Source organism: Pogona vitticeps, chromosome 4, assembly GCF_051106095.1.
Source record: "Pogona vitticeps strain Pit_001003342236 chromosome 4, PviZW2.1, whole genome shotgun sequence".
Lineage (NCBI taxonomy): Eukaryota > Metazoa > Chordata > Lepidosauria > Squamata > Agamidae > Pogona > Pogona vitticeps.
In genome coordinates, this window is record NC_135786.1 from 213,384,834 (window position 1) to 213,529,012 (window position 144,179).

At 40.8% G+C, this 144,179-nt stretch overlaps 3 protein-coding genes and 1 long non-coding RNA gene across 10 annotated transcripts; 1 reads left to right on the plus strand and 3 right to left on the minus strand.

Annotated features, from left to right (window-relative positions):
* Positions 1-11,702: 11,702 nt before the first annotated feature.
* Positions 11,703-20,013, minus strand: UQCRB (ubiquinol-cytochrome c reductase binding protein). Of its 3 annotated transcripts, none has more exons than XM_078393603.1 (4): positions 19,858-20,013; positions 16,765-16,861; positions 13,704-13,870; positions 11,703-12,366 (listed from the first exon to the last, which is right to left on the minus strand). In XM_078393603.1, exons 1-4 carry the CDS (start codon positions 19,924-19,926, stop codon positions 12,289-12,291), a joined length of 411 nt encoding a protein of 136 aa, XP_078249729.1. In that variant the 5' UTR covers positions 19,927-20,013; the 3' UTR covers positions 11,703-12,288. The 3 variants fall into 3 exon arrangements, with proteins under 3 accessions (XP_078249729.1, XP_020640987.1, XP_078249730.1); XM_020785328.3 differs by having other exon boundaries at positions 16,790-16,861; positions 19,858-20,009; XM_078393604.1 differs by lacking the exon at positions 19,858-20,013 and adding an exon at positions 19,631-19,826.
* Positions 20,014-22,752: 2,739 nt separating this feature from the next.
* MTERF3 (mitochondrial transcription termination factor 3) lies at positions 22,753-43,860 on the minus strand. 3 transcript variants are annotated; one of them, XM_072999152.2, is made up of 9 exons: positions 43,272-43,372; positions 41,867-41,919; positions 40,176-40,509; positions 35,380-35,532; positions 33,405-33,594; positions 28,896-29,043; positions 26,520-26,591; positions 24,981-25,142; positions 22,753-22,996 (listed from the first exon to the last, which is right to left on the minus strand). In XM_072999152.2, exons 3-9 carry the CDS (start codon positions 40,492-40,494, stop codon positions 22,802-22,804), a joined length of 1,239 nt encoding a protein of 412 aa, XP_072855253.2. In that variant the 5' UTR covers positions 40,495-40,509; positions 41,867-41,919; positions 43,272-43,372; the 3' UTR covers positions 22,753-22,801. The 3 variants fall into 3 exon arrangements, with proteins under 3 accessions (XP_072855253.2, XP_020640984.3, XP_020640986.3); XM_020785325.3 differs by lacking the exons at positions 41,867-41,919; positions 43,272-43,372 and adding an exon at positions 43,471-43,860; XM_020785327.3 differs by lacking the exon at positions 41,867-41,919 and having other exon boundaries at positions 43,272-43,464.
* On the plus strand, positions 43,813-83,632 carry PTDSS1 (phosphatidylserine synthase 1). Of its 3 annotated transcripts, none has more exons than XM_072999151.2 (13): positions 43,813-43,942; positions 49,533-49,624; positions 54,397-54,441; positions 59,305-59,429; positions 59,833-59,991; positions 64,793-64,944; positions 67,263-67,404; positions 69,144-69,256; positions 70,929-70,994; positions 74,529-74,628; positions 76,156-76,224; positions 77,179-77,248; positions 80,219-83,632. In XM_072999151.2, exons 3-13 carry the CDS (start codon positions 54,432-54,434, stop codon positions 80,326-80,328), a joined length of 1,116 nt encoding a protein of 371 aa, XP_072855252.1. In that variant the 5' UTR covers positions 43,813-43,942; positions 49,533-49,624; positions 54,397-54,431; the 3' UTR covers positions 80,329-83,632. The 3 variants fall into 3 exon arrangements, with proteins under 3 accessions (XP_072855252.1, XP_020640983.1, XP_078249728.1); XM_020785324.3 differs by having other exon boundaries at positions 43,859-44,037; XM_078393602.1 differs by lacking the exon at positions 43,813-43,942 and adding an exon at positions 44,084-44,102.
* Positions 49,518-55,031, minus strand: LOC144589291 (uncharacterized). Its single transcript, XR_013545336.1, has 2 exons — positions 54,947-55,031; positions 49,518-49,685 (listed from the first exon to the last, which is right to left on the minus strand). It is a non-coding gene; the product is annotated as an uncharacterized LOC144589291 (long non-coding RNA).
* Positions 83,633-144,179: the final 60,547 nt, after the last annotated feature.

Genomic DNA, 144,179 nt, shown 5'->3' on the forward strand with positions numbered 1-144,179 from the left:
TGCTACTCTTTCTCATCTGTGTGGGAAGTCTGTTATTGAAATCCAGCTTACATCTGGCTGCCCCTTAACAAACCCATTTATCTCTATTAAAAAACAACAGCAACCTCTTAAAAGTACCACATCAACTGCCCTGCCAGGCCTCACCACCTTAAACCTACACTACCCAGGCAACGCCTTAATGTAGTTTCCAGAGCTATTGACAAAACAGGAAGCAATCCTGTCCATTGATACAGAGTACATTTCTACAAACTATGAACCTGAATGTCTGAGAAAGTCCACGGTTAAGCTCTGCTCCCAATGGCTGTTGAGGCAGGAAAGCAGCAAGTGGGCAAAGACCAACTGTCAAGAACTTAGAGCATTGTTGCTCCAGCAATCATGTGACTTCAGAGGTCATGTGACATCTCTCATTATGTCCTCAGCAGTATGTCAATAGTTATTTAAATGTCTCTCACACTTAAGCCCAACCAGGCTGCTTGCAAGAGTGAAATAAAAGTCTTGTCCTGTGGATCATAAGTACTTGTGCATGGGCTGCTGTCTGGCTGTTGTTTTTTTTTAAATAAGGTCATAAATGATAAGTAGTATCTCTAAATGAGCATTCATTAACTATCTTAGTTAATGATGTGGAGCTATTTACCTACTCCTTTTTAGGTCAAGAGTCCAGAATGGAATATTAGAAGATGTTGGAGAACTAATTGCCATTCAAAGCACTATTTATGTCACAGAACCCTGGTCCAAATTCAGAAAGTGTTAGCACTAAAATAAATCTTTCTTTCTTTTTCTCATCCTGATTTAGGGCACAATCCTAACTAGCCTGGCTGGCCTTAGGCTGGCTTAATTAGCCTCTCAGAATTAAGAAGGAAATGCCTGTTAAAGGTACAGTGTGCTATCTCCCTCAAATGCAAGTCCTTTCTGCAGCTGCCATGAAAGCCATTTCAACACCAGTTTGCGCCGTAGAAGGCTAAGCCTCTCCTAGTGCATCTGGTGCAGTCAGAGTGCCCCCAGAGAGATCTGCCTTTCTCTCATTTAAACTTCCACCCATCCCACTTCTTCCCCACATTGCCGGAGCGCTTTGGAGTATCTCGCCAGGTGACCTGTGAAGAGCGGTGGGGTGGGGAGAGAGAGAGAGACCTAAAACCAGAAGCCCCAGTGGGGCCAACCCCTGAACCCGTGAGCTCCGCCGCTTCGGAGGGAGAAGACTACCGGGCAGGGAGAGGGCTCCCCTTCTGGATGTGTGAGTGCTTCGGGGGGGGCAGGCGGGACCCAGTCCCTACAAGGTGGGGAGGGTCAGCGGCAAAGTTGCTCCTGTGCCTTCCAGGACCAGGGAGACAACTCTGTAGCTGGGCGCTTCTGGGAGCCCCTGATGAGGAAGCCCCACGCTCACCAAGTAGGTGGCGCTGCCACTGCTCCTGCTCCCGGTTGGGCTGAAATTAGAAGCCAGGCAGATTTTGAGAGTGGGTGGGCATGTTGCACTTTGCAGGTGGGCGTGTTGCACTTGTGCACATGGGCGCAAGCATTACACGCCCCTCCGCGAGCATGCCACGTCACTCCGTGAGCGTGACATGCCCACCCACGAACACCGGGGTGTTCCCGCCTCCCAACCGGTCCGCGCACAGAGCCCACACCCCCCAAATGGTCCATGGTCCCAAAAAAGTTGGGGACTGCTGATCTAGATCCATTTCGATCTGGCTTCAGGTCTAGTTATGGGATGCAGAATACTTTGCCTTGGTGGATGACTTACATCAGGAATTGCATAGAAGAACTGTTGGACCTCTCAGCGGCTTTCAGTACCATTGACCATGGCATCCTTCTGGTCTGTCTCTCCAAAACAGGACTTGGAAGCACTGTTCTACGGTGGTTCCAGTCCTTTCTGGAGGAGAGACCCCAGAAGGTGCTGCTGGGGGAGTCCTCTTTTAGTCCATTATTTCTGGCCTTCCCAGTCTCTCAAGGTTCTGTTTTGTCTCCTATGTTATTTAATATCTATGTAAGACCACTGGGTTGACAGGAGTTTTGGGGTTTGATGTCAACAATATGCAGATGACCCCAACTCTATCTCTCCTTGCCATCTAAATCCAAGGAAGCTGTTTCAGCTCTAGATCATTGTCTGGTATGACTAATGGACTGGATGAGGGAGAATAAACAGAAACCTAATCCAAACAAGAGGTGTTCCTGGTCAACAAAAAGGCAGATCAAGGAAAAGGGATGGAATCTGTGCTGGATGAGATTACATTTTTTCTGAAAACACAGGTGTGCAACTTGGGTGTGTTCCTGGATGCATCTCTGAGCCTGGATGCCTAGGTTCCAGCGCTGGCCAGGAGTGCATCTGCACAGCTAAATTAGTGTGCTAGCTGCATCTGTTCCTGGAGAGGTATGATCTGACCATGGTGATAAATGTCTTAGTTAACATCCTGGCTGGATGATGTAATGCTCTCTACCTGCGGCTGCCTCTGGAAAGTGTCCAGAAACTTTAGCAGGTCCAAAATGCATCAGCCAGATTGCTAACTGGGACTAGTCACAGGGATCACATAATTCACAATTACAGCAGCTGCCAATTCATTTCTGGGCTTAATTCAAAGTGCTGATTTCAACTTATAAAACCCTTTCTCTTCAGGAAAGCTTTCCCTCAGTTACTAGCTGCCTGCCTGGGCTTCTTAAATGGATTGTTGTGCCTTACTGCATTGACTGTTTTTGGTGTTGTTTTTGCTGGCCATGTTGTAGTTTGCTATTTGACCCTTTCTAGTATTTGTATACTTACTGATTCTGGCTTTGAGTATTGTCTGTTAATGATGTCAGCTGCCTTGGTCCTTTTTAAGGAGAAAGGCAGGGTAAAAATAGTTTAAATAAAATAAATAATAAATACATTTCAGGATGAAATGAAATTTAATTTCTAATTATTGCAATCTTTAACCACTATGCACCGCTAGGAAGAAACAGGATATCGATATAAAGAAAACCAACCAATGGAAAAATAAATAAGATGTGAAGCAAGAACAGAGCAAGGAAGCGAATATGACATCCACAAGGGCTCGCTTCCCTGTAATATGTGAAATATAACTACAGCCAACAATTACTAGAATGAGTGCCAGGGATAGCAACAACAATTGCTTTGGCTGAATTGCACTCATGTCTATGAAGCTCTGTTTCTTTTCAGGGTGGGCAAATCATTTCCTCAGCAATGATAGAGGTCAACATTCCGCCCTCTTTAACTGAACAGAGATGAACTGCATCCAGAATCCCTTTAATATGATTGAAGAAGTAGTTCCACACAAATGAAGATCAGCTTAAGTTCTATTTCATCTTTGCAGGTCTTGGCTTTGTGGAAAGTGTTCTGAGATATTGTATCTTTCCGGCAGGTCCACTGGCAATATTCACAGATAAACCACGAAACCTTGAAGTGATTGCTGCCTACGTGGATTTTAACTGATGAGAAAGCTAAGTATTGTTTGGCTGGAATACAGTCCCAAACCCATCATCTACTTGACTACAGCAAATGTTTGAAGAAGGGCCATCTTAGAAACATAAATCATCCTTTTACACATACTGATATTAAACAGGTAAAAAAAATGAATAATAATATGAAGGAAACTACATCTATGAAAGTAATACAATCTAAGTCTTTTATGAGGATCAGGTTGGTCCAACACTGTGCTGTGACTAAAGCTATGAAACTTCCTAGCGCAGTTCTACTGTTTGGATTGATGCAGCACCGACAATCTAACTCTCAGCACCTTTCCCAGCCCAGGTGGGATACAAGACACCATTTTTAAAAAAAGGCTGAAAATAGATGTAGATGTAAGAAACTAGACACAGTTATGCTTCACCCTCTGCCCTATTAGACCCAGTAGGCATGAGCCACCACAAGCAACTGCCTTATGACTAGTGCATCAAAGCATTGGTCATGCCAGTGCTTCAACAAGGTGGATGTCCAGATTCTCAGGCACATCTTCTCATCATGCATTGCCAAGTCATTTTACCAGAGAGAGATGGGATTGAACTTGAGACCTTCTGCGTCCAAGTCCTGTGCTCTACTACTCAGCTATGATTAGGTTTGCAAAGTTGCACTAGCCTCTATAGTGCAGCAATGGCAAACCAATGGTACGCGTACCACAGCTGGCACATAGAGTCCTCTCTGTGAGCCCGTGAGCCATAAGTCACCATTGACAAATACTTACCCGTCCTCTGATCCCGAATTTTGGCACTCCCCTCTGCTGGTGCAGTGGCCCAGCGAAGGGTTGCAATGGCGACCATTACCAATCTAGCCCAATGGGGGATTGGAGGACCAGTAAGTATTTCTTTGTTAATGCCACCCATAGAAAAAAGCAAACCATGAGCATTTAACCCTTGCAGTGCAGGAACAGTTGTTTTTTTTCTAAACTAAAACCTCAGTATTTGGGTTTTAATTGCAATGTTGGCACTTTGAAATACAGTGGTGCCTCGCTAGACAATGATAATCCGTTCCACTGAAATCGCTGTTTAGCGAAATCATCGTCTAGCGAAAAGCATTTCCCCATTGGAATGCATTGAAACCTCTTTAATGGTTCCAATGGGGAAAAATTGTCGCGTAGTGAAGATCGGCCATAGGAAAGCCGCTTTGCGAACCACCGATCAGCTGTTTAAATAGATGTCTTGCAAAGCTGAGGTCCCGAAAACACCCGTTTTGCGAGCACGGAGGGAGCTGTCAGAATCGTTGTCTAGTGAAAATCGGTTTGCGAAGCAGGGACCAAACATTGTCCAGCGAAATTCCCCATAGGAATCACTGTTTTGCGAATCGCTATAGCGATTGCAAAAAGTCAATGTCTAGTGAAAAAACTGTCATGCGGGGTAACTGTCTAGTGAGGCACCACTGTAAATATGTTTATTCTGTCTTGCAGTTCGGGCACTCAGGCTGAAAAAGGTTCGCCATCCCTGCTCTAGTGTCATATTTATTTCCTAGGGTGCCCCTGAATGCCATGGGAGCCCCAAAAGCATTCTTAGAAAATAAAAAATGGTGGGTGGCTGCATGGATAGAGGAAGGCAGACTGCTGAGTACCCTGGACCTGAGGTGTTCAGGGCTTTGTTTGTCAGTAAAACCCTTGGTAGTTAATAGGAAACCAGAGCAGTACTTTCAAGATAGGTGTAATACATGTAGCCTGGTGTGTTTTATGAGTGGTTTTTGATATACAGTATATAGTTTGTTTTGTCTGGACTTTTACACTTGGGTCTTCCAGTTCTTCCGTGTTTCTCTTTGTGACACTATTTTGCCTTCTGTGAAACCAACATTTTTGTTTCACAAAATGTTGTTAGCCGCCTAGAGTGGTCCTCACCGACCAGATAGGCGGGGTATAAATTAAATTAAATAAAATAAATAAATAAAATAAATAAATAATGGGGGGAAATATTGGAATTTTGGGCTCAGATCTTCATGTCTACATAGTACCTTATTTCTTAGCTGTCTTTGGAAAATTAAAAATGTGACTTTATGTAATAAGCACTAATAAGGTTTGTTCTTGATCTTTTTTTTTAGAGGCATACAACCAGACTATTTTGTAATAAGTAGATGAAACTACCTACAGTATTTCAAAGTTTGGCCATTGGCCCAGCTAGTCCACTGCTATCAACTATGAAAAGGCTTCTCCACAGCCTTAGGGAGGATAATTCACAGGCCTGCCCTATAGAACGTGGAATTTATATCTACCATTGTGTGTAAATACTGCTGAAGAGTAACAATTAAATCTGTCACCAGTCTTGAAACAAAACAAAAAACCACACAAAAAAGCGATATCTCTTCACCTGCCTATATCTCCTATACTTAAATCTTTCCATTAAAAAGGGCATTTGAAAAGAAATCATTAAATAACCAGCAAGACAACCTTGTTAGTCTCCTGGATGAAATGCAACAGAGTCTTGTGGCACCTCAAAGACTAATACGTTTTATTTGACTGATAAGTTTTGATGCATAAATTTTCACAGACTCAAGCCGACCTGCATCCAGAAAACTGGGCTGTAGTCCAAAAAAGCTTATGCCAAATAAACATTTGTTGGTCTTTAAGGTGTCACAAGTGTCTTTGTTAGTTAAAATACATTGCAGTCCATCTTACATACAAAATCCTACCTGAATGAAGTGTTCCCGCTTGCTGACAGAAGTATAACAGACAGGGAGGAGACCTAGCTTCCCTTGGTAAGTTCTTTCAGCATCTCAGGGTGGCCACTGAGAAGACCTGCTCGTGGGTCCTTGTCAAAGAGGCCTCTGACTCCAATGGAACAGACATGGGAGACGTTGCCTTTTTAGACTAGGCCACGGACTTTCCTGGGCATGCTGACTGTACAGTTCTAATCCCCCCTTCCCAAAATAACTTTTCTCACTCTGCAGCAGAGATCACCCATCTACTGAGGTCTATTAAAGCTAATTTTGCTTTAAAAATTATAATATTATAGCAAACATGTTAAAACATTTAACATTTATGTTTTAACATCTCCAGATTTTATTAGGTGTTCTTTATACAGTCATCTGCTCTGTTTAAAGACTGAGCAATAATAGAAAAGGAAATACAGCTACACGTGATTGAAGTAATAAAATCCCAAAACTAAATAGCATCTCATAATTCATTTTACACAGCATATATTAGATTTCATTACATCAGTACATGACTTAGTAGTAAATTCTCCTGTGGGCCATAAACCTTTAAGGTGCTGTCATCTTGAAAAATGTGCTTTTTTAAAAAAAAAACAGCCAATTGTCGAACAAGTGTTTTGCAGATCTATTCGCCCCATCTAGTGCCAAGGCAAAGAATAAGAAACTGCTATGCTTATTTACATGGAAAGACCTGACATTTCCTAATTTAAAGAATCCTTAGAATAAGTTAGCCATGAGGTTTGGAAGCTACCAGAATCTCACTGTTTTGACTCTATGTTTACATGTTTTCGAGTGCTCTGAAAAATCCACAGATCTAACTTTCTAGTGTCACAATCTAGCCGAGCAGCTTTCTAAGCTATTTTAAATCGGTGTGTTGCTTATGCCTTCTTGTGAGTGGGTTCAACTTTGGGAAAACCCCATTCCCCTTTTTGTTCCCCAAAAAGTGGAGACAGGCCTTCTTCATAAATGTTTCTTTTATTTTCGAACACTGGAGAACCAAGAACAACAACTTCAGTTCGACCAACGGGTCCCTCAGTTTCCTGCATTCAACATAACAGTCCTTTAACTCAGGCGTCACAGGAGAGTTCACCATCGGGGGGGTTCACTTCAAAACATTCGCGATCTTTGGGTTTTCTTGTGGGCTTCCTCAGAGTGCAACATATGGTACTGCAACAGGGGTGCCAAGCCCACTCTCCCTCCTTGGGCGTCTCTGGATGCGACATCACCACCACTTTCCATTGATCTTCTTTCTTGGGATAAACATACACAGTACCACCCATTCCACTGGTTCTGCTTCTCCCAACTGCACTGCCAATCCTTCCTTTACCTTTTCAACTCTTCTCCCTCTTTTCCTATCCTACTCCCCTCAGGTCTCACGTTGCGATGTTGCTGTCTCCTTTCTATTTCCTCTAGGGGTAGTTTCATTTTAACATGCTCTCCTGTCCAGGGGTCTTCCATTTCTAACCAACCCCATCCTAGAGGAATGCCTTCTTCCATCACCTCCTTTCCTTTCTTTTTCTCCTCCTGCATTTCTACCTCAGTCTCCCAATCTAGCTCTCTTTTCCCTCTTCCTTCTCCTCAGGCCCTGTCACCAGATATCCCTCTACCATTGGCTCCTCCCCTTTCTCACCCTCCTTTCGCTCTCCTTTCCCGCTCTTTATCTCCTCTACTCTTAGTTGGTGCATTGCTGATATCAGCGTATATGCTGTCTCGTATCACTCTGTTGTGGGCGCTGGAGGGGACGGCTCACAATCCTCTATTCTGTTGGGAAGTGGTTCCTCCTCACACTTCTTCATATCCTTTAAAGCAGGGGTCACCAACCCCTAGTCTGCATACTGGTGCCAGTCTGCGGGCTTCACAGGACCAAGCCACGGAGACCAATCTCCCCCCCCCTGCACACACACACATGGTGAGTGTGGCATGCTCACATGCATGCACAGGTGAGCTGGCACATTCGTGGATGTGGTGTGCTCACAGTTGTGCATGGTGCACTCATGCATATGCACACATGCGCCCCCCACTCACCTGAGTGCACCATGCCTATCCACGCATGTGTGTGAGTGCATGCCTACCCGTGAGCATGCCACGCCCACCCGCAAGCATGGGGGTGTCCCCACCCCCCTCACACAGACCCTAACCCCCTAACCAGTCCGCGGTTCCAAAAAAGGTTGGGGACCACTGCTTTAAAGAAAGCAAAGCTACCTTTTTGCACTACAACTCTGAAAATCCTTTTGCTGTCATGGCCAGTGCTGGTTGGAGGATTCCAGAAATTGCAGAGGTTATTTTTTTCCAACTCTAGAAAGAAACACATGAAAGTGCCTCCCACAGAGATGATCTGGCTCAATACTATGTACATTGGTGGTGGGCAAAATGCAGCTCTCCAGACTTACACCTTTCACCAACCCTAACCAACAGTGAGGAATGTTAGGAACCAAGTCCAGTATTGCGAGGACTGTCTTTTCTCCATCCATCTACTATACATGGATGGATAGCGATTCCCCAGAGTTTCAGACAGGGACCTTTCTCTGCCCTGACTAGGGATGTGGCGGCTAAGCCTGAGACCTTCAGTATACATAGCAGTTCTTGAGATGAATTTACAATACTTTGTAAATACAGCTTTTATGATTTCCTGCAGGATAATGCTGATGTAGTTGATGCAGATAATGGGTTTAAATACACTGTTCTGTCATCATAGTTTGCCATTGTAGTCACAGCCAAGAATCAATTTATCCCAATTCTAGGAAATCATTATGAGCAGTAAAAACAGCTACCCTGAAAGAGACAACAAACTAGAAAATGCTGTTTAATATCTATATAAGGCCGCTGGAAGAGGTCATCAAGAGATCTGGAGCTTTGTGTCATCAGTATGCTGATGATATGCAGCTCTTATCTGTCTGTTAAATCATCTTCAGTAGAGGAGTGCCTGGATGCAATACTGGACTGGACTAGGAGAAACAGGCTGAAACTGAATCGACAAGATCATGTTGCACTCCCTTCCTCTCTGTCTCTCTCTCTCTGTCTGTGTGTGTGTGTCCATCCTTCTTTGGATTTATCCTTCCATTTAAGAATCAGGTGTTCACTTTGGTATGATTTATAGACTGTGACACGTGCTGCATTTTTCCAACTGTAGCATATCGCCAAGCTGAACCCCTATCTGCACACTAGGTTCCTAACAACATTGGCTGGCAGGCTGAAAAATTTGACTAGTGTAATGTACTTCATGTGAGGCCTCCATCAAGGCTGACATAAAAGCTTCAAGAGGTCCCAAACGAGCAGCAAGATTGCTTGCCGGGTAAAGAAATATGACTACATCACCCCAATCCTGGCTAGCCTGCACTGGTTACTGTGGGTCTGCTTCCATGCCAGGTTTAAGGTATTGATTCTAATATGAACAGTTTGGGACCTCGCTACCTGTCTGAACATCTTCTGCCAAATTTGACTGCACATCTGACCAGGCCCTCTCAGATCATGTGCCTATGAATATTAACACCTCTAGAGGCCTGAAAAACAGCCAGAAGCCAGGTCTTTTCTGCTGTGGCCCCTTCCTTGAGGAATGCGCTGCCACAGGAATTACACCAGGTGCCCTTTCTCTGACTTTTTAAAAACAAACAAACAGCTAAAACAGAGCTTTTCAAGGAAGCCTTTGGAGAGGTTCTCAATTGAATCTGTGAAGGAAGAAGGGTTCTTCTTTTCTGTCTAATGCTTTCTTGCTGCCTGTCTTTTTTGATCTTTGTATTTTAAAACGTTATGATTTTTGCTTTACTTTGTGGATGCCACCCAGAGTAGTAATTGGCTAGATGGGTGGTATAAAAATTGAATGCACAAGTGCATGCATGCATGCATGCAGAAATGAACAAAAAGAGCCAGTGGCCATGCATGCTGAGGGTTTCTGGGAGCTCATGTTCCCAGAGTAACTTTTTGAAGTTCTGGTGTTTTTCTGAAATAGCTGGGGAGTAACAACCAGGAGAGACAGAAATGTTGCATACTCTCCTTCACTATGAAGTTGCTGCACCCCAGCCTTTCACATTTAATACTTCCACTTTCCACACGATGTGAATCTTGTGTCTTCCTTTCTCCCAGTGTCTTCCTTTCTCTCTTTTCATTGTCTAAACACAATACAGTACAATGATTCTGTTCTACTGACTTTCAGAAAATATACTTTAAGGACATAACAGTGAAGTCTCTTCTTGCACAAAGTAAATGAACACAAGACTGATATCAGGAATTGAAATACTAAAGAAAGTATTCATTCTTGAATGAAAAACATGCAGCTTTTTCAGAGTACAGCTATCAATCAGGCCACTATTAAAGGATGTCTGTGTTCTTAGTTTGACAACTGTTTTGTGACTTTCCAGCTAACAACTGCCACCTGTGCTTTCTGCATTTTATTTCTGACTTCCCTGTTTAGTTCTTTTCCTCCCAATTCATGTCTGCATATATAACTCTTCATGCATCGGATGAAGTGGCTGCAGACCTTGAAAGTCTAAGCCACACTGAATCAGCTAGCCTTTAAAATATCACATAATTCTTGTGGGTGGGGGGAGTTGTTGCAACAAAGATGGGTATCCTTCTGAAAGCAAAAACAGAACTACTCTTGTAACACTAGTTAACGCTTGAAATTATATTACCTTGCAAGCATGCATGTGAGTTACTCTGCATTTCATACTAGGTGACAAAAGGCAATCAGATTAGGTATGCCTCTGCTCACCAATAAAACTGATTCTCTAAAGACTGGAAAACGTGAAATTGCTAAGCTTAAGAAACTAAGATTACTTTTAATGTACTCCATGGATGAGGGTCGGTAGCTAAAGAGGTTCTCTTTACAGAACTGCAAGGTAACAATATGGGTTTGTCACTTAGCATGCTTTTTCTCACAGGACTTGCTAATAGATCAGATTCATAATCAAATGGCTTCCTTCTTTGCCTCTTTTTGCTATAACTTCTGAAGCAAGAACCCATTTCACTCTGAGACTGCTCTGCAATGTTTCAGGGCCCCCTGGAATCCATTGATCCAAACAAACATTTCAGAAGTTGTGATGCTCCTGCTTTCACTTCCTCTTCATGGTGAACCTCCAAGAACAAATCATGATTTGTATTCTCAAAGGCTTTCACATTTCAGCTAACGACACCCATCAAGCACAGTGACAGATCATCTCTCCCCCTTATCACAACAATACACCCACAACAAAAAACACGCTGATCACCATAATCACCCAATCTCCTGAAAAGGACAAAAAACTGATCTCACAGCTATATTCAACTATCCCACAAACTGCACCAGATCACAGAGTTCTGACTCCTGTCCTCTGAAGATGCCGGCCACAGAGACTGGTGAAATGTTAGGAAGAAAAACCTTAAGAACACGGCCAAACAGCCCGAAAATACCTACAAAATAATGATGTATTTTGCAGATGAAAACACTGCTGAATACTATTGCCACTCACAATAAACACACTTTAGAGAAACGTTGATACCGACAAATTAATTCTAAATCCTTGAAGTCCAAAAGAGACCGTCTTGATCCTAATGGGATTTCACTCCAAAGTATCCTAGGTATGCCTCAGTAATTCAGTAAATACATCCAAGTGACTAATTCAGGTTAAATGAGGTAATTGCCTTTATTTAAATATTGGCAGGAATCACAAATTCCAAAGACATATATTAATGTAGCATTCCATTTGTTCGGGTAGACACGATAGGGATTACGTAATCCCAATATAGTTTTGCTGCTGCTGAATATTTGAGCGCCTACATCCCCACTCTAGGGACAAGAGGTGATGATGGATATACACAGTCATTCTGCAGATGGGCACCCCTTTAAAAATGAATCAGAAGGGAAGCAACAAACAGCAAAGGATGTTGCTTATCTACCCTCCCAGCTGCAGGAAACAGCTGTATTATTATGACAAAAAGAATTACTCAAACTGTTGGAATGAAGATCACAGATCACCATGTTAGCATGTAACGTAGATGTGGAGACTTGAACCAATTCTTTGCAATTTAGGAGAGAGAATTCCAAGAAGATTTAGTAATGTTTATTTGAATTGGATGAACAAGTATTATTGAGCAGAGTTGCATGGATTTCTTCACAGCAGCTAGAACATTTAACAGACTTTGCATCTGAACCGCACAATTTACATTTTAAGGGAAACATTTGTTCAAACAAATTATGGAAACGGTTATTTCTTCTTCCATGCTTCTCTTTCTTGTCTTTCACGAATGACCTCTTTCAGATATGGTTGAAGATAATGTCCGTCCTAAAAATAAAAACAATATATAAAAAAATAAAAATAAAAATGGACAGTAAAAATACTATAAACTAAAATATGCATTTTGCTGTTAAGAGCAGCTTTGGCGGTGATGCAAACATATGCTACTTCACAATAACAGACTGCTCAGGAAAAGAAAATGTAGCCATGTAAATTTAAAATCTAACCCTAAAAATTCAACAACCAAGCTCTTATACTACCACTACTAAATTTGCCCTGTTCAAGATCACAATAGTTACTGACTAAATTCTGACTTAATTTAAGCCATGTATTTAACACACTTATAAAGATTTCAAATACCAATTAAGGTAACTTTTCAAACTCAAAATAGAGTGAACTTGCAACTTTAACAAACATGCCAAAGAATTAACTTTCCTAGACTGGAAACCTAGGTTATGAACCGCACACAACAGTAGACATGTTAAGATGTCACAAAATTGGCCAGTTTACTGTAAATGGCCAAGATGGTTTTGCCTTCCGGGGAATTAATTCAACATCAGTTAGTAGCTGGCAGTGGTCTCGGCTTCATTTCCCACAGTTACAGCACTTCCTTACTGATGGGGATTTGCGTGGAAATGCACTGCAGCTCCTATAGGAAGTTAGTTGATAAGACACTCTCAGAAGTTCTGAATAAACTGCAACCTGGTCCCCCATCTGCTTTCTCCTATAGGAATGATTGCAGGTGGGATGGGGAGGGGAATTCCTGGCAGAAGGTAAAACTGCCTGAGGAAAGCTTCCTTTTCATTTTGATAAAAGCCTATTTTGTCCTCTTTTAAAACTGCAACCCAGACTGCAGTTAGTAAACTTTTCTCTCATTTGTCCCATAAAGTCTAGGAAACACAAACAGCTGTACCTGCACAACCCTGGCTTGGGAGTCTGTAGCTTCATCACATTCAGATATGACAGAAGGCTGAAAACCATTTTCTAACATATGTAACAGGAGATTTATAACCTTTTTTTCTTAAGGCTCAAGTTTAGCAGCACCATCTAGTCATGTCTAAGTGATGGTAATTATTGCGTAGACTGAGGCTGATGCATGATTTCCTTTGTGAAATATTTCACAACCTCCCAAGGAAGAAATCACATTTACCCAACATCTCTTTGTAAATGAAATGCAAATCTAACATACTGTATATATATGCCAAACATGCTGTCAGGCTGACTTAGAGCACAGAAAACCTATTTGGTCCAAGACTTTATGGACAACCCACAAAAAGAATGTTGTGTATCAATGTAATGGAAAATGCTATGGGAAGTTGTTTCCTCCAAAAGATACTTGCACAATCTATATATAGCATATATATAAAGCATATAACAATTCATACCTCTTCATATTTTACCCACTCCTCTTTAGGAAGAATACGATGCTTCATTGTCAAGTCCATTGCTCTCTTAATGCGAAAGCATCTTTCAAAATACAAATCTTCTGGAAGTCTCCTGATTGCTTCTTTTACATCTTCAGTTTCATAAAGTAAATCATCTCGCAAAAGTCCTGAAACAGAAGGAGGTTTTTTTTGCTACTCAAAATGCCAGTCAGTTTCTAATTGAGCAGGGAAAGCCCAAGTTCAACAACCTTTCAAATGTACGTGCGTCAGTTTATAGGCCTAAATCCAACATTATATGGACACTGAACCATCAGAATACTTGTATTTTTTCCATCTTCCAGATGCCCTAAAAGGTTTCTCAGCCCTCTAAAGGTGGTTTGGTGAGCAAATGGAGGACAGTAGAAAGGGAGATTGCTTCCTTCTGCTGGAACAGAAGAAATTGAAGTATCTCAATTCAAGTACCTGAATACTTTGGCAAAGCAGCTACCACGTTCTCTAGACTCACAAAGAGTTTGGCTTAGATCTGTAGAGCCTGTGTCCTGAGTACACTCCTGTACTGCAGTGAGTCCTGGACCCTTTGTGCACGGCAGGAGAGGAAGCTGAACGCATTCCATATGCGTTCTCTCAGACACATTTTTGGTATCACCTGTCAGGACAAAGTTCCAAATAGAGTAGTCCTAGGATGAGCTGGAATTTTTAGCATGTATACATTACTGAAACAGTGATGTCTATGTTGGCTGGGGCATGTCGTGAGAATGACTGACGGTCAGATTCCAAAAGATCTCCTGTATGGAGAATTAGTGCAGGGAAAGCGCCCCAGAGGGAGACCACAGCTACGATACAAGGATATCTGTAAGCAGGATCTGAAGGCCTTAGGAATGGACCTCAACAGATGGGAAACCTTGACATCTGAACGTTCAGCCTGGAGGCAGGCGGCGCAGCATGGCCTTTCCCAATTTGAAGAGACACTTGTTCAGCAGGCCAAGGCAAAGAGGCAGTCCCAAAACCAGCAAAATCTGGGAGCTGGACGGGGGACAGATTGTATTTGTCTTCAGTGTGGAAGGGATTGTCACTCTCAAATTGGCCTTCTCAGCCACACTAGAGGCTGTTCCAAGACCTCTATTCAGAGCGCATTACCATATTCTCTCGAGACTCAAGGATGCCTACATATATAATGAATACTACATACACATCTCATTTTAAAAATTCTTGCATCAAAAATATTTTTTGTCAGCTTGTGACCTTTCAAGTGTCTTTTTGAGAAATGCCTGGACGCATGGATATGCATAAATTATTTAAATAAACTATGAATTTAAGTGTACTAAATACACATAAAAAGCCACTCTCTAAATCAGTGTTTCCCAACGTTTTTTGAGTCATGGCCCTAAACAGCCAAGTAACCTGCAACCTCCCCACAACATTTATATAAAAAGGCAATGGGGTAAGAAAACATTAAAATATTTTTTCAGAATATAATTCTACCCTAATATATTAAAATTAATGCAATATGACACAAGGGGGGACTGTAAATCTGACTCCACCAGATAAGATTTGAGAAGGAAAAAATGTCAACACACTTTAGAATTTAATTCTTTCTTTTGTGTAGAAACTCAGGTCGTAAACCTGTAGATCAGAGGCAGGAAATACGCACACACATCCAAAGCCATCCATTTCTGTAGCATCCCAGTGCTCCTCTCAACTATGATACTTTTTTGGGAGGGCTTAGAAAGGAGAACTATCACTCCTGGAAGTCTCGTTTAGAAGCAGTACTTCTAAGTGAGGCACAGTAACTCCTCCAACAACTTTTAAATGTAATAATTAGTATTTTTAGAAAACTGTATATGAATGTCTGGTTATTTCCTTTTTTATTTTATTTTTTAAATCATACCTCTTATATAGGTACCCAGGAAGGGCAGAAATCCCTCACTGAATACTCTCCTGAATGCAAAACCCACAGAACGCAGGAGGTTTTACTTCCATGTAACAGCACATAGCTAAAGCTGTTCCTGCTTCTCTTTGTAGGGTCCTGCAGTTACAGAAGGTGGGATAGTATAATGAATAATATATTTCAGCAGTTGATATTGTTCAACTGGCCAGCTAACTAGCACAACAACACAAACCTATATACATCTGAAATAGTGAATTACAAAAAATAAAAAAAATATTGGGAGCTAATACAGCCATCTTCTGTATTCTCAGAGATCATTTGTTTATTCATCTGTATTAAGTGAACTACCCTACATATTTTCTGTAAAGAATATGGATTGGGTAACTAAAATTTCACACCAGTAAGAATAATCAGAAGTAAATAATGTACAGTGGTGCCCCGCACAGCGAGGTTAATCCGTTCCGGATTAACCTTCGCTGTGGGAAACATCGCACTACGGAACACAAAAAGGCATTGGAACGCATTAAACAGTGTTTAATACGTTCCAATGCCATAGAATACTCACCGTAGTGCGATGCTTCCCAGGGGCCGGCAGCCATTTTCGCGCCCTCCCCTCGCACAACGAGGGCGCCAAAATGGCTGCCATCAGCTGTCCGGCGGGTCCAAAATGGCCGCTGGAACAGCCAAAAGGGGCCGGGGCGCAGCGTTTTCGCGCCCTTGGTAAGCAAGGGGAGCGAGCGAAAACGCTGCCGGAAGCCCCGAAATGGTTGCGCACAGCCATTTCGGGGCTTCCGCAGCGTTTTCGCGCGCTCCCCTTGCTTACCAAGGACGCGAAAACGCTGCGCCCCGGCCCCTTTCGGCTGTTCCGGCGGCCATTTTGGACCCGTCGGACAGCTGATCGGCGGGTCGCAAAGCGAAGGTCAGTAAGCGAGCAGCTTACCGACCTTCGCTCTGTGAATTACCGCCTATACGGGCATCGTTTTGCGATCGCAAAAACGGCCTTGTAGAGCAAATTCATCGCTCTACGAGGCGCCCGTTGTGCGAGGCACCACTGTATTAAGAAAAGGAGGACATAGAGCTACATGCATCTTTTTCTATATAAATAATCCTTCTGAGTTAAGCTCAAAAAATCATAGTAGTCGTTTCACATTAACAGTGCCCATACACACTTACCATATTTGTTGTATCCCACACTTACCATATTTGTTGTATCCAGCTGCATTGTAATACCATTTGCGCACAATTTGAAGCAGACGAGCAGTGGTAGAAGCTGGAAATATTAATCATCTCCATTAGTCATCACTATATTAAAGTTACTTTCTAACACTGTTCTTATTTGTCTGCATGCATCTCTGTAAGCAATGTTGTGTTTGTGGGATAAAAGCAAGCGCTGCTACATATGCACGTGCATAAAATTGAATTCTCAGACCCATTCATGAACAAGCAGCAACACTTATTTTGGAATCATAACTATCCATTGTGTCATTGACTTGATTTGCTCAAACATCTACAGGCAACACTAAAAATCTCAGCTAAACTATTAGGTGAGAAGAAATATTTTCTCCTCTACTTGTATATAATACATTATGTACTATAACTAACACAGTTGGCTGGATAGCTTAGATATCTGACTGCAGAGCCAGAGGTTGGTGCTTGATTCACTGTGCATCCCAGAAGAAGAGGCAGAGTGTGTAGCCTTGGGCAAGTTGCAAGGCCCCAGGACATCCCCAGAAGAGAAAGGTAAATAACTTCCGAGTACTTTATACCTAAACCCCCTCAGAAAGGGTCACCAGAAGTCAGAATTTACTTGTGACATGCAACTATTATTTAACATCAACAGACAGGAATTCTGTAAGCCGCCCAGAGACCTTTGGGTAGAGTGGGTGGCATATAAGTCAAACAAACAAACAAACAAACAAACAAACAAACAAACAAACAAACAAATAAATATTTTTCAGTGTTTCCAGCAGTCACAATCTATGAGCTGGCTAAGCACAGGCAATCTGATGCAAACAAAGATATGCCAGCTGGAATATCTTGGACAGCTGGCATCACTGTCCTTGAGCTGGATGCCCAGGTCTCAGCGGTAGCCAGGAGTATATTTGCACAAGTAAAACTAGTGTACCAGCCACTAGATCGGAGAGATCTGATCTGGCCACTTTGATACATGCCCTAATTACTTCCCAGCTACATTACTGTAGCACACTCTATGTAGGGCTGCTGATGGAAAGTATCAGGAAACTTCAGCAGGTCCAAAATGAAGCAGTCAGGTTGCTGACTGGGGGTGGTTACAGCGATCACATTAACCCTGCTACAACAGCTCCATTAGCTGCCATCAGTTTCTGGGCACAGTTCAAAGTGCTGGTTTTAACCTAGAAAGCTCTAAATGGCCTGGGTCCAAGCTATCTCAAAGACCATAGCTCCCATCTTTTCACAGGTGCATCTGAGGGGGACACAGGAGGGCCTTCTTTGTTGCTGCTCCCAGACTTTGTAACTTGCTCTCACAGGAGGCTAGGCTGGCCCCATCTTCGCTGTTCCGTTGCTAGCAGGCTCTTCAGGCAAGCCATCCCCCAGGAACTAGCTACCAGTGTGAGATTTTTTTTAGCTGGATTGTCATGCATTACTGCTTTGACTGGATTTCTAGTACAACTTGTGTTTCCCATTTTTGTGTTTCCCATTTCTCAGAGTGGCACTGGTTCTTCTTTTATTTGTATACTTACTGTTCTTCACTTTAATATTGCCTTTTAATGATATAAAATGCCTCTTTATTCATTGTTCTTAGCTTTAAATATTGTCTTTTAATGAGGTTAAGTAGTTGTATACAGTACTCATTGTTTTCTATTTTAAATATTGTTTAAATATTGTTGTAAGTTGCCTTGGGTTCTTTTCAAGGAGAAAGGTGGGGTAATTTTTAAAAAATAAAAACTAACAAACCGCTGTAATGGCTCAGATCAGCTGGCAGAAGAATGGCAGGGGGGAGGAGATTCAAAGCCCTCCTAGCCCAGACTTACAACCACTATGCTGGCACAAATTAGGCCAGTACTATGTAATTTCCTTTGGGGAGATTCAGACTGAGCACAGCCTCAGCTGATTTAGTGTCAGCTTAGCCAGTCCTCAGTCCTCCTGGCAAATAAGGACTGTACTCTTAATCATGTTTAAAGTAGACCCCTTGACATTAACTTGTCTTGACCAAAGCCATTTTATAGTGTTAGCCAGCCGTAATAAAACTACAGCTTACCAAACTCAGCCTCAAATTCCACAACTGTTTTGCAAAAGCCATTATAAGGAGGAACTCTATGAAAGGCTATGAACAGAAATTACATTACAGTATGTCTGAGGACTGCTCATATATGTCTGTGTGTATGTGTTTGAAGGCTGCTCGCTCACTCAGGCATGCATGCATACACACCTTTTGGTTGAGCCCAGTACAGGCATTGCCCAAACACAGAGTTTGCATTTCTCTTCCCTCACGGACTAGAACTGCTCTTTACTTGTTTAGTAAATATGAGGATGGGGACAAGACAGAACACACCTCATCATCACAAACCTGTGCCACCTGCTCATTGCTGTTTGTCAGGCAGCCAAATAAGACCCCACCAGCAGTATAGCCTTCTACCTTTTCTCCAGCAACCATCAATTTAACTGATCTGCTGCCTTGTAACATATAATATGGGGCAGGATTGTACCACAAATTAGGAAGAGGCAGGGTTTATAGGATTTGTGTTATAACTTGCAAGATAAATGACAAAGACAGGGTTACCACCTGATGCTATAGGACAGCTGTCTACATTTTCCGTCCTCCATCCATCTTTGCTTCAAGAATTTTTTTTTTTAAAAAAAAACAGGAATAACTGATTTGGCACTAAACAAAGTCCAAAATCCCTACCGAGGTACTACCTTTATTATGTCTTTTAGTTGGCCTAAAACACGGCAAGCTGCACAGTCCCAGGGCTCTCCCAGAAGAAAGGAACGGGAAACCCCTTCCGTGTATTCTGTTCCTGGAAAACCCCGAGAAGGGCCGCCGGAGCGCAGAACTCACTTCTATTACACTTTGCTGGTATTCCAGAAATCACACCAAGGAGAACCCCCCCTCCTCCACCACCTCGTCCTCGCCGTTTCTACCTGACCGCTCTTCCCTCCACTGCTGCAGGCGTATCGGCTACGATGATCGCCAGCTTCTCTCACCATTACGCCTCCAACCCCAAACGTCCCCCTCCCCAAAGCACTCAGCCCCCCCCCCACCCGACTCTCCCTGTATTTACTCACTCGGTGCCCTTGCCGCCATCTTGACCCTTCAGGAAACGCACCCGCATGGCCTTTCGGGAGACTCGACATCCGTCCCCGCCCCTTTAGATCACGTGACCTCAAAGGGTAGGCGGTCACGTGACCGACACCGCTCCGTCGCGTTCAAGCGCCGCCAGGTGAGGCGCTCGGTCGCCGAAAGAGAATGTTGTTGTGTAGCGTTTAGGCGGCTTTGCCTTTAGCGCCTGCTCGCTGGCGACGCAAACGCTGGGGCAGCGGTGATGGGAGTGAAGGCAGGCCGGTCCGAACGCCCGAATCCCTTGACTAGCCGCTGGGAAGGTGATGCCGGCTGCCACGCCTCCTGGATCTATCATATTTCCTCCGCAAATATCTCAATAACCGAGTGAATTTCCCTCAGTAACAATATACTGTGCGAGCTGTCCGTGTCATGTACACACCATTTAAAGCTGACTTGGTCTGAAGGTGCAATTAAGGTCGATTTAGTTTTACGAAAGAGCTGATCCAGAAAGAAATGGAAAGCTACGTTGTCCTATTCATCAGTGCAGTGTCTGCAAGTTTGGGCTCTCCTCTGTGGCGTGACGAGGGAGTTCCTCCATACAGGCATTTCAAACTTTGCCAACTGGGTAACAGCATATCCTTTCTCCTGCAAAGTGGCCAGACATGCAGACATTTCAGTCTTATTTCATGTGAAAAATGTGATCCTTTGAAGTGGCTGTCACATACAGCACTGATGGTACCTGTCTGTCATGGGTTTGGAGGGAAAGTTCCATCCTATGGGGAGTGGAAGGCGGGACATCAGGGGGGAGGAGCTGTACTGTATATATATTTGGAGCTTGTGTGGAGTTTGGAGTTGGAGTCTGTGTGTCAGACTGGGTACAACTGTTTGTCAGTTCGTACATACCTGATAGGTTCAGGTTTCTTTCTAGGTAGCCAGAACTGATAGGTTCAGGGTCTGTGCGTTACCTTAAAGTGTTCTGTGGGAACCAATCTGTTATATGTGTATGTTTGGGGCTATGCCACGTTACAGTTTCCTATCTACCTGATTCTTTTATTTACCCTGTTTGTTGTTTCAATAAACCTTGTTCTTTTATTTATTAAAATCCATTCCTGGTCTGTGTGACTCCTTACAGGGAATGGTTGGTGGCAGCATAACTACAGGGTGGGATACTCCAGTAGGACTGGGGTTGCCACAGTGGCATATTCAGAAACTCTGTGGCAAATTTATCTCCTCCTGCAGAGGACAGAGCTGGAAAACAGGCTGTATCTGAGAGGCCCCTTAAAATCCTGCCATTTTCAATTCTATTAGGCCTAAGGTGGAAGTTCTTTTACACAGATCTATGTGAGAGAAAGAGTAGTGTATGATGGCTCTTAAGATGATTTGCAAAAATTCTTCAATGTGCTCCAGGTTTATTCTCATATTCCAGGTGGATGATGTGGCTGTAGTGCTGTAAGCCGCCTAGAGTGGTCTATTGACTAGATAGGTGGGATATAAATAAAATAAATAAATAAAGTTATTTACAGAAAGTTGGAGTGCAACTCCTGTTTAACTATCCAGTTTACTATAACTGAGTATGATAATCCAGGTTGGTAAAATATTTTAAAACACAGCAGTGGAAATTATATCTGATTCCCTCTCATTGTACTGAATGTTGAACTTTTCACGGCTCAGGTTGCACCAAAAATATATTTCTAGTTTAAAAAATTGTTTCCATATGCATCCATTTTCCTCATCAAATGCAGGTATAAGTTTCACTGAATTCAGTATTATTTATTTCTGAGCATGCATACATACATACATACATACATACATACATACATACATACATACATACATACATACATACATACATACATACATACATACATACATACATACATACATGATTGCACTGTCAGCACTTCCGTTCTTACTCAGGTCGGAAGTTCTGGATGTGTATTATCGAGGCAGACTGTATCTCCCCATCATGCTTCTGAGATGAAGAGACTTTGGATGTCCCACACAGCCAATTTTGTGAGTGGATAATAATACTGCAAGACAATGGCAGCCCTGAGATGGAAACAGTCACTAAAATGGTATGGGAAAAGTTGGGCCTAGTCAGATGCAGCAGAATGGCCATGGCTAGAAAGAACAAAACTACAGCAGATCTGGCATGTCATGGCTCTAGTGACCTCTGGCTGTGAAATATATACAGTGGTGCCTCGTTTGATGACGTTAATCTGTTCCAGCGAAATCGCTGTAGAACGAAATAATCAAGCGAAAGTAAAAAGCCCATTGAAAACTGGTTCAATGCGTCCCAATGGGCAAAATACCTTGGCGTCCAGCAAAGATCCTCCATAGGGCAGCCATTTTCTGGTGCCTGTAATGTGAGGAATCCATCCTAAGCATAGCGGGGAGCCATTTTGAACAGCAGGCAGCCATTTTGAAAACTGACGATCAGCTGTTTTCTGATTGTCGCAAAGTGAAAAATCGGTTCCCGAAGCAGGGAACCGATCATCGTGAAGTGAATTTTCCCCATTTAATCATCGTTTTGCGATCACAATAGCGACCACAAAAAAACACATTGTTAAGCTATTTCATTGTTAAACGGGGTAATTGTTAAGCAGGGCACCACTGTAATGATCTAGGCCAAGTCTCTACAACAACACTGCTGACGATTACCAAAATGAAAGTTAAATTTGCACAGGAACATGAAGCATGAGTTATCTCCTAGCAATTACATTTCTCTAATTTGTACTACAATTCTAGGATTTACTCAGGACAACTAAGCATTGTTAGCATCTTGTCTCTTTTAAAGTAGGCTTTTCTCAAGGTAGCTGTTGCTTTCACTCACCAGTACCACACATTTTTTACATTATATTTTTACCCCCAAATCTGTAATGATAAAGAACATCAACAGATTTACTTTGCAGAAGAATTTTTAATTATTTTTAAAAAATATACATAACTTTACAGTGTTTTCAAAAACTTTCTGAAGTCCTCTATTTTAGCTTTGGCAACTTCTATGCAGAATGCATCATCAGGCAATGTTACCAGTTTTTCTAGGGAGACATAGTTTGGCTGCTGTGGATCATATTGTGCTCTCCGCAGAAATTCAAGGAACAGGTGTCTTTCTTTAATTCGTATTAGCCTTGAATTAAAAACCTGAAATGAGAAATAGCTTGGGAAGAAATCACAATGGAATCAGTGGGACAAAAATCAGAGTAAATATGGTCAGGGTTGAATTATAAGAGATTTAGGAAGAAACAGTCGAGGCACTTTAAAGTGAATAATTTTTCTTTGTCATATCCTTTCATGAACTAGCCCACTGCTTTGGAGGCATTTAAGATTAACCACGTCCACAGACTTCACTTTAAATGTGAACAAAGCCAGATATGTTAAATCTATGTGCTTGTATCATGTACAAAAGGCACATGACATACTTTTGCCTTTACTATTGTTACTATTAAATTAGCTTACAATTTGTTACAATGCCTTGTTGTTGTTTAGTCGTTTAGTCGTGTCCGACTCTTCGTGACCCCATGGACCAGAGCACGCCAGGCCCTCCTATCTTCCACTGCCTCCTGGAGTTGTGTCAAATTCATTCTTTTCTTTGGGATGGTTTCTGTTGCTGTCTCCTGGATAATGTTACGAGACTCCATCCAAAGTTCTTCAGGCACTCTGTCCACCAAATCTAGTTCCTTAAATCTGTTCTTCACTTCCACTGTGTATTCATAAGGGATGTGGTTTAGATTATACCTGACTAGCCCAGTGGTTTTTCCTACTCTCTTCAGTTTAAGCTTGAATTTTGCTATGAGAAGCTGATGATCAGAGCCACAATCAGCTCCAGGCCTTGTTTTTGCTGACTGTATTGAGCTTCTCCATCTTTGGCTGCAGAGAATATAATCAATCTGACTTCGGTATTGCCCATATGGTGATTTCCATGTTGCCTCTTGTGTTGTTGGAAAAGAGTGTTTGTGATGACCAGCTTGTTCTCTTCACAAAACTCTATTAGCCTTTGCCCTGCTTCATTTTGAACTCCAAGGCCAAACTTCCCTGTTGTTCCTTTTATCTCTTAACTCCCTACCTTAGCATTCCAATTCCCTAGAATGAGAATAACATCTTTCTTTGGTGTCAGTTCTAGAAGGTGTTGTAAGTCTTCATAGAATTCGTCAATTTCAGTCTCCTCAGCATTGGTGGTTGGTGCATAAGCTTGGATTACTGTGATGTTGAAAGGTCTGCCTTGGATTCATATTGACATCATTCTATCATTTTTGAGATTATATCCCATTACAGCTTTTCCCACTCTTTCGTTGACTATGAGGGCTACTCCATTCCTTCTGTGGGATTCTTGCCCACAATAGTAGATATGATAATCATCTGAATTGAATTCGCCCATTCCTGTCCATTTTAGTTCACTGACGCCCAGGATGTCAATGTTTATTCTTGCCATCTCCTGTTTGACCACATCCAGCTTCCCAAGGTTCATAGATCTTACATTCCAGGTTCCTATGCAGTATTTTTCTTTGCAGCATCGGACTTTCCTTTCACTTCCAGGCGTGTCCGCAGCTGAGTGTCCTTTCGGCTTTGGCCCAACCACTTCATTAGCTCTGGAGCTACTTGTACTTGTCCTCCGCTCTTCCTCAGTAACATGTTGGACGCCTTCCGACCTGAGGGTCCCATCTTCCAGCGTCATATCTTTTAGCCTTTTGTTTCTGTTCATGGGGTTTTCTTGGCAAAGATACTGGAGTGGCATTGCCAGTTCCTACTCCAGGTGGATCGCATTTAGTCGGAACTCTCCACTATGACCTGTCCGTCTTGAGTGGCGAGTGGCCCTGCACGGCATAGCCCATAGCTTCCCTGAATTACTCAAGCCCCTTCGCCACGACAAGGCAGCAATCCGTGAAGAAGGTTAATAGGAAACATTCATGGGTCCAGCACAGTATAGCAATCAGAGGGCTGAATTGAACTTCAGAAATCCAGGTTCTAGTTTCCCACTGGTCCATTAAAATCAAGGCATTCTCTGTTAGTCTGACTTGTCTCACAGGTTTGTTGTAAAGAGGGAGAACCACAGCCATGTATACTGCACAGAGCTCACTGGAGGTAAAGCAAAATAAAAATAGAACTAATAAATAATAAAGGGTCTCACCTCAGGAAAATGAACAATGAGCTTATGTGGAATGCCCATTGTGTTGTGCAAGTAATCAAAGATGGCTGTTAGTTTTCTTTTATTTGCATCTAAACTCCTCGGGACTGTATGTACTATGTGTCGAATTTCATTCCGATTAAAACCAAGTTCTAGCTCAAATGCCTGAAGAGGAAAATAAAATGCAATAAATTCAGATCCCATAGCTTAAGACACATGACAGAAGAGATTTTATATTTAGACAGCATACTAAGATGCAGAAAACAAGATACTTCTATGATACTTTGCTTTGAATAAATGCTACACTGCCATCACAGCGGCCAAAATCCTTTTGGTGTATCTTTCATTGCATATTAAGAATATTTAATTTAAATTAATTGAACACTTCTTATCCCCCATCTTCAGATCCTGAGGCTCTTTAGGGCAGCATTTGGGAGCATCACCATGCTGGGGGTGAGTCTTTAATAGCCAAAAATCGCTGCTGTGGATCACTGGTGGCAATCTTGATTTTTGCTATTAGAGCACCCAGAACCCAAATCTTCCAAAGGCTTCAACAGGGGAAAAAGGAGCCTTAGCGTGTGTGTGCTTAAAATCTGAGAGGCAAGGATGGAAAGCTTTTTATTACTTTGGATTAAACATTCCCATTGTGCAATGATATCCTACCTGCATGGTATAAAGCTGTGCAAGAGGATCTGGGCCAGAATGATCTTAACACAGATCACTTGGGATGAAGAGGTTTCTAAACTGCTCCTTTAGTCCATTTTCTTTTAATGCCACCACAACTATTCTCAACCAACACTGAAGTCCTGCCTTTCAAAGTCATACTATTAACTATATGGTGATTTCACATTTTATTCATGGGGAAAAAAAGGATATACTATGGCTTTCTTCAATTTTCTCTAGAAGGAAAAAACAGTAAACTGATGCCATAGTACTTTGGACACACCATGAGATGACAAGTCTCTCTGGAAAAGAATTAATTCTGGGAAATTGGAAGGCAACAGGAAAAAAGGAAGGGGATTTACTCAATAAAGGAGGGCTTGAATTTGCAAGACCTGAGCAGGGCTGTAATGACAGAACCTTCTGGAAGTCATCAATTTATATGGTTGCCATCAGTGAGAAGTAACTTGATGAGATATAATGAAAACCATCTTCTTCACTTGCACTTAAATCTGCAAGATGCCATTTTATCATCTCATGGCAGATAAAAATAAAGAGTTAAACTGTCACAAGTGTTTTATGCATCAGAGTGATAATACTCTGGATCTCCATGCAGTAAAGTCCGTGTGCCATGAAGGAAAATGCAAACTTTGAATCAGAATTCCAGTATTTATACAAAGAAACTAAATGTACTCTTTCTCCAAGACTCTGCCATCCAATCCTACAGAGCAAATAATAAGATCAGGTCATTATTCGAAAGTATTAGAATTATGTAGTACTGCTGCCAATGTAAAGTTATCCCAATGTTATAATACACTTGTCTTCTTGCAGCTGAAAGTTGTAACAATGACTCTATTATACTATTATAATAATAAGACATACCCTCAGATTTTCTTTAATATGTTCAAGACCGCCAGTCAGTAGCCTAGGGAGACGAGTCACAAGTTCTCTGGTCTGTGTTTTAAATAGAAACAAGCTACAGATATGTAGGTAATATGTATTAAGTTATTATTATTACTATTTATTTGATTTATATACCACCCATCTGGCAGCGAGGGCCACTCTAATGAAATATAATCTAAGTTGCATCCAATGAAATATATATTTATGCTAATATTTCTTTAGTTATCTTTACACAGAGACACTTCAAAGTAGTGCTGGATTACTGTACTTTAAGTGTAAATTCATCATAATGTGAGAAATGTGTGACTTTTTTCCTATATAATTGTAGACCACATGGGTAGAAAATGTGTGAAGATATCACACACACAGCAATTTAGAAACACATATTATGTTAGAAAATGAACACTTACGCCATAAACCAAACATTTCATTTTCGTTTTATAGGAAACATATTGGGCCAGATCCAGAGTTAGCCATGCTTACAAAAGATCCACTGAAACTTAGTTATTACTAACTGAACAGCCATTTATTTTAGTAAGTCCTTCAAAACAAGGCCAGGTCTGGATTCAGCCCAGTAAGTACGAGGTAGCCTTCAGTCAATGATTCACAAGAAGGTAACTGTTTTAGCCTTACAAAATTAAGTTGTTTTCCTACATGCATATTATGGGCACATAAAAAAAAAAACAGGTTACCTCCCATGTGATAAAACATATGAGTGGCCAGAATTCTATTGCTCCTGCTGCTGATAGGAGTATAAATCTCAGCAGTTAGCTGCTGCTAGTAAGAAATCAGGGGTTGTTTCTCCTGTTGCACAGCTGTTGTGTGTCTTGTCTGAATACGAAATATAATCCCAGCTTCTTAACTGGTGGCATTTCATCATTGAAATCTATGCTGATGGTGTTGCACAAGTGTAAGTATTCAAGTGAAATCCAGCCAGTGTGCTTGCAGCATTTATGTAATCTCAGCAGAAAACTGCATGACATTTCAATAGACCGTCCGCTAATGAGGGAGATCTCCACATGTGTGTTTCCTATACAGTGGGGTCTTGACTTGAGAACTTAATCCGTATTGGAAGGCGGTTCTCAAGTCAAAAAGTCTGTAAGTCAAGTCTCCATTGACCTACAGTGCATTGAAAACCGATTAATCCCGTAACAGGCCGTTTTTGTTCCATTTTGGTTTTTTTCTGGTCTGTAAGTCAAATCTCAGTCTGCAAGTCAAACCTAAATTTTGCGGCCAGAGAAGTCTGTAACTCAAAAAGTCTGTAAGTCAAGCCGTCTGTAAGTCAAGGGTCCACTGTATAGTTACATACTATTTTTTGTTAGACTGTCTTTCAGCCGTCTCTACTTGCCCAACATTGAATAAACACTTTCCTAAACCTGCCATACTCCTCCTTACAAATTCTTAACAGAAAAGTTCTCTACACTAGAACATCCACTCCTCCAGTTATTTGAAATTCCAAGTCAATAGCCAGAATCCTACTGGTGTTTGTGTAACGTCTGTGTAACTTGCCACAGCTAACTGTAGTTAATTGATGAGGTACCAGGGTGAGTCTCAGTCATGTGCCTGGTCACACCTGATTGTGTAGTTATGAGCCAGTACTTTATCAAATAGCTACAATTAGCTGTAGCAAGTTATGCAAACCTTATGCAAGCACCAATAGGATTCAGCTAATATATTACTATTATATATCAACATTATTCACATGTGCTTGCCACCATGAATCAACTCTGACTAATTGTGACCTTTTTCAAGGTTTTCCAGGTACAGAATACTGTACTCAGAAGTGGTTTGCCACTCCCTTCTTCTGGGGGCATCCTGGGACTGTGCAGCTTACCTATGGCCACACAGGCTGGCTCTATTTGTAATAGGCACAGTGGGGAATTGAACTCCCAACCTCTAGCTCTCCAGCCACATACCTAAACCACTGAGCTACAAAGTAGATTTGATTTAAATCACAATTAAAATTTTAAAAATCAGATTTTTTTGACAATTTAAATCAAAATATAAATTGTTTAAAATCATGACTTAAATCAATTTGATTTTTTAAAAAAAATCATTGATTTTTACCCACGCTGCTGAATTACTAGAAATCTAAAATTCATTCAGTAGAATATGTAACAATTCAATGTTTATTGTGTGCCCCTGACCAGTCTGGATGCATGTCCCTGTACTGTCTGCTCAACCCTTACATACTGCTCTAAGACAGCAGAGTCAGAGGCAATATATTCAGTTCCTGTGATGCTAGAGATTGCTGCTGCCTGCTTGTGGAACTTGTGAAATTCTTTCTACAGTATGTCCCCTCAAAACTTGGAAAGCAGAGCATGAAAAACCGCCCAAGTAGAAACAAGAAGGTACCTTTCGCGTATTTAATCCAATTTCATTTTGGAAGAAACCTAACCTATTATCCAGTCTTTCCACAGAAAAAAGGAGTAAATATGGAGCTCTTGAGACCATTTCTGTAATGGCTTCCTTGCTGAATTTTTTTGATGTTAGATAAGTTATTCTGGAGAAGAAAAAGAAAGAACCAATTAAAATAACATTGATCAAAATTTACTCAGCTATACCAATTGCTCAGGTATCAAAATGACAGATGTTATCATATTATTTATAAGCAAAGCTGCCGAAAGGGTAGAAAACTCTGTAGGTACAAGAAAAAAAAAACATGATTTCCAATCAAAGGCAAACAAACATTCTAGAACAAAACAATTCTTAAGCATTAGTTTAATGGTTTCTAGCGTAACAATTCAATCAGTACCAGCCTAGTTATACCAGGCAAGATGATCTTATCATTTAAAACACCTTATACACTAAGAGAAACACACAAAATTACTACACTGACAATCAAAAATTAATTTTAAACAAATGTCTCTAAAGAACTGAACGTTTTTTTAAAAGCATATGGAGGCCATCAGCTACATCCAGTTATAAAGAAGCAATGGGCAAAATCCACTGGGGAATTTTTCTTGTGCACAAGCAGTCAGATGTTGCTACTCATAAGCATATAAAAGCATGAAAGCTGAAGGGCTAATGTCTCCATAAATGCTTTTTTTAGGGGGGGAGCAAAAACTATGTCATAAACTATGGGCAGAATTCTGGTCTATGAACCAAGCAAGCACATTAACACTTTCCAAGCTTATCCAAGGAGGTATCCAGTGCCTCCTTGTGCAAGCAGAAGCCCAGTTCTTTCAAGGGGGCAATCTCTGCCCATGCAACAAGCCAGAGACAGAACAGATTTACATGCATAATGTTTTTTCAACAGCCTATTATTCTAAAATTTGCTTCCTCAAAACAAATCATACAGCTCTATGAAATATTATATAGTTGTTCTCAATTTACTTAGCTCCATTCATCTTAGCAATGGTATTTCTGGATGTTGTTGTTGTTTAGTCGTTCAGTCGTGTCTGACTCTTTGCGACCCCATGGGCCAGGGCACGCCAGGCCCTCCTGTCTTCTTTCTGGATACAGCGACAGAAAACAGTGCTCAGAACAATTTTGTCCTCAGCTGCAGTTCCACAAAGATATAATGGAAATGAGGGCAGACCAATGCAGAGAAAAAAAAAAATGCTCTGCTGGGGTTTCTTGAGCCATATTTGATTTCAGAACCTATCATTCCATTTCCACCTTTGACTTTCCATTTCCCTCCTCCAACTGTGTTTCAGGCCTCCATGGCCACTGGGCATACTAGACTGGGGATTCCTTGCTCTTTGGGTTTTTTCTCCTTTCCTTTTGAATATTTCTGTAAGTTTCTCCAAACCTTGCCATTAATCAAGTCTCTCATGTGTGAAAGGAGCAGTTTGGTTTATATGAAAATGAGCTTGGTGTCAGCACACCCACTCATAAGATGTCTTGCATAATAGGCAATCATTTCATTGCTGTGACAGAACAGCTTATCACAAGATGCCTGTGCTTGGTCAACAGAACTGCTAATCTTTTTTACTACTTGGCTTTACATTCCCTCTCAGAAGCAGATTCTGACACTTTAGATAAATATATGTGGTCCAGTTTATTCTGTTTTAACAGCATTATGCTAAGCACATATTACCTTGCACACTAAGATCTAAGTAAAATACTTTTCTCTTCCTCTCAGTCAAAGCAGCTGAATAATAACAAATCTTTAAGAGGAAGGGTGAGGCAAGATAAACGGGTCCTTAGGCAACTTTCCCATCTTTTTATTTTCTTATAATCCGTTGTATCAAATAGGATCCAAGAATCATTCCACTGAAAAGAACATTTAAATTTTTCCCTGTTAACAATATTTTTTGTGTAACCACCCTTAAACCTACAGTGAATATAAAAAGTTTACATACCCGTTAAAATGTCAAGTGTCTGTGATGTAAAAAAATGAGACAAAGGTAAATCATTTCAGAATTTTTCCACCTTTAATGAGACCTATGAGCTGTACAACTCAGTTGTACAATAAACTGAAATCTTTTAGGTGGAGGGAAGTAAAAATAAAAAACTGAAATAATATGGTGGTATCTGTCTGCACACCATCTTATAACTGGGGATGTAGCTGTGTTCTGCAGTAAAAAATCACATTCAAACTCATGTTAAGTAGGAGTCAGTAGACCCCTGCCATTATTTAAAGTGCCTCTGAGGAATCCCAAATAAAGATCAGCTGTGCTAAGTACAGTGGTGCCCCGCATAGCAACGATAATCCGTGCCGAAAAAATCGTTGCTATCCGGATTCGACGCTATGCAGGGAAAAAACCCCATAGGAACACATTAAAACACGTTTAATGCGGTCCTATGGGGAAAAAACTCACCGCTATGCGGAAATCCTCCATCCGGCCGCCATTTTCGCTGCCCGGTAAGCGAGGAAAGGGCGTGAAAACGCTGCGGGTGACCATTTTTTCCCCGGCGGCCATTTTGGAACTGCCGATCAGCTGTTTTTAAAACATCGTTATACGATAATTGGTAAGTGAAATGCTTACTGATCATCGCAAAGCGATGTTTTGCCATTGAAAACATCGCAATGCGATCGCTTTTGCGATCGCAAAAAACGCATCGCTATGCAGATTCGCTGTTAAACGGTGCGCTCGTTAAGCGAGGCACCACTGTAGGTCTTTCCTGACATTTTCTTAGTCACATCCTACAGCAGAAGCCATGGTCCACAGAGAGCTTCTAAAGCACCAGAGGGATCTCATTGTTAAAAAGGTATCAGTCAGGAGAAGAGTACAAAAGAATTTCCAAGGCATTAGAAATACCATGTAACACAGTGAAGACAGTCATCATCAAGTGGAGAAAATATAGCACAACAGTGACTACCAAGAACTAGACGTCCCTGCAAAAGTGATGAAAAGATTAGAAGAAAATCAGTCAGGGAGGCTGCCTAGAGGCCTACAGCAACATTAAAGGAGCTGCAGGAATATCTGGCAAGTACTGGCTGTGTGGTACATGTGAAAACAATCTTCCATATTCTTCATATGTCTGGGCTATGGAGTAGAGTAGTAAGACAGAAGCCTTTTCTTACGAAGAAAAACATCCAAGCCCGGCTAAATTTTGCAGTAACACATCTGAAGTCTAGCAAAAGCATGTGAGAAAAAGTGTTATGGTCTGATGAAACCAAGGTTGAAATTTTCGGCCCTAATACCAAAAGAGATGGTTGGTGCAAAAATAACATTGCACATCACCAAAAGAACACCATACCCACAGTGAAATATGGTGGTGGCAGCATCATGCTTTGGGGTTGTTTTTCTTCAGCTGGGACAACGACCTTAGTCAAGGTAGAGGGAATTATGTACAGTTCCAAATACCAGTCAATATTGGCACAAAACCTTCAGGCTTCTGCTAGAAAGCTGAACATGATGAGGAACTTCATCTTTCAGCATGACAATTACCCAAAGTATACATCCAAATCAACAAAGGAATGGCTTCATCAGAAGATAAACGTTTTGGAATGGCCCAGCCAGACCCTAGACCTGAATATGATTGAATATCTGTGGGGTGATCTGAAGAGGGCTGTGCACAGGAGACACCCCTGCAATCTGACAGATTTGGAGCGTTTTTGCAAAGAAGAGTGGGCAAATATTGCCAAGTCAAGATGTGCCATACTGATAGACTCATACCCAAAAAAGGCTGAGTGCTGTAATAAAATCAAAAGGTGTTTCGACAAAGTATTAGTTTAAGGGTGTGCAGACAGATGCAACCATTCAGTTTTTTATTTTTACTTTACTCCACCTAAAATATTTCAGTTTGTTGTTCAACTGAGTTGTACAGTTCATAGGTCTCATTAAAGGTGAAAAAAATTCTGAAATGATTTATCTTTATCTCATTTTTTTAAAATCACAAACACTTGACATTTTAACAGGGGTGTGTAAACTTTTTATATCCACTGTAGGTTAATGTCTTCTTCACAGGATTTGAACTCTCCTTCCTCAAAAAAACACTGTCTATTAACTTTGTGGTCATTTTGCTCAGTTGATATTCACTATTAAAAGCATTTATAAACATTTATACTTGCTATCAACTTGTCACCAAGAGAATTCTACAATCATGAAACAAAATACTTTGTAAATGCCATAGGGAAAAAATGAAATGAAAATGAAATAGCAAAAAAGATCTCCTATTAACCAGCTTCAGGAAAGTGTTTAAGAAAAAGCAAAAATAATATATGCAAACACCATGCATTATTTAATCTGAAAGTAATGTGCATTGAGATGGGTCTGATTTTTTTTTTTGGATAGTAGATGTTTTATTTATCTGTTATGAACACTTGGTTATTACTAACTCTCCCCTCCTTACAAATATGACTGAGAAGAGTTCAACCAGGCTGCACAAAATTTCTGTATTCCAAGAACAAAGAAGCTGAACAATAAAAATTTGATTTATACATGAATAGTATACGTATTGGATTGGTTTTACCTTGTCTGTAGATCCTCCAAATCTTCTTTGAGAATATAAGGGTTTTTAGTAAGAAATGTCCCCAACTGATCATCTTTCAAACCAACATCCTTAAGGAATAGAAGGGTTTTTTGTATGTCTTTTTCAAAGTCCAACTGCAAAAGAAGCTGGCCTGCACCTCGACGTTTTTCCACTTTGGACAAATCAACTCCTGTAGCACATTAATCAAAAGATTCAGTGGAATCAACTTTAATTTCTTCATGCCACAGGCAAACAGTGAGTTTGTGTGCAGTAGGTCAGATCCAGACTTGAACTATATAGTGGTGCCTCGACTTACGAACGTCCTGACATACGACCATTTCGAGTTACAACCAGCTCTGGCCACAAAAATTTTCCTTGGCTTGCGGCTGGAGCTTTGAGTTACAACCAAAAAGAGGCAGGGGAAAAAAAGGTGGGGAATTCAAACTGCTAACCATTGGTGGCGAAGAGACTGCTTCTTTGTAGCTCTTTCGCCCCAGCGGGTAGAGTAAGTGCGATCGGAGGAAGCTTCGGACTGCCTGGTAAGGTAAGGGGCTGCTGGGCGCAGTGGTTAAACCGCTGTATTGGAGCTAAAACTGTGCTCAAGATCTGGGGTTCAATCCCAGGTAGCCGGCTCAATGTTGACTCAGCCTTCTATCCTTCTGAGGTCAGTAAAATGAGTACCCAGCTTGGTGGGGGGGGGCAATGTGTAGCCTGCATAATTAACTTGTAAACCACCCAGAGAGTGCTTGAAGCACAATGGGGCGGTATATAAGCAGCATGCTTTGCTTCGCTTTGCTTTCTGCTTTTTAAAAGCTGTTCTGGGTGGGTTTTGCAGTGTGGTTTTGGGCTGGGAGGTGGGATTATGTTTCTATGCTGTGATGGGTCTTGGGGGGGTTGCTCGCTTTTGGGGTTTTTGTTCCCCATTTCCAATGGGTCTTGGGTGATTTATTTGCTTTTTGGGGTTCCCCCCCATTTCCGATGGGTCTTGCACGGTTTGCTTGCTTTCTGCTTTGCTTTTTTTGCATTTCCAATGGGACTTCCATGGATTGTTTGCTTTCTGCTTTGCTTTTTTGCATTTCCGATGGGTCTTGCACGGTTAGCTTGCTTTTTGCTTTGCTTTTTTTGCATTTCTGATGGGTCTTACATGGTTTACTTGCTTTCTGTTTTGCTTTTTTTGCATTTCCGATGGGTCTTGCACGGTTTGCTTGCTTTTTGCTTTGCTTTTTTGGCCATTCCGATGGGTCTTGCACAGTTTGTTTGCTTTCTGCTTTGCTTTTTTTGCATTTCTCAAGGGCTTTGCACAGTTTGTTTGGTTTTCTTTTCTTTTTTCCCCTTTCGCCAGAACAGATTAAGTTTGTAAGTCGAGGCACCACTGTACTTAGAACCCACTGAAATGAAAGACATTTATATCATTGATTTAACCAGACCTACAGTATTTGTAAGTATGACTAACTCTGAATCCAAACCCATATTTTTACACATTTTGAGAGTTACACCATGAACTCTTTCCCATAGCTTTAGATTTAAACAGTGGCACCAGAGAGCTGTGACATGCAGCTATACATGAAAAGCTCAAAAGGTTGCTTTTCACGTTAACATCTTATTTGTGTAGCTCTAAAAACCTGAAATCCAAGATTTAAGGAACTGAAGAATGATTGGGTGCATTTGTTTCACTCTTTTCAGAATGCTTGTCACAGACAGATGACAGCAGTTCAATATGATAAGCACACAGTTTTTGCATCTTAAAGAGCTTGTAGGCAAAAATAACAATGTCAAGCAATAACAGTCTCATCATGGAGATGTTTCTGCAGTGGCAACACACCTTCTTAACTACACCACCCACCTTATAAAAAAGGTATCTCATATTTTTCTACATATTACGCTACTCTATAGCTGATATGCCTACATAGCATTACACATTATATAAAAAGAAAAAAATATTACTGAGCTTTCAGTCTATCTCAAAGATGCCTACCTAGATGCACCAACTGGCGTAGTGTTTCTGAGTGATCAACATAATCTTTAAGTGTGAAAGATGCCAGAGGAAGTGGTGGCTTAGCTAAGATATCAATGGCTTCCTCTTCTGAAATCTTTTCCAAGGCAGATAAACATGATTCCTCTTCCAAACCTAAAGTCATTAAGAGTACAGGGAAAAAAACAGTTGTGAAAAAAAAATTCTGCATGTAGTAACTTATATAAAATTAACATCATTCTCCAAAGTTGGCAAACCAAAGACTGCCTCCGCTTTTTAAATGTATTTCTACTTCTTAGCAACAGCTAGTTCACAGTTTAGCAATTAGTTACAAAAAACACATTTTCAAGAGGAAGTCCATTTAAAAAGAAACAATGCTCCCAATGCTATAGTGGTCAGTGCTGAATCTTTATTCTAATTGTTGTCATAATTCTAAGCATTCAAGAGTTTTGGAAATAACAGTTGAACACATTACAAAATTAGTTACTGAAAAAAAATGATTGCACTGGAATAGTGAAAATCTTGTTTCAGTACTGATCCTGGTAATCAATAGCTTTTCTAACTTTGGGCAAAATCCTATTGCATAATTTTATGTCAGCATAATCCACACAGGGTACTGAAAACATTCAATTTAACTCATGGAAAGTTTCCCACACCCATCCCAAGCTTTCAGAGCTCCCTTTTGCCTTGGGAAAGCCTTTGCGAACCTCAAGATTTACCTTAACAGTAAAAAAAGTGGCAGATTGGGACTGCTACTGGCAAACGAGCAGTGGTTTTTTTTTACTGTTAAAGGCTTCTGTCCCAAGACTCCCAAAGGTTTCCACAGGAAAGTGGGGAGAGGAATGGGACAGTTTCCATGAGTTTAAATAATGTTTCCAATGCCTGATTTGGGTGATGCCAGTGCAAAGTTATACCAAAAGGATTTTTCTCACTGAAATGTTTTTATATACATCAGTTAAAGCATCAAAGTGAATCTGTGGACACAAACTAGAAGCTAAAGAGGGAAAAGGTTAAAATACATAGAATATTTCCTGTGGTCTATAGAAATGTCATGTTTATTTAATAATGAGGAGCAGTGTATAGAGTCTACGTGCCCACAACCTTTTCGGTTACACAAGAACTTCTGTCTCTCACATCTTAATATACTAGAAGTCATGTGCCCATTTCTCACTTCTGTCCATTTATAAATTCTCCAAGTTACTGTTATGTTACAAACTACATTTCATCCTGATTGCATCATGCTTTAAACAGATGATTAATTTTTTGTCTTACATTTACCTTCAAGTTTGCATGAATTACAAAAGCAAGCATAGTGTTACTGCTCGACGTGACAAAATATATGAAGCAACAGAAGGTGGAGTCATTGTTGCAAACAGTCTATGGTTATGCAAAAATTTTAATTCACCAGTTCCAGATGGGTACTTTTGTTATAGCGAAAAACCAAGCAGTCTCATAGACTCTTAGAAGTCCAAAATAATATATGTCTTCATGAATTCTAATCTATTAAAGTTTATGTTCTAGAAGTCCAGTGGAGGTATGGAACAAGATTTGAAACAACAATATAGCGCAGGAAACAGAACTGGTTAGTCTGATGTTCAAAGTATGAGCAGGCCTGACCTTATTCTGAACTTTCCCTGACCCATACTCCTTACAGTTGTGTTCAAAATTATTCAGCCCCCAATGCTGTAAAGGGGTTTAGGGATTATAGTGTACATTTGGAATTGTATTCAGAATGAAATCCTACAAGGACGTTTTAAAGAACCAAATGCAACTAAAATAACATCAATTGTTTATGTAATACAGTAGTAAATGTTTCTTTTGTGGTTTCTTCATTGCCACAATTATTCAACCCCTTAAAGACTACCACTCTGAAGAAGAGAGGTTCATTCAGGTGTTTTCGATCAGGTATTGAAAACACCTTTGGATGTCACCGAGCACCAATCAAGCATAATAAGCACCAATTAGGCAGCTTTAAAATGACTGTGATACTCAGCTCCTTCTAGACATTTACTGGTGTGGTTACAAACATGGTGAAGTCAAGAGAATGGTCCAGGAAGACAAGAGAAGAGGTGATTTGTCTTCACAGGAAGGGCAATGGCTATAAGAAGATTGCAAAGAAGTTAAACATACCAAGAGACACCATAGGAAGCATCATTCGCAAATTCAAGGCAAAGGGCACTGTTGAAATGCTACCTGGTCGTGGAAGAAAGAAGATGCTGACTTCGACTGCTGTGCGCTACCTAAAGCGTAGAGTGGTGAAAAGTCCCCGTGTGACTGCTGAGGAACTGAAAAAAGATTTGTCAGATGTGGGTATAGAAGTTTCAGCTCAGACAATAAGGCGCACACTGCGTAATGAAGGTCTCCATGCCAGAACCCCCAGGCGCACCCCCTTGCTGTCTCCCAAGAATAAGAAGAATTGACTGCAGTATGCCAAAAGTCATGTGGGCAAACCACAAAAGTTGTGGGATAGTGTTCTGTGGACTGATGAAACAAAATTAGAACTGTTTGGGCCCATGGATCAACGCTATGTTTGGAGGAGGAAGAACAAGGCATATGATGAAAAGAACACCTTGCCTACTGTGAAGCATGGCGGAGGGTCAATAATGCTTTGGGGCTGTTTTGCTTCTGCAGGTACAGGGAAGCTTCAGCGTGTACAAGGTACCATGAATTCTCTTCAGTACCAGGAGATATTGGATGAAAATGTGATGCAGTCCGTCACACACCTGAGGCTTGGGAGACGTTGGACCTTTCAACAGGACAATGATCCCAAGCATACCTCCAAGTCCACTAGAGCATGGTTGCAGAGGAAAGGCTGGAACATTTTGGAGTGGCCATCGCAGTCACCAGACTTAAATCCGATTGAGAACCTCTGGTGGGACTTAAAGAAAGCAGTTGCAGTGCGCAAGCCTAAGAATTTGACTGAACTGGAGGCTTTTGCCCATGAAGAATGGGCGAAGATACCCGTAGATCACTGCAAGACACGTGTCAAGCTATTCTTCACGTTTAAAAGCTGTTATAACTGTAAAAGGATGTTGTACTAAGTACTAAGATTGAATGTCACTTGGGGGTTGAATAAAAACTAATAATGATGTGAGCACAGAAAAGACATTTGTGGTTATTTCATTATAAACTTAAGGTTATATTTCTCTGACCTACAAGTGCCTCTTTCATGTAAATGTAAGCAAGATGACTGAATGATCAAAATCAATGTCAAAATGGCCAAAACATTCAATTTCAGTGGGGGCTGAATAATTTTGAACACAACTGTATATATTGAGATTTGAAACTTCACTAAGAAGCAAACTATAATTTACTACTTAACCAAAGCAGTTTCCAATTCTGTTAATTCTAGCAAACTGTAAACAAAATGGCAAACTATTTTATTGCACAGATTTATTTATTCAATTTGTACAGTATACCTCCCTATAGTGCACAGCACTCTCATAACACAAATTGAGTCTGGCAGCTTCCAATGAGAGGTCAAAGGGCAGGCAGGGCCCAAAACTTGTGTTTGTAACACCAAGCCATGCTTTGGCATTAAACTGGAAATGCCTCCAAGGGTCTGATGGTACCTGAAACATCACCATTTTTACTGACTCATAATTTTTACTTCCCCAGATGAACACTAGCCATCTTATCATAATAAGATAAGCAGTCATAAGCCACCATCATGCACTTGTAATACAAGGGGACCTACAAAACCAAAATGGGGTGCAGGTCAGGGGAAAATGGTATGAGTAGAGCACACTAAAACATAGCCATTCCTAGACTGTGATATCCTAGATGCCAAGAGCATCAACAGAAATCTGATATGGCTCTGTGATTGTTCAGAAAGGAGGAGCAGAGGTAAGAAAAACAATGCCTTTGTTATTCTTATAAGGAATATAATGGTACTATAGCTATAGACCCACAAACCAGTTTATACAATCATAGCTAAACATATCATGGTTTGAGATGAAAAAACCTCTGCAAATGCTTAGGGTTATTTTAAACATCCCAGTATGTGCATCAAACCAATAGAGGTTTCATTGTTCAAAAACATCAAAATAATAAGACTGTGCTCTATTTTATATGTTCCTGCTAATCCACTACAGCAGGTTGGGATAATAATATCTTATTCTATGTATTTATGGCCTTTTAACCTCCCCCCCTTTCTCTAAGGAGCTTGACATACGTTGCTATTTTATTCTCACAACAATTGTGTGAGATAGATTAGGTACAGAGAACATAACCAGTTGAATAAGAGGTAATGAATGTTATGGCTGAGAAAAAATTCAAATCAGGGCATTTCCATCTAAGTACAACATGGAACTCTGTTCAATATTTTAACATATAGCACTTCATCTGTGAAAACTGCCATAGCAACATGACCAGGTCACACAATCACACATGAGTGGTACATGCTCAGACTGCAAGAGCAGCTTATGTAGTTGGAGTTCTGTACTTATAAATATAAAACAGGATACTACCATGAAGCTATCACTACCAGAGTAACCAATTTTATGCTATATTTTATGTGAATACCCATTTACACAATCACATATACCACTGTGTCAGAAATATAATGCAAGGCTCATCCCCTTAGCCACAAGTAAATAATTTTTTTAAAAAAATGAACGGAAGATGTGACCAAACCTTTAAGGGTTTAAAGATGTACAATAATTTCAATAATTTGTAAACCTAATCCAATAATTCCAATGTCATCACCAGCAAAAAATGCAAAAAAAAAAATGAAATGCAGAAGAAATGAGAACCACAACTATTTTCATTACTCTCTCATACATTTTTTCATCACTTACCTTCTTCAGTATCTGAACAAGGTTCTGTTTGAGTTTCCAATTTACTAACAGAAGATAGTGTTTTATTTTCAGGAATATGATCTGGTTCAACACTTGAACTGCAGAACTCTATGTGATTATCAAAAAGAAAACTTCTTGGGTTCTTCACTACTGGTTTGCGACTTCTTCTTTGAGGTGAAAGCAATGGGAAACCCCATTGTTCCAGAGAATATGTCCATGTTTTGATGGACTGTCTTCCCAGTTGTTCTGTACTGTTCACAATATTGTATGTCTTTAGCAAGAAATGACATCTAGATGTTTGTCGCACTAATGAAGCCATCTTACTGAAGGTGCTCTGTAATAAAACACCATGACAAAGAGATGTCACAGAACCATTAAAAACAATATTGTATTCAGAGCTTCAGCCCTACTGTTAGCCAGAGTGAGGCACAGATGCTGGGGTGCAGTGGCAATGTGCTGGAGAACAAAGTGGAGTGCACTATGTGCCTGTCCTACTTCCCCAGTATTGAAGTACGGTAAGACTCAGTTAGCAGTCTACATGGCTTTTGCACATGGAGCTAGCCAAGGAGTAACCTTGTCCATTGCCTCAAGCAGTTAAATGTCTCAGACCAGGTAAGTATCTCCTCGTTACTTTCATGGAAACAGTGAGCTAATTTCATTAGTATAGAAGAAAAATCTAAGTGTATGGATAAAATCAGGACAAGACCGTATGATCCTCAAAACAATACAAATGCAGGAACAGGCAATACCTTTACTGGGCCATTAAGAAAAAAAAAGATAAAGTGAGCTTTCAATAATAATTTGTCTTCCTAATTCCTCTTCTGCACCAGGTTTTCATGGATAGTTCCAAAATTGTATGTTTATATTAAAGTCCCTAAAATTTAATGGCCATTGTTGAGGGCCAGGTTTAGCTTCTTAAATGGAGTCTGCAAGAGTCACTGATTTAGAATTTATTATATCATTCTAAGTAGGAAATTTCCAATTGTCCATTGTACCCCTTTTATATAAGTCTGCAGAGAGGGGTGGCAGAAAAAGATGGACAGGGTTGAACAGAGAGAGGGGTGACATATAGAACCTTTTATTAAATTGTACATCAGATTCGGCTCTGATTCTACCCACTGCATGGTTCTCTAAAGAAAAAAATGTTCTCTACCCTGATTGATAACACTGGTCTTGAGCAAGACTAAGCAAGTATAGGCCATGGACCACATGTGGCCCCTCAAGACCCAAAGTGTGGTTTCATGTGCTTTAAAAAACATGCAACAGGATCCCCCCTTTTTTTTACTTAAAACCCCCCACCCTCCTCCAGCTGCCTGGATCCAACAGCAATACAAATCATGGTGAATGATCCTAATCCTTTGATCATAATCTTGGAATATACCACTAGGACTAACATCAGGGATCATCCTCATTGCATATTTCTGAAGTCATGTCCCAGCCAGACTCCCCTATAGTCATCAGTCCCAATTTATAGGACATAAAATAGAGGAAAGGACTATACCTTATTTCCTGCGGCAAAGAGAACTAAGCAAGAAAGGAGAATCTATTTCTCTTACATTTTCAAGGTACCACAAACAAAGATACGTACTGTATTCATAAGAAACATGTAAAAAACCATATACACTTAATTGCAAGCTTGAATCATTTACTGTTATACCTTCTATACATACAATCTTAATTTTAATACCTACATATAATTAAAACATCTGTTTGTCTATCTCCCAAAGATTTTTAATTCTGGACACTGAAAACAAATAGAGAAAGACAGGGCAGTGGGCAAGAGAAGGAAAAGCATAAGTACTAGGCAGAAAAGGGGGGAGGCTGTCGGTTTTTAAAACAAATTCCCAAAGCAAAAATGGGCAATGCTTTCAAAATATGACCATCGTAATATGAAAAACAGGTAAGTGTTTGAGTTTTCCCTGATTCCACTTGGTGGAAGACAAAAAGTAAAGGTTCCCCTTGACATTTTTAGTCCAGTCATGTCTGATTCTAGGGGGCGGTGCTCATCCCGTTTTTCAAGCCGTAGAGCCGGCGCTTGTCCGAAGACAGTTTCCGTTGTCACGTGGCCAGAATGACTAGGGAGCGCTGTTTTACCTATTTATCTACTTGCATTTACATTCTTTCGAACTGCTAGGATGGCAAGGAGCTGGGACAAAGCGACGGGAGCTCACTCGAGCTCACTCCGTCGCGTGGATTCGATCTTATGACTGCTGGTCTTCTGACCCTGCAGCACAGGCTTCTGAGGTTTAGCCCATAGCGCCACCACGTCCCACTGGTGGAAGACAAAGAGAAATGTAAATGTACTGTACATCCTGGGGCTTCAGAATTTATAAAGCAAAACTGATTCTATATCCACATGTGAAACCCATTGTCCCAAAGTTTCTACCCGCTTGCAATCTCCATCGAAGGATTTTGCTTTAGAGATCCTGAAGCCTCAACTTTTGGCCAGGATATATTTTGACTTTTCCCCTTCTCTCTTCTCTCCCTCAAATTCTGCAGTGTCCAGCCTGAGTAAGAGTTGTGCAGCACGCCTCCTTCATATTCACACCCTAATAAAGGTATTATCTGTGCCTTGTTTCAGGGTTTCATAATGATTGGGAGAGCTCTGCAACCCAATTTTTAAAATGTTTATAAGATCTTAACTGTTATGTTGAATTAAGTATACTTCCAATTACGGTGCATAAGGACTGCAGAACAAAAATGCTGCTTGGCACTTAAGCCTTATTTCCAAGTAAGCGCGCACCGGAGTTCATCCTTATGCCTGTCAGAAGATGGAGACAATCTTGAGACGTTACTTCGAAGCAAAGCGGTAGCCTCTGAGAAATTTTGGGCATTGTAGTCGAAAAACACAAACCTGCACAACTCTATTAGGAAGTAAGCCCTCTTGAACAAGGGCATCTAGGACGCCTGTAGTGATGTAAAATTTCTAGAAATTCTGAAGCCGCATGAAACGGCTATGGGGGGAAAACCGGGGAAAACACAGTTCCCCCCCATTGTTTTCCGTGCCCCATCCCAAGAGCTTCGCCTCTCTAGGCCTGCCTTGGGGGGGAACACGTCCCCCACCACCCGACGGCACACAACCCTGTTCAGGTCTACCTGGCACAGAATAAACATCCCTCGGGGGCGAAACCATGGAGGGGCGGCCGCGACTCTCCGCCGCTGCCTCAGAAAACGAGCTCTTCCTCGACGGGCGTCTTCCGGAGAAGGACCAGCGCCAGGGCTGGGTTCGCTCCCGCGTTCCGCCGGCTTCAGAGGCGCGGGGCCCTTGCAGGAGAGCGCGGCGACCGGTGGTTACCTGGGCGCGCAGGAGGCCGCGGCGTGGCTCTCCTCCGGTTCCCGCCCCTGTTCCCCTCGGAAGGCCCACGCCGGTCCCCTTGGCCCCGTAGGCGGCGAGGGCCTCTGACGCAAGCGAGGAAGGCGAGTCTTGCCGGGCGGCACCTCCCCGCGGCCTGCGGCGGCAAAGCAAGGCCCGGCCCCTCCGTAGCACCTCCTCTTCTACCTCAAGCCTTGCCTGGGCCGCCAGCCGCTGGTGGTGGTGCTGCTGCGGCGCCGCGGTGTGGCCGCCCGCCCTCCTTTCCCTCCCTCGCTCCCTTCCGACCGCGGCCAGGTTGAGGCGAAAGCAACGGGGCCTCGCCGTCCCCCCCCCCGCTCCGAGGGGGAAAAAAAAAGAGGCGAGCGGAGCCATGGCGTCGTATGGGGGGAGCCGGACTCTGAGCAAGGACGACGTGAACTACCGGCTGCACTTCCGCATGATCAACGAGCAGCAGGTGGAGGACATCACCCTGGAGTTCTTCTACCGGCCCCACACCATCACCCTGCTCAGCCTCACGGTGCTCAGCCTCATGGCCTTCGCCTTCACCAGGTGCTCCGCGCCTCCCCCCGGGGCGGCAAGCGGCGCGGCGGCGGGGGGCGGCAGGGATAGGAAAGGTCGGTGGGCAAAAGGCGCAGGAAGGGGAGGAAAGGCTGGAGGAGATCGGCCCGGGTGTAATGCAGAGCTGTGCCGCTCGAGTGGAGCTTTCCAGGGAGTAAGAGCCTGGGAAAAGGGGCCAGAGGGCTGGAGCATCGGGGTGCTGATCCTGTCGCAGAGCATGGCCTTGAAGGCGCTGGGTGCCCTAACCTTGGCTCTGGTCTAACCCTCGTTTACTGAGGTGAAAGGAAAGGGACTTGGAGATGCAATAGTAATAAAGCAATCTCCTTCCTCTTACAGCCTAATCCTAGGCTTGTTGACTCAGATTTAAGGCCCACAAACTTGGTGAGACTTGCTCTCAGAGGCGTGCCTGCCCTTTTAAGAGCACAGTACTTGTAACAAACACCACTGGATTTGTATGGTTTCATGTGTGTAGCTGTCTCTAGAGTGTGTGTTGTATCCAAAGGCCCTGGTTTCCTTGCAATAAATGGTTAAAATTTGAATCCTTGATTCTTGGCACAAGCAGACACACCCATTCCCACTCCAGATGAAAAGAATGACAAGCTCTGTTTTCTCCAGTAGGCTAGACAGAGGGAATGAAGTCAGAAGGGTGGTTGTGGGAAAGATAAGGAGTGATGAAATGAATGGGGATGTTTGCAGAGAGGATGAAAGGGCTGAAGAGAACATAAAACTAGACATGGAGAAGAGTGTTAAAGAGGCCTCTGAGCTAGGATTTCTTTCACAGATGATGATTCTGTTTTATACAGAACTGGTTTGGACTTGGTAGTTCAATATGTATTTTATGTTAGCTGCTCAGATAAAATGTTTAATGATAAAAGAGGCTTCTGAAATTCTTCCCATGCCGGAATGTCAAAGTCTGTCTGCTCACAATAACGTCTCTCTGGGGTTCATAAAGACAATCATGGAAAAATGAGTTTTGTTTTGTTAAAGTACCCGATAGCATTAGTTGGTAGGTGTTTGGAACATCGCTCCTGAAAAAAATGGAGTCTGACACTGTCATGCAAATATAGTTGCCATTTATTCTGTGCCTATTGTTCAAGAGCTGTGGGTACAGTGTGGCTTAATGAATACAATTACTTGTACTGTATCTTGAGGTTGTAATTTTCAGAAATCAGATTATATATAGTAGCATATCACTTGTACATTACAGTTTTCCTCTCAATATGTAAGTATGGGTAATTATAATCACAGTCACTGTTTATACTATATGTAATGCAGGAAAAAAGCCATGTATTAATTAATTGTGCAGAAATTTAAACAATAGTTATACTAATTTCTGCACAAATGTTGGCCATATGTGGTAGAGAAAGTAGTTTACTGGAGAAATCATGGCAGTTCGTTTTCTTCCTAACAGATGTTAAATATGTAAATGAATATCTGGAAGTTGAGTCTTGGCAACTGGACTTCTTATTCAGTGGAAACTTTTTGCTAGTCATCCAAACAGCTTCTCCTTTCTGAGGAGAGTTGGTAAGAGACCCCTGATATATTCTTCACGTTGATTTCACTTCCCATTGGTCTGAATAGGCTTGTTGGATGGACAAAGGACTGGGGTCAGAGTGAAAATCCCACTTCTGTAGTCCTTCTCCACCCATTGTCAGACCAAAGGGAAGTGAAACCAATATGGAGAATATATCAGGGGTCTCCTACCGACTCTCCTCAGACCGAAGAAGCTATTTGGATGAGTAGCCAAATGTTACAACCTAATAAAAAGTCTAGTTGCCATGACTCAACTTCCAGATTACCTCACCTGGCTGACTGAGAATCTTCACAGATATGTAAATCAATAAAATCTGTTTACTAGTAAGATATTGTCACAGTGTTCTACTTTGGTCAAACACACTTGAAATATTGTGTCCACCTCTGGACACCACTAAGAAAGATATGAGCAATCTGTAGTACGTCCAGAGGAGAGGAACCAAGGGGATAGAGGGTCTGGAAGCTAAGACTTATGATAATTTGTTGAGGGAGTTACCTGTATTTAGTCTGGAAAAGAGAATGCTGTGACGTGAAGAGATAGCAATCTACAAGTAATTAAAGGGCTGTCACATGGAAGATGGAGCAAGATTGTTTTCTGTCACTCTAAGATAGGATCCAAACAAATGGATTGAAATTACAGGAAGGTAGATTCTGACTAAATATTAGGAGGAATATCCTGATGGCAAGAGCTGTTCAGTGGTGGAATTGACTACTTTGGAAGACTGAGATCTCTTTCCTTGGAGGTTCTCAAACAGATGTTGGATGGCCCATCTGTTAGGGTCGTAGAATAATAGAGTTGGAAGGAGACCAACCCCCTACTCAATGCAGGAATCCAAGTTAAAGTATATCTGTCAGATGGCTCTCTAACTTTGTCCTTAATACCTCCAGTGTAGGAGTGCTCATCATCTTCTGAGATAATTGGTTTCATTGTCACACTGCTCTACCTAAGGAATTTTGCATTGGCAGGGATTGAATTAGATGATTCTTGGAATGCCTTCCTACTCCTTATGATTTTATAAAATATTCTATACTAAATAGAAAGTATTTGTCACATCACATTTATTTTCCTTTAATATTGGAGAATGAAGGCTAGAAGTGTCTTATCTAATATATTATTGTTATTGAGAATGTTGAATCCAGGAATTAACTTGAATCACATAGATTCTAAGGATCTACATCTATATGAACTATATGTAGTTCAAGTTAATCCCTGTTCTTTTGTTCTGTAATGCAGAATCATCAACATGGTTAACAAAGAAAGGCTAACCCTGCTACTCACCTGCATTGTTTTGTTCATGTGAGCAGTGAGGAACCTGAAGAGGGAAGGGTTAATGCTGGAATGTAGGCTCTTCATTCAAACAAGACTACTGGAAAATGGTTGTTGTAGGTTTTTCAGGCTGTTTGGTGAAGCAGCCTGAAAAACCTACAACAATCATCGGATCCTGGCCATGAAAGCCTTCAAGAACTACTGGAAAATCTTACTCCTCCCCTTCAGATTTATTGTTGCCCATGAAAACAAAGCAATGAGAGAGGAAGGCGGGGCTAGCCTCACCCTACTAACTGCATTCATTATTCTGCACTGCACAAAATTTATGTTTGGATCCATCAAACCTACTGACAAGAGCTGTTGGTGAGGGGAGTGCCATTTTCCAGAAGTCAGATAGTACTCCCTTCTGCCCTAGCCAGCATAACCAATAGTGAGGGATGGTGGACGTTATCCAGGAACATGTGGAGGGCTACAATTTGACCACCACTCATGCAGATTCCCTCATCTGTTGTGGCATAATCAGTGTATGGGCACTTATTTTTTTTTTCAGTTTAAAAATAAAAGTTAAAGAGAGATTTGTTTCTCCTGTTGTATATGACTTCTCTTTCTCCTTTTCCTCTTCCATCGTGATTCTTGTTTTTCTAACCATTCCCTTCCTTAAATGAAGAATTATTTCTAAATAGTAGCAGCAGCAAAAAGCAAAGTAAGCCCACTGGGATGACCCATTTTAGATTACGCAGTGACCCACTTGTGGTTCCTGATGCGCTGTCAGATACATTGACATTTACAGGTATATTTCGAGTTCAGTTCTCCCTGACTAAATAAGAATGGGAGGTCATAAAGGGAGTCTGCTTTTTGGATTGTTTTTTTTTAATCTTTCATGTTGAGTATTGATTAAATGCAGAGCTAGGATAAGATGAGGTACACTGCTGTATTCCCTAGAAAAATAGGAGACAATACACTGCTGAGTGCCATATGTTGGGATGATCATGACCTTCTGCATTGGTGGCCAATTTGTGTTCCATGTATCATCCAGAATATACAGTATACTGTACTTCAAGCACTGTGTCTGGTGGTGGGTTTTTGTACTGAAACTGTATTTGGGTCCTTTAGCTTTGTGTGAAAAACTATCAGTCTCAACTTTGCATTTCTCCGAATCCCACCCCACTCTTCTTTTTTTCTATTAGGTTATGACATTTTGTTTTCTTTCTCCATGGAAATGTGTACACAGTTTCCCTACTTAATTATCCTAACGTTGGTGAGGGGTGGTAAACTGGTGTAGCTCAGTGGCTCGGAGCTCCTGGGTGCAGAGTCAAGCGCTAGGAGTTTGACTCCCTAGGCAAAATCTCCTGGAACACATCTGACTAGTCAGTTTATGTATGCCGGCTCTGGTGTGGCCCTGGGCAAGCTGCACAGTCACAGAGCACCACCAGAAGGAGGGATTAGAAAAGTTTATGAGTGCTTTATGTTTAGGAAACCCTCTAAAGGTCGCCATAAATTGGAAGTTTTGGCAACACATAATTACAATCAACTTTGTGTGCATTTTGACTAAATGTTACATGTCCTAGATTCAGTGGGTAGTCAGTCCAAACCTGAGTAGGCCAATTGAATCAGTTGCTAAGCACTTACATAAGTCAAATTGATGTAATGGATCTGCACCAGCAGGGACTATCAGATTCAGGCCATTGAAGTTTTCAGTTGTGTAGCCCCTTAGCTGTTCATATGGTTAAAAGGTACACATCATTTTATACATATGTTATTCCTTCAGTCGCAGAACAACCCTCATAAATGTGTGCATAATTATGGTTGTCTCACAAGAATCTTGGGAAGTGCAAAATGAATAATTCCATCAAGAATCTTATTACAGTATTAAAAAAATTATTTTCAGTCCCTATGTGAAGCATTATTTGTCCTGTTTGTGAGTGCCACAAACTCCATATACCTGTACCACTTATACCATCTTTCTGTGTCACCAATGCTATAGAATGTCCACAGGAGGGGGCACTTGTGTATGTATGTATTAAGGTTTTTTATTTGTTAGATTTGTATTTTTTGTGTATTTTAGAGTCAATAAAAATAATTTAAAAATAAATTTTAAAAAGAATATCCAGTAGAATGCAATATTAAAGAATGGATGGTTACCCTTCAGATACCTTTCTGGCTCTGAAATACTGTCCTTGTGTTCTCTTCTTCTTAGCCTTAACTGTTTCCAAGTGAGACAAAGAGAAAGCATTCACTTATCTAAGACCAACATAAGAGCTATAGCTTTGTACTTACAGTCTGTGCCCTTTGTGACCCTGTTCAGTAGGCACAGTGGTGCAGTTTCCTTTTGTCTGGAAAAAGTGAGGTAGTAGAAGACAGTTTTCTACAAGAGATGTTTACTAATTGGCTGCTAACAGATAGATTGCATTATGTAAATACCTCTTAGTATCTCAGAGTGGGTGGTTAAGTGATTCTTCCATCTAGTAACAATGCACATCCTTGAGTACTCTAATATTATGATACCTAAATTGCAAGGAACTACTGTATAAATTTGCAGATTTTGGTGGCATGCAAACTGAATCAGAAATATATATATAAAGCTGGTATGCTTTGAAAAATGCCAAATTAGGCCTTTAATAGTGGAGAGGAAACAATGTTTTATTTTTATTTTTTGTGATTTTAATTACTATTTTTGTGCTTTTAGGAATGATTCAATCCCAGAAGATAATATTTGGAAGGGCATCCTCTCTGTCATTTTCTTCTTTCTAATCATCAGTGTTCTAGCTTTTCCAAATGGTAAGTAACTCTACATGTGTTGGTGTGTTCCACAAGTATTTGTATGCTTCTTTTATTTTACCTGTTTTCCAAAGAAATTGAATCTCATTGAGTATTATTAAGAAAATGCATAGTAAGGCAGAAGACGGTCAAAAAGACAGTAGGGTAGTTAACTAAAAGAAGTTAGAGGTTACATATTGTGTTTCTGTATCCATTATTCAAAACACCAAGAAATGGCCCAACATAGTGCCTGTAAGGAAAAAGGATGCCAAGCTTTACATAGCAAAGAACAACCTGAATATTGATAACACCAGTGACAACAGTCAATATGGTCTGCAGGATGCCCTCTTGTGCTCACCACCATTCACACTTGTAGAAAAACAGCCCTGCTTTGTGTTTGGGTGAAAAGTGGTTAACTGATGAAAAATGGAGTTAGCTTCTGGAATTTTCCCTTGCTTATTGTCACTTTGTGAATGATAATGAGCACAAGAGGGTATCCTGTAGATCCTGGGTTTTTAGAACAGAATTTTAAGTATATGTTATATACAAATTTCAATGAAAACTTCCCCCATGTAAAATTACCTGATGCAAGAGGATCACAGGAGATAAGCACATGATCTGTACTATGGTTGCTGAGAGAGGACAAAAGCAAGAATAGCTGAGATATGTCTGTAATTCCCTGTGCCAAAATATTTTGAAGGGCTGTTTTTGGAACTAATGAAATTGTGATGCAAAGATGTGAATAAGTGCAACACATACCACCATTCTCTTTTAAGATAAACAAGATTGGTCTTTTCAATTTATTTGATTTGTTTTACAATTGGGGACCTTTAGGCTCGCTTATTTCTACATGGGGTGGGGAGGAAGTTTCCTATCCCCTCATCATTTGAAGACTCAAGCTTGTGGCTTCCTTTAGGAAATCAGTCCACCACATATTTGGTCTTCCTCTTTTCTTCTACCTTCCACTTTTTCCCAGCATTAGTATCTTTTCCAGAGAATCCTGCCTTGTGATGTGTCCAAAGGCATCTGTTATCTCTATTATAACCATTAGAAAAAGAGGCCATCTCTTTTAGCATTCGGCCCTGGGTAGAAGGGACCCTGGCTAACCAAATCGCATTGTTCACTTTTTCCCCTTGTGTCCTCCCCTTCTACTGGGACTTTTAGAGTCAACTCATTGTGTCTGGTATGGGAACGGGTGGTATATGTGGCCATTATCATTGGCAACAGATGGCTTATTGGCACTTGTCCAGAGAAAGCAGGTGCAAACAAAGTACTGCATATACATTTACTAAAGTGGTTCAGTTTTTAGCATGCTGATAAAGATGCTTGGCATACAACTTTGGATGATATTTGTACAGAAAACTGTGGCAGCTGATGTGGGCTCTTGATCCAACTCCCCTGAAATTGGCTCTGTCCCTTGCTATGATTCTCAGAACTTCCCTGGTTCTTGGCCTTGGTAGCAAATTTACAGGACAAAAGAGTAGCAGCCAGTGAAATGTGTCATCGTGTGAAGTTGTTGCTGTGGGCTTCAGAGATGTGTTAAAGCAGTGTTCCCCAACATTTTTACTAGTGCGGACCAGGGGAGTCTCTGAGGGAGGTGGGGCGGCCCTTCGCGCTTGTCCTCGTCGATGCACGTGCACAGTGGTTGGGGAGTGCGCGCGCCATAGGCGCACACGTGTCCCCTCACTGCTTCACGCATGCACAGGAGTGCCTGCACACCCGCACGCCCACCCCACTCCTGCGCGCGGGCGCATGCTTGAAGGGGTGAGGGAGTGTGTGCCGCCGGCAACGGCGGAAGCCTACGAGTCTATTTTTATTTTTATTTTATTTTACCTGGCTTTTGACAACCCCCCACTCCCGTCGCTGCCGCTGCTGCCGGGAGGAGAGCACCCGGAGCACCTGGGCCGTCCTCTCCCTCCCGGTTCTTGCCAACCCCACCCCACCTCCATCGCCGCTGCTGCTGCTGGGAGGAGAGCACTCGGGCCTTGCTCTCCCTCCCAGCTCTTGCCAACCCCGGTCGCCGCCGGCGGGCTGGTCCGCCAAGACAGACCTCTCCCCGCCCCCCATGCACAACCTCCTCTCCCCACAGCTGCTTTGCGCCCGCAGGGGCTTGTGGGAAGGGGTGAGAGAGGACTTACGCCAGCGCCGGCATGCGCGTGCAAAGCAGCTGTGGGAAGGGGAGTGTGTGCGGGGGAGTGTCGGGGGGAGGTTTGTCTTGGCAGCCCGGTCGGGCTCAAGCCAGGGACCGGCAATGGGCCGCGGACTGGTCGTTGACGACCTCCGTGTTAAAGCAATCATCCAAACTGCTGGTTATTCAGTAGCATCTTCAGCCCTGCACTAATACTTACAATTTGCACCGTGGTGCTTCTTTACAGGGCAGGCACTGAATGATACATTATGAAGCCAGGCATCGGGTAAATGCAGACATAAATAATGCTTAATGGAAAGACTGTGAAGCTAAGCGGATGAATGCCTCAGCAACCCAGGGTGTTGTGAGTTAGGAAAGCTCAGATACCTTGAATTAAGCTGCTTTGAGCCATATAATCTGGATTTGTATTTGATCTTAGTAGTATCTCTAAAAGGTATTGATTTCATTTGTTGTACCCAAGACGAAAGATTTTCCACTCATATTCAGCCTGTGTGCCTGGCACTTGATAGTGCTATCCAGTATCTAATGTCTGACTTATGAGAAGTTTTAGGTGACCTCTCCAGCTCTCAAATGTTTCACCCAGTAGTGTGCATTGCATAGTCCTTTGCTATCTGCATAACATGTTCGTAAAATATATAACAGAAAAAGAAACCGTTTCAAAGTGAACTGAAAGTAACTCTCAAGAATGAAACAAAGAAACATAGATGCTTTGGGGAAATATGTCTTTTACAGAATGGGTGTATGTTTGTTTATTCAGGAGTAAGCCCTACTAGGTTCAATGGGCCTTACTCCCTGTGTATTTTGATTGTTAGTTGTTATGTAGCATATGTTATGACTGGACATAACAAAAGACCCTTGTTTGCACATCTCCTGGTAGAGGTGATAGGAGAACAATTTGCTTTGAATTGACCTTAATTAGCTCTCAGCAATTGTTTTTAATCTGTTGCCCGCATTTCTTTTAGAACTAGATTTCATAGGACCCTAAACAAAACTTAGTGTACTAAAAGACATCTTCCAGTTAGCCAGGGATTTCTGTTATCTTCCCATCACACAAAGAAATGGAATTACTGGAGCAAAACTGTGTTGAAGTGGGCCAAGTTCTTGTTATCTTCCACTGAGCTCCATGGGATACCATAAGCAGGCTTTAGTCAAGTTTGGGATAATATCTGACCACTATATCAGAAATCGGAGTTAATGGGACAGATATATAAGTGACTGCCGTTATGGATTCTTGTGTGGAAAAGTAAGATCCAGTAAAATTTGTTTATGTCTCCAAACATTGAGAATCATGATATCTATTGAAAAAGATTGCTGAAGAATTGTGTACATTATATCACAGAGTCCATCCATGTGCACAGACATGCATATAGCATTTTCCCAGTTATGTACCTCCCATACAAACACACAGTGGGCAGAATCCTGTTGGTGATTTACGAATCCTGAGGTGAAATTGGATAAGTTGTGGCAGCAAATTGCTGTTGATTACTAAGGCCCTAGTTGCGTTTCCGGTTGTGAAACAGGCATGGAATATACCTGGCATGTTGTTAATGAGCAACTCTTCATTGCTGCTATTTAATGCAGTTTCACTCGCATGTGCATAAATAGGCAATGGACTCTGCTCATCATAGTAATGGATACTTCACTGGTAAGCTCATAGTTTCTACTTGTGTGCTTTCGCTCCTGTTCTGTTTTAGTAGGGGCTTTTGATTGTGGAGGTTCCCATCTAATGGAATACCCTTCGCAGGGAGGCCAGGCTAGTCCCTTCTCTGTTGCCTTTCACTAGAAGGCAAAGAAAGATTTGTTGCTCAAGCAGTCTTTGGATAGCTGACTGGCCATTGAGGGTAGGATCTTTAATGGGAGGGCAAATGCTGTGCTTTTTTTTAATTTTATGGAAGTGATTTTAAGATCCAGTTCATTAATGTGTACACAACCAGAATCCTATTACTTACATACACTGATGCAAGTGAAATGGTGTAAATTACTGCAACAAATTGCTATCAGTTAAGAAGTAGAGGTTTGTATCCTTCATTCCACGCCAATTACGTAGCTTGAAGTGTGATGAGTAACAGCATAAACCTCTTAATGAGCAGCAGTTTGCTGCCGCAATTTATGTCTTTTGGCTTATGCCTGCAGACATATGTGATAGGATTCTGGCCATTGTGTTTAATTATGTTTTAACATTTTTAGTTGTACTTTGTAAGCCTCTGTAAGTCTTAAACTTGAGAGGAAAATGTGATAAAAAGTTATTCATTGCCAGTTAAACGTCACCTCTACTGTCCCCACCAAACAGGGATCATGGCCTTACTCATCTCCCTATGGACCCCTGCTTGCATGATGATAAAGACGCAAATCTTCATATCATGATTGCAGTTATGACTATCCCTTAGCATTATACCAAGTCTTAAGTAGCATAGTAATTTGAACAGTTCTTTCATGAAATTTTATGAGATTCTGTTGATTTTCAAATCCTAGACTTTTTTTAGTAGTTTATATAAGAACCTTTACTACTTTGTAAAGCTGTTCATTTCAACAATTGATTGTTGCTGGCACAATTGTGTTTCAGTCAGATTATGTTTGGATCCACTATTGCAATATTTTCTTATCTATTAGCAATTTTTCATCTAACAAGCATTTCTCTCATCAGGTCCTTTCACTCGCCCACACCCTGCAATCTGGCGCATGGTTTTTGGTAAGTCTTTTTAATGATACAGACACGATTCTGGGGCATCACATATTTTCTCTTTCAAACATACTTCTGTTTATTTAATCACTTCTGTAATTATTGTCTCTTTGTTGTCCTTCTGCAGGAAGGCAAGAACGTTTCTCTTCAGGCAAGCTTTTTCTCAACAACTGCCTGCCTGAAAGGGGCTGATTTTTTTCCCTCTTCCCCTTCCAGTTTTTATATTGTTTAATATTATAAGCCACATTGGGTCTTCTTGAGGAGAAAGGCGGGTGTAAACATTTTCAATCAATCATATATTTTTGAAAAAACCTATGCCACTTAGGGGGAAAACTTAAAAGATAGATCTTAAAACCAAATATGTATTGATCAATCATGACTTGGAAATAAGACTTGCCAAATGTATTTTAGCATTTTACCTTCTTCAGTACTCTATAATAAAACAGTGAAATATTGCTGTGTAAAGAAAGACATGCTCAGATATCAGGCCCGACATAGGCTTAAGTATACTCACCGCCAAGCTTCTATTGAATAAAAGAACTTTACAGTCATCAGCACATTACAGTCTTCCAGTGTCTGAGGCTTGAAGGAGAAAGCACAACATGTAGTGCCTCCAGTATTGCTAATAGCTTTGTTGTTGTAACTTCCACCAGACAGCCTGGCAGCTGCAGGTGGCCTTATATCAAGGCCATGAGGTGATTATCAGCAGATGTTAATGTAAAGACTTTCAAGGTTAATCCCTTCAGAACAGGTTTCATGACAATTGCCAGAATATTTCAAAAAGCATACATCATAACCATATTGAAACAATTAATTATATGCAATAATAATTAAAATAACCTGACCTTTGTAAGCAGAAAACACAGGCAAGGTTCAGTACGGGAGCTAACATGCAGAAATTCAATTCATGTCTTTGTTAAGACTTTGCGTGGCCAGTATTTGTAGAGAATAAACCCCAGATATTTCCCAAGTCTCTTTTCAAGCTGAACTCTGGATCCAGTCACTTTCTGCAATGTCCTTAGCCAGAAGCCTTTATTGCCTTTATCTTCATATATTTTTAGTTTAACCATCCTGATAGCTATCCCTACTGACAGGAGAACATGGAACATTCTGTGATATAAATTAAATATGTTATATTGCAATTATATTGTAATTATATTCTTCAGTACATATCTCTTTTTGTTTACTAAATTGATAAATCCTCAAAGTTTAATACAATTAGAACTGATGTTACAATGTTTACATATAACATAAATAGAAAGAAAAGGGTTTTGGCACCTTGAAGACCAGCCAATTTATTTCTATGTAATTTTTTGTGGATCAAGATTCTCTTGATCCACTAAAGCTCAGACTGAAATAAATCAGACAATGTTTAAAATGCCACAGCTCTTTAGCTTTTACTTTGGCTATACAGTGGTGCCTTGCTAGATGATAATCCGTTCCACTGAAATCGCTGTTTAGCGAAATCATTGTCTAGCGAAAAGCAATTTCCCTATTGGAATGCATTGAAACCTGTTTAATGCATTCCAATGGGGAAGAATCGTCGTTGTCTAGTGAAGACTGGCCATAGAAAAGCCGCTTTGCGAACCGCCGATCAGCTGTTTAAATCGCTGTCTTACGAAGCTTAGGTCCCGAAAACACACGTTTTGCGAGCGCGGAGGGAGCTGTCAAAATAGTTGTCTAGCGAAAATTGGTTTGCGAAGCAGGGACCAAACATTATCCAGCGAAATTCCCCCATAGGAATCAGTGTTTTGCAAATCGCAAAAAGTCAATGTCTAGCGAAAAAACTGTCATGCAGGGTAACTGTCTAGCGAGGCACCACTGTACATGCTAAAACAGACTAAGGTGGCAATGTCATCAGAAACTGCTAGTGAATATTATCCCGTAGTCTGAAAAATTATATCCACATCAGATATTATATGGGCTATGTGTCTTAAAGCTACTGTAGAGTAGCATTTCTCTTTGGCTGGAGCCTATTTGAGGACAAGGGGGCTTTCCTTAGAACTACAAATCTCTGATAGAAGATCTGCTGTCTCAATATTTCTTTTTGGATTTTCCCATTATACTCATTGAAAATAAAAAGAACCATTTTCATTTTGAGATATTAGTTTAAGTACTCAGTACCACTATTCAGCCTTATGTATAGGTTGCTACAAAATTCTCCCCGGATATCCTCTATTACCAAGTTGTATGATCAAAGTTTTTGCTTGTCTAGAGAAGTCAGACACATTGCTAAATTCCACCCTAATGTCATTGTTTGGGAATATGGTAATTTTTCCTTGGAATTTTTGGTTAAGAAAATTAATTAGTGTCTTGGTTTATTTTTTTGCCTTCAAAACTTCCCAGATTATCATTTAGCATAATTGTAATGCTATACAATATAATTCATAAAAATTAAAACAAAAAGAAACAATTTCTAAAAATAATAATAAAGGATATTAAATACAGCTGATTAGCAAAAACCACAACTAACAATAGCAGGAGTAAAATATGTTGCATGTTATTTTATTGTTTGGACTAAGTTCAACACTTAGGCCTAATTAGTAAAGCGGTGAGGCTTCTTTGAAAACATACATGCCCCATGATTTTACTCTTTGTAGGTGACCAGTAACCATTTTATTATAGACAAAATGTTATTCTGGTACTGTAGGGTTTTTTTCTTTATGAATTAACTTGTAAGGATTTCTATATCATATAGGTCACTGGTTCTTAACCTTGGGTTACTCAGGAGTTTTGGACTGCAACTCCCAGAAGCCTTCACCACCAGCTGTCCTGACTGGGGTTTCTGGGAGTTGCAGTTCAAAAGCATCCGAGTAACAAAGGTTAAGAACCACTGATATAGGTGCCGTAACATTATTTTAAATAGGAAAGTAAATAAAATTAAATTTGTCAGGTTCATACAGTAGAAACACCCACTGTGATAAATATATATTCAGTTTATGATGAAAACCACACAGAGAGACAAAGAGAGAGCCTGACAGATTTCTGTTGGGAACTCATTAATGAACCTCCTTAGATGGCTCTAAGAGCTAGATTTTCGACTGATAGGAAATTGTATCTGTTTTAAAATGTCACTGTTATAGCACAGGGCTTCTCTAAACTTAATAAATTCAATCTTAGCCTAGACTACACCCCTACTAGCCCTGTGGTCTTGTGAAAGGAGGCATTTGGTATAAATTAACCGAGAGGGAACAAGAGTTGAATATTCTTCGCTCACTACACATGTCCAAAGGTGGGGTGAAGTGATGGCACAGCAAGCTTTTTTCCCCTCCACCTTTTCAGTTAACTCTCTGCAAATATGTTTGAGATTTAGCCTATTGAAAGACAGGAGGAAAGTTCCTGCAGTTCCAGAGATACTTTGGGCTGCTGAGGGACCAAGGTATTTTTAAAAAAAATCTAAAGGATGCCCTGTTTAATTATAAACTGTAGGCACTTGAAGCAGCTGCAGACATTCTGCTTGTTAAGATTACAGCTGAGTTTCCATCATGAAGCATTTGGATACCCTTCAAAAATCTATTCAAAGTCACATCTGCTTCCTGAATGATGGATTAGACCTCTTGACTACTGCTTTAGAATTTTTCTTCCAAATGCTTGCATTTATTGTGACCTTGTGACTGTAACTTGCCTTTGTAGTGGTAGCATTAGATTGGGGTAACAACTTACCAGAACTACCACATGTGTTAAAGTGCATTGATCAACCATTCAGATAATGTGGGTGGTAAGCTCATGATCCTATGAAAGAGACGAGCAAAGTGTGGACCACTTTCAGTCCTTGGGCAATATGTAGCCCCCAGTGCCCCCAGGATGCCCCCATGTATCCCCTGACCTCTGTGAATCTCAAAACATTGCCCCCAAATTGAAGGTTGTGTCTCCTACAAGCCCTGCATGGCGTGCAGTTTGCAAAAAAACAAAAACAAATCCTTATGCTTGTTTAGACTCTCTCTCTTTTTAAACTAGAAAGTGACCTGTTTCTTCAAAAGACCTCTTAAAGCCTAAACTAGATACAGTGGTGCCTCGCTTAATGACGATAATCCGTTCCAGGAAAATTGCCATTAAGCAAAAACATTGTAAAGCGAAAATAAAAACCCCATTGAAACGCATTGAACCCTGTTCAATGCGTTCCAGTGGGGTAAAAACTCACCATCCAGCGAAGATCCTTCATACAGCGGCCATTTTCACTGCCTGTATAGTGAGGAATCCGTCCCTAAACACAGCGGGGAGCCATTTTAATCACCTGGTGGCCATTTTGAAACCGCCAATCAGCTGTTCAAAAAACGTCGTTTTGCGAAGAATCGGTTCCCGAAGCAGGGAACTGATCATCGCAAAGCGAAATTCCCCCATTCAGATCATCGTTTTGCAACCGCAAAAAGATTGCCGTTACGCTGTTTTGTCATAATGCGGGGCAATCGTAAAGTAAGGCACCACTGTACCTGAGTAATTATAAGGTTTATGTCAAGTCATATCCCACAAAGAGTTCTGAGGGACATGCTTTGTGCTTCTGGGGCAAAAAAATTTGTTGCAGGAAGGTTTTGGGAGGATACATGGCTCTCCAAGCTCTGGTAGTGTTTAAAAATGGCCCCCAGACTAAAATGTTTGCAACTGCTATTGCTTTTGTTTAATTCTCCCTTTGGTGAGGGGGAGGGAGGCATGTAGCCATGAGAGAAGGCATGCAGGGTAGAATGACCTCAAAGGTTTTAGAAATTACAAGCATTGCTATGTTGTTTTTGTTTCTTGATCCATTGTAATTGAAATACATGCAATATATGATCGATATGTGTTGATTTTGGACATGCTTTTAATACAGACTTTCAGATATCTGTCCCAAAAAAATATAATTATTCAACTGTTCCATCTGAATTTGTTTTGCTACAGGATTGAGTGTTCTGTATTTTCTCTTCCTCGTATTCGTGCTCTTCCTGAACTTTGAACAAGTGAAATCGGTCATGTACTGGCTGGACCCTAATCTCCGATATGCAACAAGAGAAGCAGACATCATGGTGTGTATTGATGGTGCTGCATTGAGTGCTTTGGCACTTTTAGCCTAGTGCTACCATCTCTCCCCTTTAGAAACAGAACAGAATGCCTAGACCTTTTGGAAAGGGTCAGGAAATAATTCAGAATTCTCATATTGTCTCTGAAAGTAAGATCAAATATTATATGATGTTATTCTAATAAAGCTAACTATAGAAAGATATATTGGCAGGTACAGTGACTCTGGATACAGAACATTTTTCATGCAAGTAAGATACCGAACAGCTAAACAAAATGGTCAAGGAGCTGGAGCAAGAAGGCTGACACTTGGAAGCTGAATCCAGTTATAGTTCCTGTTAGAACAGATCCATTGAAATCTCTTTTTCTTTCTCTCCTCACTCCCTTCCCATCTCCTTTTCTCTCTTACAGGAGTATGCTGTGAATTGCCACGTGATCACTTGGGAGCGAATTCTCAGCCATTTTGACATATTTGCTTTTGGACATTTCTGGGGCTGGGCAATGAAGGCTTTGTTGATACGCAGCTATGGGCTGTGTTGGACTATTAGCATCACCTGGGAATTAACAGAGGTAGGTTGTGTGTTTGCTGTAAAGAAATGTTGATGCACAGGGCAGCTAGTATTGTTTGAGCCTTCAAGTGCACAAAAATGGGCTGACAGTTGCACTCCAGCTAAAGCCAAATGCAAACCTTACACAGCACCATTGTTTCAGGAAGGAAGTGTATCTTTCATCTGGGATATATCTCATTCAGTCACTGATGTGGCTTACACTAGCTATTTGGCATTCAAACTGTGTTCCTTGAACTTGAAACAAATTCTGAATGCTGTCTGATGTTTTCATCCTGCACACAAATGTTTACAGATCAGGTTTATGTAGGTGTTCAAAACATGTATATTCATGTACTCGTTTGCTTGGATATGTATCATGCAAATGTGGATCATAAGGTCTGCACAGATAATATTTTCTTTATATGAAAGCCAGTAATGCAGTTCTTATTACTTTTGTCATATGTGTTATTAAGTATGTACTTCAAAGTTAGACCTCCCAGGGAAACAAGACTTGTATAATACTTGCTTTATACTTCAAGTCTATACATGTCCATTCAGAAGTATAGATATTCAGAAATCTCCTTCTGTGCAGTACTGACAGGGAGTTAGCTTGAGTATTTCTGCCATTGTTTATAAAAAAAGAATCTTCCATCAGTGTCACATTCCACTATTGCTACTGCCCAGTATTTATCCATCAAGAATCTGTCTACTCCCATCATCACTGGAATTGTGAATTCTCTCCTGCTGATGCTATCTTTAGCTTATTTAGAGGTGGATATATCTTAGTCTCATATATTAGCTTTGATCATTCTGCTTTGAATGACCCTGCTAGAGGTCAAGACTTTTAGCAAGTATACCCTCCTGACAGTATGGCACTCAGCCACTTTCACATAGCCAGACTCCCCCAGCATGTTAAGGTATGCATCCATAACTGTGTTCTCATATATGTGGATTCTAAGTGGATGCTCTTCAGTTTCTAGTGTCTTTTGATGCTTACATGGGTACTTTTTATGAAAAACAATGACAAAATGTAATCTATAGGGAACATTGGGGTTTTCCTCTTGTCTGCTTTTACTGGTGAAATTTCCTGTGCAATCTAGAACCATGTAAATTTCTAGTCTAAACATTTAAGGAATGCAGGCAAGTGATACAGCCAGGCCACATTTTTAAAATACAGTGGTGCCTCGCTTAGCAATCGCTCCGTTGAGGGATGCAATTGCTTTGCGATGGACTTTTGGCCATCGTTGGAGCGATCACTTAGCGATGTCCTCTATGGCTAAAATTCGCTTTGCGATGATCGCGGGGAAGCGATCATGGCAAAGGGAACTTTTTTAAACAGCTGATCGGCGGTTCCAAAATGGCCGCCGCAAAAACAAAATGGCCACCGCTGTTTTGCCTCGCTGTAGAGGCACCCAAAATGGCCACTGCTATGGAGGAATTTCGCTTTAAGGTAAGTTTTTAGCCCATAGGAACGTATTAAACACGTTTTAATACGTTCCTATGGGCTTTTTAAAATCGCTTAGCGATTAAATCACTTAGCGATGTTTTTTCCGGAACGGATTAACATCGCTAAGTGAGGCACCACTGTAACTTTTGATATGATATGAACCATCATATGGTTCAACGCAAAATGATTTTCTTCCTACCAGAATGTTTTAAACCAGTGGTTCTTAACGTGGGCGATAATGCCCCCCAGGGGGCGATTTCATTTTTCAGGGGGGTGGTAGAACGAAAAGGGGCGGCGTGGGGGCGCTGGAGCAGAAGGGGGCGGTAGGGGGGCGCTGGAGCAAGCCAAACCTGTGAAGATGGCTGCAGCCTTTTTACAGTGTGCATGAATATATATTTTCCTCCAATTTTAATTTAGTTTCAGACTTTTTGTCTTGAAATTTTTAGTTCCTGCATTTGTTTTTATGCCCTTTTTATATTTCTTTTTGCGTCTTAAAATTCACTTGCTACTAAATCATTAAATGTTACTTTTTGGGGGGCATTTCATTTTCTTGGAATTTATTTGTGTTTTCAGGGGTCATTGGATTTAAGTGTCTAAAATAAATAAATAAATAAATAAATAAATAAATAAATAAATAAACAAATAAGATATCATCACCGTGGGGAGGGGGGGCGATGATAACTTCCTCAATGGCTCAAGGGGGCGTTTCTTTCAAAAAGGTTAAGAACCACTGTTTTAAACTACCAAAATGATTTTGCTGTTTATCAAAGCATGCTTTTTAAATATGATGACCATTACTGGACATCAGTGCCAAAGCTGGTTAATCTTTCCATTTTATCTTTAGAAGCAGCGACTGTCTATACTTAGGTCACAAAGCATTAGATTACATAAGAGAGATCCTTTAACTCTTAGCAGGAATTAAAATAATGCACAATTCATATTAGATTGAGCTAAACATCTTAATAGTAGAGAATGAAATATTTACTGATAGGATACAGCCAGATGTACAGGACAGATTCTTAGACATAAATAACTATTGAGTTATTTTTCTGATTGACCATGTGTTGCATATCCATCATAAAATAAACTGCTTAAGCTATTATTTGTATTTCACCGTGTATGCCCAATTCTATGTGTTGACCATAATTCGTTATTATTACTATAGGGGTAGCCATGTTAGCATGTAACATGTACAGAGTCTAGGGGTGGCATCTTAACAACTGGCATGTTTATTTGCATTGCCACCCATTTCTTTGGGAATATGCATATGAAGAAGTGGACTGCAGTCCACAAAAGTTGATTCCAGATAAAACTCTTTTTACATGCCACAGGACTCTGTTGATTTTGCTATAACACTGTTAGCACTCTTTCCTTTGATGTGCTCAACCACTCTTTAGTGTGTGATATGTTATGTTTTCTCATGGTTCGACCAGTGAAAGTGTGCTTTGTCCAGCAAGATAAATGGGTCAGCTGTTCTTGCTTCCCCCCCCCCTTGTTCAACTGTATAAATGCGAAATTGTGTGACAATGAGTAGCATTCGGTTTTTTGAAGAAGAAAAAAACACAGCTTTCTCTCTCCTGTGATCATTATATCCTTGCATGTGCTGCATTGGTTCCTAGAGCTGTCTGATCCTGAGCAAAATTCTCTTAAATATTTGCTGAAAGGGAAATGGCATAATCGACAGCAGCAAATTCTCATTAATTAACAAGCGCCTGCTCCTTATTCTATGCCAGCTGGATGGCTTGACGCACAAGAAGGAATCAAAGTGGGATTCATTAATTAGTGGCAATTTCCTGCTGCTAGTTACCCCATTTAACTTTTGCCAGTATAACTATGGAAGAGGATTTTGGCCCCTCTGTCTTAACCATGCTGATGCATGAGTGTGATGGCATGTCATGCTTGAACTGTGTGGTACATGTTCTTTCTCTGCAGGGACAATTCAGTGTCAGTATACTAATCAGTAAAGGTTTATTTAATTCAGCAAACAGTATACTAAACAGTAAAGGTTTATTTAATTTAGGATGCAAACATAATTCACTTTCAAGGAATCTTATTTGGTAACATAAACTTTACTAAAAATTAGTGTCTGTTGTTGAGCTGTATGTAAGCCTTTACATCAGGCTTGTCCAACCCGCGGCCCAAGGGCCGCATGCGGCCCAGGTCAGCTCATAATGAGGCCCAGTGCAATTTTTTATTTTTAAAGAAATTCCAAAGTTTCAAGTTACACTGCCGGCGCTTGCGGCTGGAATGTGGCCAGGGCACGTCACAACAGTAGAGGGGGAGAGAGGGAAGGAAGGAGTGGGAGGGGAGGGGACAGGGGGGCTGCGTGACTGTATTGCGCCATCCCCGTCAATAGGTAGACCCCCTCCCGGCCCCATAAAGCCACCGGAGTCGAAGCTGGCAGCCTCTGCTGTCTGAGATCGCAGCTGCTGGTAAGCGTGCTTGGAGCGGAGCTGTGGAGGAGGGCTAGGGCTGCCCCCCCATGCGGCCCAAACCAAATGTATGTGCGGCCCAAACCAATTTTTCATCTTCTAATGTGGCCCAGGGAAGGTGAAAGGTTGGACACCCCTGCTTTACATCAAGGTATCTGTCTGAATAACATGTTTCTTAAATTAAAATCCTGTTTGCTTGAGGGCTACATCTCAATTGCAGATTACTGCAGAATGCTTCCTTTTGAGCATTTGTTCATCAGAATAGGTTAAAAATGGATTTTTCTGTTTTTTCCTGGCAAGGGAAACTTCCTTGAAATAGGGAAGGCACAGCCGATACAGCTTTCATCGCAGTGGATTCATTCATTCCAGCATTTGTGTGCGTCAGAGCACTTGCAGTAAATTCAGTTATACAAAGCTGCTAGTCTTCTAAAATCAACCTTAATGGAATATCAAGAGCAAAATTTAATGGAAATTTTTAAAAAAAATCTTTGAGTTTAACAGTCACCAGGTCCAGCCATGTTGTTTCTCATATGTCACACTAAATAAAATGCATATAAAAACTTTCTGCAGTTGAAGCACAGTATCTTGACAAATTTAACAGCACATGTATTGACACTCACTATTTGTAGCAAGATTATTCTGTTTAGTATGGGCTGTAGGCACTTCAATAAATATCTAGTTTAGCAAAAGTCCCCTGTTTTTTGGAACATATAACTGCGCCTTCAGACAGCTAGCATAATAATATATGCAGCATGGTCCAGTGAAAAAAAGTACATAGCATGGTTCAGTGCCAGCTGAAATTTTATTCTGTTAGTTTTTGGTCCCATTCATCAGTAATGCCAAAAATATTTTCTCGTCTGATGTAAAACAGCATTCATGTGTTTTAAAAAAACCCTTTGTATCTATGAAATTCTCACCTAGAATCTTTCTGCTGTATTCTGTAGCTGTTCTTCATGCATCTGCTGCCTAATTTTGCTGAATGCTGGTGGGATCAAGTCATTTTGGACATCCTGCTATGTAACGGGGGTGGCATCTGGTTGGGCATGGTAGTTTGTCGTTGGTTGGAGATGAGGACCTATCACTGGGCAAGTTTCAAGTAGGTCTTAAATACAAGTTAATAAATATTGTATTATTGACATTGCAGTATGAAAACTCTGAAATAATATGTACTTTTTGAAAGGTTGTTAATTACAGAGGTTGTCCGGTTCCAGCTGTTTACATTTAACAATGCCAGTGTTTCTGAATTTCCAGTAAAAATGGAAAATGCTAAATAAGCTCTTGTTTACTGTGCATTATCCCAAATCTCAAAGCACATGTTGGATTTACTTATGTAAAATGGAAGTCAAAAGATATATGACCCTGTAGGCTTGTCTTACATAATTTTTAAATTGGTTTGCATATTGCGATAGTTTTATTGAACTTAGCTTCATTGTTTTGATGATAACATTGTTCATGAATGACAGTGTTAATTATCCAAAGTCAGCTAAAAGCCCGTGATGATTTGTGGTCTTTTTTCTTCCCTGTTATCAACAAACTATGATTTACCACTTTCCTAAAAGTTAAATCACATTTAATAGGTGATTTAGAGCTTGCATCTAAAAAAATGTGTAAAATTGTGCCACTAATCAAATACATGGTTCAGCTGTATACATTTTTCAGAATGTGGCTCACAAGCATGTGACCTGTAGTAATTTTCCCATTTTGCCTGTGTCTTTCCATTCTGAATCTTTTGAAATAACATTTTTGTGCAATGATTTTCTGCTGTTCCCTTAATTGCCACTCTGGGGAAGCAGTCTCTGTACTGGATCTTAAACCTATGTTCCCTATGAGTATGGATCAAGAACACAGCAGATACAGTCAGCCGTGTAATTTGGAACTTAAATGTGAGCTGACTTCCTTGCATGGACTGCCTGTGCTTACTGTTTCTGAAGGAGGAGGAGAGAAACCCCACTGTTGTTTGTCACAGTTATTAAGCCTGTTACATTTGTTGTCAGTAGCGGAGATCTAAAGAGGTCAGAGCATGGAAGGAAAAGTATTTCCATGTATACAGATGGGTTGCCCATTTCCCTTTCCAGCTGCACCCTCTTACTGCTTGTTTGTCACAACTACGTGCTGTAACCAATTATGTAAAGCCATAAGTAAAAGCATAGAGTTAGAAAAATATTAGTGTCCCTCCTGAAACCCTTTTCAGTTGTATACACATAAAATATACAGTTATTTAAATAACAGTACAATTCAGCAAAAACAATGAAACTATATTGTCCATGTGGTGTTATTTTGCTGGGAACTTATTGTCACTTCTAAATGAGTGTTTTCTTCTTAGTTATGCTAGTGTTCAGCTTCCTCTAGCAGTGAAGGGGGGAAAAGTTACTTTGGATACCAGCATGTGATGGGCTACTCAGAAAGTGAGATGTTCTATGCTATCCTTTTACCATTTACCAGACACAAGGATGCATGTTTAAGATAAATATTTCTAAGCTTCTCAGCTGCTACTACTTCTGGAGGCCCTGTGCCTCCTTGAGCCACGCGGATGGTTATAGTGACTGTTAGTTACTGTCCCATCCTTCAGAAAGAGCTGCTGAAGGATGCAGAGTTGGAAAGGGAGATTGGAACAATCCTAAAGTATACATGGAATGCCTTGTGTATGCCTGGGGATCCTGGGGCATGTCATTCATTGGCCCAAAATAGTTGCCCCTTGTGTTTATGTCTCAAAGAGGAAACACCAATTCCCATAAACACTAACACTGTTTTTGTGCCCTCAATCGTGGCTTCCTATTCCCATATCCTTAACTGGAATGACAGCTATTGAATGATACCATTTGATTGAGGTGCCCCAAACACCAAATTTCTCAAATAGTTTTCTTCAAAAGCAGGCAGTGTCTGGAATCCTATTGGTGTTCTGGTGAAGCTTGTGTAACTTCCCACAGTTAACTGACAAGGTACTGGGGCCCATCTCAGTTTCACAGTTGCACGCACGATGAGACACATGACTGAAGTGCCCCCCTCCTCACTTCACCAATTAGCAATATATGAACCCTAATACGAACACCAGTTGGGAGTCTGGTCAGCATTTTAGAAGTTGAGTGTTTTTTGGAAAGTGCTTGTTTGGCTAACATAGGAAAATATTCTTAAGTTGTTTGCAATGTTCTCCTTTGTTACTTCTGAAATGCAAGACAGGTATGTGGATAAAGCCTGCTTTGCGCGGGCTTTTTGAAGCACAAACTACTGCTTGTTTAATTAGAATTGTTACAGAAGTCTGCTTCTGAACACACTTTTTCTGCAGCATGCCTAGGGCCTTTTGCAGGAGGGGGCATGTGTGTTGTATACAAAGAACTGTAGTACCATAAAATTATGTTGTATTGTGAAGTTGTGCAGCACTTCCTTTGTTTGACTGGCATCCTTGTTTGCTTTCAGGGACATTCATACCACCACGGGTAAAATCAAAAGAGCTGTACTGCAGTTCACTCCAGCAAGCTGGACATATGTTCGCTGGTTTGATCCCAAGTCTTCATTTCAAAGAGTGGCAGGAGTATACCTTTTTATGATCATTTGGCAGGTAAAGAAGCAAACAAATAAAAAAAACCCCTGATCAGCTCATCATATGCCTACATTTAGTGAAAGCCAATTATATATGTTTTATTCATGCATAGGCAAACAACATGCTACCATAGACTGCAGAGGTTGTTCACCAAGATAGTTGAACTCATTTTGTAGCAGTATTTGTTCATAAGGCCAAAACCTCTTCTGTAACTTATGTCTGTGTAAGGTGATGGCATCACTGGCAGGGAGGATTTTTGGTAATGAAAGAATTCCTGCTTCTGTCCCAGGGCTTGCACAGGTCATATGAAATACAAATGATTACATGGGAGCTGGGGATACTTTGGGATGGCGGCAGGAACCCGTTAATTACCTAACCAGTCACCCTTATGCAGATATAATTTACAGAACAGGATTTTGGCCATTTATTTTAAGGATTTCTAGACTGGTTTTCAACAGGTTTCTACGTTGAAGTAAAAGAGAATATTTTTAAATGTTAATGAAGTTTAAAGGAACTGTATGAAATTAGAAGCAAAGTCAGCAAATACAGTGGTGCCTCAACTTATGAAATTAATCCGTATTGGAACGGTGGCCGTAACTCGAAATTTTCGTAAGTTGAAGCACCATTTCCCATTGAAATGCATGGGAACGGGATTAATCCATTCCAGCATTTCAAAAAAATACCCCAAAAAAGCACACAGAAAGCGCCATCAGAAGGTGCTGGGGCTTTAAAAAACAACAACCAAAAATAACCAGAGCAAGTCCAGAAGGATGCAAAAAAACAACAACCCAAATACAAACAACACAGCATGGAAACATAACTCCCCTCAGCCGAAACCCACCCTGCAAAACTCACTCAGAAGTTTCTAAAAAGCAAAAAGCAGCAGCTTACCAGGCAGACTGAAGCATCCTCTGGTGGCACTTACTCCCCGGTGGATGGCAGGCCTTACTTATGAGTAGACCCACACCAGGGATGGGCAGGGAGTGCAGCGGCTTCCTGTGCCTGGCAGCAATCCGGAGCTGCCCCCGCCTCTCCTTCCTCCTCCTGCCCCACAGGAGTAAAAAAGTTCCCTGACCCCCTGCTCTAACCATTGGGGCGAAAGAGCTACAAAGAAGCAGCCTCTTAGTTTGAATTTCCTGCCTTTTCCCCTGCCTTTTTCTGTTTTTGGGTCGAAGCTCCAGCCACAAGTCGAAGCAAAATTTTGCAGCCAGACCTTTTCGTAACTCGAAATTTTTGTAAGTAGGGATGTTCGTAAATTGGGGCATCAGTGTATGAAACAAATACAAAGCACTGTAAAGGGGATGAGCAGACATAAAACTGATCAAGTCAAAAAGACTTGAAAAATGAAAGAAGTCTTGGCCTAAAGTCTAAATTGCCTCAAAATAGACTCCAGGCAAGCATCTCTGATGAGGGCATTCCACAGCTGAGGACAGATAAATAAGCTGTGCTGAACTTCAGTTTGGTGGATATAAAAATGGACTTGGATCTGATGTCGAGTTTCAGTCTTGTCCTGGACTGCCTGTGTGACTTTGAGCTGCTCACAGCTGCTCTTAACGTTTGGTTCTATAAAATCTGCTGGTCTTACAAAAGCAAAATTAAAATTCCCAAAGTATTGTTATGTACATTGCTGATATAATTAAGTCCTTTGATTAGAACATCTGCTGTCGTTTGGTCTACCCAGTAGCACCATTCAAGTGAAAAGTAAAGCAAATACAAGTGAAACATTGTACAGCTGAATTCTTCTTTTCTTTTTTCAGTTGACAGAATTGAACACCTTTTTCTTGAAACATATCTTTGTCTTCTATGCAAGTCACCCCTTAAGCTGGGGCAGGATCCTCTTCATTGGAATCATCACCGCTCCCACTGTCAGGTAACAATAATCTCTTTGCGTCATGTTCATCACTGTACAATTACTTGGAAACCAGTCACAGCTTATCCCTTCAGGTCATTTGATCAAGCCTAGGCTCTTTCTAAATGGTTTTTATTCTCATTGAGAAAAGGAAGCATGTGCCTAGCCCTTGAAGTTGTGGAAGCGTAGGTCTGGTTCAGATGTCATTCTAGACCAAAGTTTAATGTTACATCTATGAGTTGCAGGAAGCCTCTTGCTTGCATGAAGCTCTTTCTGATCCAATAACCATGAGGACGAGATTAGAAGCACCTGCTTCCTCTTTGAAACTAACCAGAGCAAACTGAGGCAACTTCAGTTAGTTTAAACCAGCCACCTCATTAGAGATGGGCATGGACTACTGGTCTGGTGGTTCGGTGCCCTTGAGTGGACACCTACTGGAGGAAGTAGGGCACCGGACCGCAGATCAGCTGTTTGATTGGGAAATGAACGGTGCCAGACTGCCAAACCCAAAAGGGTTCATGCCCATCTCTAATCCTGTAGGGATTTGTAGGGGGGAAACATAGCTGAAACTAACCAGAGTTTCTCCATTTCCTATCCTCGAAGTCATAACAGGTAGCTGTGGGTAGTTTAAAATAGGAAGCAGATGCTTACAAACCCCTTCACCATAGCCACTTTTTGGGAAGAGGTGAAGAGGGTGGGGAGCACATGAATCCAGTGCTCGCTGATACTACTGCATAACTGTGGTTTAATACACAGATGGGAGTGGGCGTGAGACTACAATTCCCAGAATACCCCAGTCATCATGGCCAGTGTTTCTAGTGGCTTAGGTATTATGGGATGTGTAGTTCCCATCTCTGCTTTGCAGTGCTTTGGGAAAGTGTCAAAAGAACAAAGCTGTCAATGTAATTGCTCAGTTAGAACTAATGTAATGAAACAACACTTAGCATATTAGGCTGATTCTATTTCTGTTCAACAATGGCTGTTCAACAATTCCTTACCTTCTCATTAGAGGCCTGTTGCCTAGCACTGAAACTTTTAAATATAGTTTGGCTTCCCGTTCTGTTAACCTATTTCTAGGCAGTGCTCATTACTCAAAGATAAGTCCCATTTTGTACAGTAGGGCTTACTCCCAGATAAAATGTGAAAAAGACTTCATTTCTTATATTGAAAAAAGCCATTTTAAATGACATCTTAAACTCAGCTTCTTCCTTTCCACAGTCAGTTTTCACAGGAGCTAGGTTTCCCCCCAAAATGCAGGAAATAACTTTAAAATAGCCTGTTAACAAGAAAATTTTTTGAAAAATTTATGCTGCATATATTCTGCACTATTCTGAATTTTAATAGTCCAAAACATATTCCACTGATATACAGCCTTCATTCATTCTTCATTGTACATATTTTACTAGATAATTTAAAATGTTCAATCATTGATGTGTAATAAAATATAAAAGTTAATATAAAAGTTTACACAAGTTTGCTAGTCTTGCAGACAGAGGCTGGGATAGTATCTCTGCCACTTTTAGTCATCTCTGATTGCCTGTCTTATTTTGTTGGCAGTCATCCTATAAGTTTTTACACTGTTTAAAATAGTTGTGTTCCGTTACCATAAAACTGAACAGAAACCCCCAATTTGTTTTGTAATGTCATGTCTACTTCACTAAAGATTCTATCTCTCTCTTCTTTTTTGTTCCAGACAATATTATGCTTACCTCACAGACACACAATGCAAAAGGGTAGGGACACAGTGCTGGGTGTTTGGGTAAGTTTCTATTGCTACTGAAAACCTTCAGTTCCAACTTCAGAGAGATAAGAAACTTCGCTCCTGAAAGATCCTAACTCAGAACTCCTTAGGAATAAGAACTTTAATAAGTTTGTATACACAACACTTATTTCCTGTCTATCTTCTGGGTAAATCAAGACGATCTCATAAGGATCTACATCAGGATCCCATTCAAATTCTCCATCCACGGGCAATTTGGCTAATACAGATAGAGGACTTCTACAAAGTGAATTTACCTGATGTGGGGCACTTTTCCAATGCATGATTGCTCACTCTACTCTCATACTCTGGAAACCCTTTGCAAGAGGTGTGGGGCCGGAGAAAGAAGGAATGGGAAAACTGTTATCCACTCATGATTCTCCAGGTCCAAGTCAATTTTCTACGTCCGCCTATACTGTGTGGTTGTTACACTGCTCTTCTTAAGAGTGGAGAGGCCCATGATCCCCTGAAGTAGGATAAATATGTCTCTATAGGTGCTAAAAAGGCCTCACTTGGTCATGTGAAGCTTGCTAGATGAGCAAATGTCGTGCTCGTGGGAGGCATGCCGTGCTTATGCATGGGGGTGTCACACTGGTGTAAAGCATTCACCCCTTTCAAAGGATGACTGTTAAATCATAAAGTTATGAAAATATTGGGACGTGGTGGCGCAGCCTCTGTGCTGCAAAGGTTAGAAGATCAGCAGTTGTAAGATCGAATCCACATGACGGAGTGAGTTCCTGTCACTTGTCCCAGCTCCTGCCAACCTAGCTGTTCGAAAGCATGTAAATGCGAGTAGATAAATAGGTACAGTGGTGCCTCGCTTAACGAGTGCCTCGTTTAGCGATGAATTCGCATAACGATGTGTTTTTTAGAAAATAATATGCACTGTATAACGATGTTTCCTATGGGCGATTTTCGCTTAGCGAAGTTTGGGACCATGCTTCGCATAACGAATGCGATTTTAGGTCCCCTGCTTCACTTAACAATGTTTCTTTTTTCAATTTAAAAAGTGTCTTAGAAGGGTCAAAAACGGTTCTAAATGCTTGGATTCGTTAGAGGACCCCCTAAGTCATGTGCAGACCTGATTTGGCTTTGATCTGACTTTTTGTTAATTTATGGTGAATTTTTTTTTCGGCCCATAGGAACCAATGGACCTGTCAAAATCTGACAGCTCCATGCTTTCCTATGGGGGAGAAAACAATTTACCATAAATTAACGAAAGTTCAGATCAAAGCCCAATCAGGTTTGCACACGACTTAGGGGGTCCTCTAACGAACCCAAGCATTTAGAACAGTTGCTGAGTCTTCGTTAATTTTTTGTGAATTTTTTCTTCCCCCATAGGAAACAATGGAGCTGTCAGATTTTGACAGCTGTCAAAAGTTGGGGGGAAAAATTCACCATAAATTAACGAAAAGTCAGATCAAAGCCAAATTAACTTTTGCATCCGTTTTAGAGGGTGCAGAAGCTAATCCAAGCATTTAAAACCATTTTTGACCCTTTTATGACACACTTAAATTTGCAAAAATTGACTTCGCAAAGCCATTGAAATGTATTGAGTCAGCTTCAATACATTCCAATGGAGGAAACATTGTATCATTTAACGATGTTTCCTATGGGTTTTTTCGCTGAAGGACGGCAATCCGTGCCTATTGGAATGGATTAACCAGTTTCCAATGCATTCCTATGGAAAATGGTGTTTCACATAACGATGTTTCACATAACGTTTTTTTTTTTGGAACCAATTAAAATCGTTATGCGAGGCACCACTGTACTACCATGGTGGGAAGGTAACAGTGTTCTGTGTCTAGTCGCACTGGCCACGTGCCCATGGAAATTGTCTACAGACAAACACTCGCTCTACAGCTTGGAGATGGGGATGAGCACCGTACCCTAGAATCAGACACGACTGGACTAAATGTCAAGGGGGAACCTATGAAAATAGCAGTGTTCAGATCAGCACAGTCTGCCCTTGTAGAGAAGGTCAGGCTGAGCTAATAGTTACCAAGGGACTTCTAAACTCCTGCTTCATGCCTTCAGCAAATATTAAAGGGGATAATTTAATCAGTTGACTTGGCCTTGGTTAAGAATATTTCCCTGTCATCCCTTGCTCTGTGTGTGATCTGCCTTCAAAGTCTCTTTCTTAATGTCATCCAAACAGTTCGCATTTGTTCTGTTTCTAGGCCAAAAAAAGACAACAAAAAGAAAGGCTCTTTCAAAAGAAAATGTCTGCTTTTCTGAGTAATGTGTTTTTGAACACCACCACTGGCATTAAAACCATGTAATAGGAAAGCTTTAATGCCATCCTTAGGATTTTTTTCTGCTGCCAGCGAAAAAGGGGTACCACAACATCTACTCACAAATTCATTTGGACAACTGCCAAAATTCCCCAGCCAACGTGGGGTCCTCTTCTGTATCCTTCCCTACTGTGAAGATCTTTCCTTAGCTCAGCAGGAAGAAGAAAATGGGTTGGGGAAGGGTGGTGGAATGGTGTTGGATGATACCATCATCCCTGCTAATCAAAAAGGCCAATTTCTTCAGTCTTGCAAGCCCGGATCCATTTCATTACTCTGTACTTTGTCCTCCACAAACTGAAATAGCATCATTTTGGCACTCTAGTGGTATTCAACACCAAAGTTTCCTTTTAGAGGCAATATTTAGAGTATACAGACATGGGGATGTTTTTTTCATCAGACAGCCTCCAAATCACTAAGTTGAAGGCTGGTTTTATACCTAAGTAACTAGGAATTAACTATTTCTTCAACTATAGACTCTCTTACTGTTCTGGAACTAGTCTCTCTCTCTCTCTCTCTCTCTCTCTCTCTCTCTCTCTCCATCCATCCGTCCATCCATCCGTCTATCCATCCATCCATCCATCCATCCATCCATCCATCCATCCATCCATCCATCCATCCATCCATCCATCCATCCATCCATCCATCCATCCTATCTAATCTATCTATCTATCTATCTATCTATCTATCTATCTATCTATCTATCTATCTATCTATCTATCTATCTATCTATCTATCTATCTATCTATCTATCTATCTATCTATCTATCTATCTATCTATCTATCTATCTATCTATCTATCTATCTATCTGCTATTTATGTTGGCCTGTACCTGCTGATAATCTATGAAGAGAGACATAATGGAAATGAATATTCTGTAAGATACGACAAACAGTCTAAGGGCACCTACATCTTGTGGTCTAATGAGGGGGGGTACCTCTCCCCACCACCACCATTATGGATCATTTCTTTCTAAAGAGCCATCTGTGCAGTACTTTGCAAGATGAAGGAGAAAAAAATATGAAGAGAAAAATGAAATAGCATCTCAATTGAAAGTGGAAAGGTGGAGATGTAGTTTTTAAAGCTTGCAAAGGTATACACTATTTAAGATTGTCCTCAACTTTACTTTCATAATAACATGAAAATTACTATAAACTGACTCACAACATCATGCAGGAAAAAAAACCCTGGAGATTATAAAATGTCCCATGTATGCACATTCTTTCTTTTTCCTTCCTTTCAGAGTTATTGCCTTCCTTGAAGCTATTGTCTGCATCAAATTTGGCCAAGACCTCTTCTCCAAAACTCAAATACTGTATGTTGTGTTATGGCTCCTTTGTGTGGTAAGCAGTTATTTCTCTTTTATTTTGCGCACTTTATTGTTTTACCCTTTCCAAGATTTACTTCTAAGTAGTTGTAGCTTCCCATTAGTATTCCTCAGTAGTTAAATGTCAGAAATTATCAGGACAGCCGTAACCTGCTCAGGCATAAATACCAGTACTTCTTCCTCGGTAGCCCTATTTTTGTTGCCATCTTTGATCAAGATGGCTAGCCTCCATAGTAGTAACTAGATTTTGCCTAAATGTATGCAAGTCATAGCAAGTTCATAATCATAGCTGTAATTTTAATTTAACATAGCAGTTTATCAGTTTGGTTAGATTAATTGCTTTTAAATAAAGTATAATTAAGCAAAAATGGTGCAGGAGAATTATCTCTCTTGGAGCTGTTCCCAAGTTAGTGCTGTGTAAATGTGATTATGTTTCTCATAATCCACTGACAAAAGCCAATTTAGTTGCTTACCGATAACAGGAGTCATAGTAGGGTGGTAGTTGGTCTGTTTGTGAAGGCTATTAGTGTTTGTATTCTGAATTGTACAGAAGCCTTGATGTGTATGGGAAGCCTTCCGTTCGTTGATGTCCTGGTCAATACACAGACTTCCAGAGACATCCAGAGTTGAGCAGTGCCCCATATCAGGGAAGAGGCATGGCAACACTTTCCCATTCCACATTCGTATACTCCACCCTTTATGTGGATGTTAAGTCTCCAAGAAGGTATTAGCAGCAGTTTCTGCTGATGTGGAAGCTGACTTTAGGTGCGTAGCACAGGGATCGAATAATTGATTTACAGTACTGTCAAATGACCAAAAGATGTTAACGATGGCAGTCCTGGGCATAAATAGTAGATGTTAAGCTTCTTTGACCTTAATGAGACTTTTGAGAAGACATGTTTGGAATTGTACTGTAATGTTAGCATCATCAGCAAAGTGCATTTGCAGAGGAGTTAGTAAGTGAGAAGTATTGTTCCTAAATAATCTTGTGTCTGTATGATTTATTTATGGGGGGCGAGGAGGTGTAGGCTCAATCATATCTGTATACGTGTGCCTGTCTGCACATATGCATATATGAGTTGCATGTAATATCTATACAGATATGGAAACAGAGTTAAGTTGTTTCTAGCAGAATTCTCAGTTTCCTCACCTAACCACAGTTCTTAGGTTTTTAGAACATTGTCAGGGCAGTGAAAATGATACACAGCAGTTGCAGTACAATTGGCTCCTGTTTCTATATTAATAAAAAGGCTTCATTCAGTGTTGATGTTGTTCTTCACTATCTATTCACATTACACCAACTATATATTGGAAGCCGCTTTGATATGATTTGTAAAATAAGGAATATAAATCAGATACCTGTCATTTAAAAAAATAAACATCTAAATTTCATTTAGCTGGAGAAGACCCATGGTATCAGTGGATTTAGCTAAGTGTTGATACAACAAGTCTAGTCTAGTTAGTCCTTCCTGTTGAATTTAGGCCAATAATGTCTCTGGGACATGACTCTTCTCATCCCTTTTTTCTGTTTTTAATATTGTAGGCTGTTACAACTTTCTTATGCTTGTATGGAATGGTTTGGTATGCAGACCACTATGGACAGAGAGAAAAGGTAATATATGTCAGAAATGTTAAATCATGTATAAGGTACTCTCTCTCTTTTTTTGCATAAGGCATGTTAAAAATCATTTGCTAAATCTTCAGGAGATGAAGATGAATTTACATGTAAGGATGATATTTGAGATTCTAGTAGTAAGAGGTACAAAAATGTCAAGAGTGAGACAAAGGATCAAAATTCTTGGCAAGATTGAAAGCCCCCTTCTTAGATGCATTCAGTTAGACAAAGGGCCAGGTAAAGTAGTTCATCATAAAAACAGTTACATTTTTGACTACAACTCACAGAATTTGTCAGTCAAGACAACAAGAGTGGGTTGAGAAGTTATAATTCAAAAACAGCGGCCGTGAAATACGGAAAGAGGGTATTTTCTCCCCAGACAGAGCTTTGAAAAGTTACTTTTCTGAACTACAGTTCCAAGGGTTGAGCTCTGAAAATATGGTTTTGACCAACTGTGTCTAAATATTGCCCTTACCTCCCAAGTTCCTGCACCATGACAAATCATGTGGTTTTAATTATCCCTTTTCTTTTCCTGTCTGTGTTTCTGCACCCCATTAAGAAAAATTGGCATTTCAGTTTGTGCATGAATTTGCTGGCTCGCCTCTTGCGTGATCAAAGTACAACTGTCAGGCCCAGATCGCTTTCATATACATGTGTAGTTCTCATTCCAGTCCTCTGAAGTAGAGCAGAAGAGTCCATAAAGGTTATCACTGCATGTGAGCGGAGGGCAAGATGGGAATGGTTTGTATTGCCTGACAAAACCCTGAAGTTTTAATTCAGCCTGGTGGATTTGGATTCACTTGCTAGATTTGCATAACCCTGGTGGGGCACTTAGTAGTTTCCCAATCACCTACAATTTTGACATTATTTGTTTGAAAAGAAGCACATATTATAAAGATCTCTTTCACACAAACACACTCACGGAGAGAATAACGCTGTTTGTCTCCACAGACATTGTCAGAAAGTGAAGACAGCGCGTACATCCCAGATGCTTCCTGGTTCAACTCGAAATTTACTAGAGGTATTGGTGCTTTACATGATATGTTTTGTTCCATTTTTATCAGTCGCCATAAAACTCCTTCAGTTTTTCATCCTTCACACACCTCAGCCAAATATTCGTCGGAGGCCATTTTACATTTACCTCCTCAGCCTATAACTTGTGAAAGCTAGTAAAATAAAATAAAAGTTACTTTTTGGACTGCAACTCCCAGAGGCCCCTGGCCAACATAGGTAAGGATTTCTGGAGACTGTAATCCAAAGAAGTAACTTCTATTAAAGGTGCAATCAGATGGCGCCATAAACTTCATCTGGTCCCAATGTCACCAGTGCACTTTTTAAAAAAAGCAGAATTGCCACTGGACCAGTTAGGCTTTCAGCCCTAATTACAGATCAGTTTCTAACTTTTTAGTTTCTTCTTCTTCTTAGCATAATCTCTCACTACCTACCTCCCCACTCACTTTGTCTTAGATTCACCTCCCTCCTTCCTGTGTATATGGTGCATGTCCATGTTTAGATAGGTTCTGCCCAGTCACTGAAACTTCATTTGGCACTGCAGTAACATTTTGAGTGGCCTGTAATCTTGAGTTGTCTGTAATCTTCAACTTGCAATGCAGCATATTGAAATTATTATTCCCACACTATAGGCATTTTTATTTATTTCAGTACTCCAAACAGTTGCTCTGGGCTTTGAAGCCCCCTCTGCAGAGTGTGGTGAAAAAGCTTGGGAACTCAGCACTTGTCTCTAAAATTCCATTGTAGCTTCTCCATTTGATAGTGCTCTGTATTTTACATGTGCTCCATACCTACTGATAGGAATTCCTCTGGTGGCTCTGTCTACTAGAAGTACGCTAAACATCTCTTACAGTTCTCACCTTTTACTTAAGCCTTCCTGGATTGTTGCAAAATGCCAGTGGCTCATCTCCGCAGGTACTTCTCTGCATATATACTGGATTTGCCCAGATTTTGACTTACTTTTCCAAACTCTGATTAACCAGAGCCATGTCATTAGTGTACATACTCAAACCATAGAGATGGATAGAGTCTCAATTTGTCATCCCCGATTAGAGGACTTAGCTGTTCATCAACCTCCTTCAAATTAAGGATCACAATAAATTCTAATGAAAAATGGTCATATACATGGGTGAACTTTGTTCCTCATGATTAAGTTTGAAATTCTCGTTGAAGATTGTCTATTGTCTCTTCATGCTCCCTCTCTGTATCCTCCCTTATCTCTTCTATTTGATCTGAATAAAACTGGTAAATTTGGAGTATTGGGTTTAACTGAATGCTCTGACAGCTCAACAAAAGATTGTACCCATGAACCTGACAGCTGGTTTCTGCTTGCTCAGACTAAAGGCTGCAGAAGGTTTTGTAGACTGAAAGAGACAATGCCTTGATAAGGACTCCTAGATATTCTCCTGTCAAGATCTGAGACTTATCTAAAGCTTTCGCAGTCACCCTCTGCCTGAGAGTCAGCATAATGTTGGAAAGAGATGGCAAAGCAAACAGGAGGATCTGGGCTGGCCATGGCCTAGTGGTGGCGTGGCTCTCTCACACAGGGTTTCATGTGTGTATCCCCACTAGATGGGCAAAAGAATTCTGCCCATGTGGTTCCCTGTTCAGCTACAGGAGCATCAGAAGTATTGGTTTTATATAGCTCATGGCTTCGGTTTAGGAGACTAAGCAAGGTGACAGTGGCTCCTAGGCCTAGCTGAGTGAGGATTCTTCTCCTTGCTGTTTGTTCAGCTTGTCCTCCCCACAGCAATTATCTTTCTTTTTTCACATGGACATATTCCTCAGCTGTCACCCCTCATCCTTTATATCCTTCCCTGCTTATGTGCACAGCTCATAGATTTTCCTAGTGTTCGGGAAGCTGGACCAAAATGTTTCTTTTCCCCTTCGTAAACTAAACTGTACTTTATCCGTCATGAGAACTGAAATCACATTAATCTTTCAGACGTATTATTGAGACATTCTTTTGTGTCTGAGAAATCAGATTAGCAAAAGGAGAACATCCTGAAGAACAATCACAAAAACAAAGTAAGCTAATTTAGAATTACAGAGAACAAAAAAAAATCCCTAGTATGACATTTGCATAAAATCTGCACTTAAGAAACAGCATCTTCAGGTGACAGGTATAACATGTCCATCTCAACTCCAGAGCCCTACACCAGTCCTGCTGTTGAGTTTTAACTGACAGTATACCTTGTTGTTGTTGTTTAGTCATTAAGTTGTGTCCGACTCTTTGTGACCCCATGGACCAGAGCACACCAGGCCCTCCTGTCTTCCACTGCCTCCCGGAGTTTGGTCAAATTCATGTTAGTAGCTTCGATGACACTGCCCAACCATCTTGTCCTCTGACGTTCCCTTCTCCTCTTGCCCTCACACTTTCCCAACATCAAGGTCTTTTCCAATGAGTCTTCTCTTCTCCTGAGATGGCCAAAGTATTGAAGTCTCAGCTTCAGGATCTGTCCTTCCAGTCAGGATTGATTTCATTCAGAATAGATAGGTTTGTTCTCTTTGCAGTCCCGGGGACTCTCAAGAGTCTCCTCCTGCACCACAATTCAAAAGCATCAATTCTTCAGCAGTCAGCCTTCTTTATGGTCTAGCTCTTACTTCCATACATTGCTACTGGAAAAACCATAGCTTTGACTATGCGGATCTTTGTCTGCAAGGTGATGTCTCTGCCTTTTAAGATGCTGTCTAGGTTTGACAGTATACCTACATGTTAGCTACTCACTTTACTCATATCCAAATTGAGAAAAGATTTTTAAAAGGCTTGTTCTTATTAAGCAGTGGTTGAATTGTGTACTAAATTGGAGATAGGGTGAGACTTGGTGGTTAAACCACCAGGAGGCATACTGGCTTCAACTAAATTATTTTTAATAGGCATTAACAAACCCAGGGATCACATTTGTGAAAAGCAAAAAATTCCTCTTTAATTTGACTGCACATCTCATGTGTACCTGTACGTGTATGGATTGCTTTTTAGGAATGGATGACAGTCCACCCAAACACTCAAGCAACAACGAGAGCCACTCATCCAGGAGGAGGAATCGCCATTCAAAAACAAAAGTAACCAATGGAATTGGCAAGAGATAGAAAGGGCAAAAGAGGTGATCCATTTGTTCCGGAAATGTGCCTGCAAGCAAAGAGGCCAAACTGGGCCTGGTTCTGGATTCCCTGCTTGAAGGTCAGCCAGAGAAAAGGAGGAGATGGAGGGGGACAGCATCTTCAGCAACCAGAGTCCTTGGGCCTTGTTAAGATGAAGTTCATCCATATCTTGCAAATCATTAGCTGCTGTCACTTGCCACTCAATGGCCTCAATCTAATCTCTTCTGCACTTGACATTCAAAACAGTAGTAATGTGTTTCTAAATGCAAAGTAGTTACCTGCTCCCGAGGGGTTCATAGGATAGTATTTGACCAAGTCGTACGAAGGCCTTCCGAGGGCTTCTCTTTAGTTGAGAATGCAAACCCAAAGTTAGCAGCAACCAGTTGGTTTTGTCTGTCTGTTTTTGCCTGTGGCTTTTAACTTTTTGTTTTCCATTTTTCTTTGTCCAGCAGACTTCTTCTGACTGAATGGTGTTCTGCCTTTGTTCTCAATCTGTCAGCTAAGCTTTTCTGTGGTATTAGCTCTCTTAGGAAAGCGGCACTCCCAGATTTCAATCAACAGGGTGCTAAGTGTTAAAAATTGTATTTACAGTTTTGTCCATTCCCCCCTCTGCATTTCTAACTCTGCTGAATCTTCATTGGACTCACCTATCTCTCTGATAGTCCTGAAATTCTGTTACACAGCTAGGGCTGTGCCCCTGCTTTATTGACACAGGCATAGGCCCAGCCTTATTTATAAATGTACATCCAGTCCTTGTTGATTTCCGTCTGCTCAGGTGTTTTTGTCATATTGGCATATGTCCTTCCTAGGCCTAAGCTCTCACATTATAACACATACAATTCCAGTTTTAAAATACTGTAAAGCCCATGCGTAAAGCTTTGTGAACTCCAGCCTAGCCTACTACAGATATCTAGGACAGTGCCATATTAATACCCTTGGTGTTATTATTAGATTAAGACCCTTTATACTTTTTAAAAAAACTATATAAAGTTTATTCTATTTCTTCTTGAGGTCAGTTTTGCAGAATGTTGGAATGTTTTGTTTCATACAGTAAATTTTAAGGGTCATTCCCAAGAGAACAAACTGTCATCATAATGAAGAGTTAAAGCTTGAACTATCTGACAATTTTACCTAGATGGTGTTTTGTGTGCTTAATATGCTTCTCCGCCCCCCAGCACATCAACAAGATTGTTGAGCTGGTTGGTCCACAACACCTGGCAAAGGTGCAAGGTTAAGTAAGAACCCATCTCTGTACCATCGCGCTTCATTTGGAAGTCCTGTTTTCGGGGCAGTGCCACAAGAGACACACTCACTACAAGATCTGATGTATTGTAAAGACTCCTGCAAATAAACTGAGATGACTGTAAATATTTTTTTTTAAGATCGCTATAATCCATGCTGTTTTATATGCCACAGAGGATCAGCTTTTTGAACAAGATCACTGCAGCAGATAATCCATGGAAATTCTTGCTTGTCTTTTCAATCTTAAACATGCAAACTCTTGCATCAGAGGCTGCTATATCCTATTTGCTGCAGCTGTGCTGAATTTACAGAATGAGGGGAACCATATGTGCTTGGAACATTTTCCCCCTAACAATGTTTGGGCACTTACTCTTCTTCCGGAACAGTGAACTGATAAGGTCCCTATATTCTCAGCATGCTGCATAATTCTTGAATGTATTTGGTTTGGATGCTCAAGATCACTCAGTCCCGTCTCTGAATTCCTTGTCAATTGCTGAAAAGACAGAGCACTGTTTTTTGTTTTGTTTTTTAAATTCAAGACCGGAGCCTGAAGGTTTTAAGGTTATTGTGGACGTTTCCAAGAGAGTCTTTTTAGTGTTGTTAATGCCCACTTCACCCAATCAACCTGCCCTTTTTTAAAGGGGGCCTGAAATATGCAGAGTTTTGACTCTTCAGAAGTCAGTAATAAAGTTCCCCTTCACCTGGCTAGAGGTGCAGCCATAGTTGTGCACTGTAGTTTTGTGTCCGAGAGCCATGCACTATGAGTTTAAACTGGTGCATATATGCAGTTATTTCTATAGCATACAGAATGAGTATGTGTTCCAATCTTTTGCAAAAACAAAACTAGTTTGAACATTAGCGTGGCTGGAATGCAGTGGGCACTGTGAGAGTATGGGGTATTCAACTTCATCCTCAAAACAGTACATCTCAGCCTTCTTTAAAGCTGCTCCAAAAGGGGTGTGGCATCCCCCAGAATTTGAGTGGCAGAAAGACTACTGCTAGAAGAAAAAAATGACAACCTACATATCTATATGCATACAAAATTCTTTGCTTATGTATTCATGCTGAGGAATTATAAAGTATGATTTTGAATGAATGAGCTCAGTAGATGAGCACTTGTTTTGTAAAGGGATTCATTAACAAAAGAAATATATCCATAATCTGACACTCAAAGGTAAACTGTGTAAGGTCTTCATGTATTGCCTGGATTACAGTCATTTTCTTTAGTGGTGTTAGATTATCCTAGTTCAAAATGATATTTTGTATTTACTATGCAGGATATGCGATGCACTATATTTTCTATGGAAAGAAGGCCTCAGTCATTAATGATAGAGTGAAGGGGGCTTTGATCAGGTCCATATGGCAGTGGGGTCAGAATTGAGAATTTTATCTCTAATCTAGAGAATGTCATGTGTGAATTGAACTGTGCGGTTGACTGGAGGGATAGTTTGAAACACATGCTCAGAAATGAGAGTTTTATCCCATAACTAGTGAAACTTAAACATTTCCACCCTGATATGACTTTTGGAAGGTCATTATTTGTTCCCATTTGTGTGTTTTTAAACTTGAGTTCTTTCTGACTTTTTTGTGTTTCCCTCATTTCATCTCCCCCCCCTTTTTTTTTTTTATACACGAACACTCCTGGTTGCAGTAGTGGTTTTGTAAATGAATCATTTACTCTGTACTTATTGAAAAAAGGGTTGATCTACTTCCTCTGGAGACTATCAGTCATTGAAGGGGGGGGGCGGGAATAGCGTGCTATACAAGGTCCTGAACCAGAGGTAACAGGTTATAAAATTGGAGGAAGGGGAGCTGTGATGCAAAAAGTGTATGTGTGCTTTTTATTAAGAAGAACCAAGGCCAAGAGAGATATGTAACAGAATCAGAAAAGTCTAGCCATCCAAAACAATCCTGTTGCCAGCTGCTAGTATTAAACCTGGGTCAAACACTGTTAAATATAAAAGACAGTGTCTAATGAATCTGTGCAATTTGGTTTCATCTCTGCTTTTGGTTACTCACCTGTGAAAAATAAAATCCTGAATGCCTGGGACTAATTTGGTGTTTCTTTTGTTAACACTTTGATATTAAAAGCAAAACAAAATCCAGGGACATTAACATATAATAATAGGCTATGCTGTGAACAGTCATTGTGCCTGTTAGAGGTATGCAGAATCAAATCTATACCTCTAACAGGATAATCCAACCCTGGCCTTTGGCCACCCTAACAATCCCACACTTGATTTCTAAGTGTCTGTTAGACGGTAGAGATTACCTCTCAGGAGCTCTTAATCATTGGTAATACCAGAATATTATGTTGATGCTAAGGTTTTTCTTCAAATGAGTCAATGATATGAAACATTCTTAAAATCTCTCTTGCTTTCTGCCCCTTAAGATGATTAGATGGGTTTGAGTAAATTCTTCCCGAGCATTGTATATTTTCACAAGCTTTCTGTTGAAGGCTTCCAGTTTCCAAAACAACATTTTCATATGGCTGGGCAAAAGATCAGTAGCCTAAAAAACAGGCTAGCTTTTTCAAGTCAAGGATGAAATGCCACCTATTCTGCAGCATGCTGTGATGGTTCTTTGGATTTTCTCCTAGTTCTCAGGCTCTTTCTACTTCTTTTATCTTCTCCTGTTTTCTACAGAGCATGCCTTCTGCTTTTTATCTCTCTCTAGAACCACTGCTACTCTGCTTCACAATGCTGGTCATGCAAAGTATGTTCCAACCCAGCAGGAGCTACTGTACTGAGGGCCAAACCTTTCACATGCAGAATTTGTCCCGCCACCAATATCTCCCATTGATATCTACAGCAGGGAATCCCATATACATGCAAGGTTACATGTGCAGTCTTCTTCACTGTAGACACTCCTATCTATTATAGATGCGGCTGGGCCGTATTGCTTGTGCCATCTTGCTGCCCTTTGATTACATGGAACACTTTTTTCATCATAATGAGTGAAGATGTCAGGAGCTGGAGGGTAAAATGGAAGAACTTGGATTCTGTGTGTGGCTGCTCTCTCTTCCTAACAGTGAAATATCTGCTGTATCAGGACTGGGTCACTTAGGCAGCAGAGTCTGTAAAAGGCTTCAGACTTGGAATCTGAGCAACAATGTTATTCCTGGTCTTGATTTTGTTCTCTTGGCCCTCACATATCAGATACTGCTGCTGGGTCATGGCTCCCATCTGCTCCTTATGAGAGATTCCAGTTGCTAGGCTCCAGTCTCCACTGATATATGTTTTGTGTCAAAAATGTATTATGTACAGAGATGTGCACAAAGTATTTTTGTGCAAAACCTGCAGATTTTTTTAAAGTAATACTGCAAAAAAAAAAAAACGGAAAAAAACCTTTCTGGTCTTTTTGCTCTTGTGCTGGAGCCAAAAAAAAGTTCCATCAACTGACAGTTTATTTGTGACTTTTTGCCTTTGTTTTATGGACAATAAAAACTAGTACTATTGGTTATGTTCTTAGAGTCTAGCCAACTTATTTTTTTAAGGAATAGTTAGTTGTCATTAAAGTTGGTCAGTTAATGAGATGGGAGGTTTTACTTGCATTTGAGTTAAATTTATGCTGCTGTTCTTAATATTTTTTCCTTCTTTACCTCAGAATATTACGACCTTGTTCAAATAAACTCAGTATTTTGGGGCAAAATCAGGCCCATCATGGTTTTCACATTTCTCCCACAGTGGCAGAGCTTGAGTACATATGAGCATGCCCCCTGTAAACACTTCATTATATAAGTGTTTTCAGTGTTCAGAGTGCTTCATATGCATTATTGGGTGATCATCTTTGAAACAACCCTGTAAAGTGAGATTAGATCTAGAGATTTAGGGCTGTGTTTTAAAACTACAGTGAGTTAAGTATCTGGCTGAGAGGCCAGAGACTGGGACTTGGATTCTGTGCTTCCAGGGAGAAGAACCAGCTTGTGTGATTTTGGCCAAACTGCACAGTCCCAGGATGCCCCCAGAAGAAGGGAATTGTAAACAACTTCTGAGTAATACCAAAAATCCCTGATAAGGGTCGCCATAATTTAAAATTGATTTGATGGCACATTATTATTATTATTAGCAGCAGTAGTAGTAGTAATAGTAGTAATATACAGACTAGAGGAAGGAATTCCTTAACTGCTGAAAACGTGATTACTGCAAAACAAACTTTTCACACGTGTTGTCGCAGGCAAATTAACTTGCTTCATTTCGCCATTGGTCATTTGCAGTTCATTCATTTTCTCCCTTGTAAAGGTCAGCGAGAAACATGTCTGTGGAAGACTTGACAGATTTCAGCTCCTAATGCCTTGCAATCTGTGAAATATAGTCTGACCCTAAGTCTCCTAGCCAATATATTAAAGGTAAAGGTAAAGGTTCCCCTTGACAATTGTTGTCCAGTCGTGTTCGACTCTAGGGGGCAGTGCTCATCCCCGTTTCCAAGCCATAGAGCCAGCATTTGTCCTAAGACAATCTTCCGTGGTCACATGGCCAGTGCTGTTACCTTCCCACCGAGGTGGTCCCTATTTATCTACTTGCATTTGCATGCTTTCGAACCGCTAGGTTGGCGGGAGCTGGGACAAGCGACGGGAGCTCACTCCATCGCATGGATTCGATCTTACGACTGCTTGGTCTTCTGACCCTGCAGCACAGGCTTCTGCGGTTTAGCCCACAGCGCCACCACGTCCCCTAGCCAATATATTACACCACCACAATCACTATGATCTGTCCATGGAGTTAAAAGGCAGCTGTTCCCTGGAGCCTTTCAAGACTGCCTTTGCAGAATATTTGCATTCTTCCTTCTGTGATCCAGAGCGCACACAAACAGACACACACACACACAAAAGCCCAGAAAGGTAGTGTTAAAGAAGCACTGCAGACAATTTGATCATGATAAAAATTAGTATTGATACAGCAACAAATACTGTACTAAGCTCATCTGCTTCCATTATTGGATTCTTACTGGTTCAATTACATATGAGAAGTTGTGGGTTTTATTCACTCTTTTACACATGGGGGCACTCTTAGCTCAACCATACTCACAAATCTGATTTATGTTCTGGTAAACATGAATCTTAGCGTCTCGCTTTGGGAGAAAATGCATGGGAAGGTATTAAAGAATACATATTTAATTATTTTTACCAGCTGTGGTCCAAATGCCAATCTTTACTTCAGTGTGCAAAGGAAATTAATTTTTTTAATTATTAGAAATATTGCAGATAAAAGCAAAATTCCCTGCTAAAGGATAACATCAAACCAATTGTATGACAGCAAGAACACTCAGGTTTGGTTTTTCTTATGATCTACAAAGAAATATCAACTTAAGATGCAATCAGATGGCTGCAAAGGCATACACCTGATTGCACTAGAAAAAAGTCACTTTAACAGGAGTGATGTCCCTTAAAGTAACCATTCTGTCTGCTGGGAACCACTCCAGCCCGGCCCCTACAACTGGACCAAAATGGTCTAGCTTGGGCACAGATCAGGGCTGGACTGGAGAGCATTGTGCCATGTAATCTCCAGGAAATAGATTGCATCAGGTTGATCTACAAGCAGTCCAAATTGCAATCTGTTTTCCCATGTGATTACACTTTCTGAGTTCAAAAAAAGTAAAAAACTAAGTGTGAAATAAAGCTGCTCACAACTCCAAATTTCCATTAGTTGTAGTCAGAACCAACTAATTCACACTTAGCAGCAAACACCATCTCTACCTTCCACATCATCCATGTGAAACTATTAATTTTTCAGAAGTCCCTTTAAGATGCATACAAGGGGGAAAAGCACGAGAAGTTAGAAATTAGACTGAGATCTGTGATGGATACGTGTGTGCTTTTAAAACTCCTGATTCCAAAGGAATCCTCAAAGTAGCTTTTCAAAGTTGATCCTGTGAAAATGCAGTCTTGTGCATAAAACCGTATCACTTCCTGTTTTGCATTTAGTATAAATGGACTGAGTTCACTCTCATTTAACTGATAAGGATCTGTTCCAAGACATTCTCTCCAGCCTAGACAATCCACTTCAAAATAATAATAATAATAACAAAACACTTCAGGGTTATTATTTTAAAATTATTTTCAAAGAGCCATGCTGGTCCACTGCAGTGAAAACAATAGAATTTTGTGGCACCATAAATGTTAGCAAGTTTATTACAGAACAAACCTTTACAGGTTAGAGTCTATGTCATCAGAGGGACAAAGTCATACCCTAAGATGCAGAAAACATATGCCATAATACATTTATTAAGGCTAAATCCAATTACTAGTCCTAACCGGAATAGATCCATTAAATCAATGTTAATTCCTTCAGTGCCTCTATCCTAGTTGGAACATAACCAGATTCAGCCCATAGTCTTTAAGGGGTCAATAAGAATGTTTTAAAACTAAATGTTTTGTTGTATACATGCAGATCTTATAGAGCTTTAGTCCTTTCAGGGAATATAGTATTTCAACTCTTATTAAAAGAAGACTGTCAATTCAAGAGTCTCTTGGCAGAATAATAAATAAGTTGGGCAACATATCCCATCCATGATAGATTTCCATCCTTTACCTTTCTGCTACTTCCTGTCAGTCAGGGAAAAATAACTGTTAGTAAAGTCAGAGCACTGTGGCAAAGGAACCAGCAGCAAGCTTTCTGTTATTATTTTCCATCTGACTGCAGATCTTTCTGTTTGATACTGAATATGTTTAAATCACCAGTCAACAATCCTAGATCACATATTTGTGAATGAGTGCCATCACATGGACTTCCCTTGGGAAACCAGCCACCTTTAAGAGCACTATGACTGACAGGACTCACTATATCAAACAGAATGTCAACTACAGGTTATACAATGTAATTTACATTACTCTCCACAAACACCCAGGATTTACAACTATGTACATGGGCAAAACAACAGCTGATCTTCGTACACATACCAGTAAATCTGTAAGCTAATTGGGGAAAAAATCAGAACAATCAATTTTAAGATACTTTGGTTCAGAATGTGATAGCCTGATTTGTCTGCTATGGAAACAGAAATGTCCATTTGATAAAAAACACTGATATGAGACAACCTCCAGTTACACAGACTGTACATTTTAAGCCCCAATTGGAAAAATATCTGATGACATCAATAAAAATTGAATTGAGTTTTGAGGTGCTGAATCCAGAGCTTGGAAGTGTTACTTTTTCAGACTATAATGCCCAGAATCTGGATCTGCGGTCTTCCGAAAGTTGTTGTCCAGAAAAATAAAATTTCTAAGCTCTAAGTGAAGCATCATGGCCTGCCTTGAGATCTCCCACCAAAAAACATCCCTTTCCCATTAAAGTGGGTGTGTGAAGGCTGCCTGATGTACCACGGGAGAATGACAGAGCTTATAGGTGGATACTGAACAGGATAGCTTTACACTAAAGAACTTGGAACGAATAGAGCCTTTATACTGCACTTGCAGGACAGTTCAAATGTCACAAAAACGTATTATTGTCTTCCAGTTTTTTCTATCCAAGATGCTTAAACGATCCCCATGGCAATTCTCTGGGAAAACATAATGTACAGCCAATGCGGCTGTTTTATTATCACTGTTAATGAAAAGTACCTGTGATGTATCTCCTGTTGCTGCAAAGTCATTTTTCTATCTATACTCTGTGAATACAGCCAAAAACGGGGATTACATTGCAGGTATTTTAACTGCTCATGTCTGGGGACTGTGGGAGAACTGTATCATCCATATTAGTGGCAAATGGATTATATGGTTTTCTAAAGAATATTTGAAATCTTATATGTGAGATTGAACAGGAACAAGGCAACACAGTCCTTGGGATATATTCATGGTATGTCTTCCTCATTAATCCCAATCATGTAGTATCCATATGGAACGGCAGTTTCTCTTTGGGCTCTCTGTCCTCAGTGACATATGACTAATATGAGTTTGGCCTTATGTCCATAATCCTAAATGTTTTGTGACCTTGCTTGACAGCAAAAGCTGTTCAACATTGCTCTCCCACCCCACCCCACTCATTCCTCAAAATGTGAAGAAATGAGAAAAGAGCAATGAGCATGTTGCAATCAGTAACAATGGTGAAAGAAATCAGAGTGTACAACTTTCCCTTTGAAGGCAGTTTCTCCGTAGCTGGGTTGGAGACTGGAGGTGTTCAATACAATGGAAATTTTCTTTCATTGACAAAGAGAACATATGAGACCTACAACAAAAAGGTGCTGCATGAAGTGCTCCTGCCAGCCATGTTCTTCGAGAGAATCTATGCCATGTCCTCTGTGTTGCCCATATCCCTTCTTCTAAGAATCAGTTGGCATTCTGTGCCTCCTGTTATGCTTAATCCTCATCAAAATGTGTGTGCGTGTGGGAGGATTTCTACCCCTTAAGAATTTCATCTTACCTATCTTGTTCTACTTCCTCAGACACTGGAGCTCCCTGGTATCTCTCTCTTATAGGCAAGCTATGCTGTTTGGACCACATCAGAATGCACACATGGAAAACGAAATTTGTTATTTGCATAAGAGCATACGTGACTGATTAATCAATCACTTGAATTGGCCTTCTCAGCCACAATAGACCCCGTTACAAGTCCTCCATACAGAGGATGTTACCATAGTCTCTCAAGACTGAAGGATGCCTAATCAATCATATGTGGCTGAATAGCTCAATGAGTTGGAGTACCTGGATGCAAAACTGGGGTTATAAATTTGATTCTACACTATGCTGTTCAGAAGAAAAGTCAGTCTATGTCACCTTGGGCAAGCTGCACAGACCCAGAAGCCCTAAAAGAAGCATGAGTGAACATTATATACCTAGAATACTCTGCAAAGGGCCATCCCTTGTAATCCACTTATTTATTTATTTGTTTGTTAGTTTGTTTGTTTGATGGCACATAATAAAAATATTAGTGTGTGCTATCAAATAATCAGTGGAGATATAAAATAATCAAAGTTCAGTCTGTTAAGGTTGTAATTGAAAGTGTAATTAGTGGATTGTGGGGGGGGGGAGTCTAATTCACATAACCTAAACCTACTGTGTACATGTGTCCATAACGTCAGAAATCTAAGTGTAGATTTCTTGCAAAAAAGTTTGTTTGTTTGTTTGTTTGTTTGTTCGTTTGTGTGAGTGAGTGAGTGAGTGGGTGGGTGGGTGGGTGGGTGAGTGAGTGAGTGAGTGAGTGATTTTCCATTCCCAAAATCTCCCAACCAGATCCAATCCAAAGGTAACTTTTTCAAATTCTGCTGAAGTGGCTGTTTCTAGATTTAGGCCTTCTAATTCCTCAAATAATTTTGCTGCGTGATTTTCACCACCTACAAATGGAGAGGGAAAACAGCCGTGCCTAAAATTGTTCTTTGTTAATGATGTTATGATTTTGCAGGGGCTTTTCCCCCCTCCTGCTTCTTCTTGAGCTGTAAAAGCAAGAGGTGTCACAAGGCACGAAAATGGTGCCAAGGAAGGAAACATTTGAGGTTCGTATTCATTTTTGCATATCCAGCTTGTTTCACCACATTTGGAATGTGCTGTGATCAGCACATTCATTCTCTTTGACCATGTGTGCCATGTTCCCCACCCCTCAAAGTAGAAGGGAAATTGGGAGCGAGGCTGAACAGCAATGAAAAGACTGCTGCAATGTCTGGAGAACATTGCGGCTAGCTTTATAGCAGATGCACTGTTGTGAATAGCTGCTATCTTTGAGCAAGAAAACAAAACCTTCCTCCTTTTGTGACCCTTTATATTTCATTTCAGGCACATTTGAGCTGTCCCTAAACACCCTGTATGTCATCAGCACACCAAACACTGCAGCATATGGAAAAATTAATCTCTGCTTTCAGGCAAGCCCACAACTTTGCATCTAGAATCTCATGCTTTTTCTCAGTTGTGTTACTGTGAATGATGAAATAATCTGTAAAGCCCACTACGGTGGCCACCTCCAGTGAAGAATCTTCAAGCACTTCGGGAAGTGACAATCTGTGTCACAAAGGTTGGCATGATTTGGTCAGCAGTCTTTGGAGTTTGGCCTTGAAAGCTAAGATGCATTATGTCTGGGACTTAAGTCATGCAGAGGATAAGGACGGTATCCAAATGCAAATTACTGTGATTTATTTTCCCCACTGCAGCTGTGCCAGTCTTGGGCTATATACACACACACTCACTCTCTCTTTCGTCTGGCCTTGGTGACAAGGAATGAGACACAGCTGGGACGAATTTGCTGTATGTTGTCGTTGCCAGTTTCCCAGCAGTCCTTGAGTCCAAGAGGAAGTAGAAGAACGCAGTTGGCATGGCTATAAGCAATTGCTGCCTGTAGTTAATACCATGTGTGGCTGAATCATATAGAGGCCGGGGGGCGGGGGCGGCGCAAAGGTGTGGAGTAGCTGTGTTTTCTGATTGCAGGCCAATCCTTGATGGCTATGTGAAGTCTGTGTTAAGAAATAACACAAGTTTTGGAGGGAAATAGCTGCATCTTTATCGGTTACAGCTGCTATAGGATTGGCCCCCACACGGCAGATAGATTTTATTTATTTATTTATTAGATTTTTAAGTGTCCATCTAGCAGAATCCACTACTCCGCATGATTTACAACAATGCACAATGAACCGAAATATATTATAAAATACAAAAAATCCACAACCAGACTCTGAAACTAAATATCACTACTGTGCATTCTGTTGCTTTCTTTTCTTTTCTTTTCCTTTCTTTTTCTTCTTCCCTCCTCTCTCCCTTAAACATGGAGGGCCTCCCCAAACACTTGTCTCCTGACCTCAGTTGATCTGACCACCAATTGACCACCTTCGTCCCTCTGCCCATTACGGAGGGAAAATGCAGTATGACAGGCAATGGAGTTAACCATGTGGAGGCAAGTCACTTTGTAGTCCCTTCCATCACCTAGAAGAGGACACTGCATGTGTCCGGGCTCTGCATCTCATGATCATTTAAGGAGACTGACACCTGAGGAGAGATATAGATGCATTACCCTTCCCCATATCCGATTTGTATCCATTCCTATGGCCAAACCACCCCAACAAAGCTGTGGCAAAAACAATTGCAAAAGCCCATCGAATAGCATAGCAACATGCTCTAAGGAGCAGATGGGTAACTAGTTGATACTGGCTAGTCCACACAGGACCAGTACATTTTTATGCGTCCATACAGGAATGAAAACCTCTTTCTGATCTGTCCAGAAACATCCCATCCCAGATACTCTTGGATTGGCTGGGAGGAGCACTAACTCAAGGACCCATACTTGCCACAGAGGCCCTGGAATAGCACTCAGAACTCTGCAAGATGGCCAGCCATATTACTGCTGCCCTCCTGCACCTGCCAGCTACAAATCAGGCTTGGAGTAAATCCAGGGCCTTTGTTTGCAAATGTTAGTAAGCAGTGGTGCAATGGAGCAGTTCCAGGACGGGACTGGTCGTATCATTTGCCAGAGTACCAAGGTAACTGAGGGAGTCACATTCTGTCAAGTCAGTACATCAGTTGTGAGGATTTCAGGTTTTATTATGGTCTGTGACAAGTTAGCTGGCACAAAATGAGTAAGAAAATAAGGAATACAATCAAGCAGAAGCTTTTCTTTGTTGGGCTTTGTACATCACATTTTCAGTTTGCTAATGCTTATTTGCAAAACCATTTCTAGTTCAAGGCAAAAGGTTACAGTTGGTCTGTGTATAGGTATGCACTGTCCCTGATGTGCTCCTGTATTTCAACATTTATCACTTGACTACTACTTTTGAAAACTGGCAGGCACCTGACAGAGAATCAATCAATCACTCACTCACTCACTCACTCAATCAATCAGTCAGTCAGTCAGTCAGTCAGTCAGTCTGTCTGTCTGTCTGTCTTTCTGTCTTTCTGTCTGTCTGTCTGTCTGTCTGTCTAAATTTATATACTGAACAATTAGTGAATTTACACTACTCTGAACAGTAGGGAAACAAGCAAACCCCCACAACCACCACCCACTTCATTCCCATAATAACAATAACATAATAAAAATGGTGCTATAACTGGCTTAAGTATAGTCATCCACAGAAAACATAACGTTTAAATGTTAGAATTACCACATTTGAGGGCTTAAAGGTTGCCTTATATAATTCTGTTTTGAGTTGTTATGTGCTGTCAAGTTGGAACTGACTTATAGTGACCCTAAGAGGGCTTTAAAGGTAAGTGAGATATTTAAGGAATGGTTTTACCAGTTCCACATCCTCAGTGAGTTTCCATGGCAAAGCAGAGATTTTAATCCAGATCTCCTGAGTCCTACTCTTATCACTTTATCCACTAAACCACACTGGGTATCTCAAGCAACATTTGCAGTGTCTAAATGTAGGTTAGCACACACTGGAAGGTGGAGCCAAGATTAAGACCAATTAGCGGGACCCTGGGCCTGATAGGCTTGAGATGAAGCAGCCACCCTAGATTGCTATACTGTGTAAAACAGTAGAACCTGGGTTCACGAAAAGCATTGAACCTGAAAGGTAGGAAATAATGGATAAATAAAAGGATTTACTTCTTCAAATGGATACTTAAGCTATGGAATTCATTGCCACAAGATTTAGTGAAGGCTACCAGGAGATGTGAAGGCAAGAGGAGAAGGGGACGACAGAGGACGAGATGGTTGGACAGTGTCACTGAAGCGACCAACATGAATTTGACCCAACTCCAGGAGGCAGTGGAAGACAGGAGGGCCTGGCGTGCTCTGGTCCATGGGGGTCATGAAGAGTCAGAGACGACTTAAGGACTAAACAACGACAATCAAACTGGATGGCTTTAAAAGGAGACCAGATAACTTTATGGAAGATAGTGCTTACAGTAGATATAAAATCTCTTTCATACCAGAGAGCAGCATGCCTGTGTATATTAGTTGCTGGGAAGAACAAATGTATGTATAGGGGGGCTGTCATACTCATAAGTTGCTGGTGGGCTCCCCATAGGTGTCAGGTTTGCTACATAAGAACAGAATAACCAACTAACTGGACATTTGGTTTGATCTAGCTCTTCTTTTGTTCTTGAACCACTTGCCAGGTATTCCTTCTCCACATGTTCCTCTGAAATGAGGCTAATGTTGACTGGTGAGGTGGGAGACCTCTCATGTATTCAGCTGGAATGCCCAGTGTGAGGAGGAGGCTCATAAAAAGGAGGGAGACGCATGAAGTAGTGTCAGCCTCTAAGGCAGTGGTTCCCAAACATTTTCATCTTGGGGTTTCCTTGAGCGGTGGCAGCAATGATGGAGCAGGAGCAGCAGCGAGGGGCCAATATGGAGGCAAAGGAGCATGAAGGAGCTGGAGCAGAACTGCCGGCTTGGTGAAGAAACGGAGAAGATTCTGTGGCACCCCAGCTGAATTTGGCAGCTCCCCAAGGTGCGTCAACGAACTGCAGCGCACACTTTGCAAAGCCCTGCACTAGGGCCTTCATTTTGCCCATGTCATCCTCAAATGGCACCTGCTTGAGATATAAATACAAAAGAACTTATTTCTAAGTCGTACCATAGATCCACACTTCCTCATATCCAAACTGAAATTACCGGTATGTTTATTCTTGCAAAGAATGCAACATTGCATTTTTTTGTTGTTGTTCATTCGAAAAGAAAGACGCAAGTGCTGAGGGAAGAGCAGGAAGGACAGAGAAAACAATTGGATCATTTCCAGAGCTTAATCAATTGTATTGTCAAGTATTACATCCATTTTCTTCATTTCCTCTCTGGTTTCGGCAAATGAGTGATAAACCAATGTCTAGAATTCATAAATACTTTCCCCCCAAAGTTAATTATCCTTATCATTTGTGGGGGGGGGGGGGTTGCAGAGAGGTATTGATTTCCTAGGAAAGCATGAGATGGAGAATAGGCTCACAAAGCACCAACCTATCTTTTTCAAAAAGCTATATCGATTGAACGGTTAAGCGCAACATGAGAAGGAAAGGCAAAAGCCCCCCCCCCATTTATAATAGTATAAGTAGCAATGTGAAGATACACCTTGTAGTGCAGGAGTGGGCAACTTGTGGCTTTCAGGTTGTAACTCCCATAAGCCCTAGGAAACATAGACAATAGTAAGGAATAACAGGACTATTTTATGTTACCTGATCCGGCCACTCATCGGGACTTTTCAAAGGCAGATGCTATTTTGCTGTTGTTGATGATTTTGAATAGTTTTGAATAGTTTAAAACTGCACTGTTTATTTGTTTTAATCTGATGATCCATTCTATTTTAGGACTATAATTTTTTGTGGTTATTCAGTTGAGTCTGTTTTCAATGTGTGTTTTTAATTGCCTTGAGAAGGTGGAATACAAACGAAATAAACAAATAATCTCAGGAAACCTTTATTTGACTCCTGGTGTGATCACACAGGTATATAACTCACATTTTGGACCACATGGGGCTATTCTTTTGCCACCACTAAACAGGTTATTGATTCTGTCCTTGTAATGATACTGTTTGGGGAGATTGCATTTAGAGTGTGAACCATAAAGGTACTTATGCCACTGGGTTGTGTTTGTCTTTTTGATGGAATATACCTTTCCTGTAATTCTTTTGGCTACTTTTGAGTAATGGTACTCAGACTATTAATTTTAGCAGGGCACAATAATTTGGAGACCACAATTCAAGTATGTGCAGGCCTTCTATACTTTTAGAAATTGCATGAATTATCACTTTCTTACAGTTAACATTATTCAGTGACACACAAGCAGGTCTCACAAACTGAATTGTGTTTGCTGTCTGCATACATGGCAAACATCTCCTCCAGGCATCTGCATATGGCTGACTTTTGCATTTGCCTGCAGTTTGGCTTAGGCCCTGCCTTTCTGTAGATCCAAATGCTTTAAACTCTTGTTGTCGTCATGTGTATTTTTTAAAAAAGAAATGTTTGGCCAAGCTTCCCTTAAGCGCAGCAGATGATTTCTTCTGGTGTCCTCCATTGGACTAAACATACAAATATACTGAATTCCGAGCAAAACAAGATTCAAGTAATTTTTCTTCCTGACCCCCAGGGTCAGAATTTTTATGGGCAAACAAAACAAGAAATTGTTGTCTGCACTGTTTCTGAATCTCAGTGAAATGCTACTGATTGGTTTTCCACCACTCTTTAGTGTCATTGTTAGATGAGTGGTGTACCACAAGCTTTCATTTTCTCTACAGATGCACCCCAAGTATTCTAACAGTATCTTTATTTTCCTATTGTGGTAAATTCAGAAGTGCCTCCTTCTTTCAAATGGTCACAAAGGAGACCCAGAGAGCTCACTTGAAACCTGTTCTAGATGTTGAGCATAGATATTGTTTGGTTTGCATTTTGATAAGAACGTACAGAATTTGCTCTTCTGAAATCAATAGGCAAACTGGAGTGCAGCCATCCTTCGGCATTTGCACTTCTCAGAACATCGGAGAGCAGCTCTCCAAGCGCACCTGCATACAAAAAAGGATATGTCGCTTTAAAAAAAAACAAACCACTACTTTTAAGGGGAAACTGCTTGCAAAAATATATACTGTATATAAGAAAAATGTGTTCAGAAATGTCTTGATTAGCAGAAATGGCTACAAACATGAATATGAATTCTTGTTGTTTTTAAAATCCATTGATTTAGTAACTGATTATAATAAACTATAGGCTGAAAAAAAGAGAATCTGTGAGGAATTACACTTTAGAGATTTCTTTGATCCTGCCCTGTTCTCCCCAAGCCATTATCCGCCAAGTGCATGGGTACATGCAAAAACAGCATGAAGGGCCGCTGGAAGAAAAAACTGTGCAGAGCTGCAGTTCCCATATCCACATTTGACCCCACCAAAATTTTAAGCTGTGTAAATTGCTTGTCCTCTAGAACAGCAATTCTCAATGGGTGCCATATGGTCTCCCTGGGGGTGGGTGTGTCTAGCACATTTGAAGAGGGCCACAAACTGGAAACAGTTCTTCATACACCACCTTATAAAGTTTGTTATATGACTTCAACAATCCTGATTGGGCCTACATTTCTTTCATTTTATATTTATGGCTGTAGCCAAAAATATTGAGAATGGCTGCTTTATAACATGCGTAAATCATATAGAGATAAAGCCAAATCATGTGAAGTGTTGTGCAGATATGCATTTGTTTCAGTAGCCCCTTATGTTGCCTCTACTCATATTGGTGAGCAGAGGAGGTGAGCAGGACTCCACTGAGCACAGTACAGTAATTTTTTCTTTGTTGATGTAGGTGGTCCGGCTATGCTTGAGTGGATGTATTCACTAGTGCATTTAACCATTCATGACAATATTGATTGCCTGAGGAAGTGGACTTGATCCACAAAAGCTCATGTGGAAATATCGCAGCCTTTATGGTTCCATTACATTTTGTTTGCTTTGCTTTGCTTTTGTCTAAATATTAATTAAGCGCATGAAGCCAATGGGCTAACTGCTCAGATCTCTCAGAGTTTAGAAAGATTATTTTATTGAACTACAATTTCCAGAATTTCCCAGCCAGCATAGCCACTGGATTATGGGAGTTGTAATTCAAAAATGATTTCTCTAAGCTGCAGTTCTCCTCCATGTGTCCTGAAAAGTAACCATGAATGGTCTGAAGTTGATGATGTTAGCAACAGTACCCCTAGCCTTCACCAAGAGCATTCTGAACCAATAGAACATGCCTGTTTTTATTTATTTCAAAATGCCTTTTATGCCATTTATAAATTTCATGATAATTCAGTCCTGGACATGTCTTTTCAGAAGTCAGTACCACTGACTTCATTGGAATTTCTTCTCAGGAATGTGGAATTAGAATGAAAGCCTGAATCTACTAGAAAGGTGAAGGTTTGCCTAATGGTGGCCAAAGGCATATTCAGTTTATGATATGAGCTTTTTTGCTATAAATGCAACAGCTAAATATTGTATCTCTTAAGAATAGGTTAAATATTCTTTTTTTAAAAAAATTCATAAAATTACAACATCAGTAACACATATATTCCCCACAACACATTTGTGCTACATTACCCTCCTCCCTCAGGATTATATAACAATACATTTACTACATCTACCTACAATTGTTTTCAGAATTTTCTTTCTTGTTTTAACTTGTGCATCCCGCCTCATTCCAAAACTGTATTGATTCTTCTGGTGGGGTATATCCTTTATGTTTTGAAAATACATGTTCTATAAATTTGTTCCAAATTTGACTAAAACATCCTCTTTTCACTAGTCCTTTTCTAACTTCCAGTTCATATGTCAGTTTGTCATTAATGGCTAAAGTCCACGTTTCATCATACCATTCTTCTAAACTCAACTGCTTATTATTTTCCCAATCTTTACCATTATTAATCTTGCAGCTATCACCATAATTATAATCCGTTCATTTACCCCTTTATCTATTTGGCAGTTTCTAACTATGTTTAGCAAAGCTATCCTGGGACATTTTTCTATATTTATCCCTATCATTTCTTTTCTCTCATTTTCCATTCCTTTTGCTTTTATACACAAGTCCACCACAAATGATAATATGTTCCATCTTACTTCTTACACCTCCAACATAGAGGTTAGAGGTTCTACATGCAGTGCTGTGCTTCTGTCTTAATAGCTTTGTTTCCTACCCGATATACAACAAAATGACTATGGCTGCAATTCTGTACATGTTTCATTGAGACTAAATCCTACTTGAACTCAGTCAGATTGACTTCTAAGTAGAGATATACAGGATTGTACTGTTAGATCATTTTGTGAAACCAGGTAAGGAAATAATTTGTTTTTATCAAGTGCTGAGTCTTCTTGCTAGAAAGAGAACTTTAGCACTACTGAACAGAATTAATGGTGGCATAATCCCTTCACAAAAACTATTAATCCTCCAACACATTAATAAAACAAAAGAAGAAGAAGGAATCTATGTGATTCTTCTTACCTCTAATTCTAGAGCAGCCACATTAACACATTAAAATACAGTGGTGCCTTGATTTACGAACTTAATCTGTCCCAGAAGATGTTCGTAAGTCAGAATGTTCATAAATCAAATCAGCATTTCCCATAGGAATGCACTGAAACCCGTTTAATCCATTCTGGCTGTTTTTCATTCTTATGTCGAGACACGGTTTGTAAGTAGAAGCATTAGTTGCCATAGGAACTAATGCAAAACCAGTTAATCGGTCCTCTACCACTAGGGGGAGAATTTTCTTCTTTTAACCTAAAATGAACTTAGGTTTAAAAAAGGGCAGGAAAGGAGGGAGAAAGGGAGGGAACAATGGGGAAAAGAGGAAGGAAAGAAAGAAGGTCATCACTGGGGCACACAGACCCCTCAGACAAATGTTTGTGCTTTTAAGGTCAAAAAGAGAGAAGAGAGAGAGAGGGAGAGAAGACAATGGGGAGGGGGAGAGTTTGGTGTCTAAAACACATTTTAATTCCACACATGCTAAACCCACACATTTTAAACCCACACATTTTACAATACATTTTAAACCAAGCAACCAAACTACTAAAATGCATTTTAGAGCCCAACAGCCAGACAGACCTTTGCAAACAGTTTTCTGATTTTAAAACCAACAGCCAGCACAGAAACATAACCCCCCACCTATCCACCTATCCGAACCCCAAGCTGCAAAACCCCTGTACAGTCAATACAGTGTACTCACCCAGAACAGGCAGTTTCTCTGTTTTAAAAAAGAAAGTAAAAAATCAAAAAATAAAAATAAAAATAAAAAATAAAAAGCCAAAAAAACCCCCAAACCCTCAATCTGTACAGTACAGTACCAGGCAGTAGGCAGTCTGAAGTCTCTCTCTGTATCCACTCTCTCTAACCGCTGGGGCGAGCGAGGTAGCAGACAAGCAGCCTCTTCGCTGGCCAACGGTTAACTGAAAGTTCAAATTTTCTGCCTTTCCCAAAGTTTTTTTGTCTATAAGTTGAAGCTCTGTTCTCAAGTCAAAGCAAAATTTTGCAGAGCTGTTAGTAATTCGAAATGTTCATAGGTTGGAGCGTTCGTAAGTCAAGGCACCACTGTACATTAATCTTAAAGATATTTGAGAACAAAGACAAGAGAAAGATACATATTTAACACTATTAACTGCCTCATTATTTTTGGTTCCTATTGAAAACTATTCACCACTATTGCTGCATGTGAAGAGAAGCTGTGAAATGAGAAGAGTTACTTTTTTAAAATGTGTAATTTTATAAGTAACTAATTAAGGGCTTTGAAATGGTAACTGTAATGAAATGCCTGGGTGGTTTTCAAAACTTCAGGTGTGGAATGTAAGGGCCTCTTAATTTGCCAATATGCAGAACTGTATCTTTGGTTCTATCCACCAACACATCCTTCCAATTTGCTCTTGAAATCAGATGTCAACATCCCATTTCCACGAGTGTTCGGTTCTGTTATGGTGAGAATCTTGGGGTGAAAACTCTCTCTTTTTCTTTTTCTTTTCATAAAACATTGCAGCAGGTGTACTTGTGTTTTTAGAACAAAGCGGGCAGGAGTGGAGGAACTGAATGTGCTGCTTGGTTTATTTTATTTCACAAATAAAATGGCTTCCTTTCAAACAGAGACCAAGCAGGCTAATCTGATTGCATAAGTACAGTATAAATATTCAGCTGTTCTTTTTCTGAACACAGTAGCCTCAGTCTAGACTCTAGAGATACAGGCCAATAGTGTCACACATACAATGGCTGCTCAGAATGCTGATTCTAATACCGGCAGAAATAAAAATATTCCCTTAGTGAGTGTTTAGATAAGCAATGGCAAATCTATGGCAGGTGTGCCACAGCTGGCATGCAGAGCCCTTTCTGCGGGCACGCGAGCCATAAGTCGCCAGATCGCTATTCCCCCCCACAGCCAAACCGCAGGAGGCGGCTGCAGCCGCGGTGCCGGCACTTTGACAGGCGGCAGGCCAGGATCCAGAGCAACTGGCACTGGCGGCAGATCAGGAGTGGGGTCTTGAGGCATCTCCGTGCCCGGGATTCCCCCTTCCGCCAATTCCGGTTCCACCACCACCACTTCCAGTTCCTCTGCCCCACGGCCCACCGCCAACTGGGTCCCCCCCCAGTTGGGGCACTCAGGGCCAAAAAGGTTCGCCACCACTGGTTTAGAGGGAAGGCACTTGAGGGACCACCAGCAGAGAAGTCAAACTTGAGACAACAGCCATTTTGAATTCAGCCACTATAATAAAAGTTGCAGAGTGTAAAGTTCAATGTGGACTTTTTTTGGACTACAATTCCCAGAATCTATAGCCAGCGCAACCGGTTATAGTCCAACAAAATGAAAGTTCTCCATCTCTGGTAAGGTAAATTAAGCTTTCCGCACGCTTCAGTCTCTGCACCTACGTAGAATTTACAAAGTTTCAGTGACAGCACCCACCATTAAAAGGCCCATGTTATCAAGGCCTTGCTTTTTAGCTTTAGTAAGACGAGTGTGGTGACTCTTGGGTCTCAGAAGCAGGGTAGGAGGCTTTCTATAACTGGAGTGCCACAGCTGAGAGGGTCCTCTCTCACAACTGCACATAAAACATCAATTTCAGTGGACAGACCTGTGAGGAGATCTAAATCCTGAGGCTATGTATACAGGGAGAGGTGTTCCTTCAAAATGAAGAGGTAACAGGTTTAGTTTAGCTAAATATTCCACCACTTCTGTTCGATTCATCATGAAAACTCAATGGAGCCTCCTGGTGCAATTGTTAAACTGCAGTGCTGCAGCCAAAACTCTGCTCATCATCTGAGTTCAATCCCAGCTTCAGATTCACCCAGCCTTCCAGCCTTCTGAGGTTGGTAAATTGAGAACCCAGCTTGCTGGGGAGGGCAATGTGTAGCCTGCATAATTGAATTGTAAACCACCCAGACTATGGAGTGGTATATAATCAGCACACTTCTTCCCTTCCCCACTTCTTACAACAAATCGGATGCCATTCGATTCAGATGGTTGTTTCAGCCTGCTTCTTATACTTCTTTGAGGCCTTTATATAAAACTTTCCAAAAACAAATAAATCCACTTATTGGCAATTGGCATATATTCATTCAGGGCAAGATCCCTCTGATCAATATGCCTTCCTTAGCACAATAGGTTCTCTGACTGTATTTTCATTTTGTATATTGCTGGCATCAGAAAGAGAGCTGACTCTTCAAAGAATTTACCTTGGCTCTTGTCTTAGTGCACACATATTAAATTTATCCTGTTTATTGGATTTGCCGTATGTATGGCTTCTTTCATGACCTTTTGCTTAAGCTCTTTTACAAACTATACCTGAATGTTAGTACTATTGAAATGTCAGTATTCTTTCCAGTTTTCAGGCGCTCAGTGGTTCTGCATTGAACGTGAGCTAGTAAGCCTTACCCATGGGAAACAGTCTAGACATGTGTAGGTAACGATTATAGTAAAGAATTAATGGGGGGACAGAATTCAAAAGTTAGTCACTTACATGGAATTCTGATTTCTGTATTAGAGTCCAAACCTCAATATATGGGGACTAGAATTTCCAATTAATTAGTTGCTGTCCAATTAATTTATATTAAAACTCTTTAACTTATGAACTAATTAATGGCTTAAATATTGAAACACTGGACCAAATATATCTTTGAGAATATATTTTGTTCATTTCTGTACAATATGTGGAAAATTTGACAAAGTTCTGCATTCAGCTCTTAGAATTGTGAGGCTTTTTGGGTAAAAATTGCAGCCATTACTGATATTTTGAAACTTGGTGTCCTAATCAAGGGAGAAATGTTGCTCTGCACCTTTTTCCCGGTACCACCATTGTGGTGTCCATCCTTTCCTGGCCAGGAAAATGAAGATGGTGGTACCTCTCCAGATATTTTGCCCAGTTATTCTCAGTACCAAACTAAGCACATTTTTTGGTATTAAAACTGTATATACTAATATAAGCTAATATACAAACATATATTAACAAGTACTATACCTGTTGTGTTTTAAGTAAAATTACAATGTACAACCCGTCACAGAGCATAAGACTGACTTGGCTCACAGGACTGGGGGGAAAAGGTGAGACATACCTCTTAATAGCTCCTTGAAATTTCTTTGTGTTTTTCTGTAGCTCACTAGAAATGAATATACTTGGAAACGGATATCAATTTTATCTTTAAAACTGCAACTTAAAATACATTTATTGAGTATTAAGCCATAAGTACTGACCACTACCACTCAAAATTAATTATTACTTACAAGGAATCTTTTATTTTTAATTCATCAAATAATTTTTATTCCATAAATTAAACTAATTACAATATAACTGAACACATTTCATTCATTCATTCAAATCAGTTATTCAATTTATTAACATTTTTAACTTACTTATAATTACGATCAGTGGCCCAAAACATTGATTACAACATAGGGGCACTCCAAGATCTCCTGCCACCAGTGGTGGCAGGTACCCCCTCATTACATCCTGAATGTACTGACTGTATAAAGTCAGTAAAAAGTCCCAACATCTCATCCCAGCTGTGTGTGCAGCACCATGTGAGAACAAGTTGAGGCAGCTGTGCTTCCTAACTCAAGGAGCTGGTTCTTCTTGAATGCTAGTTCGAAGGGAGGTATTTGAAACTCAGGCTGTCGTCACACCAGTGAAATGTCCCCCTGTGGTTACGACTTCTAATCATGCTCCTGTTGTGCTTTAAGGTCACATAGCATTTATTCCAGGATGTGCATCCCAATGTGTTTTTTACCGAGTCATTTCCTTCCAATTCAATAAGCACTTAGAGCTTCTTGTTGGGATCATTTGACAGAAGTTAACCAATGCATCAACACAAACGCTGCAGAAATTTGTTATTAAAACATTAAAGATGTTTTAAAAGGACATGCATGGGGACAGTAGTTCAAAATGTTGTGATAAGATCACTCACACAGGCAGCAATGCAACATTTTTTTTAAAAAAAAAAAGATCTGCAACAAAAAAAAGTAGAAGCCTCTGGCGGAGTGAGAAATGATCTACAGTTAGCACGTTTGCCAGGTAAATGATTCACTAATGGCCATGGGTCATGTAACTACAAATTTAAATTGAGAAAATAAAGTGGGAGAACTGGAAAGCATTTTGTTGGTGTGACCATGGCCTAAGGCATAGTGGCAAGGGTAGTCTTTGATGTCACTTGTGCTCTAGCTTCGTTTAAAATATTTGTCACAGTGTTCAAAGTTCCTTCTTATCTGGTCCAGACCTTGAAGCTCCTGGACAATGGGAACCCCAAAAGGACAGTGGTCTCTCCCTCCCCCCCCCCCAAATAGGAGAGTATTCTGGACAAATCCAGATCAGTGGCCATGTTAGACCTAGTGTTGTACTCATCTCCATTGTTGTCGGCCACATGCCCCTTTTCAGGTTATTTAGGACAGGTAGGAAGCAGCAGCAAAGATGGGCAATGTATCCCCATAGTAGACAAGAGAGACATAAGGTAAAGGGCCTGTGATTGTCCCTCCATTTCCCATCATGCCTCTCATTCCCCACTGTAATAGGGCTTAGAGACATTCCGCAATAACAAAAATTCTGTTTTTCAGCTTCAGTTAGTACTTCTCTTAACAACGCTGAACTGGAACCATTCTACTTCTCTAATTTCTTATTATTCTAAGAAAGCAGTGTTGGTGACTGGTGTCAACCCAGGCACAGCCTCTGGGTTTTGGCATTTGACCAGTCACACTGGGTGACAAAAGTGGCCTATGTATTCTTTTTCTCCTCGTTTGTTTGTTTCTTTTATAAATTTTTGCTTTTCCCGTTTTCCCTGAGGCTTCTTTATCAGAAGAGCTTTAACCTAACACATGAGGCATCTCTTTCAAGCTGGCTGCCAATGTCTCAGTATCAGCTGCTGTGTTTCTCAGTCAGACGGTACAGTATTAACCATGATTGCTGTACATAGGGGGGGGAAAGCAAGCAAATTTGGTTGCCATGGCATTATGAGTCCACCCAATGATTTCATGGCAAATTGGGATTGGAACTTGGCTCTTGTCATTCTATCTCCCTCTCCATTTGGACTCTTTGTTTCTCAGTTGTGCAATAAAATTCTAAGAACACAAGAAATAATGTTTATGGAATGAGTGAAACCTACGTCCTATTAATCTCTTTCACTCTACCCACACACATCCGCCCCTTGACCCATTTTGTGCTTTTTATTTGGTCTTTTTTCCCTAGTGGCCAAGAATAAGCCTTGACTTTTGTTTTTGTAGAACATATAACAAATTAAAGGAGTGACCAAAAAGAAGCAACAACCTAACAGTACCAGGAAACGTATGAACAGTACATAACTGCTTGTACCCAAACAATCTGCCTTCCTAAGATAACACACTTCCCAGTACAGTATTTCCAAAGGTATCATTGCCCTAAGAATATTTAAAGTCTCAGATCCTTAAAGACTGGGAGACTACACAGGAAAAAAGGCAGGAAATACGACGGGCTTGGGGAAGACTGATCCATATTTTTCCAATTGATGACATGACACAATGGGAAATGCTAATCAATCCACAATCCCACAGCCCAAAACTGTAGTTTCCCCTCCCCACCAGAGATCCTCCTACTTTTTAAACATCAAATCCATTTACTTTGGTTCAAAGCCTTTGATGGCTTTGATCTGATGCAGAAAGACCGACTGAGCATGCATGCATACACACACACACACACACACAAAAACACACAGAGACAAACACACACAAAGTGGTGTTTTGGCAAAACACCTTCCTTCATGCCTCATGAGGGAGGATGAGGAGGGCATGTGTGGGTGCACCCACACACACTCACGAACACACAAGCTGTGCCAGCACTCCCCTCTAGAGATGGGTACTCGTCATGGTTTGGCAGATTGGATCCATAGGGTTTGCAGGGCACCTTGGTTACCACACCCCACCTCCTCCATCTGGAGCAGCACCACAGGCTTCTCTGCCCCACCTCCTTCTCTGACTGGGTGTCTGCGGGAGAGGGCGTGGCATTGAATCCAGGGCACCAAGTAACCTTTGTGGGCCCAATGCACCAAACCATGCTGAAGTGCAGTAAGTGCCCCTCTCTACTCACATCTCTCTACAATGCCTCTCTCCCAAGACTCTGCTTTTTTTCTTCTCTCAGTCAGAGCTCCTGTTGATTTATTTATTTATTACAGCTTAATGAACACTACCTGCTGGCAAGATAACATGAAGAAATGAGTAACTGATGAAGGGAACCCTTCTTAAAGCACTTTCTAGAGGCACTTCAAAGAGAACTGCAGTTAGAAGCCCTTTTTTCTCCTCTGCCTATGTGGCCATTTACATCCAAGAGAACCAAAGGCCATAGAGCAACTTTACAGCAACAGAATATGAGTTAATTCACTTTCCCTCGCTGTGTAGTCACACCCTAAGATTATTCTAGTAGCAGTGTACTTCTGCTTGAGAGGTGCTGTTTTACATATTGTGTGTCTCCATGAGAGAGTATTTGATAAAATAACAGCATTTTTCCACATTTGAATTGGCTTTGCAATTTATTTCAAAGCATTCTCATAACTTGCATTCTACAAGTGTAGGATTTGTTCCAGACTGCTCCTGAAAATCTGCTTCTTTCAATACGAATATTGTGCAAATGGAGGAAATGATGCTCTGTTGCCTCTGTGTTCTGGCCCATAAAAAGGGGAAGACGTATTTGGGGGTTCAGTCCCATATTTTGTGTGCAAAAGGTCCCAGATTGAATTTTTGCCACCATTAAAAGAGTCAGTACATGACAGCAAATGACTCTTAAAGATGCAACATCTAACTCAAGGACGGAGAACATCACATGAGGCAATTCACATGGTGAATTGCAACTCTCTTAAGCTAGACAGTATAGCCAATAATGAGTGAAGATGTGAATCGCCTTTCAGCAACACAATGAGGGCCACACAACCCCCAATTTTACCATGGTCCAGTCCACATAGTACTTACCCAGGCCAAGAGTGCTGATTTTGGATAACACAGATGGCAACATGAAGGAGCAACTATAGCTATGGTGATGATCTGAGGAAGCAGAGAGAATGAACAGGAATTCGGAATGCACCAACAGTGCAGGAATCTGGTCATACAGCGATGGTCTCCTTGTTTAGTTGTTGTTTTGTTTTGCTTTGTTTCACTGTAAGAGATAGATGACTGGTTGATGTAGGAGAGTGTCTCCAGTTTCAAGTGAATTGGGCCTTAGCTCTTCAAAAACAAGAAGGAACATTAAAGGATAAAGTGATCTCATTAACAAAGCATTTGGGGTTGGAAAAAGCAAACCAATGTGTCTTAGTTTCTGTTATTTTTCATGCAAATTGGTGGTTGTGCTCTGCTGAGATGGGAAAAAAATGTGGTCACTTTATGTAGCTGACAAAGGAGTAATGTTAAGTACTGCCTTGTATGTATTTATTTAATCAAGCCATACAGACAGAGAAGCAAGTAATTTGGCTTGGTATAACAGCTCCTTCCCATGAGTAGGCATTGTGCCTATAGTTGCCTTGCATTTTCTTAGGTGGTGTGCTGAAGCTCATTTCAACGGAAGTAGGCCAGTTGCTACTGTGATCATGAGCATGACAGTGCATGCAGCCTAGGACTGTCAACTGATGGAAGCATTTTTAATTGTCTTTAAACTGTCTTTAACTGTTGACTTCAAACCGAGGAAGATCTGTCATATCACTAGCTGTGATATCTCTATCCCAATTTTAGGTATGAATGGATGTCTTTTGTCTCACCCCACTAAAAGTTAAAATTAGTTCCAACTTTTTATTCTAAATATATATAATGATCTTGAATGTAGGCTAGAGAGACAATTTTTTTTCTCTCATAAAATTGTGGCAATTTTGCAACAGGGATGATTTAACGCTAGCAACAGCATTCTCTCGTCTATGTCATGCAGAGCACTTGCAATAATAAGCGGCAGACATTAGTAGGAAGCTTGATTGCTTTGGAATCTTAAAGTGATTGAAAAGTTGTTTCATCATTTTTTTCCCTGCTATGATGACAGTGACTGAAGGCTGCATTATAAGCCCAAAGTGCTGGTATCCTGTTTAGAAAAGTATTTGAGATTGGTTGATCTGAAATAAATGGAGCTATTATCAAAATCTAAAATCTTCTAAGATGAATTACCTGCTTTCTGAGTGTTTTCCCTTCTTTTTGGAATTCCTTTCCAAGAAGATCTGCCTTCTTTTGCCAAGACTTTAATAAGTAAACTTAGAGGGCTGGGATGAAGGCCAAGGACTTTGGTACAGTTGTTTTCACATCTAGAGGGCTGCTGTAGCATTTATGCAGCCACTACACACAGCTCCCCTTAGTGCAAACTTCAAACATTTTAACCACCAATGCTTAATTTAAGGTGTTGTTTTTGTTTTTGCTGCCATTGTACCACCTACCTCTATAATTCAAATTAACAGGCATTAGGTAGATTAGCTAGCACCTAACTATACTACTCTGCTACTATCTATGCTGGTGGGGGACTTGTAATTCCCCGCGTAACTTTGCTGTGCTGTGGTTAAAGCCATTCTTTTTGTTGATGGCCTGAAGAGGCTGAATGGGTAGCTTTGCATTCATTTCTTTATGAAACATAGAAAGCTGCCTTATATCATGCCAGTGATATAACCTGGGAGACATGCAGCATTTCAGAGACGTTGCTGGACTACAACGCTTTTTAGTCCTAACCAGCAAAGCCGATAGTGAGGAATGCTGGGGGTTGTAGTTCCCACACCTATGGAGAGTGGCTCCCAGGAATTTAAGAAAAGAGTCTTTCCAACCCCCATGTGAAGAAACTGGGGACAGCACTTGGGACTTTGTCCATGGCAAATGTTTTCAGAGGGGTAGCTGTGTTAGTCTTTTACAACAGAGAACCTTGTGGCACCGTAAAGACTAGGATGTTTTGCTGGCATGGGCAGCCCATCTCTTCCAATGCAGCAGTGGGTTCAATTGTTTGACTTTAAGGGACCACAAGACTCCATGCAAAGCATGTGCTCTGGTCTAACTGCACTGCTTGCATGTGATGAATCATGTTCTATAATAATCTGTTGGCCTTCACAACACTAGAAAAACCTGGTTCTTTTGCTCTGGAAGTTGTTAACTGGCCTAATAAATGGAAGAAGCATCAAGGAATTAATTTGCTACTATTTGCTGTTAATAAGTTTCCTTCTCTTGTGATCCAGCCACCAGGAAGAATAATCCCACAAAGGAGGGCAGTTAATTGCATGACATTTTTCCAAAAATGAAATGCAAAACTGGAAGATAAATCCTTCAGACACAAAAGTAAGAACCTTATAAGCTTTAAAACAGGCTTTTAGAAATTCCTAAAGAAAGACACGGTGCTATTTAGAAATCAATATGCTTTGTTGAAACGTAGAAAGTAGTGAAGATATGCCAAAATTTATTAATCCAAAGGAGTTAGAGACCACCTGCATTTTCCAGATTGAGTGACAATTTTTTTTCTTTCAACTTCTGGGATTCAAATTAGCGAAACAAATACATGAATCAAAGGCTAATGTATGATAATTATGCTTAATGTTTTTTGTATGGTAGCACTTAAACATTCAGAGCTCTTGGGTACCAAGGTGAACAAGAGGAGGAAATTTAGAAAAAGAAGAAAGGGAATCACTGGGATCTGGAAAATATTTGACATGTAAATTAGCAGAACTACTCTTGTTCTAATTAGCACAATTACTTTGTCCAAGGCCACAGAAAATGAGATTTCACTCTTGAATGCCCAGGTTTCTTGACCTCCAATGAAATAAATCTATAGTAACTGATAGGACTCCATACACTCCTGCTTTTTGGCCTATTTAGGGGTTCAGAAAAGAATGATAAACATTCTGCTCTTTTCTTTTTTGGTTGCCTTTGTTGTCATTTCACATGTGTCAGGTACCCTCAAATGCTGTTCCCATCTTATACAGAGTGGCCACATTTCTATTTTAGGGAGGGGAGTCCTCCCTTTAAAGGACTACCAGAAAAATGAACCTCCTTTTGAAAGTTTTCCTCCGTTTGCAGAGCTATTCAGTCCAAGTCTGATTCATTAATAAACAAAGGTTGATCAGGGATCTTGAAGTTGTCAATCAAGGGTTTGCCCCTGGAGAACTGACTCAGAGGGCACATGGGTCACCAGGTTATTGTCTTCACCAAGTGGCACACATTGTGATTCTGCTTAAATATAAAACTTATTTATCATTTTGCCTTTGTACATGTAAACAGATGCAGTTTTATGTCAACCAATCTCCTCTTTCACTCTCCTCTTTGGGGACGTATAATTAATTGGTCAGTGCAACCCCAGAGGAGGTAAGCAAGGAAGCTTGAGCTTAGTCAGTGGCCAGTCTCTCATTCTTTGAAGCAAGCATGGAAATGCCCAACCAGCAGCTTACTCACTGTGAATCTCTCTCTCTCTCAAATTGGAATAAAGTTGTTATCTCTGAGCTTATCGCAACAACTGGTTTCTCTCTGTTGCACTGTAAGAAAAGGGTCTTCTTTGTCAGTGTGCATCAGAGAAAGGCTAAGATCGGTCCTCATAGGAGGAGATTGTCAGAGGATTTGTCTACCTGATCAGTGTGCTCTTCAGATATTCTGTACAAAGGCAGGGCTATCAAACTCCTTCTTTCACGTCTCATTGTTCTCCTCTCTCTTTAAATTGGCAAGAAGCCACTTTCTCCTTGATTAGGTGTGTGAAGTCAGACGTGGTCCCGTTGTCTGGGGCACAGAGGGCACTGCCCATCACATTTCACATTTCCCAGTTCGCACCAGCAGCAGTGCTATAACAGCAGCAGCAACAAAAGCACGACGTACTCCATGCACGTTAACATTTGCTCGTCTCAATCCCTACATTTTTCTTCCACATTCATGCCTTTCGCAACTAGGAGATGTCTCCGCTTCCAATTCTCTGTTCTCTGTATTGCCTAAGTGATAATTTAAAACAAGACTGCAGCATATGAGCACTGGGCATTCATGTACAAAACTTCCAAACTGACTTGAGATTGGTTGATGGAGGTGACAGTGAATTAGAGCTTTGGGAAGGAATTGTCTCCCTCACTGGGATATATAGCAACACACTCTCACCCTATGAACCCATGAGAATGGGCGACATGGGGCACTTTGGGATGTTCTTCAGTTAGTTAAATAAACCACTCAGCCCCCTGCCCTCTTTGAAGTTAACTTCTATGCCTTGATTTTCCTTCTCTAAGTAATATTTGACTACTGGATGAAACCAGAGGCAGACATGGTGTAGATCCTCTTCCCTCTCTTCCCTGCAACCCACGTGGTCTTTTAGTGAATGTGTCTCCATTCCTTCTTGTGCAATGGGTTGTCCATTCCCTTTTCAAGGTAATGTGTTGCAGCTGCTAGACAAGTGTGACCACAAAGGACAGCTTTAGTGTGCGGTCAAGACAGAGCCTAAATGCTTCCCTGTTGTGGTCTTGACTTAGATCAGGTGATTTTCTGCTTGCATGTTTCCTTAGCTACTGTTCATTGCAGCAGTAAGTCCTTTTCCTGGATAAAATACACACCTGACCCTACCCCTACAGCTGTCCCATGGAGCATCTTACTGCAATGTTTGTTCAATTACTTCCTAGGATTTATTTTATTTTATGCACTCAGAAATTCCATTTTTCTCAATTGGGCTTTCTATTTTATGCTTGGGCGGAAGATTTCAGCTTTGCAGTGCAATGTTATTTTATTGTGTACAAACATTTCCCCTTTAATTCTTTCCCCTTGTCCAGGACTGGCAGCTGATATGTGTGTGTCAGTCTCCTTTTTCAAGAGGAAGCATGTCTGACTGGAGCATTGGGATGGTTGTAAGCCTACACAGCAAGGGATGACAGGCCAGGCATAATCTCTCTCAGTGCAGAACCAAGAATGCTTATCCAAACAACTTTCCTTTTTGTTTTTGCTACTTAGTCCACCTTTCTCAAGGCTGAGTTTTGGTCATCATGCTCCTCATTTGAGAAAAGGGGTGGAGGATCTGGGTAGCTTTAAACGGTGGTGGAATCCACTCAGCTCAGTCCTTTAAGGTAAGAATCTATTATTCATTTTAGTTAACAGTTGTGCATTACTTAAGTCTACTTGCACCATATTGAAGAGGACTTTGGGTAGCTATGTCTAGGAGTACCTAACTAGATTCTGCTCCATCTACCCAGTGAGTACCAGCATGCTAGAAAGAGCAGTGAGTGTTGAAGATATAGATCTTTTAAGAGCTAGAAAAAAAACAAATATAAAATATCCCATGAGGAAACTGCGCAAAAGACATTAGTAGAGTTGGTTCTACACATAAATGTTGAAAAAATGGTGATGGGGGCAGTGACTAAGATAGGGAGAGAAAGGGAGTAGGGGATAGGCTGTGGGGGTGGGTGGCTGCCTATCCACCTGGCAGGCTGGTAGGCAGAATGGGAAAGTCATAGGAAGAGAGGGAAGGGGGATGAATGGGGGAGAAAATATTTGTATGGGGGACGAATAAAAATGAGAAAATATTCTTCCCTTCGTATTCGTGGGGGGTCTCTGGAACCCACAAATATAAAGGGATGGATATTTAATGAATCAGCAATTTCTGACAAATATCGCAATCCATTTTTTTAGTCGTCCCCATGTCTAGTCTGAAGCATTGGACTTGTCCACAAAAGTTCACATTAAAATATAGCGGTTATTCTTCGAAGTGCCACAATGTTTTTGTCTTCTTTATTTTTCATTTTTCTTTTGGCTTTGCCTTATATGCTAGCACAGTCTAACACAACTACCTCTTCTAAAACCACAACATTGGTAGAAGAAAGTAATTTGCAAGCAGCTGATTTTACTTCTGAAAACAAAAGGAGGGGGAATTGCCAAATACATGACTCTATCTCTCAAGTATGAGATGTGCTGCTTTATCTAAATATGGAGCTATTCTGGAAATTTTGCTCTCACTGTCTGAAAAAGGGAAGAGTTCTCATTTTTGTTCATTGCATATGTAGAGGTGGCAGTAGAGAGGTCTGTGCAAAGGGGTGTGAGGGAGTTTATTTCCTTAGTCACATGAAAGATCAGTTTTGACCTAGGATTCAATAATATTGTCTTGAGTTCTGCAAAAATATATTCTACCTGGCTATTTTGATGAAGTCCCCAGAATTGTCATCAGCTGCTGTCCAGATGTTTCACCCCTTACTAAACTGCCCTCTCTCGCTGCAGATGAGATTGAATTTGGGAAGAAGGAATGTTGTCCTGCCAGCCAGAATGCTCTCCATTCCCAGGAACTGTTTGTTTTTGTAGTTTAAACGCATGAATTTCATTAAAAGTAAAACTGGGACAGATGCCTTGAAAACCTCTTTTGTGTACAGGGCACTGCTGCTTTCATGAGTTTCCCTGGCTAGCCATTTGAGAGCTGCCGTAGCTCAACCATTTTACTCTGCATGTTTTCAGAGTTTTGTATCTGGAATATGGAACAACATATTAGGCCCAAATCCTACCAAAGGTCTGCCATGTCTTCAGATCACCTCTTTTGGAGCAAAGAGTACTGAGGAAAAGCACTCTGAACCAGTCTGGCACAAGAGCTGGACATTTCTGTAGCACTTTCCTTTCAGGGGGTTCAGCAATAATTTATCCATGATTCCTATAATCCTGTAAAAGAAGCATTTCCGAAACTCTAATCCACCCCCCCGTCTGACCCATCTAAAATCAAATCTGTACAGTCCACCCCATTTTACACCCTTCCGGACATCTGCTGATTCTGAAAAAGGGGAAAAAGAAAGTTATTTCAAGCTCTAAAACAGGCCTTAGAGGATATAAAATTGGCTGTATATTGCAAATTGTGTGCTTTTGGAGGTCTCGGGGGGGGGGGAACACAATTTGCATTGGGGGGGCATAAAACTTTTCTTCAGGGAGCTTTTAGACATCAGCTGAGATCTATGGTCCTCCAAGATACGAGAGAACAAACATAGCCCCTTGTCCCTTGGCAATTGCCCACCCCTGTGGTGAGGTAAATCAATACATATGTTCCATAATGCAGATGGGAATACTGAAGGAGAGAGAGAGAGATTGAGAAAGACATTTATCCGTAACCACTTAGTTGATTCCTGATAGAGACAGGATTAGAACCTGGAACCTCCTGATTCATTCATGCAATTCAAACTCTATATTAGAAATAGCCTGTCAATAGAAACCAACATCCTTTTGAAACACAAAGATGTTATCTTGGCAGACCCTTGTGACTGAACTGCATACTAGCAAATAAAGACTGAGTTTACCTCCTAATGACCAGTCACAAACCAAAGCAAGATAGTTTGCAACCTACAGGAAATATGAAAAACTCCTACGGTGACAATTAGATGTTCTCAGCCTTCAGTTTCAATGCCAGCCTAGCTGTCTGTCGGTCCATGGCAAAGGAATCTGGTTTGGTCAGGAATTGGGTCTTGTGACCTGTTCCTGTCTGTTCCTTTTGTCTTTGTATGAGCTGCAGTCCAGGAACTGCTAAACCCTGCATTGAAATAGTTTGTGGTGTGCATAGCCTGGACAATATGCTTATAATAAAGCAAATACAACAACCCAGTGCCTATAGCCAAAGTACATACAGTACTTACCTCTCTGTATTCTTTCCAGGGCAGAAAAGAAAGCAGGAGAAGATGCCATACTAGGCTACACAGCCCTTTCTGGCATCCTTCTTAGTTTTATTTGTAAGATACTGTTTATTTGGGCTTGCATTGAGCTTAGCTGAGGCAAAACCCAGTGGCCAGGCTTTGCCTGCTTGTTACCTTGAGGTGTGACCTCTGAGAAGAATTTTGCACTGGAATCAAAACTATTTGGGCCTGCAAGAGAGATTTCATGCGCTGTGTTATGGCATCTGTGTTCTATTAGAACAGAAGGGGAACTCCCTTGTGCTTTTTGGCTAGCTTATTAAAGCTGCCTCAGTGTAATGAATTATACTGGTTGGGCATTGGTCCCTTTAGCTGTAAAATTGTTTTTCAAATCAGCATGACGGTTTTATGAAGCGTTTGGTTTTCATACAGAGATGGATTATTTTTATGAACCAGAGGCCAACATTGTTAGGTACCTTATATGCTTGTTTTGCTTCATGCCAGCCTGGTGTAAGTGGGGGTTTAGTCTAATGCTTGTTTTGATTTCTGGGAATATTTCCAGGCAAGACACCAAAGCCAGGTGATGGTATGACACTTCTGGATTAAGGAGGTTTTGAGTATTATTTTTTTTTTACATGAACTGAAAGAAAACAGGGCACACCAAAAGAATATGGGTAGGGTTAGTCTGAGGGGTGGTTTATCTGGGGTTTCATGAAAGGGCAGCAAATTGTTGGTTTTTTAACAGAAGACTCCCTGGAAAAGACCCTGATGTTTGGAAAGTGTGAAGGCAAGAGGAGAAGGTGACAACAGAGGACGAGATGGTTGGACAGTGTCATCGAAGCAACCAACATGAATTTGACCCAACTCCGGGAGGCAGTGGAAGACAGGAGGGCCTGGCGTGCTCTGGTCCGTGGGGTCACGAAGAGTCGGACATGACTTAATGACTAAAAAACAACAACAAATAATTTAATGCATTATTACTTTCTCTTAACTGGATTGGTTAATTGGTTTTACTTCCATGGAAGGGGAAACTTGTGTGATAATGAAAATAATAAATTTTGCCTGTGTGTTTATACCTGCATATATATACTGTATGTATGCTGGTCTGCCTCAGACCTTGACTTGCACCTGTATTTCAGGCTTCCTAAGTCCTTGGGGGTGGCACTGGCTAAAGCGAGGAGTGTGCCAGTTCATTTTGGAGAATCTCTGTCGATTACTCACTATTTGACGCTGCAGTGAAACAAATCACAGTAAATTTATATGGCACAAATAATGCAGGTCTGCAGATCTTAGTGTGGCAGAAGTTAACAGCTTGCCTGAGAGGTTGAGTTTAGCTGGCAAAAGGCTGAACTGCATTCCTGAGACTGGCCTCTGTCTGCTTGTTACACCAAGCAATGTTATTTTGAAAGAATTGTTTTGCAGTCATAGCCACTCCAAAACAAAATTTTGTAATACTAGAATATGAGAAAGCCAAATGAATAACCAAACCCAAGTCCTTATGTTCTGCTGCCATGCCATCTCTCCAATTGTACTTCTGTGCAACAAGGAAGAATGTGATTGTCTGCCTGCCTGCCCTAAGTCCTTCAAAAAGACTTCTTGGGGGCAGGGAGGAGAGGACCACAACTTCCTAAACCAACCAGTTATGCTCATCTGTCCCAGTATTGTCTCATCTGACTGGCTGTAACTTCCCAGGGGCTCAGGCAGAGGGTTTTGTTTTTAATTATATTTGTTTGGTTTTTTTAAAAAAAATAATTCCTGCCTCCTTTGCTGAATCCCTTTCTGGGGATATCTCTGTGTATAGTGTGCATTCTTTTGCTGAAATTTGGCTTCTTCCAGAAATGTAGTGCAGCTGCAACCATATGAGGAGCACATTGTCTGTAGTGTCCTCATACCAATGTTGACAAGAGTTTCAGGTTTGGAAAATTTACCTTTTTGAACTCCAACTGCCAGAATCTCCTAACAAATAAAGCTGCTGGACATACTAGTTGGTGAACTCTAGAAGTTATAATCCAGACGGTTACTTTCCCAAGCTCTGAAGGCGAATCATGATGAAATTTGGATATTGCAAGAAATTGGAATCCTCATATGATTTATACATCTCCAGTATTAAGTTACCATGTAGGAAATGTTCTAGAGCCCAAGTCTCGCATTTCATCTCTGTAGCCTATGTGTATATGCTCCACCCACTCGCCTCAGTCCTTTTTTTTGTCTGTTGCACTGTATAGATTCTGCCAAATATATACTAAAAAGGGTTCTGTCAAACGAAACATTTGTTCTCCATAATGAACCTGATAAATCTTTTTTCCCACGATCCACAGAAGATAAGACCAACAGTGACAAAATATGTCCCTCCTCCTGCCATGAGGTATGGGTTTATTAAAAAATAAAATATTTGTCTCAGGGAGCTGGCTGGAAAGCTCAGTGGTTTAAATAGAGATTGAGAGTTTGATTCCCCACTGGGCTTCTTGCAAGTAGAGCCAGCCTGTGTGTTCTTGGGCAAGCTGCCTAGTCCCAAGATGGGATGGTTAACTACTGTACTTCTGAATACTGTCTACCTGGAAAACTCAATGGCATCTGGTTATTTATTATTTGTTCCAGGGGGTGGAGTTTAGTGCTGTGGCACAGCCCAGATGAAGTTCATTTCTACAATCACAGCATTTGGTTGGAAGCTTTTAATTAGACTATCAATTAATTTGAAACACAGGCACTCATACACACAAGCTCCAGAGGAACAATCTCAGCGGGGAAGATGATTTCTACATAATTATTAAAGCTATCCAGAAGAGAAGCAGTTTTCAGGGAAGGTCCTTTTTAAATTGAAGTTTAGATGTAGATTGCAATAAGTTCCATGCTCCTTCACGATAAACAGTGATAAACCAGAAGGAAGGGGAGATGGAACATTTCAATGGAAGAGCCCAGACACAGAGGGATGAATTTACACTCTGAGCACTGAGAAAGGCATACCCATGCTCTAACTGCTTAATGACAGCAAACCATAGGTTTGTACCTCAAGGCATTTTGGTCTCTGTGCATCAAGTTGCACGAGATGTTGAGCACCACACTCAGAAGCTAATTTCCCCCAAACAGTTGAAAAGATGACAGTTTGTCCTAGCACAAGCATTCCTCACCATTGCAAAATTACAGTTTTAGAAGAGGTAGCCATGTTAGTCTATGCTAGCATGTCAGGCAAAAACAAAACAAAAATAAGTATAGCACTATATATCTTTTAAGTTGCCACAATGTATTTATTTGTTTATTTACTTATTTGCTTGAAATTGCAAAATTAGTTCACTTTGTTTTGCAGTTGGTCTTCAGGTGGTAAATATGGGCTTCATTTGCAAGTTTGATTGCTCAGGCACATTGTCCTGAGGAACCCTATTGCTAGATAACTGATGTGCTATCAGTGTCTCGTAATAAACTGATAATAAACATAATAATCTTGTAACTCTATCTCTATTTACAAAATCCAAATCCATTTTACCTCTCCAATGCCTTCTGGGGGCCAGCCCATATTTGCCTATAGACAACTCCCCTCACATACCTTAAAGAACTACTAATACTCTACAGGCAACACAACATGGAGGTGGAGACAGCTTTAACCTAGATGCCAGTTGTATCCCTACTATACATCTATACTGCCAGCAGCATAAAGGATCCAGCCACGTCAGCCATAGCATCAAGAGTAAATTTATTTATTCCTCATTAATGTGATGCTATCTACTGCCAGCAGTGCCTTCTGCTTTTAACATAGGACAAACCGGGCAATATCTGCACAAAAGAATGAATAGACACAAAACCAATAGCAGGAATGGCAGGACAGAAACACTAGTTTCAAAGTGCTTCCGCTTCTCAGAATATTCTGTTATGGATGTCAAAGTGGCTATTGTAGAAAAAAGGGAATTACAAAGAGAGACTTGAACAAGAGGCAGCAGAAATTAACTACACAGGCAAGTTCAAGTGAATATGCAAGGGCCTCAATAGAGATCAAGGCTCCTTAGCACTACAGTATGTATATTAACACCTGCTTTCTGTGATATTTTATAGGTATAAAACAGTTGTCTCCATTGATAGATTCTGTCCTCTGTCCCAGAAACATCTCTTAGCGTTCCTACTTCATGACATTGGCTAATTAAATACTTCTTCAACTTCATGGATGGGCCAAGGAACGTGGTGGTGTATATTAGAGTACCAAATATATGCTGCACCACCTAGATATGTGTATTACAAGTTAAGAATATGTACTAATTAGGTATGTTTATTGGGTATACCTTCCTAATATCAAGGAAGTGCTTAATTTGCCAATATAATGAAGTGGTTCGTTTCATGATATTGGCAAATTAAGAGAGGAAAGCTCATTTTGATTCATTTCCAGTGATTGTACACATTGGAAATGGACCCAAATAGAGCAATCATTCCTACACCAAAAAAGTAGAAGCATCTGATGATCCAGAAAGGTGCAGGTAGGACTGATTTGTGGGTGGACTGGTTTGCTACAGTATTTTGCCTTTTTTCCTTTTCTTTTTTCAACACACTGAGATAAACTAAGATGGCTATTTCTTCAGAGTGCATCTAATGTCTCTTATCAGACTTGTATTATGTCAATCATATGTCTTTTATAATTCTAGATGAATCTCCTTCTAATAACATGCTAATTGTATTATTTAGTTAGACTCTTAATCTAGTGTGCCTCATGGATCAGCTTTGTCTGTCTCCAATCCTGCTATCTTCATTGGTCCTTAAACGCATTGTATAAATTCCATTTCTCGCACTGGGGGGGGGGGGGAAGAGGATTCTTTCTATGTGCCAGAATCAAGAAGAGTTACTGGGGGGGGGGGCGCAATTGCTTAAATCTACCAGACTCTGTGACCTCCTCAGAGTGTTGTTGTTTAGTCATTAAGTCATGTCTGATTCTTTGTGACCCCATTGACCATAGCACGCCAGGCCCTCCTGTCTTCCACTGCCTCCCGGAGTTGGGTCAAATTCATGTTGGTAGCTTCGCAGACACTGTCCAACCATCTCATCCTCTGTTGTCCCCTTCTCCTCTTGCCCTCACACTTTCCCAACATCAGGGTCTTTTCCAGGGAATCTTCTCTTCTCATGAAATTGTCAAAGCTGCCTCCATATCTTCCCCTTCTGTTTGCCAGGAGGTGATGGGACCAGTGGCCATGATCTTAGTTTTTTTATGTTGAGCTTCAAACCATTTTTGCACTCTCCTCTTTTACCCTCATTAAGAGGTCCTTTAATTCCTCCTCACTTTCTGCCATCAGAGTAGTCCCCACCCAAAAAGTAACCTTTCCAAAGTATTCGCGAAGGCTTTCACGGCCGGGATCTAATGGTTGTTGTGGGTTTTTCGGGCTTCTTGGCCGTGTTCTGAAGGTGGTTCTTCCTAACGTTTCGCCAGTCTCTGTGGCCGGCATCTTCAGAGGACAGCAAACTGTGCTCTGGGTAAGGCTTGAGAGTGGAGTATTTATGGCACAGTCTGGTTCCGATATGTGGATGACACCTTTACAATCTGTAGTCACGGAGAAGAAAAACTGGAAGAATTTCTCAACCATCTCAACAGCATCCACCCTAATATACAGTTCACCATGGAAAAAGAAACAGAGGGCCAGCTCCCGTTCCTAGATGTCATGGTCCTACGCAAAACTGACCTCCGACTGGGACACAAGGTCTACAGAAAACCCACCCACACAGACAGGTACCTACACAAAAACTCCAACCACCACCCACGGCAAAAAAGAGGCATAATCAAAACACTGGTAGACCGTGCAAATCGGAACTGTGAACCTCAGCTTCTCAACACTGAACTCGACCACCTGAATTGGGCCCTACAGGCAAATGGCTACTCCAAAAATGAAATCACAAGAGCCATCAAACCAAGAAAACAACACCGAACTGAAGAACAAAAACAGCCACCCACAAACAAAGTATTTCTGCCATACATCAAAGGGGTCACAGACCACATGGGGAAACTTCTGGAAAAACACAACTTACAAACAGTATTCAAGCCCACCACAAAAATACAACAAATGTTACGGTCAGCAAAGGACAGAAGAGACCCCCTCACCACTGCAGGAGTATACCGGATACCTTGCAGTTGTGGCCAGGTATACATTGGAACCACAAAACGAAGCATCCACACCAGAATCAAAGAACATGAGAGACACTGCAGACTAAAACAACCAGAAAAATCTGCAGTAGCTGAACATGCCCCAAAACAAACTGGACATGAAATTCTATTTCAAAATACTGAAAGGCTGGACAACACCAGCAATCATTACGTCAGACTGCACAGGGAAGCCATTGAAATCCACAAGCATCAACAAAACTTCAACCGGAAAGAGGAAAGTCTGAAACTCAACAAAACCTGGCTCCCAGCTCTCAAAAACACAGAGTGCAAAAGGTCAACGAACTCCACCCAGCCACAAGGTCAGGGGATTACTACACACAAAAGACCAGCTAATGACACCCATCAACCACAGGGACAGATAATCTCCCCTCCTTATCAAAACAATACAGCCACAACAAAACATACTAATTAACCATGTCCTGATAGGACAATAGCCTTCTCACAAACAAGCCTTCTCACAGCTATAAATACTCCACTCTCAAGCCTTACCCAGAGCACAGTTTGCTGTCCTCTGAAGATGCCGGCCACAGAGACTGGCGAAACGTTAGGAAGAACCACCTTCAGAACACGGCCAAGAAGCCCGAAAAACCCACAACAACCATAACCTTTCCAAACTCTGTTTTCAGGGAATTGTTGTCAGTGAAGCAGCTGTGAAATACAATTCAGGTATGGCAAATTGTCATATTCCCTATTAGTTTTAATCATTGGAATGTTGGTCATAATCATTTGCATAATATTTCATGTTTCTGTTTTTCAGTTTTTAGCCTAATTTGGACTTTCCCTTCAGAAGTGCAGCTTACTGAGCTAGGGGAAAAAACCAGATAACCAAAATAGATATTCAGGGATTTAGATCATAAAATTACTGCTGTAATTCAAATTAGCATCATATAAACCACTAATAGAAATGCAGCTGTACAATAATGTCTTCCCACCCATACTAGGTCCCTTGGGAAGCTTGCTGTTTTTGACATTTGTGCTTAACATAGGACAAAATAATCTCTGCCTACTTTTTAAAATCAGAAAACTGGCTTAATAATTGTTAACTGTACTCTCAGTTGGGAGGAAACAAATGTTAACTAATAACCTTGATCTCTGTAAGCAAACATTTATTAAATACCTCTTATGTAAATGTCTGTTATGATTGCACTTTTGTTTACTTAGGATCTAACCCATCACTGTTACCTGTTCAGACTGAGCTATATCCCTATATACTATGTACCCACAATGAACTGGCATATTGGTAAGCTCTGTGTGCTGACTCTCTCCATTACCTTGTGGCTGTTAATATTATTTACGGAAGTGAAAAGGCTCAGATTCACTGAGCAAAGATGGTTAGTTTTGTACTCATGGGGCTCACTCTAGATAACAACCTCAGGCTAGGACAGTATTTTGCTATTTTTCTAGCTCCCTTTATAGGAGCCAGGTTGCATAGCATAAATGGCAGTTAGCAACACGGGCTTCATAATTATCAGACCATATGAACACAGATATTATTAAGTCACTGATGACAGAGGGACCAGAGATGAAGACTGAATATACTTTCCAAAAGATAGCTCTAAATGTTATTTTAAAGAAAGGCCAGGTTTCTTGTGATGGGCAGCTACTGTGCTTATTCATATCTCTGTCCCATTCACTTCTGTTATGAGGTTGAAGTTGTGGAGAAGGGAAAGCTAAGGTTTTACTTCAGAAAAACGCATAGCTAAGGGAAGCTGCATCCTTTTCCCAAAACCATCTTACTATGCTATGTTTCATAAACTAATCTTCTCATACTGTTGGTTTGTTTATTTATTTAATATCATTTATAGGCCATCTTTCTCTCAATGAAGGGACTCATTAGACAACAAACTTCCATTCAATTTACATGAATGAAATAAATATGTGTGAACAACCTTGACTTAGACCATCTTGTCGTGTTTGACCTAGGCTACTATCTATGTTTCAGAAGGGGGGGGGGGAAACTAAGCCCTGGTGCAGTGGTATAGTGTGGATGGCCAACATCTGGGGCAAGACAAGTATTATGCCCCCTCAAGGTCACTTTGGGAAGCAGCAGGATGGGGGGCTCGGTGTCAGCAGAGTCCCCTCATCACACCTCCCCTCCCTGTGGCTTGCCTGCCTGCCTGCCTGCCTACTTTGCTTATGCTGAGGGAGGGAGGGAGGGAGGCTGGGCTGTACTAAGATGACCGTCAACCTTCAGGCCATTCTCTCCAAGAAGGTGGGTCTGCTCGGCCATCATCAACCCCTGCTGCTGCCTGCCTAGAGGGAGAAGCAGAGCAAGCAAGGCAGCCGCAGCCCAAAGAGGGGAGGCAAAGCATAGCATAGGGAGGTGAGGCTAGCATGCTTTTTCACCTGCTGTACACTCCATCTCACCCAGTGGCTACATGGCAAGGATGAAATGTTCTGCCCCTAAGACTTTTGCACTCAGGGCAATGGCCCCTATGCCCCCCCTCCACACACACACAATGCCATTGCCCTGGTGCTAGGAATTAAACTTGCTGATTTTATGACTTTCTGTTGCATATCACTCAATGTTCAATTCTTGTTTGTTTGTATCTTTAGGTATGTATTTCCAATGATTCTGTGTTGAAGGCAGATCCTAGCAGTGTGCAGAATTTAGGGGAAAAAGTGAACAGTTTTTAAAAAAAGAGCTGTGATGCCATGCTAAAAACAGCAACAAGTCTATAGCAGCAAGCGAACAAACACAGCAGAAACAGTAAATTTAAAACTATACAATGTTGGTTTAGTTTTATAATGCTGCCAATAAATCAGTCTGAAAAGACCACTGAAAAGAGGGCAAAAGAGGGACCAGATGAACCTGATCTGCCATAGGGCGGGGAGGTTTTTTCCATATTTTAAGTGCTACAAAGGAAAAGCACTTCTTGTCTCTCAGCAGCTGACGGAAATTCAAGGGGCTAAATCGATGAAACTCAAGTATGACAGAATGTCTTTCCCATCTTCTCCCCCAGGCATCGTTCAGAGTTGCCCGGAGCAAGAGGCTTTGGGGTTTTCATAGCCATCTGAAGCAGGGCTTTATGGAACACAGGTGAAGCTGCATTGGGAAAAAGTAATTACTCCCGTGTTGTTTCCATGGGATTCCACTGATCTGTCAGCAGAAGTCCAGCATTGTTCCCTCCTTCAGAAGATCCCCTAAACATAGATGGCAGAAGAAGAAAAAGGAATGGAACAGTCCCTGCTTCTAGTTTACTCCATCCTTTGTTTTCTCCTAAGGTATGTCCACAGCAGGAATACACATGTAGGGCTGACTCTCAGATGGAATCCAACTGCCCCAGTGCTTCATGCTGCTATAATGCACAATTATTCTCTCAACAAATGCCAAACCAAAAGAAATAAATCTATCAAATATTCTCTTACGGCACCTACATAAGCATAACACGATAGTCACAACTTCCATTTTGAAGCTCACTTTATAAGAGAGAGCCTGGCCTTAACATCTAGCCAAAAGTATTTTGAAGATTTTTAGTAATCTCTGGTTTCTGCTCTTCTCACCAGCTCCGCAGTGCCCACCCTGATGAATAATCCTGATTGGTTTGAAAGCTACCCTGTGCCTGTTTTGAGACTTTATGGGTCAATTAAAGTATTTGTTCAATCAATACCAAAGGAAATTGCAGCCAAGCAATCAGAAGAAGACTGAGACTCAGAAGGCAGCTGTGAAGGAAATAAGAAGATAATCAAGAAAAGAGACATGTCACTGGAGGCCAAGGCCAAGATCATCAACACTATTGTATTTCCAGTTACTATATACATACAATATGTGAAAGCTGTGTGTATGTGTGTGTGAAGAAGACTAGCAGAAAAAAAGATTGACTCATTCAAAATATGGTGCTGGAAGAGCACTTTGTGGATACCACAGATCATGAGAAAGACAAACAAGTGTATCCAAAATCAAATCAAACCTCATAAGAAGGCAAGACAGGATGGAAAAGACAATAACGCCAAGGAAATTTGAAGGCAGCAGAAGAGGAGAACCAAATATGAGAGAGATTGGCTCAATAAAGGAAGCCACAGCCTTGAGTTTGCAAGATCTGAGTAAACTCAGACATTGCAAGAACTGAGGAAACTCAGGAGGTCACTAAGGTTGCAATATATCAAAGATGACTTGATGACACATAACAAAAACAAAATAGAAGCATTGCTGCATACAGAGGTCTTCTATATAAAGACCACAAAGCTTTTCCTTTTTCATGAGATTGTGAGAGTTCTCTTTGATATTCAGTGTTATATTACTTTATGATTTGTCCTGACATCAAGTAAATTACTTTCGTTGGCCTCCTCCTGAGGGGAGGAGCCAACGAAAGCGAACGGTCAGCTCTGGAAAGGGTTCCCCAATCCCCCTACGTTTTTTGTGATCCTAGGTATGGCCCTGCAATCCACTGGGGACAGGAATGCCCATATCCAATATGCAGCCACCCAAGGGGAAAAAACAGCAAACACCATCCTAAGGTTCTACCATTCAAAAGGGGGTCGTTATATTCCAGCAGCCCAAAAACTTTTTCAAGCAAAGGTGGTCAGCCAGATGCTGTATGGCACCTTTATGGGGCCTTCACCCAGTAGTTTTGACCCGATAGAGCAGGTTCAGTCAAAATTCCTTAGAGCAATACTTGAAGTCCCTAGATGCGTAACGAATGCACAAATCCGATTAGAGACCGGCTCACTAAAAATGGTAGCCTTATGGTAGCCAAAATTGAACTAGCCTCCCTTCAGTACTGGCTTAAAATAAACTTTCAGTCACAGGGATTAACACACCTAATCCTAGAGGACAACTTCCAATCAAGCTGGATACTTGAAGGACCGCCTCCTTCCATATGAGCCTACCAGGCTGTTAAGATCTAGCCAGGGGGCCCTTTTGAAAGAGCCATCCCTCAAGGAGGTAAGAGGGATGGCTTGTAGACAAAGGGCCTTCTCGGCAGCTGCCCCCAGACTATGGAACGCCCTCCCAACTGAAATCCGCCTGGCGCCGACACTGATGATATTTCGACGCCAGGTCAAAACCTTCCTGTTCCAGAAGGCTTTTAATTGAAATAACATTAACTGTGGGTCTTAATGATGGCAATTTTAATTGTATTTTTAATTGTATTTTAATTGTATTTTAACTGTATTTTAATTATTTTATTTTATTGCATTGAATTTTAATTGTTGTGAGCCGCCCAGGGACCTTTGGGTAGAGTGGGCGGCATATAAATTAAATAAATAAATAAATAAATAAAAGCGGTCCTAAATAAATTGCAAGTAATGGGCTTCTCTCCTCAAACAATATTAAGCATGCAATGGGATGAAGCAAAATCAGCCCTTAGAGATTAATGGATATGGAGAGACAGGTAGATCTCAGTAGATGCCCCAATTTTAGAGCAACAGACCTGCATAAATATCGTCCGCTCCCTATGCCTACCTATCACAGCTGGAAACGTACAAGTTTAGGAAAGCCTTTACTCTGGCTAGATGCGAGGCTTTCCCTTCTGCGGTGTTGGAAGGCAGATTTAAGAAAATCCCGAGGGAACAGAGATTCTGCCCTTGTGGCTCTGGCGAGATAGAATCTATCAAGCACATGATGCTCAGGTGTAACAGGCATAATAAGATCCGAGGAAAATATATTACACCTCTCTTAAAAGATATGGCAGGACAATCGGATTCAGACTACTGTAATCAATTGTTAACCGACCAAAATCGGACTACTACAGAAATGGTAGCGAAATTTTGGGCGGCATGCTATAGCAGACAGACTAGACAGCTAAACCCTTAGACCTTGGCCTTACATTGCTATATTTGCTGTTTTAGATATTTTACCTTTTGTATGACTTTGTAGTGCATGCCAATCTTTGAAGTTTTGTATTCAATTTTGTATGGCTTGATGCCGTAACAATAAAGTATATATATATCTGATAGTTGAAAGCCTATGATAGAAATAGAATGTATATTCTAACTCGGTTATACCGTGAACTTATATAATCTTTGAAATGTAACAGATAAGAAAGAGTATTTTAAAATGTTTATCTTGATTTGCATCCCCTGTTTATCCCATGCCCCTTGTCCCCTATCCCTACACCTAACCCATTAAAATAAGTAAATTACATGGATACTTTTATATGAGTTTTTAATTGAGTTAAATTTTACATGCAGTATTAATTACTACTGATTTATATATATTGCCAATACAGATTCTACTGTGTAAATTGCTAATTTATGGCACACTTGGATAGGTGTGAAATTTCCAAAGGCTTATGGCTAAACACAATGAGACAGAATCCAGAGTGTATGCAGTAAATCTCAGAAGCAAATGTGCATTCTCACATGGGTCATCCATTGCATCCCAAGTCACACTCTGGTTGAGCAACTGATCATGTGACAGCCAGGCAAGAAAACATGAAAACCACTTGTGCTCTTGCAATGTGCGGTCTCTCAGAATAATTTTGGGAAATAAAGGTATACCGTAAGAAGGACCTAAAAAATCAAGGTGTGGCGATCTCCTCTGAAGTCCCTACCCCCCCCAGGCCTTCACGAGGTTCTCGCTCTTCCTTCTTCGTCGCTGCCACCAAATATTAATGCTTCAATATCAATAGAGTATGGAGAAAGTGTGCTGTTCAAAACTTAAGTCTTTTATTTGATCTGGGAAGTAAATAGATGGTGAATATTCATGGGATAAATCACAGACTGCCAATCTCTTGTATTTGAATCAAATCTGATATAACTTTAAAACTCTTTTAACCCTCAGTTTCGATCTAGACTCTTACAGATCTCTAACTCATTTTCCAGACACTTTCAAGATACACACAGTCTCTCACTCACAGGATCTCCTTCAGACTCCATACACCAGTCTTTATATCTGGCTCCCTCCGTCCTTGGCTCCGCCTTCTGACCACTCATTGGCTCCTGATTTAATGTTCTGCGGTGACGGGCAGGTGAGGGCAGGGCTGCTCGCTACACAAGGAAAGTTACAGAAGGGTCCTGATCAATCGGTAGAGCCTCAGAAATCAAGAAGGGGGCCTGAATAACAAGTAATGTCTCAGAAACTACTCCAGAACGTAAATATTTGTATGCATGAAGGTGGTTCCTGACATGTCGTCAGGAAATAAATGACATGCTCTTTTTTTTTATCTACTTTAGGAAGTATGCTTTAGTTAAGTCTTTTAAATAAATAAATGATGCCACTCCAAGCTCCTTGGGAAAAGGGTAGGTTAAAATTTGATAGACATATTACCACAAGCATGAACAGCTGTCATCTGGCTGCATTTTTAGCCTTAAAAGTGGAACCTTAATGTGAATTGCAGCCTTTTCGTCTTGGCACAAAGCATGCCATCTGCAGTTCTAAATTATGTTTTGTCTGTCTATAACTGAAGCCACACAGAAGACTGTTCAAAATGTGCACCAATTACATAAATGTTCAGGAGTGCCTGGAAATGAATGACAGCTCTTTTGAATACGAGGAGCAGTTGAAATAACTTTTGTGCTTGATCCATTAGCTGCTTAAAATAGGTCTCTCATGATAAGTAAGGAGTTATGAATAGCAATAATTAAAAAGAGACATGCTTTTATGTCTCACTACCAGGAATAAAGTAAAAGCAGGTGTGATTCTCTCTTCACAAGAGAATTTATTCTACAACATTTCAATAATTAGATGTGGGGAATGTGACCTACAATCAGCTAAAAAGAGTCTCTTTTTGGAGAGAAAAGCATAATGGCTAGAGCATCAGAATAGAACACAGGAGACCTGGGTTCAAACATCCCCTCAGCCATGGAGCTCACCAGGTGACCTCAAGAAAGTCACCCTTTCTCAGCCTGATCTACCTCAGAGAATTTCTATATGAATAAAGCAGGGATGAAGAAAGCCATTAATGCCTTGAGCTCAGTGGAGAAAAGTTTACACAGAAATGTAACAAACAAATAATACAATGGTGAAATTCCTCTTGTGTAGTTATGCCAGTGTCGTGCAAAAGGCATAAATTTTGAAGAGAAATTGTCTGAAGTTAAGAAACCATCGTAGAGAAGAGATTTCTTAACTTGAGGCAATTTGCTACCAAATGTTATGTCATTTGTGTTACACTGGCATAACTGCACAAGATGATTTTTGCTGTCAGTACTAGTGAAATCTGCAACATTTGTGCCATTGTAAGCATACTTTCTGGGAATGCAGAATGATCTCATCTCTAGAATTTTATATGTCTTTACAGCAAAAGATGGAGGCTTAAAGGCCTTCAGTAATTGGTGACAAACACAATGCTAGACTATGGCACCCCAGTTGCCCAGTTAAAGAAAGAGGGTCAAAGTAAATGTTTGAACTTAGTGTCATCCATCCACCCAGCCAGTACAATTGGGCATCTTGGCATCTCTTGATTTTTTAATAGAGGCCAAAAAACACATTCGGAAAGGGATGTGGTGGTGCTGTGGGTTAAACCACAGAAGCCTCTATGCTGCAAGGTTCAAAGACCAGTAGTCATAAGATTGAATCCACGCAATGGAGTGAGCTCTCGTCGCTTGTCCCAGCTCCTGCCAACCTAGCAGTTCGAAAGCATGTAAAAATACGAGTAGATACCACGGTGGGAAGGTAACGGTGTTCCATGTCTAGTCACGCCAGCCACGTGACCACGGAAACTGGCTCTACGGACAAACACTAGCTCTATGGCTTGGAAACGGGAATGAGCACTGCCCCCTGGAGTCAGATACGACTGGACTAAATGTCAAGGGGAACCTTTACCTTTATCTTTACACATTCAGAGAAATCGGTTTCTAGAAAGAGTGATCCCTCAAGTGGTGATAAAGGTGCTATTATGAAACTACATTAAAAGGAGATGGACATATGTCTCTGGATTATCTCTGGAATGTAAACAACAGCTTCCTTTCCATGTTCAACTTTTGAGTCACAGATAACAAAAGAAAAAAGACAGTGTTAGAATAGGTGAAAGGCATTTATTTGAACATGTGTTTTGGTCCCAAGAGATCACTTTTAGATCTATTTTCTTCATTACTAAGGACCAAACTAGATGCTATAAAGAGTTCATTGTTAAGAAGGGTAAATCCTTAGATGGTAAAAGCCATCTGTTTGTAATCACATGAGCTTTTCTTTCTTTTCTGATTTGCCACCTGGATTTAAGTGCTAGTTTCTTTTATTCATGGCTGAAATACTAAGATGGTTTCTTCCCCAATGGCATGCTAATTATGGTGTCTGATCGGATTGTTAAAAAAGTAAGTCTTTTGTTCTCTATTGTGAGGAATGGGAGATCATGGGGTGCATTCTTCAGAGTGGCTATTACCATACATGCACACATGAAAACCACCTAAAAGTCAAATTGTGTTCTATTTCTCTCTCCTATTCTGAATAATTTTCTGGAAACAAACTTCTTTTTTTGAATATTACCATAAGCATATCAAGTGATTATTCCTATTTCCTAGTCATAATACTGATCTTCTACACTCTGAGAGCACAGATATCATTATAACAAGAGGTAGAACAAAGGGAGAAATTATTTAATTTGTTGTTGCATACAGCTTCTCCTTTTCTCCCCCAACAACTCTGCTTCCAGCTCTTGGAAACATACATCCGGGGGCTTCAACTGGCTCAAAACAGAAGGGTGAAGGATAGACATGGAGATGGAGGGAAGAAGGGATGGGAAAGCAAAAGGTGAAGCAGCACTCTGACTCTGCACAGTTTCCCGCTTCCCAATTGCACTAATACTTTTTATTTTGTTCCTTGGGAGATCAGATTCCCCAAATGCAGTTCTTGTGCCAAAAGTCTTATTTGGCCCTTCAGGAAATGGTTTCAACAGTGATTTCCAGAGCAGTAGCTAAATTAATCTGTTACAGCCGAAATAACAAAGAATCTTGTGGCACCTGACAAGTTTTATGTTTTATAAACATTCGTAAGACTGCAATCCACTTTTCTGATGACATTTTAAAAAGAAGTCTGCAGTCCACCAAAATTCATGCCACACAAAGCCTGTTAATCTTTGAGGTCCAACAAGATTCTTTCTTGTTAGTTTTGAGTGAAACCATGAAGGAGAAGAATAACTTGACATTTTTGAGCTGGCTGGCAAGGTGCAAGTTTCCAGAAGCTGCTGTTTTTTTTAGGTGAACTGACCCCGCTTTTAAAGAAAAATACTAGCTGGGTGGAAGCCAGCTCATTTCTCCAGGCTCAGTTTGTACAGTAAAAGGTATGAGAGAAATACCGTGAAATTTTAGCACTTTCTGAAGAAGGGCCCCGCTTGGGCTACAGCTTGCTCCATGTGGAGTTTTAAATAAACTGTGTAAAAAGGCTACCTCAGAACTACCACTGAGAGAGACAAGAGACATAAGCCAATAGTTGCTTCAGTCTGCTGCAATAGGTCTGTCTAATGTTGACCAACTTCAGGATATTTAAAAACTGGTGAGATTGTGAAACAAATAGCTATAGCTGGCAATTGAAGTCTGACATGATGTTCTTAGTCTCCAGACCAAATGTCCATAGCTGTTTTTGGTCTTTTTTTTCCTTTTTGTCCTTGGACAGAAGGTCACAGCAATGCCAAGTGTGTTGTAATTTCCATCTATAACATGGGAGGCTAATATTGATACATGGGTCTGTGGGAAGGAGAGAGCGGAGTAGTGAAATACAATGTTTTCTGACGTTCCTCTGAGGGAGAAAATGGAGTTCTCCCTCCTGGCAAAGTGCCAGCTCGCATAGGCATGTCCCTTCATTATTGGGGAGGGGCAGGGTTCACACACACACACACACACACACACACACACACACACACACACACACACACACACACACATCACATCACATCACATCACATCACATCACATCACATCACATCACATCACATCACATGTTGAGAGACCATAATGTGAGGGAGGTCATGGAGTGACATAAGCTACTTGGACCCTTTATGCAGTGCCTGATAGCCACATTCCCCACTCCTGATTCAATCAGCTGGCATTAGCCTTTCTCTGCATTGAGAACACATGGGAAGGAATTGTACAAGCACCTTTTGAGCTTATTCACATGAAAGGAGATTCCAATTAGGTCATGGTCTTCTCTGAGTGGAATTCTACATGGATGTATTGATATCTCTGCATATACAGACCGTTCCAAAGCATTCTGAATATACAGCATCCGTCTATTATGCTAGGGGGACGAGCAGAACCATACAGCCACATCTCCTCACATATTCTCAGTGCATAAGATTATGACCCTATCTACTTGTTAAGATCTTCTTGAGAATACCACCACCTATGAATGCCTGTTTGATATGCATCTCTTGCATTGCTGCCACGTAGTGGAACACACTCTCAGAGCTATGATCAATTCCCACATTGGCTGCTTTTAGGATGTTTGAGAAGATACAGCTCTTCACACTGACCTTTTAGATATGTGATGTTTAGTAAATGTTCTATTGATTTTAAATCAATAGACTATTATGGTATTTTAGTGGTTTTATTAAATGTTTCACTACATCAGTCTTTAATGCAGCTTTTAATGGTATTTCTAAGCCTCTTTGAGTGTTTAAGGGGGGAATCTGGTGGAGAACAGGTGACCTGTTCTTCTCACAGAAAAAAATTGAGACTTGGCAGAATGGAAGTGCAAGACTGCGTAAGCGAGTGTGTGAATGCAACATGAGATTTCCAGGCAAGATGTAACTGGGGAGAAAACGTCTATGGCAGTTAATGTGAGGAAAGAATTTGGAATGATGTGATGACAGCCCTTAAGAAATGAGTCCTTTTTCAGTCAGTAGTAGGTAAGACCTGCAGAAGACCTGTCAGAAGTGGGATGGAGAGATGGAGTTTAGAGGAATGAAGCAATAGAACATGACCCCTCATCCCTAGTCCTTTTCCCCCCATGTAAGGGGGCTGGGGAATGAAACACATCAATCCTTCTGTTTGATGCCAGGGCAAGGAAGACCTGCCGGTTCTCACTGTTGGATATACGGCATACTATATATGATGCCTGTAAGAGTTTGAGGCTGGGAGGGATCTTTCTGGACTGGGGTGGATGCCAGTCAACTTATCAGGAGCCAGTTAATTCCCTCTCTACCTCAGATTCTTTTTCTGCCTTTTTTTCCAGTCAGGGTTCTGCATTGTTAGCAATAGAGGCTATCAGAAATGGAGAGTTAGAATGAAGTGTTCTGTCAGCCACGTAATAATCAGTCCGTAATGAAGCTAACTAGCCAGTTAAACTCAGTGATGTAATACGTTATCGTTTCTATACAACGTGATTTTTTTAAATCTGTGAAGAACAATAAGTAATTTTATCGGCTGCATAATTAGAGGAAGTTTATTTTAATTAAAGCCGTACTCAATTTCCTCATATATTCCACCCCCAAGACTCACAAGTCTCCCAGGGTGGCTGCCAGTTCTGTAAATATGTACAAGGAGTTCATGAGGACAGCAGCACACTTACTCTGACTCCATGAATCTTTAGAGTTGTCCTGCAAACTAACCACTGGAAGACTGAAGGCACAACTTGCCTAGCATGTTATTTATCCTAGGGCTGGACTCGATCATCAGTGTGCTTAAGTAAACTATTATTTTCTCAGTTTCAAAGGGAGAAAACTGTGTTGGGTGAAAAAAAAAACTACTAATCCTATTCCTATAAAAATTATAGACCTGATCCAAATAAATTAGATATAGCCTAAGTAAATTATTTTCCCACTAATGTGAATAGGACTCAAAAGTGAGATGTTCTTGCAAGGACTCCTTGAACATTCCTTTGCTGGTCCAGCGTTTTTCAGTGTGCAAAGTACACCCTATATTTCATAAGTACTGCACAGACTGTCTTTTTCATTTGTGTTGTGGCTTTTGGCAAAGCATGTAATGCAAAAGAGAAAAAGAAAAAGAGCAATTTTCAAATCAAATGTGTATTCTAGTGAATGAGGATTTTCTTGCTTTGCAATGAAAACTCAATTTAACAGTCACTTGTGAAAACAGGCTGTAACTTCACTGCTGATCAGATTTGTGCTCTTCTCTATATAGCACTCCTCCACTCTCCAAATGTCTGTTACTTTTTTTTAGTTTTCCTTTCAATACAGTTTGGTTCAGAGCAGTCAATAATTTATTCTATTAAATTCCTCCTATGTTTTAGTGGTTGCTTTGAATTGAGTCCTAACCCTACAGAGCCATTACTTAGGAAGAAATAGATTATTGAAAGTGGCTTTTTGAAGACAAAATTGTATCTAATCTGGACAAGCTTCAAGTATTAATTTAGCATCATTACAGGGTTTGAAAATTAATTTTTCCGGGTTTTGCACATTTCTCCTGACTTTGTAATGTATCTCTTAGCCTTGAAAATGTCGCAAGATAGATGTAGAAGTATGTATTTTGTGATAAAATGCATATTTTAAGGCAAAACATGTACTAAATGTATATTTTGTGGGAGAAATGAAACAATATAAATGTTCTTAATCTAGAAAGAGGAGAGACGTCTGAATGAATATGTGTAAAACAGACTCAGATGAGAAGTAAACTGATCTATTCATCTCTAGAGAAGGCATAAGTTTCTGTAGGATTTTGCACAGAGACAATTTTCATCATGCCCATATTGCAATGATTTCTGCTAGAGATGTGAAATAATTGAAGGTTTTGTGTATAGTTGCATCATGCATTACAAACAGATAATAGGTTGGGTCTAGGACCTGCCATCCATGAACTGGCTGGGCTTGGTTCATGCTTTCACTTGACTTCAGGAGGTCTCTATTTCTTTGCCCTGTTTATTCCTCCTCCTCTTCTGTTTGGTATTTTGAGGAAGATACTGTTTCGGTTTTTAACTTCTGCAAATTGTTTGTACTGGATATGCCTCAGTCTAGATCCCATCCACTGAGTGCAGGGGAAGAGGGCACCCACCCACCTTTCTCACATATACTAATTATCTTCCCCTTATCCACATAGGTGCTCTTTCCTTTCCCTCACCAATCTAATCAGCTGAGGGGATCTCCGTGTGTCTTGCACTTCCTCATTACTCTGTGTCTTCTCTCCACAATGTTTTGTTCTCACTGTTTTCTCCTTCTCAGTCCTCAGGTGCAGCCTCTTCCTTTGCTCACCAAACAGTCAGATATCTCAGCTTTTGAATCCTTTTTATATTAAGGGATATTTTAAACCTACATAAGCTAACCTTTCATGAGTGCACGTGGAATGAAATATGATCCTAGAAGGAAATCATGAACAAAATACAGCACCTTGAAACAGCAGTATATTAGTAGAAACACTCAATGTGTCTGTAAGTGGGATGAATTGAAGGGTGCCATGGGTTCGTTTAAGGCAACAAGAATGTTTCATTTTGGCACCATGCATTCCCATAATCAAATTGTCTGCAGGTTACTATTCAGAAAAGACATATAAAATGCATAAATATTCTTCATTTCCTTACAAGGCATTATGTTGAGGGTGATATTCTACTTTAAACCTGATCATATATTTTCCCCTTCTTATTATGCAGACTCTCATGGGCAACATAAGAGCCATGAATTAAAGCAGGAGGCCTAATTAGATTCTATTGTGGTTACTAAATATTACTTGATTAGCAGCAAGAAGCCAGGGAACATAACTTTCAAACTTGGTTTGAATAACTGTACAGAATCAATGTCTGTTTTACAGAGATGGGCATACATACCATTTGCACTGATTATATTTTGGAGTTCACAACTGAATGAAAAATTCCATCCCCGTCATAGCCCAAGTGAAAAAGAGCCTGTGGTGCAATTAAACCATTTGTGTACTGTTACTATTTTTCTCAGTCTGCAGACTTATTGCCTGCATTCACATCCAGCTGGTTCAAAGCGCAAACAACGTTTTAAGTGAAAGTACCATGGGGCATTTCCTATAGTCTAATGTTTTGCAAGTGTCTGGACAACTGCTTCTGACGTGTCAATTTTATCTGAACTGTGTTTCCATCGTTACTATGTGTTTCTTTGTAAGAGATTAATTTAGCAGCCCACAGAGCCTCTGAGAAATTATCTGCTTAAAGTGTTTGCCATCTAATAACGGAACCATCTTGTTTACATACCTGGTCAACCATGAAACACCCACACAATCCTATACAAAACGCAGCTAAGAGTGACGCATGCTGAACATACCCTGTGTGAATGCAAATTTTCCACATCGTTCAATATGGAGCTTACTATATGACTATTGGGCATTATGGCTGAAACCAAGGATAGGGCTAGAAGTGGGATGGGTGTGGGTCACACATGCCTTGCTCCCCATATCCCAGCCCCACTGGAAGCCACAAGCTTTTTTGCACGAGAAATGCAAAAGTCTGAAGCAGAGCCTATAGGTTACATGATTCAGCCCCGAACCTATTTTGTGCACCAAGAGGCCCAGCCCCCAGATTCATATTACTTCTGATGTAAAGTTAACGTTTAAGAATAATCTCCATTATTTGTTGATAGTGGGTAAAAAGTAAGTGGTTGCCAATATTGTTTGTTACAATCACTACTTGTTGCATTGCTCACTATTTTTTTCTTCATTTTGTGTTGCTAGCAGGGGGATTAGGTTTGATAAGAGTGGCAGAAAAATTGGTATGTGAATGATCTACACATGCCCCTTTATTTGATTTATTAAGTTTTTAATGGAAGGTATAATTCTGCTAAGTTTGATGAAATTGCAATGGTATGAATTTATTTTATATTGTCTGGTCTTGCTGGTCTTTGACCGTAATAAAGTTATCCATCCATCCATCCATCCATCCATCCATCCATCCATCCATCCATCCATCCATCCATCCATCCATCCATCCATCCATCCATCCATCCATCCATCCATCCATCCATCCATCCATCCATCCATCCACAATAGGAAAATTCCTTATTTGCTGCTCTCATTGGTTGTACTACTTTTGGAACGTAACCTCATTGTGACTATTTTAGTCTCTCCCAAAGGTAAGTCCTTATAGGTAAAGGCCTAGTGGCCTTTTCTGTATTTGTAAGATCATCTGCAGAAGCAATGTTCATGAATCCTGAACTACTCATGGCATGATCGGTTGCACAACTAGAAGAAGATTGCATACATGTCAAATAGCCCAAGAAGCAGCTTTCGTGATAGTAGCCAATTGTTAGTGAATAGCTTGGTGAAGGGCACAAGGGGTATGGCATGGTTAAAAACAGACTGCTGAGTAGACTTTGAAGGAAACAATGTAAGCCTGGGGTGGGCAAATTTTCTCCTGTAGACCACATTCAGGAGTCACTTGTGATTTCCAGAGGACAGAGAAGATGACTTTACCTTGTTTTGAGGGCCTCTAATATCTCTGGGGAGCCCAGATCTCCCTTCCCATTTTTAACTTAAAATATTGTTGATCACTAGAGGGTGCAAGGGGCTTTTCAGTTATAAATCACTCTATTTTTGTAAGAAAAAAAAAATAAGGATAAGGATCATGGAAGCAGGTAGGCCCTCTGAGATTTGAGAATGAGTCCATGTGACCCCTGGACCTTTGGAGATCTCCTGTGCTTGATTTAGGGAGTAAAATAAGGCATAACAAATCTGTGTTACTGAGATGGGTTGTTTAATGTTAATTCAGATGATATAGTTAGCATGTCATTAGTATGTGAAAGCACACTAATTTTGTCTGCACTATGATAATATAAACATGTTTTGATCTAGATGATTAATCACAAAGCAAAACAAGCTAATTTGTAAGCTACAAGAGGACAGAAAAGTTTGTGAGGTGCAAATCAAATATCTAATATTTAAGGAACCACCACTTGCAATTATGACATTGCAGCTTCAACTCCTAAATTGAATATATTAGGGTGTGGCTACCTAGTGGCAGGGAGCGAGTAAATGTGGGCTGCTTTGGAACAATTAGGCTTCATTAAAACAATCTAATCAAGCCCTCCTGTTCACAGGGAAATTGCTTTTGCCAATATCATGAAATGGTTTCATAAATGAGGCACTTCAAGATATTGGCAAATTAATCACTTCCTCTGCTCCTCAGCAGTGAGGCAGGGGAAGTGACTTTTTTACTGTATATGGACTAGCACTGCTTCAGTTATTAAAAAATATTTTCCTTCTTTTAAAGGGTTAGTCAAGGACTGCCTGCAACTGAAGCCAATGCTGTGTCTCATCTATTAAGTGGCTCATTTATTAAGCCACTTAATGGTATTGGCAAATTCAAACCAGAAGGCTTGATATGGATTGATTTCAACAATCACACAAGCTGGAACCAATCTAAACCAGAGCCTACCCACACCAAAAAAGTAGAAGCCCCTGGACATGGGGTCAGAAAGGTATGGATAAGACTGCTTTGGGGGGCGGGGGTAGTTCGCTCCAACAAAGACATTGTCTGATTGCCGTCTTTGACAGTGAACCAATGGGCTAAATGCTTGTATAGTCAGTCTCTAATTCTTGTACAAGTCCTGATGTGTTTCAGTTGGTGTGTGGTACCACTCTGATGGCAGAAAGTGAGGAGGACTTAAAGAGCCTCTTAATGAGGGTGAAAGAGGAGAGTGCAAAAAATGGCCTGAAGCTCAACATCCAAAAAAGCCTAAGATCATGGCTACTGGTCCCATCACCTCCTGGCAAATAGAAGGGGAAGATATGGAGGGAATGACAGATTTTACTTTCTGGGGCTCCATGATCACTGCAGATGGGGACAGCAGCCCCGAAATTAAAAGATGCCTGCTTCTTGGGAGGAAAGCGATGACAAACCTAGACAACATCTTAAGAAGCAGAGACATCACCTTGCCGACAAAGGTCTGCATAGTGAAAGCTATGGTTTTTCCAGTAGCGATGTATGGAAGTGCTGTTAGTGGGTGCTTTACCGGACAAGCTGGAGGGCTATTTCCCTGCCCTGAATGGGGTTACGCTCCCCCTAAGGGACAGGGTCCGCAGCTTCGGGGTGCTCCTGGACCTCAGTCTAACACTGGAAGCCCAGGTGGACTCGGTGGCCAGAGGCACCTTCCTTCAGCTGTGGAAATTATACCAGCTACGGCCCTACCTGGACGAGCGGAGTCTCATGACAGTCACACATGCACTGGTAACATCTCGCATAGATTACTGCAATGCTGCCTTTGAAGATGGTCCAGCGACTGCAACTGGTCCAGAATCGAGCTGCGTGGCTGGTGAGTGGTGGGGCCGCTAGGGAACATATCAAGCCGCTTCTGTTCAAATTACATTGGCTACCAGTTGCTGCCTGGGCCCAATTCAAAGTGCTTGTTTTGACATATAAAGCCCTAAATGGCTTGGGCCCTGGATACCTGAAGGACCGCCTCCTTCCATATGAACCTACCTGGCAGTTAAGATCTAGCCAGGGGACCCTTTTGAAAGAGCCGACCCTTAAGGAGGTAAGAGGGACGGCTTGTTCACAACAGGCCTTTTCGGCAGCTGCCCCCAGACTATGGAATGCCCTCCCAACTGAGAGTCGTCTGGTGCCGACGCTGATGACATTTCGGCGCCAGGTCAAAACCTTCCTGTTCCAGAAGGCTTTTAATTGAAATAATATCAGCTGTGGGTCCAATGGCAATTTTTAGAGATTATATTTTAATTGCATTTTAATTTTTTTGAAGTTTTATTGTATTTTAAATGTTATAACCTCCCGGAGACCTTTGGGTAGTGTGGGTGGCATAATAAATAAATAAATAAATAAATAAATAAATAAATAAATAAATAAATAAATAAATAAATAAATAAATAAGTTAGTAAGTAAGTAAGTAAGTAAGTAAGAAAGAATGAAAGAAAGAAAGACTGCAAGGAGAACAAACCTATCCATTCTGAAGGAAATCATCCCTTAGTGCTCACTGGAAGGACAGATACTGAAGCTTTGGCCATCTCATGAGAAGAGAAAAGACCTGGAAAAGACCTTGATGTTGGGAAAGTGTGAAGGCAAGAGGAGAAGGGGATGACAGAGGACGAGATGGTTGGACAGTGTCACCAAAGCGACCAACATGGATTTGACTCAACTCTGGGAGGCAGTGGAAGATAGGAGGGCCTGGCGTGCTCTAGTCCATGGGGTCACAAAGAGTCGGACACGACTAAACGACTAAACAACAACAACGATAAGTTCAGAAACTCACAGACGAGAATAGTTACAAGTTCCCCAGAGTCCATCCCTTTCTCATTAACTGGCACATAAAGTCTTAATAACACACTCTGCGACAGTTGTAGGAAAAACATTACTTACATATGCTTGAAATTACGGACTTGTGTATGCTGCTTTCTTTATTGCACATATACTTAGCAACAAACAGAACAGATTAACAGCACACAAACAACTGATTCCAACAGATTAAAGATAGGGAAAGAATTCTAATCAGACAGGTAAGGCTCCTCTTGAAATCAAAAGCTGGTTAGAACAATTGGTTAGAGGGAGATAGACAATCACCTCAGCTTAGAAAAGTCCCTCCCAGTCACGCAAATTACAGACAGCATTTGAGGCTGCAAAGAAAACTCCAACACTATTCTGCTACTTAGGCTGCATAGATAAAACTCTTGCAATGCTGTCCCATTTCAGCAGACTGCTCTAAGAAACTGTCATGATTGCAGCAATTTTCAAAGAGGTAGCTCTGTTAGTCTGCTTTTGCAAGTATAAACAAAATCGAAATACTGCAGCACCTTTAAGACTGACAGATTCTATATAACTGTTTTTGCGGTTTTTTGTGTTATTAGGATCTTTTTAGGTTTTGATGTTTTTGCTTATTTTTTAATGGATAAAATTTGAAGTTAAAAAAAAAGACTGACACATTTGATGCAAGGAGTACAATATTTAGACCACAGGTTTACATATACAGTATATATAGGGTTGTGGAGGGAGGCAGGTTAAAATGGAATCCAGATACTGATAATGATGATAATGAACTTTCAAAGTGTTAATTACATAATCATCCTGGCAATAGGTAGATTAATTAAGTAATGTAGATAGTTTCTTCAGCTGTTGAACTGGTTGTGCTGAAACCAGAGGTTTGCATATAAAAAAAAATCTTATTGGCTATATACAAGACTGTAGAGGGAGGAAACCCTTATTAATATCTAGGAAGTATGTCTGGATTCACCTTGTTTGAAAACCCTTGAGTCCCACCCTCACCCCAGACTCCTCTGTCATCTCTCTGGCCGACCAAATTCTTTCTTCTGATCTCTCTCTCTCTCTCTCTCTCTCTGTCTCTCTCTCTCTCTCTCTCTCTCTCGTCCCACTCTGGTATTCACTCACCTTTTGCCAAGGTTAGAAATGCATTAGTTTCCCACCCCCATTACCTCCACATAGGCTATGCACTTGCAAATTGCAAAAAAAAAAAAAAAAAAAGGAGGTCAAGAGTGGATATCCGTTTGGATAAAATTGCATATGCTAATTTGTATACACAGATGCAGAAATACACATAATTCTCTAACCAAATTGCAATATACTTCACTCAAGTAGGAAAACTGTGACTCAGCTGACATAGGTGCCTGGAGAGTCTCCTGTTTGGGCATTTTTTGTGGATAGATAAGACTTCAAAGGCCCTCAGTTTCCTCCTTCTGCTTTTTCCTCTTTAAAACAGATTTTACATTAGACCTTTAGAAAACATTTGTCCTCAGACAGCTGTTCAAGTGGAGGACTGTAATCTCTAAAAGAAGATATATGGTTAACCAATCTGCTGTCACATCCTTTTGCCTCACGGTGTGGTTGCTCAATGCATGAGTTTTAAAAACAAGAGTTTCTGCCATGAGATATATCAAGGATCTAAGAATAGAGAAGGTGGGAAGCATGCTTGAACAGCAGCGTGGATAGGAATGGCATTGCCCTCGGGGAGCTTAAGCGATACAACCATACATGATAAATATTCCACCTTCCCCAAATGGAGCAGGAAAATGCTACTTTCTCTTGCAAACTCAGCTCAAATAAATTTCCTAATCCTGTTTGAACAAGTGTGATTTTTATAATTGCAATGTTTGCTTTAAATGGCCATGAGGGGAGGAAGAGGGGCTTGTGGTTCCAACGCATTCAATAGCGCAACAGAAGCAGGTTATTTACTTTTCTGATTAGGTTAACAGCTTTTCATTTAAAGTGCTTACTAAATCTAAAACAAGTAATATGAGTACAGTGCACAGACTGACACTCATTGAGGATCCTTGAGGAGAAGCAGGAGAAACAAAAAAAAAGAATATCTGGAGGATATTCATTTCTGTTATGAAAGAAAAACAATTATCAGGAAGGTAAGATATGCAGGAAATGAAGTTTCTCCTCTTCAAACAAATCGATAAAAACAGATAGCTGCTGCAGAAATCTTGCTGTTGTGTATGAAATATTTCAAGTTTTCATAAGACAAAGAGGGGTTGAAAAGTCTCCCCACACTTTTCTTCCATTCCATACATTTAGCTAGTGTTACATGGCCATGAAGCATGTATGGTCTTTACTGGGTTCCTCTTTCCCATCCCACTTAATCTTTCTTTTCTTTTCTCTTTTCTTTTCTCTCTGTCTGTTTCTTTGTTTGCTGAGTTATTATTTTGTTTTGTGTTTTGCATTTCTCTCTGCAAAGCACAGGGTTCTCTCAAGCCTACCGATGCCTTATGCATGATTGGTTGCATTTTGGCTACCTAAACAGAGCCATTCATGACCTGAACATGAGAAACAAACTAAACTAAACTTGCAGCAAACTGGCAGTATGGAGTGTTCTCTCTGTTTCTGTGTAGGGTACCTTTCCATTCCATTCTACTTACTGTATCGTTTTCAGGTGGAATCCAAAGAAACAAAACAAAACAAAATACAAAAAAGGCACCGTAAAGACTATTTATATTTATTGTAAGACATAAAGTAACAGAATGAAATTGAATGAGATGTAGATGAAATATGAGTTTCACATTCTAAAGGTTCATTGGTTACATGCAGTAATTAGGCCTATGTTTGTTTTAAGGTCCTCTTGTGAAAATTATTCGAGAAGACAGAAAACAGACACCAGGCTGAGCAGAGAAAGGTGGAGGGAGGGAGAGGGTGTGTGTGTGTGTTTGTGGGGGGAGGTGAAGATGCAATTAAACCTCAAGAGGGGGAAAAAGAATGAAAGAAGTTAGCAGAATTATGTGTGTCATTGTAGGGAATAGAGAGAGTTTTTACTTCAGAGCCTTGTGATGAGACTTGGTAGTTGTAAAGAAAATAACAGTGGCAGTGGATAACAAAATTGTTTCATTTAGTAATGACTTAAGATACCTAGGCTTATATTCAATCCATTTCTATGGGTATCCATCATGTGTATGAATTTTATTTCAGCTATTGCACTCTGTATTCTTGAATTTGATTTGTAATTATTCTGTTCTAAAATAGTGACTTTCAGATCTTCCACAGAGTGACCTGGTAGATTGAAATGGTTGGTTTTCAGATGTTCTTTAAAATTAAAAGTCCTCCCAACAATCAGTCAACATTCCTTGGGCACTGAATATACATAGTCCTTATTGGGCTATGTGCAGACTATTCTCTTCTAGTGTTTTTTTTTCCATAAATATATGTTTCTATTTCTCCAGCCAGTGTTTCCCCAGCTCTTGTTTGGGAGCTGCTGTGTTTTGGTTTTTATTTTTTGCTCCTTAAAAATGTGACCTCAAAGACTTGAGATCTTTTTAACAATATACTAATAATATACATGCACATCATTTAGAGCAGGGGTCTCCAAATTTTTGACCATGATGGCCACAATGGATGTTTGCATACACATGCCCCACAACCCTGCACATGCAGACACCCACCCACACCCACACAGACACCTGTCTGCACCTCTACCCGCCCACCCCCCACGCGCACATGCACAGGCTGAAGGGAATGGGCCGGATAAAATGGCAAGGCAGGTTGGATGTGGCTAGTGAGCCATCATCTGGAGACCCCTGATTTAGGATATAGGCTGGGTAGGAAATTTCTGGAATGATGCTAGTGGGGGAAATGGCATATTCCACCTTACCTCCTGCTGTTACCCTTTCTCAATGCAGTGGAGGTTTCCAAAATAGTGCTGAGAGGGCACCTTAGTCTCCTTAGAGCATGTACTAAATTTTTTGAAAAACAGCTAAGAGTTCACTCAAACCAAAACTGGGCTCTTTTAGGTTCCTGAAACCCTTGTGGGGAATCTTTTTTGTCCAGCAAATCAAGAGGAGGATCAATATACTGTATTCATGAGGATGAAGCTAATTAGCTGTATTTGGCCTGGTGCTTGCCTGGCTCCGATCCTTCTTGGAGGACCATCCTCAGAGAGTTCAGCTTGGGGAGAGTGT

Excerpts from the sequence above, each read along its gene's own strand:
- PTDSS1 (XM_020785324.3), top strand. The coding sequence starts at position 43,859 with ATGGCGTCGTATGGGGGGAGCCGGACTCTGAGCAAGGACGACGTGAAC. Across the intron at positions 54,442-59,304 it reads AATCTGGCGCATGGTTTTTG|GATTGAGTGTTCTGTATTTT; the intron begins GTAAGTCTTTTT and ends GTTTTGCTACAG. Across the intron at positions 67,405-69,143 it reads TTTTTATGATCATTTGGCAG|TTGACAGAATTGAACACCTT; the intron begins GTAAAGAAGCAA and ends TTCTTTTTTCAG.
- UQCRB (XM_078393603.1), bottom strand. The coding sequence starts at position 19,926 with ATGTCGAGTCTCCCGAAAGGCCATGCGGGTGCGTTTCCTGAAGGGTCA. Across the intron at positions 13,871-16,764 it reads TGTGGGATACAACAAATATG|GACTTTTGCGAGATGATTTA; the intron begins GTAAGTGTGTAT and ends CTTCTGTTTCAG. Across the intron at positions 12,367-13,703 it reads AGTGGGTAAAATATGAAGAG|GACGGACATTATCTTCAACC; the intron begins GTATGAATTGTT and ends TTTTATTTTTAG.
- MTERF3 (XM_020785325.3), bottom strand. The coding sequence starts at position 43,860 with ATGGCTCCGCTCGCCTCTTTTTTTTTCCCCCTCGGAGCGGGGGGGGGG. Across the intron at positions 40,510-43,470 it reads GCGGCCTCCTGCGCGCCCAG|AGCACCTTCAGTAAGATGGC; the intron begins GTAACCACCGGT and ends GTTTTATTACAG. Across the intron at positions 25,143-26,519 it reads ATATTAAAGAAAATCTGAGG|GCATTTGAGCTAGAACTTGG; the intron begins GTATGTCTTATT and ends TTTCCTCTTCAG.